Source organism: Porites lutea, chromosome 12, assembly GCF_958299795.1.
Source record: "Porites lutea chromosome 12, jaPorLute2.1, whole genome shotgun sequence".
Taxonomy (NCBI): domain Eukaryota; kingdom Metazoa; phylum Cnidaria; class Anthozoa; order Scleractinia; family Poritidae; genus Porites; species Porites lutea.
In genome coordinates, this window is record NC_133212.1 from 24089211 (window position 1) to 24228244 (window position 139034).

Sequence of the window (139034 nt, forward strand, 5' to 3'; positions counted from 1 at the left end):
TAGGGCCTTATAGGGCGGGTAGGAGAGAACCTTGGAAACGAGGTTGCCATGTATGTTTCTTTTGCCTTTCAAATTATGCTTCGGATTTATAGCTTTACTGTACGATTTGCTTTGATGAAGGACAGGCGCTCTAAATGCCAGTTAGTAAAAACTTGGTTTCTTAAAGGCAAATAACCTTGGTATGAACTAAGCTGATAAAACAATTACATGTGCAGATCTAGTCAAAAAAAAACTTTTAGTGTCAAAATTCCGACTGTTTCAGTCCATAAAACGTTTGAATGCAAGGTCTAGATAATTGGCTAATCTGCATGGAGCTTAGCCTGGGGCGTACAATAGCTTAATGAGAAGAACATCCCCTTCTTTAACTTGCTCAGTCACTAATAACAGCTTTTGCGTGAATAAAGTGTAATTTTTCAGGTACCTGCTCGTAAGGCAATCAAAGATGGCGAGGAAAGGTGGCCTCTGTACGGACTCGAACGCCCAACACTGATGCATCAAAATGTACACCCAGTCCGGGCAGAATTCTGGTTGCTCCATTGGTCCTTCGTCTGTCATATCATTGAGAATCTGATGTTATAGAACAATTAGAAACGGTTACTATTAAACAGTCTCACGCATCAAACGTAGTAACATAAAAAGGAGTTTGTCTTAAAACGTTGAATCTCAAGGTATTCAAAAAAGTTTGTATATATAAAAGTTTGTTTGAAAGTTTTCTCTTTGTATCTCAGTCATGGAACCACTTAATAACACTGGAAGCCTTAGGACTATTACCAGTGTTAAAGCTTTGAAAGAATTCCAGTAAGTTTTCTATAATGATAATAAGTTAGTAGCAACACTAAGTTAAACTAAGAATACAACATATATCTTTAGGAAAGAATGCAGCAAGCCGCTGTCTCGTGTAATTTTTCAGGTACCTGCTCGTAAGGCAATCAAAGATGGCGAGGAAAGGTGGCCTCTGTACGGACTCGAACGCCCAACACTGATGCATCAAAATGTACACCCAGTCCGGGCAGAATTCTGGTTGCTCCATTGGTCCTTCGTCTGTCATATCATTGAGAATCTGATGTTATAGAACAATTAGAAACGGTTACTATTAAACAGTCTCACGCATCAAACGTAGTAACATAAAAAGGAGTTTGTCTTAAAACGTTGAATCTCAAGGTATTCAAAAAAGTTTGTATATATAAAAGTTTGTTTGAAAGTTTTCTCTTTGTATCTCAGTCATGGAACCACTTAATAACACTGGAAGCCTTAGGACTATTACCAGTGTTAAAGCTTTGAAAGAATTCCAGTAAGTTTTCTATAATGATAATAAGTTAGTAGCAACACTAAGTTAAACTAAGAATACAACATATATCTTTAGGAAAGAATGCAGCAAGCCGCTGTCTCTTATTCGTAGTGTTTGTGTGTGTGTCTGTGGTGTGTGTGTGTGTGTATTCTGCCCACAGACAGGTCCTTTCTTATAGTTCTCGATCTAAGGCGAGCCTCTTAACTGCTACGTAAGGGCTGCCATTCTTTACTCTGTCTAGCATTCCCGCTCGAGGTCTTCCAGGTAGTCTCTTTCCTACTATTCTTCCCTAAATAGTTGATGGGACAAGATCACCATGTGGTGGGTATGACCAAGCCAGACTCTCTGTCTTCTGTTGATATCAGATATGATGGCTCTCTCCTCACCGACATGCCTCAATACTTCATCTTTACAGACTTTGTCAGACTAAGTGATGGTTAAGACCTTTCTCCGTATGCAAACAAACTGCGCAGTTTGATTCGCAGTACGCAAACATAACTATTGAATCAACTTGCAATAAACGAGAAAGGAACAATACAAAACTTTGCTCGTCTCTTTACCAGTAGCGCGTTCTACTTCTCCCACGCCACCACAGATTTTACAAAAATTAGAAAGGCCCGTGGAGGAACGAGTAGTTTGCTTTAAACTTGTCAAGTCCATATATAGAAAGGATGAAAGAAATACATGAACGCTAACTTTTACCTCATTATTGTCAAGACTGTGGTAAGGAACCGAAAGCTCTCTGTTTTCCTGACCAGTTCTGAAGGATTCGTAAAGTTCCCAGGCCAATATGCCAAATGCCCATACATCACTTGCATGGGTGAAGCGTCCATCTGAAATCACCTCTGGTGCACTCCTATAGAAAAATGCATTTTTAAGCTTTTACAAAGATTGTAAAGCAATGACATACCCCGATGACATACATATGGATACGTACGCAGGCACTATATCTTGCATTTGTGGTAATTCAACTTTATCTTTGACTGAAATTTCATTTCAAATGGTCCTTTTGTTATTCCTAATACGAGGAAAATACTGAATTTGAGCCAGGAATAAAATTGAGCGGCAAGAACATATTTAATAGACTCCTTACAAGAATTATGAATTTCTAAAGAAGTTGAAAAAAAAAAAAGATAAATCATTCGATATCAACCAACCTCCAAGTCGCGCAGTCGGAAAACTCAGTTTTGAATAAAACACCCTTTCATTCGTTTGACAAGAAACACTAGCTCATTTTGGCACCCTGATCATAAAGTCATGGTTGCTTACCACCGAATGGAATCAGGTGGCGGGGTAGCCTCAACTACGCACGTTGTGCTGGTAGCTTCATAAGCATTCATAGAAAGATGCTTGGATCGATCAAGATGTCCAACTTGTACCTAAAATCAAGACGATGATGTGAACGCCATCAAATATGTATTGCACATTAAAACATCATGATCTTGATTTTTTTTTTCAGCAAGATTTACCAAAGGAGACGAGCTAGTCTAGATGCTCTACCTCTAAGCTACAGCAGACTGGTGCTGGGAGTTAACAAATGCCAATTGAAACTGTAATTTGCCATTCCTGTTAATGAACAAAGGGACGTCGGAGCTACAGGACATAGCAAACATTTTAAAATTTAAAAACCAGACCCACAAATTGGGCAACATTCAAACAAGACAAGGTCTGAACTACAATGTTTGTTGGCAATTCACATCCTCAAATTAAATGCATCAAAGCCAAAAAGGCGACATAGATGATTGCGAGACTAAAATAACGCATGACCTAATTAAACGTTATTGAACTAGCCACACAGAGTCGACTCATTGGTCATCATTAACTCGATCTGGTGTGTTTGTGCCCCTCTTTTCAGGAAAAAAAAGATGGCAAGCACTGCTAATTTATGACCGGTTGCAAGTACCTTGTTTGGTGCTATTACGTTCACGTGTTCAGCTCGTAGATCCCCATGTAGAATGTGGTTAGCATGGAGATAATGAAGAGCAGACGCCACCTGGGACAGGAACATGACCATGTCCTCCAGATTACATCGTCTGTCGAGAGCGTACTCCTTAAGGTTACAAATGGGGCACTCCAGTGAGTCATGGCGCATAACTTTCAACACTGGTGCAAGATTGACGTGTTTGAGACTCCTAAGCTTTTCCACATGCTCGACGTGTTCAGGCACCAGTCTATTGCAACCCTGTACACATGAATTCGTTTAGATTGTGTAAAAGAGGGACTGTTGGTTGTGTAGGGGTTGTTAGTGCTTACAATTTAATACAATAGATACCTCTCACCAACCGAGTTCGAGTTACCTACTGTAAGATCTATAATGATCTGTAGCTCGTGCGCTTCCCCGAAATTCCGAGCGAAAAGTAATGGTCGAGGTTCAAAACGAGCTCAATAAGATATTTATTATATCTCTGGGTTTCAGAAACTGCAAGGAAATCAAGGGAATCGGCAGTTGATGATCCATACGCGTCATATCATATCATATATCAATATCGAGCGCTAAACAGGAGCGACCTCAAAATCATGGCTTACACTGTAAAGTAGCTTCAAAAACACTCGTTTTAAAACATAGTCCAGAACTACATAAACAAGTAACTTTGCAGTATTTTTCTGCCACTGTTTGGGGCCAAAACAAACTTTTGAATTAACCGTTCCGTACAGTGAAATATGATCAAATACAAATCGATCCCTAAACTGACCAATCAAAATCCGTTTCCTTTCTGAGAGATGTAAAAACGTTAGGTATTTTTACTCGTTTTCTCGTCAACTCGTAAAAATACTAATTATTTCAATATTTTATACCTGAATATATTCCTTTACTGGATCAGCTGCAAAAGTGTCACACGTATCTAAACGAAAAAAAAAGAAAACAGATTCGTTGTCAGCAAATAGGATAGCAAAATGAAGAGGATAATGCCGGACCGTTAAGAAGTGACTCTGTCCAGTAGAGATAATCGTATCTATAAAACAGTAAACAGATCGAGGAAGAGAAAAAAGAAAACGAGCCCGAAAGAGAGAAGAAACCATGGGGATTTTACAAGGAGATCAATCAATGACTTTCTCTATCCACTGAATTTTCCATTAGTGGAGTGTTAAAGACCAATGCGTTTTTCAGATCTTATTTATCGGAAATTGACTCTTGGAAACCCACCATCATATTCATCAAATGACAAGGAATCGTAATCTGTGGAATCCTCGGAGACTGCTGAAAAGAAGTAAGAGCACAATTTTATACAGTATTGAGTACAACGGGAGAGCTATAAGGCGCGGGCAGAACAATTCCTAACGCTGTAATCGTTTTCATTTTTTTAGATGATCATGCAGCTTTAGCTTTTCAAACGTTTGACCGAGATAATGAAATTCATTCAAAGAAAACAAAAATAATAAAAGCAGTTACATGTTTGCTGTAAATACACTTCGTGTTTCTAAATCAGATACTTTTAATCTTGGTAAGCTTGTCTGCGATAGTAATGGCTAATGCACTAGAGGCAAGGCTAGGTGCGCGTATTGAATGCCAATAAGACCAATAACCACTGATTACAACCTCACTTCGCCAAGTAGCAAGCGAGTTTTTGGCGAGAAATAACGTGAGAAAATAGCTAGTGGAAGAACGCATCATACATAAAAACCCTGCCTGACTTTCACGTTTAACATTGCAAGTGCAGAAAAGCCGAGTTTCTATCTTGATTAAGGAAAAAGCGTTAGCTCAAACATGATTAATTCGTGTAAGACAAGTACCATCAATCGGAAGCTTACCGGTTATGGAATCGTATATTTCCTCGTAGTCAGAAACCTTTTCCAGTAGAGATAATGAGGGGAAAATAAAGATTAATGGAAATGTTAGTCAGTCACATATATAGTGCTCACTAAGTCAATCAATCAACCAAGACTATCTTTGTCAAGGGTATGACACAATAACAGTTACACTAATTAACTTGGAGCCTAACTGAAAAGAACACAGGAAAAAAAACAGATGCCCTTTTAAATCACGTAAAGGATGGATAAGGAAGTAAATTACTCACGGAGCTTTCACGCACAATTTGCTGTATTCCTAGGGGCGGTAGATCTGACCTTGGCTCACTATTTCCTAAGAGACAGCATATTAGTGGCAAAGGGTTAATTCGACAATAGAAACGCCTGTGTGAGAAAGGTGTTTTTGACTCTTTTGACTTTTTTAACTCTCTCTGTTCATCCCATGACTAATAATAATAATAATAATAATAATAATAATAATAATAATAATAATAATAATAATAATAAGTGCCCTTTTGGGGTCAGCAAGGAAAGTGTAGGAGATTTAGACCAGGGAGCAATACTACTACTACTACTACTGCTGCTGCTGCTGCTACTGCCACTGCTACTGCTACTACTCCTCCTACTCCTCCTACTGCTACTCCTACTGCTACTGCTACTGCTATTGCTACTGCTACTACTACTAATAACATCATAATAATTAAGATTAAGATGCGTCCTGAAAGTTTTTCAAGTTATCTTCGCCCTAAAACATTTAACAAAATATGAAGCTTCGTTACTGACAGCTTGGGCCGAATAAACCAACATAGCGAGATATTCCTTTATTTCTGGGTGGTTTAAATCAGACTAATAGCATTGAAAGAAGAGCAGAAACAAACACAAATGAATATAGGCTCCTGAAACAAAAAACAAAAAGCAAATACAAAGATAAATATATATACATATATATTATATAAAAACAGAACAGAGCACGTATTGTACCAGTATAAAGATGGTTCATTTCCTCGAGCCTTTCTCTCACGTCAGATAAATTGAGACGCTTGATTATCTGCCATTCACAACACTTTTTTATCAGCTCAAATTCTTTATCTTGGAAACACTCTTCTTTTTGCACGATTTCTTGAAACTCAACAACCTTATAAGAAAAACAACTGAAGATTACTCCATTAAAGCAACACATCACGTGAAAGTTTCTATTATTTCGTATCCCTTTCCAAAACAAGGTACACTGCCATCCCGTTAATGCGTCCATTCATAGCTGGTCGCATCTACTACAGTCTAACTTTTGAAAAAAAATGTTCGTTACACTAAATAGTCAGATGATCGTACAAATTGAGTAGATGTAAGGCGGCGATCTCCTTAAATTCAAGACGCCTGGAACTAACTTGAGAGTCTCCCCAGAGTAATGAAATCAGTGTAACTTAAGGCAAAGTTCGGGCGTCAAATATGAGCAGTTACTATCTCTTGACAATACTTCGAAGATTTTCATTTGGCCAGTTTTTTTTCCCGCAAACATGAGCAAAGAAGAGATATAGAAATTTCAATTCTATATGTAACTGACTTACGCGATTACGAACGTCCTCATCTGTTGATAAGTTTCTGAATGGGGTGCACCCAAATGTTAGCACCTCGTACGTAAGCACTCCGAAGGCCCAAATATCAGAGGCGGTGGAGTAGCGACCAACAGTTAAGCATTCAGGCGCTTTCCACCTAATTGGGAGATCATCGTCGTTGAATAAGCTTATAAAGTCAGGAAGATCGGCTGAGCAATAACCGTCCAAAGTATCTATGAAGAGTTAACAGATAAAAGTTTGGTCACTGTTGATGGAACAGGTGTCAGGGTTGGCAGCAGAAATCACTTTAGAAGAGTCCTGCTCGTTATAAAGGTTTTTCAAGTTATAAATATTTTTTTGGACAATATGAATTTCAGAGTGTTATAACCGAGTATGCAAGTATTTGCTGTCTAAGCAAATACTTACTCGTTGGAACAAAACAGTTAATTTCAAAGTTCATTAAGTTTACCTAAGCCAGTAAGCTTTTTCATGGCATGTAGACCACTTAATTTGCAGACACAGTTGTCCCCAACGAGAACATTTTCAGCCATGACGGCACGATGAACGAATCCCAATTTTTCCAGGTGTAATAAGGCATTCGTTATGCCCTTCAGCATCAAAAGAAGCTGGTTTGATCGAAGCGTTAATCGGTGGTCTTCCCTTGAGTTTTGAACAAACTCCAACAAGTTTCCAAATCTTTCAAATTCGGTGATTACATGGTAGGGCAAACTTTGAGTGTCGTAGGCAAGTAGAACAGGGAAGTTTGAGTGCTTAGATGCATTTAGTCGCCTCATGTTGTAGGCTTCTTGGATAAGTCGCTCTCTGGCCTTAAATTCAGGATTATCTTCCAAAAGATGCTTCTTTTTTACATTCAGGATTTTGATGGCTACCTACAGCAAAATATAATATACTTAAAAAATTGCAAAATCCCTATGGACTAGTCCCTGTACTTTAAACTTGAACGGCTGAGATTAACCATAAACGTTTATTCGGGTACATTAAGCATTGCTTCGTTCTGCAAATCGGCGTTCTCTATCAGATTTTTCGCCATGGCAGCTGCACACCATGAAGTAAGAATGCCTCCCAACAATTGTGTCACACGGAAACCCTTGCACAATGTAGCACGCAAGTTTTACTTTTTCCAACGATCTTAAAGTTTTGCAACACATGTTTATTTCATGGTGAGTTACACGTCTTTTTTAGCTTGTCTTGCAATGTCCCAATAGATTTGCTATATACAATATACACAGATAAGTAATGACTGGCACATCGACCTATTTGTCCGGACCAGGTGGATCTTTTATTCGTGAACATAAATTGATTTGCAAATCAGTTGCTGTCAACAATGAAGGTGACTACTTCGTAGTATGTACTAGGTATTATCTTAAGTCCGTACCTTTTTTCCCTGGAACTCGCCATGGTTGACAAAAGAATCCGTTTTTTGGCTGATAGTAGTTGCGTTTATCTCCAACCTCTGCGTTCTATAAGCCAAGCATAACTGTTTTGTCTGCTGGTCTGCCGGAAGAGAGTCCTCTAAATTTTTGTTCTTGTTGGAAAAGTGAAGCAGAAAAGTTCTAGTTTCGTTGTCAGGGCAGAAAAGGACCTCTGAACACATCTGCTCCACTAACAATCTGCATTCAGGTCTTTTCTGCACTTTTTCATTCCTAAGGATGTTTGCTAGACAGCCACCAGCTTCTGTTCTTAATTCTTCCCAAACATAAAATAACAAAACAACGACAAAAACAAAAATTATTGAGCTTCTTACATTCTAGTATCGTTGCTCGCAAAGAAGGATTGATACTAGTCAGTACATTTCCTCGTTGATTCGTGCCTATTCCTCCCCCCCGCCCCCCGTTCTTAACTCGTGACATCGTGATTAAGAAAAAGTTTATTTAAAACCGGACAAGTGAGCAGTTTCTGTAGCCGTTCAATTAAATCCTGATATATTGGCTGAGATGATAACACTCACAGTAACTTGATAAAATGTCAAACAAATATTGTTTGGAAATTCGTATGACGAGATTCGCACACATAATTCCTTCATAAATATTCATCTGCAGTAAACAACTTTAATGTCAAGAGTTTACCTTTCGTAACGTTGTTTTGAGTGATATCTGCAAGGATTGACGACGCTAGCAAGCAAAACTTCCACCGCTCTTGGGCTCCACCATCTCTATTAAAGTAAGCTTCAACAATCAATCTTATGAGCTTCATAGCTAGTCTTTCGGTCTCCAATTGTGGGACAGGACGCTCGCTGTGCACCTAAAAGAAATAGACCGTACTATGTAAGGGCCATTTTTTTGTGGTTTAATTGACGCTGGGCTTGCAAATATAGAATAATGGATCAGTGCACGCAGAAAGCTTGGAAAGCTTGACTAAACGTACGTTTTCAAAACTAACATACTAGAAACGTAGCCGAAAGCACTTCTAGTTTCTTGCATCTTGCAAGAAAGAGTGAAGTTACTCTATTCAGTTTTTATTGAAGTTTAAGTTTTTTCTCGACTTACTTTATATAAAATAACTCACAAACCTTTCCATAGAGATGAATTAAGATGTAGTGCAGGTCCACGCCACGTCCAAGTTTTTGAAGGATCTCCAAATTCCTTGATTCCATGTTTGAACTTTTACAGAATTGTTGGCATTCTTCTAAGCCCCTTACTATTGTACCTGTTATTGTATTGTCGTGTTGTTTTAAGAGATACGAAATTGTATCAATAATTATTTCCAATGAGTAGCGAAATCGATCCTTCTTTTTAACCTCTTTGCGCCGTTGCTTTATAACCTCTTGAACCTTTTTCAGATCATCGATTGGCAAGGTAACTGCCCTTTCTTGCTGCAACAAAAGCAAGGACAAAATACGGCTATACACGAAAAGTTTGAGGTTTTGTTCCCCATGTTCGTCGTTTTGAAACATCTCATTTTGTGAGAAAATCGAAGACCTCATTACTTTTTCTACAACCAACAAGCTTTCTGCGCCCCTCTCAAAATTGTCTCTGCAGATCAGGTGAAGGAGGAGATTTAGACAGTTTCTAACGACAATCCCGCTGTTTGCGCTGCGGCTAATTTTTGCCAGATTCTTGTAAACTTCTCCTTTACTGGAAACACTTTTATCCCAGGATGTTTCAAGATGCGGAAGAATCTTTTGCAGAATAAAGCTTTCTCTTTGTTTCATGACAATGTCACCAGTCTTGTCCATCTCTTGGATGAACACATCTAGATCTTGAAAGAACGATTCGATTGACCACTCGAATTCCTCGTCTCCTGTAAGAATGATACACATCCACGTTATGTTAAACCATAGTTAATTGAGTGGAATGGTTATGAAACCCGTCAGAATCCTTTGTTATATGTTTTTGTGGACCTGAAAGTGCACAACGTTCAAAAGAATTACTATCATTTTGATTGTATTGACCAATAAAAACGTTGCATTAATTTATTCCGTAACAATTTGCCAACAGAAAACAAAGGATTGTGCACTTTCAGGGTGCTTCCAACATAAACTGTAGCACTGTTGTTTTTATCATTGATGTTTGCCGCTTTTCATAACCAGTCTCCTCTAATAACTATGGTTAAACGTATAATCGAAAAATAGGAACAGACACAAAGTGTAAAAACAACAGGCGAACGAGAAGAAAAGAGAAAGAGGATAATGATTTAAAAAGTAGCCTTATGGATCCTAGGCCATGTTAGTATATTGTCATTAATAAATAATGATCAACTGTAGAAATTCTGAAGAAATAATGGCAGTAAATTCAGCTCGCTTTAAAATTTGAGTTAAACTTTTTCGACTGATGATTTAATTTTGACTATTAACCTCACAAGGCCTTATTCTCTGATGTTATCAACGATACAAAATTGCGTAGAAGATAACAACTGGGACTCCAAAAGGTGGTCATTAAAAAACAAGGGAATCATTATCTATTAACGAAGTAATAAACTAAGAAACCCGGCTATGACTGGACGGTTTTGTCGCTAGCGGGGCATTGAAGAGGGGCTGTAATAGGAACATTTTTTTTTCACGGCAGGTTTCCAGAGTATAAGCTTTGCCTTTACACCGTGATTATACTCTGGAGAATACATTACATTTTCGAGTGACAAAACAATATTTTACGAACGAGCGCAGCGAGTGAGTAAAATATTGTTTTTGCACGAGAAAATAAAATTCATATCTTCAAGCCGCCGTGTAATGTTTTTTTTATTATAAAGAAAAAAAGAGATCGACAAAATAATAGAGGGAAATTACCGAAATTGCGTCATCGATAAACTCACGTGTGAGATTATGGATCTGGGTCTCGGATGTAGTTTTTATGAATTTTACGAGTGGTATATTCTCTAGTAAAACACTCGTGTCTATATAATAAAATGCAAAATATGTCAAATTACTTTTGTTAGTGACGATGCCTTTCCTGGCTCGAGCTTTCCACGGTGCCTTTTCATCCTGAAACAAAGGCTCCGAATGGCGCCTATAGACGCAGTAGGACCCATGGATTTGCTCTCTCTCATACTCTGTTTCTTGCTGCTCTCTGTCATATGCTGCATCTCCTACACCGGTTAAAGTTTCTGTCTGCGGCGATGTTGCGTTAGCACTGTTTTCACCTCCAGGAACTTGAATTTTTGCTGAACGAGAACCATAAGCAAAATAGCCGCTGACGTTAGAAACATTAAGATTATTGATGACCTTTTTCCGCCTGACCACCTTAGTCTTGGGTGTATAATTCTCTACAGCAGAATAGAAAACAAAATTTTCAGCAATATTTGTGAACATTTTCACTCCAGTGGATTTTAAATATGTACTATATAATAATTAATAATTTAATCTGTTCAACGACATGATTACTGGGTCAGACCTCCTGAAGCTACGCCAACGATTCAGGCCTTGCAATGACAAGACCGGCACAAAGAAAAGTGGTTAAAGCACCTGACAACCGCGGCGAGAGGTCCTGACCGGTATAAACACATTTCCACTCATTCTTTTGTTGATTGCTTCCTGTTCCTAAATTTTTATTAGTATTATGCTCAATTGAGCAGTCCTACCTAATAACCGTTCTTGGAAGTTCAGAAAAAGCGCCGCATTCTTGAACAAAGTTGTTGTGTTGAAAATCTTTACGGTTGAAAAGCGCGTTGGGCTCTGATAAGCCGCACTTTGTAAGAGTATAAATTGTGCCATTTAGTACGGTTGGATAAGGCGAACGAGATTGTACTCACCAGAGGCCTCCGAGGAAGTTGTTGAAGTCAGTGTGTCAGTCGAACCTTTAAAGAAGAGTAACAAAAACAATAACAAATTAGCTATTAATGACAACATCAGATAACCAAAACAAAAGGGGCCAAGGTTTTTGCGCTCAGTGCAAGTAAGACAAGTAAAGCTATTAAGGATGATAATATAGGGTGGTTTGGATTAACACGCGACAAGAAATTGCAGTATTAATAAACGTAAAGGAGTCTGATATCTCGCAAATACGTGTACCTTATTCGTTGTCAGTATTGTTTCCGCGTATTAAATTAATTATTTTTCAATTTGATGGGGCGTGCGGCCCTAATTATTTTAGCGAAAGCCATGCCCCCCCCCCCCGGGATTAAAATGTGTCAAAATGAAATAAATAAATAATAAATACTGGTAAAGAGTCGTTACACTTTGTAAAACAATCAATTGAACGCGTTTGGGTACTGGGTTCCACTTCTTTCAGTCGGAGGATTAAGGCGTTTATTAAAGAGGGGCGTCTAATACAAACTTAAAAGCGTTTTAATTAATATTAGACAAGAGGTGCTTATTTGAGTAGGGGCGTCAATCAGATAATTTGCGTTACATATACTGTGTAAATATATTGATTCTTTACGAAAGTGAAAAGCAGCAGTGACTGGAGTTAGAATAGTTAATTATTTTATTTTTATTTTACTTTATTAGCTTCGCCAAAAAAAAAAACAACAACAAACCAACAAATATACAAACACACCGCAACAGCTGTGGCCAATTACAGCGGGCCTGGATCATATAATAAAAAAAATAGAAGCAAGAAATATTACGTCAAGTCTTAGTTATTTAAGTTTGGCAAAGGTCTTGCCTCAACAAAGAAGCCATACGTCATTACTGACCCCGGATTTTATCCCTATCCAATAATGATTTGTAATTTTGCATTGTCAAACTTTCGTTTTTAATGGTAAAGACATGTTGTAGCAGCAACTAAAGGTTTAAAGACAGCCGGAGAGAAAATCTCAATTAAAGAACCACAATGCAATGGAAGATGGTCTGCATGGATACCAATAAACAGGAACTAGTTAAGAATCCGTACACTACAGAGCTTGAACAATTTAACAATGATTTAAATAAATCTGCTTTGTTCTCTTGACTATGTTGTTCGGAATAATGTGAGACAATCTATTTTAGCAACTGTTTAAAAATAACACGAAAGGAATAGTTGCTGAACCGAAAAGAATCTGGTGAGGTTTCTCTTTCGAACGTTTGGTTCCTATATTTAAAGAAACGACTCAATTAAACCACTTCGATTGCAAACAAAGTACTTCACTATTCCTGACCAACAAATATGTTCACAGAATGCAAAAGCATCGCCCTAACAAATACGATTGCACAACATAAATTATAACAAATTACTTAGTTTGCTAACCGTATTCATCTGAAGCCATATCAACAGGTTGTAAGACCTCGTATAAAAATTAAATTGGGCGAGCCGAGGAAAGCTCAGCCGTCCAGCATAATGCTACTAAAGGGAAATCGAATTCCTCCCTCCTTTTGAGGGCAGTGAGTGTCGGGTAATACCCGACTCGGTCTTTTTAGGAATTCACGTCATGAGGAAATGAACATTGAGAAACAGAGTTTGATGGCTCAGTGAGGACAGTGCTAGACTATATATTTTCAATTAAAAAACTGAAATGATTTTCTCATTTAAGGTACATCTCCATTTATATTGGAGATGTTTTTAGAGCCGACATTTCACACGCAAACAAACTAAGCTTAAGAAGACTACAATAGTATTACTCAAGGTCTGGATTAGATTCGTGGATATAAATAACCTTCCTTATTGCCTTATCATCACTGTTACCGAATACAATGTCAAATATGTAAATCATTGTTTACCGAGATAAATTAACTCCAATGGTACTAATTAGCAGTGGCAACGAAACGAATCATCGAATTATATGCGTTTATGTAAGCTTATCAAAAATGATGGAGACGTCTTTGTACTTAAACAGTAGTTAGATAAAGCATGCCAATTATTTATTTATTTATTATTTATTTATTTATTTATATTCTAAATAAAATAAAGACAGTGGACATCGATATTTCTGAATCGACAGCTGAACTGCATGAACTGACACAAGGCCACTGCGGAGGAGAGAGTATCCACAACGAATAATCGCCGAATACGCACTAAACTATCAATCTTTCTTGTACTTATTCACATTGTACATGTGTATAAATTGAACTGGACACTTATATACTGGAAGGTGAAAGGATCATTAATGAAATACGTTGAGAATTAAACCAGCCCTTGGCGAAGCTTCTAGAAAAAAAAATCCACAGTACGCAACTGGCAAATTTGCTTCTACCCCCGGGCTTCTACCAAAACTTTTTCAGTTGGTTGCTCATTTACGTCATACTAGCTACCTAATTTGTTAGCAAAGATCAGACAGGAACAAAAGTGGGATATTTCCCGCCCCGGTTCTTAGACGTTATGTTAAAATATTTTTGTTAATTGAAATTTCAAACAGATCTTAGACATTGGACGCACAGTTCTTTGTTCTATTAAAAGTTAGCTGTGACAAAGCTCGACAAACACTCCCCGGATTCGGACCAAATCGGCGTTCTTGCTCCGAGCTGCTTATTCATTCACGTCTATCGTCACTTTAAGAAAGCGTCCGGCTTCGCCAAAAGCAAATTCTCGTATAGAGGGGAAAAGGATGAAGAGAAAAATGAAAAAGGAGTGAATTCAAACTTTTGATTGTGGTTACTCAAGTTTTGAAGGAAACTGTGTCAACTTACGTTCTCATTTTTACCGTTTAAATTCAACAAATATCGAGTGTGTAATTCTAAACTGCCGATAAACTTTGCCCGAGTCCAGGAAAAATGTAGCCTGCGAGAGCATCCGGTATTTTTGGCTTTAGCTTCTGGAGGGAGAGAAGCGACGACCGGAAATACGTCTGAGGTTTCAGGCCCGAAGCAGGGGGAGGGGCAGGGGGGCTTGAGCCCCCCCCCCCCCCCCTTAGAAATTTTCAGAATTGAGTTAAATTCTGCTACAAAAGTGGAATTTTTCTACTAAAATGGACAGCTGTCAATGGAAGCTAAAGTTTCAAAGTATTGTCGATCATAGTAAGATTATGTACTGTTGTTCTTCTGTGCAAATTGGAATTGTGTAAATGAACGAAATCGTATTTTTTCTCTGCCAAAAAGAACCAGCAGCTTTAAAATCTGCTTATTAAGCATCAAATTATTCAGAAGCAAAATGGATCGAAATGCACCAATGACAATCCCACCTAAACCACCTCATGACGTTGTATGTTCACAAGGACATAACCAAGAGAGAATGAGCTCATTCTCATTCTCTCTCTTGACAGAACAGATTCTCTGACCCTTGCAGACGTAGCTAATGACTTCGTCGGGGAGAAAGAAAACCGAAAGCAATTGTTTGGCAAATTTTCTGTGAACGATATCTCAAACAAGTTCTCTATTTCGTCAAAGTCAACACAAACGGAAAATTAGAGACAAGAACAAAAGGTATTGTAGACAAATGTAGTGATCTGACATGTACCAAGAAGTATGCTTTAACCAAGGGACCGAAACGGGCGCGGGGAGTTAATGTGGGTCACTCGCTCAGCCCCCCCCCCCCCCTCCTTCAGTCATATGTTATGCCTGCTACGGGCCTGGGTTTGCAGGCAAGGAAAAATGATACGCCATCCATCTTACAAGAAAATGTAGAAATAGTTTAATTTAAGACTATCATAGAAAGAAAACGAAACTACCGAGATATTACGGAGATATTTCTTAGCCTTTTTCCAGCCAAATAGGTCTGATTTTAAAACTGTCAGTCTCGTAGAAGTGTCAATTTAACAATCCATTCTTTACGAAGCGGATAGAATAATGGCTACCCTACTTAAAAAGAGAATAAAAACTGATCAAGAGGTCACATATTTGACTTCATGAGTTGTATTTTTTTTTCTCCAAACCGGGAACCCCCTTATGTAAGTAAAGCTTTGACACAATAAGCTGGAAGTAATTCCTGCACAGCTTCGTAGTAAATTTTATCAATGGAACTCATTTTATGGATTTCACAACAAACTGTACAAAAAAACGTTACAAAAACATGATATGAAACGTGACGAGGCGAAAACGGAGCTGAGATGGAATACAATAAAATATTCAAAGACAGTCGTTACTTCGTCCACCTGGGCATGGATAAGTACAGCTGGGGTCAGCTAGAGGCCCTTTTTTCTATTTAATGTGGTAGCTAATAGCTCTTTCTGTCTCACTAGACAATGGGTGCACTTTTTTCATCGTTGTAACGCAGTACCGATGGTAGCTGAAAAGTCAATCCTTGGTTTACAACTCTCTCTGCATTTGCTACACACAAAAGCTTTCAACTGCTTCTCCTTTCATTTAAGGCAAAACTAGAAAATAGTCACAAGACAAACTCCAGTAATTCGTTCATGCTCATTTTCTTTGTTTGTTTATTTTCATCCAGTTTACATATTTAGATTTACAATGTAAATGGAATTGCGAAGGAGAAGAAAAAAATTCTTTGGGATCTCCGTTTTAAGCCATAAAGTTCCACGTAAATAAAAGGTCCGGCTTGTATTAAAACCGATCTAGACGGCGGTATTGGAAAAAAAAATCAATAAAAACACGTACACCCAGCACAAACGAGGCAGATGGAGTTGTTGGAAGATGGTGGAAGCAACACGTTGCTCAAACTATCCTTGAACGACAAGTCCTCTTCTTTGAAGCTTTCCGCAGGAATCCACCATGGTGATACTGGGTATGCAGCTTGGTGAGCAGGTAGAACGCTGCATTTGGTTCCTTCTTTTCTCTCTGATGACGTCATACTGAGGCTTTGAAATGACGTCACGCTGACGTCACGAAACGGCGTCAAATTGAAGTCATAAGTCAAGGTATTGGGTGCGTCACAATGTGGTGTAGGAACACTTTCTTTCAATCTATCGGAGTCCTTTCTGAAACGCTTCTTTCTTCTCATAAAACTGCCTCCTTCAAACATGTGCGCGCTGCGAGGATGAAGACACCAATAATGTCCGTTACTGGGGTTGTTTGGATCTCGGTAGGTCTTCTCAAAACAGTCGTTTAATGAAAGGTTGTGACGGATCGAGTTTTTCCATCCTTTTGCGGGACAATTGACACCATAATATGCAAACCGTTTTTGGATATACTCGATAATGCCGCGTAACGTTTGGCGTCGATTAGGCGACTCCAAAATGGCCAGAACTATCAAGGAAATATAAGAATACGGCGGTTTCCCCCTCTTTCTATCAGCTTTGTCTCTTCCTTTTTCATAAGGTTTTTCGTAGGTATTTTTCGTTCTTTTGATGGCCTTCATCGTTAACTTATCTGAAGCCCGTTTCATGGTCAACTCTGCTGTAGGTTTGTAAGGTGTAAGCAAACACTTTAACGAGTTCGTACAGTCCATAACTGAGAAAACTGGTTGAATAATAAGCTGTTTAAAAGACGAGAGGTTCATTTCCTTTTAAACTTACCAACGACTCGACGTACAATGGACATTAATTTTTCTTAATGAAAAAAACAGTAAGTGTGAAGTAAAATTTACCGACACTAATTTCACAGTCATGAAATCCATGAGAAAACTTTTTCCTTCAGCATATTGAATGTGTGTGATCGTGTTCATTAAAAACGTCTTAATGAACAAAACAAGTAATGTTATGACCAAACCCTCTGGAAAAATACTATATTCTGGACGGCAGTGTTCAAATGAGAACAAACGCATTGAAGCCAAGTGTTCATAGAATCACTGAAGGTTCGGTAATATTAATGTACAATTTCCCGAACAGAATGACCTTTCTAAATGCTCTGTGTTATTAATTATCTGCAATTATTGATAAATAACCTGAATATTAGAATTTTCTTGTGTAACTAACATTCAGTTCAAGAAATCTCCCCATGGGCCTCCTTTTAACTGAAACTGAAATCTTCAATAGCAGTCTGACATGCCGTTTTGCCTTCAGTTTTCTTAATACACTGTTTGAATAACACAACATCAGGGTGACAGTTTGATTTACGAACCAGGCAGTGTTTTGACAGCCTAAACAAAACTGACAGGGATATGATTGTATGTTCTAGATCAAATTCGAGTCTGGAATTACTCAGAGAGAATTAGTTTTCAAGAAGAGTTTACTTAATTAAGGCTAAAAATCTCGCTATAACGCAACAACTCAAGAGTACAGACAAGAACGAGTTATAATATACTGGGTGCAAAAGAAATACTTAAATTAAAATGAGGCAACACATGTATATACTGATTCTGATGACGGTGCCAGTAAAAGGAAATAACAATAACAATGAAAGCTAAATGAGTATTCGTAAAAATAACTATAAATTTTAAAGTTTCAATCAATTGTAATCCAAATAAAAGTCTTTTAGCTTTGCAGGCTGCTGCTAGAAATTTATTTCGTCATTTACAGGTGTCCTTAATGCATTTAAATAAATATCAAATATTTACTTAAACACAGCAAGAATAATTTGTGATTTTATTCAAAAATCATTAAATGTGTTATGAAAACGGTTGCATTTAAATTTTTGTGTGTACAGTTTAAGCAAAGGTTTACAGATTTAAATAAGTTAACTCTTTGTTTGACGTCAAGAAAACATCTCTATCGGAAAATATAATCGTTCTTGGGAAGCTAAAGGCTGCTCAAAATATGAACATTCGTGAACTTAAAAATGCGAAAGAAAATAGGTTCTAAAACAAAACAGAATAAATGAGTAATTAATACTTCATGCGGTGTTCTATGTGAATGGAGCAGTCTGATACATTTCAGTGCTTTTGAAAATGTACTGTAGTTTAATATATGATAGTAATTTTTATTAATAAATAAACTAAATGCAAACAGAAAAACTGCTATTGAGTACACAAAAGTGTAGTAAAGATAAACAGATGTTGGAGTCCCTAGAACTCCTTTGTCCTAATTGTTTTAAGTTAAGCGATATTATCAATATTTTATCATTTCTTTTCGTTTCCTTTAAATAATGTTTTGGTGCATATTTAATTTTTAGAAGGCTGTTTTTAACTCAACCAAAAGCTCGTTGATATTTAAGAAATAGAGGGGATATATCCGTTCCCTTAATTTTGCTAAATAATATAACACAGAAAGAAAAAAGTCGGTCTAAAAGTCTTATAAGTTTTTATAGGAAAACTGAGAAATTTATTATTATCGTGGGAAATTACATTTAGAGCACTTGTGTTCTTTCGCTAATATTTACATTTTGCATTTTACAAAACAACAGCTAACAGTGATAGTTTTTAAAGTAAATAAATTAGTCCCAACTTGGGGGTCTGGACTAGGCTGAGATACACTGTTTTCTCTGTGTAGTTTTTTTTTCCGAAATAAAACGTATACGCCTATAAGAGAAAAGTCTATTTCAAAAAGGACTTGAGATATATAATGTTATTTGAGTTTTAAAAAGTAATTCTGTGATAAAAGGTGAGTAATTGTTTAAAACATGATTTCAGTTTGGCATTTATCGACCATCAAGTGTAAGAGAAACGCCGTAAACGCGATAACAGCAAGCATCATGCAACCCAGCACAAACTCGCATATAAGAAAAATGTATTGGTTCGTAGCAAAAAAGGATATGTCATTTTGTTTGGCGTTTGATTCGTTAAGTACAGGGAAAAAAAGCAAACAGTATGTGGTATAGAATTGACAACAAAGGACTACAACCTCAGTGAACTTTGCTGTAAGAAATAAAAATATTAAGTTATTATATCAATTATAATGTTTCCAGGAACTTAGTCATAGTAAATTTTGCACTTGAACAAAATGGAAATCAGAAACAGTCGATTTACAATGCAATGACAGTGCATGTTACGAGTTTTGCAATTGTTAACATTCAGATAAAGAAGAAAAGAAAAAGGAAAATACCTTTTGTCTATGAGACGTGATATGTAGAATTCTTAATGTGCATTGTTTGTGCAATCTTTTGGTAATATTTAGGCATTAAGCAGTTTTGGTAACCGAAATGTACAACACCCATTGAAAAGCAACACTTAAAACCTAAACATTCTGAGGTTTGACGATTAAACTCCATGATCTGCAATAATAATATTGGGTAATACAAGACCATTTGTTCGAATGCCTTCTTGAAAGAACAAAAAACGATAGAAAAAATTAGTCTTTATTACGCCCGTATGGTTCTTCAACTAAACCAACTAAGGAACCGGATAAAATATCTATGTTCGGCAGGAGTCAATAAAGCAATTGCTTGATCTCCAAACTATTACGCAAAGATCATCCTTATATTTCCCCTTCTCAATAATTCTACTGCCTATAGTAATAGGAATAAAGACAAGAAAATGATGGAAAAGTATCTTTAAATAAATACTTTAACCATACGTACATGAATCATTTATTTACGCAATGCAACTGGGATTTCATCCACAGGAAAATGGCCGCCTGCAAGCGCGTTGACTCTTCATTTTTCGAGATGTGTTCGGGTGCCGGTGCGTAAAGTAGAAGAGAGCCATCTTTTATGTACAGTCTGTCTTTTATATTCGCTTCGCTTACGCATTGTATTTAGGTGTACAGCTGATGGCTTTGTGGAATACAGTAAATGTGTGGCGGGCCATTCAGACTTCCTGAATTGAGAAACGTTGTATGAAAGTTAAAGCCATTTAAACAGAAATAAACGTCCCACTCAAGTCGGCTTGGTTCATTGCTAAAGAAGTTTGTTTTGTTTTTCGCAACCCAAACCGTAATTACTAATTTTGAATATCCTCTTTTGTTAATATCCTTAACATTTATCCTTAACAAATATCGGGTGTATCGAACGTGATGCGCATTGATGAGTAAATAAGTGTGTAATTGTCTCTTTGCGAACTTTCAATTTTTTTTTCGGAAGCTTTTGAGCAATTGCAACAAGAATTGGTTACTCGCGTAAAGCTGACAGATAACGCTGATTGCTTAATGAGTCTTTTTTTGTTTACTTTTCATCTTCGTCAAACGATAAATGGCTAAACTTAAGGTTTGGAAAACATCTGTAGTGCCGGCAGGTTTTGGTCGCATTATAAAGATACATTTTTATTACAAACACTTGCCCACAGAGGAAAAATAACAAATACACTGAAATAATTTAAGAAGCTTATTAGTTGGGGCTTGTGAAATGCTTCGTGGTGGAAAATAATTTCTTCGGTACTGAGAATAAAGGACAACTTCCTCCGGTTCATATTGCAATTTATTTTCAAGAACCCTGGCTTATTGAGAGATTTTTCTGACCATATTGTTTGGCAATCAACCCATTACTATTTACATAACTCACTAAATTTTGGCTGCATACAGACAGTTCAGATTAATACCGTGTATATTGAATGTTCTTTACCAGTAAAAAGTATACGATAGCTACTAGACGAGGAAACTCAAATGAGAAAGAATCTAACAATTCGTTAAACAGAGTTTCAATATTTTTCTAGCAACTATTACAGAACAACAAATCTGCTTTGGTAATATTAGGTCTCTTATACCCGCACGTTTATTACTTAACCACTTTTTTCCCTATTATCAGTGAATACTCTTTCAGTTGCCTTCCTATTAGACTATTAGACAAAATCGGAAATTTTTAATAAAGTGAATATTGTAAAGGATCCTAGCATATACATAAGTGCTTAGAATTCACCCTTTGAGTAACTAAGTTACACAAAGACTAACATAACCACGTAAACGTCCCCTGCTAGACTAGTAGGTAAGACCATGCACATATACACACGTACACATACAGCAGATATACTACATTTCAGTGAGGGATCAGAATTTTTTTATATGACTAAAATTACTTTAAAAATTAATTCTAATTTTTTGAAGAATTCTATTCAAAATTTGGTCGTAACACCGCCAATGGAAGAAACGTCTCTGTACAAATACCATAGCACATACTTTCCGCTCAGTGTCCTCTGTTAACTGCTACCGTTTAGCAGCCAGTTGACTACAGTACGCACAATAAGAACTCGAGGAAACAATACACGGTCTTACAGCAGTGCTATTGTAGGGCGAGCGCACGGAAGAGCAACATGGCGGCAAAGGAGGACTTCTTTTGCTGGGCGGTGGTGAACATTCCTCGTCACGGTCCGAGCCGATGATACTCGCAATAGAAAACTTAACGGGCCTTTCTCTCTCTCGAACAGGTTCACTTGGTCTGGGCAAAGGTGGCGGCAAACAAGACAAATAACTGGGAATAGGGAAATGGGTATACAGTGGTGGTCTCCATCCTGATGAATCCATGCAGTTCCAATAGTATGGAAAACCAAAGGCACTCACAGTTCCCTCCGGAGGCCGAGGGCGCTTGAATCTCTTTCTTCGTCTCAGAAAACTGCCGTTGTCAAACATACCCTCGCTGGCGGGATCTAGTGTCCAATAATTTCCTTTACCTGGATTCCCCGGTTCTCGAGGCATCTTCATGAAGCAATCGTTGAGCGAGAGGTTATGTCTGATCGAGTTCTGCCAAGATGGAAACTTCTCACGGTAATACGGAAAACGACGTTTGATGAAGTCACAAATCTCACTGAGAGTGAGTTTTCTCTGTGGTGACTGCAATATCGCCATTGTTATGAGGGCGATGTAGGAATAAGGCGGCTTTGACATTGAGGAATGCCTTTTGTTTTCAATCGCTTGATTCTGTTGGGTTCCACTTTCATCTTGTTTTGCATCTTCTTCATCCTGCTGTTTTTCTACGAGAACATCTTCCTCTTCGCCACTTGTTTCTTCAAAGCGTTCAATCTCTACAGTTTTTTCACTATCGTGTTTGTAAACATTTTCTTGTAAAAGAAAAGCCATCGAGGCACGAGTACGAACCTTCTAAACTTGGCACGGAATCCTGACGATATGATATGCTGCACCGAAAATTCTCCTGACACCAAGTGGGTTTACTCTACGAAAGGTGACGAAGGAATGATGTGTTTTCAGTCGGCAAAGGTTGTTTGAATAAGTCAAAGTATACAGGGGCCACCCACCTGGACAGTCAGTAACCACTTATAACAACCGCTCTCCCTGAGGCTACCGGCGATTTATTCACACATTAGCATCAAAAAGGTTTATTCTGCTACATCCTATGTAATAATTACCTCATTAAGGTGGTGTTCTTTGTAATTAGTCAGTATAAAAACTTTCTCTTTGGTCGGTAAACTTAAACAGGAAGAAACGCCACCGTTTATCAGTGGTTTTAAGCAATTGATTCCGAGACAACACTGGTTATTTGTATCAAAATCACGGAATTTAAAGTCATGTTTTTGGGTATTCTCGTGCATTGCTATCCACACCAACGTTATGAAGAATTTTACCCTTGGTGTCAAATTAGCGCAAACAAATTTTATAAGGCGAGTCAGTCCAAATCTATTTCAAATTATTCACAGATGTCGCGAGTCATTTACTTAGCAATATCAGATAAGGCTATTGAAAGTCAAGTTAAAAGCCCTAACGTCATAGAGAGATGAGCGGAAATTGGGAGGAAAATCGTGAAGACAATTTCAATAGCACAATTAATAGGATAGATGTTGTAACCATACGTTAAACAGCGCTATCAATTCTTGTTTGATTTTCATTTTGCTAAGAGCACTTTTGTTTACAATATACTTCTGAGATAAGATGTATTATTATGTCTTGCCAGGGTAAATAAACACAGAGACTCCTCTCGGCCAAATTAGCTTGAGCAGTAAAATAAGAAACCCCAAAAAGCCACGCGAAAAGAAGACGTAGAAAACAGGCTGTTTGAAAACCTCAGAAGAGGTCTATGAAACAAGGAGTTTTCCACACGCAAAAATCTTTGAAAAGAAAAAAAGATGATAATCCTGGTATGCGCAGCCTATCTGAGTTGAGATCGTTTTGAGGGCTTAACTTAACCGTTTGCAAACATAAAACGTGATAACCCAAAACACGCCGCGGAAGTGTGCCGTTTCTTTTTCACCCCACAAAGATATCGATTAAAATATCTCTGGAATTATTACATGGTTTTGTGTTTTCTTTTCCTTGAGGGACCATCTTTTTTTCTAATTCGCCAAAAATAACTATTTATAGAAGGAAACCCTGTTAATGCAAAAGTCGAGAGCACTGAAAAACAACTTTTTACTGGTAATCTACACACCGAGAGTTTTTCATTCAAATTTAGCAATATTTCTTTTTTCCCCATTCGAGGCTTGCTAAGTATTATTTAGTTTCGTTTCAGTTATTTTTATTACATAAAGATATATGTCTGACCAAGCGATTGTTTTAACTTGGAAGCTATATACACTGTAAAAACATGAAAGGTGATATTTTAAAAGGTTTCGCCCGGCAGTGCATCCGAATTATCCTGTCGACAGAAATCTCTTGCATGCGTTTATAAACCCTAAGCTGTCGTAAAAAATTACCTCCATGTCTTTGATGAAACGCTCTTCTATTTTAGCCACAGTAGGGAAGACAAAATTATGTCGTTTTATTTGAATTTCTGGGTTACAATTGTCGGAAACTTCAAGCGTCTTTAAGCGGACGTGTTAGGATAGCATTTACGTCTGTATACACTTCTTTAGTGCCACGCGAGTCCAAGAAAGTTTTTTTACAATGACCTCTTAAATATACTGCCGTTTTAGAGTTTTGACAAACTCGGACCTTTTCTTTTGCCCAAATTTTAAGAACAAGCAGCATATTCTGATTAAGTTGAAAGCAATTTTATCTAATAAATTTTAATGTTTAGGGTATGTCTAAGTTAGATGTATCATTCGACGCAAATTGTAAGCAAGTAGGGAATAACAAAATCAAATTAAAGTGAGTAATTTTAATATATTGTTTTTTGTTCCCAATAGCTGTTGTTTTGGCCTCTAAAACTTTCGCAAACGTGAAGGGTATAATTTAAACAAATAAATCAAGTAAGTGCCAGTATTTGCGTTTGATTACACTAAATGAAAATTAAGACTCACTGTTCTAACTTCACCGAGAATCAATTTGAAATTTAATTAACTCTTTTTGTCGCGAACGAAGCTGGCTTTTAAAATTTGAGAAGTGTGAAAGACAATCCATGCAATGGGTCAACAATTTAGTGACAACCTCAACAGTTTTGTTTGCTACTTCACTTCACAATTATTAATTTCTCAAACTAAATGATTGTAAAGACCATACGTTTTTTAGGGTTTAATTTCCTTTCATATTTTCCGAAATATACAAACAATAATCAAACAAAACCCGACTATGTGGGAATCGATGAGGAATATTTATATTGATCAAAAACAGAGATAAATCCGGAACTTTCTCTGGTATATGTTTATGAGGGAATAAAACGCAGTAAAAGCTCTTTTACATTTACTTCTTCACTTGGAACCAATGAGACTTTGATATAGAAAGAATAATGTAGTCTTTTTAAAGAAAGCTAATTCGAGTAAAATTAATCTAAGTAGTGATGAAATTATCCTCTCAAAGGTTTCTAATTTTGTTAGAGTTTTGTTGATGATTCGTGCGACAAAAAAACTGTAACACCTGTCAGATCTTGAGTATGCTAATTGTAGTTTATTTCATTTCCACTCTTGTCCGTTCATTAAAAGTTATCAAGTTGAATAAAAAGCTTTAACAATTCATCACTCCCTGTTGTGTTCCGCGAGCTTTTGAGGTGAATTTCATTATTTTTTGGTTGCTCCCACAGGAAATTATATTATAGACAGTAGAAGACGATTTGCGAAATGACATAACTGGGCAAGAGAGAAAGGATTGATGCGCAGACCTTTCTTTCATTTTTTTTCCTAAACGAAATAATCGATTATCGTTGCGACGATAAAAGACAAAACTCACGTAATAAAAAGATCAAATAAATAAGACAATGCTTCAATAGACATTCTGATCAAAATTCGTCACGTTAAACGAATCCTGTACTGAGGAATACTTAAGACTCCTAAAATTGGCGGAAAACGCAAAATTTCTGGAGGAAAGGTACGCATGGCCTGAGGTTTATCTTACTTGGTAATATCGCTTTCTGTGTTTTTCATGTATACTTGTACTTACGTAATTAAACCAGATAGTGAAATAAATGTTTTGTTCACAATGGGTGGAGTTATGTCTCACTCTTCACCTGTCAAAACAATTAGGATCATTCAAGGCTCTAAATGGGGTTTCTAACTTGACGAAATGCTTCAAACAAATAATAAAAATTTGTTAATTGAAATTCAGGCACGTGTAATGAAACATTTTTTGTTGTTAATCGGTATCTCAAGCATATAGTATCTTTTACTTATGTACTGTGTAAGGTAACAGACATTCCCAGATACCAAAAAGCTTTCAAAAACTGAATTCAATTCTTTTCTTACTTAATGTTATATATTTTGGAAAACGAACCAGTCTGAATTAAAATACTACTTTTCACTCGGATTCATCCAAATACTCAAAGGTTGAAACAATTGTGCAACATCGCAAACTAAACCACAGAATAGTGCGGTATTGTGTTCTAGGTCTTTATTCAGCTGGACATGAACGGCTTACAAACTTTAAAATGAACAGAGGCCCTGTACAATGCGATAAACAGTACTGAAGGAAGCAAAATCCATCCACAGAATCAAACAATAATATAAACTTCTACATCTAGTGGTCTGAGACAGTGCCACAGCCAACATTGTGGTTTTACCATTTGATCCAGTGATTCAAAAGCTAAAATCGCAACGCAACAAGCATTACTCAGCAGGCGGCCTTCTTCGGATGTGTTCACTTTAGTTTTTCATCCACCTCCTCTAAAAATAAAACGGCCTTCTACAACACCATCAACTGCGTATCAAGGAAGAGTACGTTGTAGCTGAGGTTAGTCTGCGGACTAGCAGAGTAGTTCAAATTTAGCGTTTCATTTACACTTTCGAAGAGTTAAGGTAGGTCACTTTTTCAGTCGTGTATCCTTATAGAAAAGCAATGTTCTTTCGTAACCAGTAAACAGACCTATAGTACTAAGTCAGCTAGCATGCATTCAGTACCGAGTATTGACAAAGCGCTCCTCGACCGGGGAAATACTAGTTTTCAATCAATTCTTGAAAAGAATCATTATGGATATTTTTTCACTCTTGAACAACAATGAGCGTATCATTGACAATTTCCTTTCAAATATACAGCAAAGTATATCGACAGTCAGCCAGTGTTTGTTAGGCTTTAAATAATGGGAAAGAAAAAAGAACCTAGTTTCATCTACTTTTTTTCTTTATGAGAGAAATTTAAGAAAACTGACGCATTGAAGCTAGTTAAAAACCTCTCACTCACATTCAGGGACCGATCATCGGTACTTTTTAGTTTGTTTTTTTTTTTTCTGAGTGACTGAAAAATTACTGCTCCTGAATGCAGATGTCGAATTGCTGCTACCTTTGCAAGGTTGGGAATAGGAAAAATCAAATGACGTCTTCGACATTTGAAATTTCAGGCTCCAGTTGTTCAAACGTTTGATAGCACTATCCACCGGATAAATCGCTATCCATGCAGTGGACAAGTATTAGGGAAACCAATTGCGCTATCCACTGGATAAATCCGGCTATCAAGGGGATAAGTATTAGGGACTGAATTGCGCTATCCAGTGAATAGAGATTTATCCAGTAAATCGCGTTATCCGGCACCTTTCGAACAACTGGGCCCAGCTGTACTTTACGTATGCACACATAGGAACAATTTTTAAAGACCGGATCGCTTCGGAAAAGTAAATAGTGTTGCAAGTAAGCCACAACAGTATCATTCTACTGGGAAACGAGTGCTTGTAGCAGAATAGTACAGAATAGGATAGATAAACAGATTTAGAAGAACATGCTAGTATAGGCGAAACTAGAACCAAAACGTTCGAGAATCAAAACAAAGATTTCGGCAGACCTTTAAAAAATTTTGCTCTTAATTTTATCATGAGCAGAAGAAACGAAAAAGTGATAAAGAAAAATACAAAGTAGCTTTATTCGATCGCGTTAACTTTTGACGCCAGAAAGCACGTATTGTGGCTATTCTCGCTTAGTTGGTATCAGAACATGACCACAAAACCAGGGCTGGCTGCCTGATGAATAATTCCCTTAAGCAGTAAATTACTTGTTAAGGCGAATAATTGATATTATAGGCGATACGATGATAGCCCTGCAACACCGCGTAATCGGCAAATTAATGTCTTAGTACTCGATTTAATTACTCTTTTCGCCACAAACCAATGCACATATGTCATTTCATGAAAGTGAAAAAGGTTTATCCGATAAACGAGCAGAATCGGCTTTGATTCATTATCGTGATTGTTATATGATGGTGTAACCTTAATCCAATTTCAAAATTGCCTAACTTGTTTCATGCGGAATATCTTTATTAATACATAAACTGTCTGTTAAAACACATGTTTTGCACATGCAACTGTCCTTTGTTAAAATTCTACAGCTATAAAGTAGTAGCTAAAGGCTATGAATATAAGACACCTCTCTTATTGCATTCAGATATCGGCCCTTGAGTGAAATATGTCTAACTCTCATCCAAATATCAGCCCCCATTGATGGTTTTATTTAATTTATTGAAATTACGCACATGAGCGGTCGTAGGATATATGTTTAGATTAATCGCTTCCGTCTGCGAAACAAGATTTTTTTTACAACGAAAAACACGGTGATGTGATCTTTCTTCATAAACTTCCAAGAGAAACTTTTTAAATTATGACAGGATCACAAGACTTCGAAATGTCAAGTCGGTTGAGCCCTTTTGCTTTATGTCGAGCTTCGTTAGAGCGTGACGTCACGTGCAGGTGTATGTTGCTCCGCCCGTCTCTTATGGTGACCTATCAATACTAAAAGGGTGCACGCGTCTAAATGATGTCAGGTTAAAAAGGGGAAATGACCTAACTTAATATAAGCCACCGCTGTATCGTACTGCTTTAACAGCTTTTTGTTGCCTGTCTATGTAGAAACCAATGCCATTTTCCATTTAAAACGGCAGAATTCTCTCAATTATTCAATAATTGGGAAATAGCTTACCTTAAGTTTTGTTGTTGTTTACCTTTGATCAACAGATTTTCTTGTGAAGCAACCTAACTGCTTAACAGCCGCCTTTCTTGGTTTCTTTGTCCCAGTTCCACACTTCATACGATGACGTATAATACTGGGACTGAAGAGGGGATTTCCAAACTTTCCACAGTGGAGGCACCTGGCTTCTGCAGTGATCTCGAGCTAAGAGGACGGGGAAATTAAATACACAAGAAAACCAAATATGAAGGTAATTCCGTATTTCTTTTTATGAACTGTTACCTTAAAAATGGTCTTCAACATGTAGTATTTCGAATAGTATTGATCAGACAGCTGAGCAACAAAGCTCCGCCTTGACATACGCATCAGACATAAACTAATAGGAAAATAACATTTCATAGTTGCAATTTCAATTTATTTTATTTTTAACTTCACTTTTTCTCCTTGTTAGCCTTTTCAGGTTCTCAAGCAATTCTTAAAAATACCTTTAACTATACAGTTTGTGGTTTTGTGGCTTGTCATGATCTTTGTTCTGATTGATCTTCACACCGTGAATATAAAACATTCCTGAAATATTTTAAGATAGTAAACGCATTCTAACCGATGCTCAGATGTATCTGAAATGGTATGGTTACTGAACTACACATAACACATTATCATTGAATAATAGAGACCACAATAACATAACATACTTTCATGTAATAATTCTGATATTTTTTAAACAACAAATACTGTAATTACAATCTCCTATTGACATGGACAATAAATGTATATGATCAGATATTTTAGTAATATATCTCTTTGTGTAACTCAGTCCAATAAAGCCTCTTATTATACTCAAATAATCAAGCCGAGTATTGTGTACCGGGACAAATACAGTGAAGACCCGCGAGAAAGAACCTGGTTTTTAAAAGCTTGTTAGGCTAAAATTTCCCAGTTAGACCCCCTATATACAAGAACCTTTTTAGCCTAAAATTTAAAAAAGATTCTTACAATTCTGTAGACTTAGACAAATAAGATAAGTCAACATTCCGGATCATCTTTGGAGACAAAGGTGCGTTAACACTCCAAATGCAATGTAAATGCCAATGTTGTAAATCAAATACAAGTTAGTTTTTTTTCTTCAGAAATTCGGAAACTATTCAAGAACCTAAATAGCTTAAATTTGTGCAAATAACCATTCATTTAAGAACCTGTTAAGGTCAACTTGGAAAAATGCAGGTTCTTACTTACTAAAAATGGATGTCAATTTTGCGTACACTGAAATAGATGATAAGTGCTGGATGTTCGATATAGCTTCTAGTACCCTTCAGCAATTCAATACCCGCATGATATCTTCTTTAGTTTCCAGATGTATGGATGTACGTATTGCACAAGTTTATGGAAGATTTTTACCCGTACTGTTTAAGAAGAAGGGTTTGCGAGTTAATTGTCCTGGAAAATGATATACTTTTGCTTACTATAAATATAACTTTCAAATAAATAACTCAAAATGTTCGCTAAAAGCTACTATCATTTCGTGCAAAATAATGCTTTATGATAGCAGCGCCTGCACCATTCGGCCACGAGAACTCTGGTTTGTACTTTATCCAACAATAAGCTTTTTTAAGTAACACCCTTTAGTGCTCAACGTTTGCCTCTTGAGAACTTTCTGAAAGCTCATCGGTCCCCCGTTCTTACGTGTCGTTATGTTAACTGGGCGGGTCTGCAGTACTTTGACATTCTTGCTGTTAGAGTTTGCTGTGATGTAAGGTCTGGAGTTCTTCGAACAATGTCGGTGTGTCTATGAAATAAGACAAATAGCCTTAGAAAAACGTCCAAAATGTCTTTATTTATCAGTTCAGATACCAAGAGAAGGTGTAGCTGGAAAGTTAATGATCAATCGGCAGTAACCAAGCATGCTATATTATACTCCTAGCTATAAGGAAAGATTCCATTACAAACGCGTAGTTCTTTTCTTTTCTAAAAAAAAGTAGTTAAAAATATTATGGGGAGTAGAAAACCCATCTGCATATTAGAACGTCCTCCGTGGCCGTTTTGCTCAGTTATACTGTACCTCGTGTCACCATCGTGAGGTGTTGCTGTTTGATACAAAACAGAACCAGCGCCCGCAGCTTTAGCATCAGCAGCAAACTGATACACAATCAGCAAACAGTCGCGACACAACTGAACAATCCGACGACAGCAGCTCATCTCAGTCTGTAAACAACAAACAAATAAAGGCCAGCGTCACTGAACTAGCGTTCAGACTTCTGTGGCGGTGAATTAAAAAGTCATTTGTTCCAAAAAATAACGCCGTCACTTCTGCATTTTTACTTCTCAATACAGAGTCTGGCTACATTTGACAAAAGATTGAGATTTGATTGAAATCAGCCAGCCGTTGTTGATCGTCCTAGGAGTGAGTGTGCTCTACATGGGCGTCGACCTTGGGGAAAGTTTGCTGCAACAGTTCATAGAACCAAAAGTACCACATTTCATGACAGCCTAGGACGTCGTCCTAACAGAGACTTGTGCAGCGCAGATAAATGTATCAACATAAATGTCAAATCTTCAAAACAGTACTTACTAGTGATATCACTTCCGTGCTCTTACTGAATATTGTCTCCCATGAATTTCTAAAAAACAACGGCGAAATAATTGAGGCCAAGTCAACATAAGTGAAGCAAAGTTGTTATTAACCAACTTGCGATGCTTGAATGACCTACCCGAGACTTGAGAAGCAGTTCCACAATCCCTGTCCATGGCTCCACAATAATCTGTTAAAAACCCTCGAAAATACGCGACACAGGCGCAAGTTGTCAACTTCAGACGCCCGCCATACGCGCTGTAATATGGCACGAACGTTTGTGCGAACAATATCAACAACCTGCGAAAAGAAACGTCAGTTGAATATTCAGTCATACGCAATAGCAAATCATGCATTATTTACCAGGTTGTTTCAAAGATCAGGGCCCATGGCTACAAGGAAAGATCGCTTTTTAAACTTGAATAAACAAGAGTGCAAAAATAGACTTGCGCCCTTTTAGGAGTCACGTGTCAGTAAGATGTTTGTTAAACAGTCCAGTATCTCCTCTTACCTTTCTACGTTTTATCGAGTCAAGTTTGACAAGCCAATAAGATGCAACTCGTGGCTTATGAATTTTCCAGTTATCCTGAATCTGTAAATAGGAACAATACAGCAAAGTGACCCTATACGAGAGATTAATTAGCCCTTGCAGCCGGTATGCCTTGTACATAGCTGAATTACAAACATGTACCGTAACATTCAGGTTTGCAAGCAACTGGCCACTTTTTAAAAAGGTGTCTGACTTTAAATAGCTCACTGAGCATACCTTGTGACAATAAAAAGAATGGCCCTCAGTGTTCTTATTAGTGCAGCAAATAGGTTGGAACTTTAGGTTAGTTAAGCGCATGCAGCAGCGAAATTGCTCAGTCTGCTAAAAGGTCTGTTTCGTACTTACACTCTCCAATATGATTTCAGCTTCTTCATCTGTTTTGCCGGGAAATTTTATTCTCATGTCAAGCAAAGCCTGCAATGTTCGCCTACTAAGCTCTTCTTCTCTCTCCCGAACAGCGGCATCAAGAAAAACAGAGTCCTTTGGGAGAAAAAAATAGAGAGGTTAGAGTTGGCAACGGTGCAGATGGTCTCTCCTTTTTAGCATGGTCAAAGATTCATTTTGTATGTAGTACAAAAACTGACAGAACCACTTTGTACTACTGAAGAGTTAAAAAAAACAAAAACAAACTATAATAAAACCAACTCACTACAACAGGGTTAAATTTCATTGGCGGAGAGGACGTTGACGTCACTATTCTCTGCGTAGAAGAGCGGGATAATATGAAGCTATGATTGGTTGGTGTCCTTTGAGCAGATGCAGGCCGTAATGGCACCGTGTTTGATGGGTTTGAAGAATTAGAGGAAGACGAAGAGGCATCTGTTTTACTTTGTGCGGATTTTGCACTTGGCATGGATGACAAAGGCTGAAAAAAAGAGCAAAACAACAAGTTATTAGTTTAAACGGTATCGCCACACATGAGAAAAGAAATACGAAAATTACGTTACAAGTGTCATAGAAAGTATCATAGGATAGCGATAATATAAGAAGAAATATTTGATATACCTTCGGTCCTTTGCTCATTGGACGGTTTCCATTTTTCGAGTCGAACGTTATGATTTCGTCAGCCTCGCATTGTTCCAATAAATCGAGAATTTCTTCTTCCTGCAAGAAATAGACAGAACGAATTATATTTCTGACGCATACTTCAGGCATTGCTGGACCGTGGTTCGTTATAGAAAAGAGTAACTACCTCTCGTCAGACAGAATTGTTGTCATTCTCTTTGGTGGCCGGCTAGTCCACAGCAGGTTTACCGAAGGAAATACATTAACACAAGAATTGACTAGACACGGTTAGTTTAATACCTACCCTGAGTGTACTGAATGGTTGATTACCTTCCTTTTGGAGAGATGTCGCTCTTCCTAAAGGATATTTATCAAATGAACAAAAGTATTAATGTACAATGTATTTTTCCAACCCATTTATTTGGATCCAAGATCAGATAAGAGGAAATAAGTTTTGCATATCACAAAATACAACCCTGACAAAGGATGCTCATCACCATTCATTGTAAAGCAAGTCAAAATGGAATGTTGGAGGGCTAAATGTGTGAGAAACCAAAACGAAATTAAAGTGTCTCGACGGGTCTTACTAGAGAACGGAAGCAAATGCACAGTGCTTTAGCTTCACTTGGAAAACGCACCCATTAGTAAACGGACGACATCAAAGACAAAAATAATAGTATGTGGTTTAGACTGGCCAGAAATGGATTCCAAGAACAAAAATACAAGGCAAAATTATCAATGATGATGATGATGATGACGTAGCCTGTTCCAGGCTCTTAGTTAGTAGGGAAGACGCGTAAGTGGAAGGCACAAGAAAATATGAGTGTATGATCCGAGAAAAGGGGGCGGTGACGGGAAAAAGGGAGGGTTAGGGTCAGGATTAGGGGTGATGATGATGATGATGATGATAGAGATGATGATGATGATGATGTTGATGATGATGATGATGATGATTACAATATATAAACTGTGTCACGTCTCACCGGATAAAAAAAGCTTAAATGCATCAGCTAAAAGTCCACTACACTTCTCCTTTCTTGTTTGATCGTCTGGGGGATATATTCTTCGAAAATTCCCCTGCAGAACCAAAATATATAAAAACGCAGTATTACTCCCCAGTCCTTACCCAACTTCGAGGAAAGATTGGGTAACTGAAAGAAACGTGAAGTTGTCTTGGAACAGTTATGGTGGTCATGTCAGAAAATTCAAATTGGATGTCTCGGCTACCGAGGATGAACTGTCCTCTTGATCAGACAGACACTAGTAATGAGAAGGATTGAGCTATCCAACAATGCTGATCCCTCTTTGGGTGACAAATTATTAATAGTATCTTGTCAGTTGTCTTGTTTTTACTTACCATGTTCATGTTCTCAAACTCTTCTCTCGCAGCCTCTCTTCTCAGATGAGTAAGTCGATCTTTCTGCAAAGAGACAACACGATCTATAAACATTTTTTAGCATCGATACATAGTTATCTCAAGTCAACCAGCCCTTCTGTTCTAATATACGGTTAGAAAACAGAAACTACAAAATAATACATTTGGATTATTTTCTCACGTTTCTTAATCGGCTCTACCTTTCCGTCGCTGCCTCCCTTCTTGATGACACTTACCAGTTCAGTTCGCCTTTTGTTCAAAATCAGTTTTTTCTTCTCCAGTTCCTAAGGGAAAATCACGTGATGATTGATATCAATTCATGTCTTGACACTCTTATGGCTACAATATTAGGGCTACTTGCGTTTTAAAATCTCACTTACATCCACTTTCATAAGAGTTAGGAGGAGTATTATCGTGCACCAATGATGTTCTCTCATATCACGACGACGTGCTCAAAAGAGGCGTGTCCGTCCTACTCATAATTTTTCAAACTGCCAAGTTATGGCGCCAGTTCACAGTCGCTATTTTATTCACACTGCTTATACAGGGTGCCGTCATCATCGTCTAAAATCATATATGACACAATTAATCGTCCTGATAATCACTTACCGACATAGAGTACTCGCTCCTCTTCGGTTGCATTAGTAATCTCTTTTGGGCTTCCGCCTTCTCAGCCGCCATACCGCGTCTTTTGTCGCTTGCCCTGTTATCAACAAAAGGACATTTCACATAATTATCCTAAAAAAATCTCGGGTAAATCGTCTATCGTAATTTACCGGAAGCTGACGTGAAAACCAGGACGTAAGTAAAGAAAACTCCACAATAAGCAACTGATATACCAAAAATTGAAAATCCCCTTGGCAAATGAAAAACTTCATAAATTGGTCTAGATTAATCAAATTATTATTACTATTATTATGAGTAGTGGTAGTGGCAGTAGCAATGGCAGTGGCAGTGGCAATGGCAGTGGTAGTGGTAGTGGTAGTGGTAGTGGTAGTGGTAGTGGTAGTGGTAGTGGTAGTGGTAGTGGTAGTGGCAGTGGCAGTGGCAGTGGCAGTGGCAGTGGTAGTGGTAGTGGTAGTGGTAGTGGTAGTGGTAGTGGTAGTGGTAGTGGTAGTGGTAGTGGTAGTGGTAGTGGTAGTAGTAGTAGTAGTAGTAGTAGTAGTAGTATTGTTGTTGTTTTTGTTGCTTACTGATTTTCCTAAGTATCACTTCGTACCTTATATTTAATAAGCTAAATGTGTCAAATAAGACTCCTCCTTTAATTTCACTGTCCAGTTTGGTGTCAGTGCCAAAGCTGGGTGAACGATTGACCTACAGAACATAAAAGACATTACAGTATTTTTAACACTTTTGGGGGTCGACAGTGCGCTCATTTTACCCTCTCTCTCCACCAATGCTCTGTTTTAAGTGCTTTTAAAGCTAGTCAAAGCTACACAGAAAGGAGAGAAGTTGAAACAAGGATGTAATGTTACCGGGGATCAAACTCAAGACCACGTACACAGAAGGCCGCGCACACAAACAAACTAGAGTGATTTAGCAACAGAACGGGAACGTTAGTTGAGGACGGGAAGACGCGCAGAAAGGACTGAACGCGAGTTCCGGTGCTCAATTTGTCACGCTGTCGTCACTGCCGCCTTGTTCCTTATGTGCCATCCTTGCTGCTTACTACTAAAAGGGTAGTAAACTGACCATGCACAAACCCAAGATTTTAGAAGACCTTGAAAAGCTCGCACTGCACTTTGTATTAGACGAGTGTGTGAAGCGCCAAAACTTCCTTTTCGAAAACAGATGCTGCTACCTAAAGTCAAGCCCCCTCCGCACGTGGAAAAACTCCGCAAGGATCCTACGCACTACAAACGCACTGCAAGCACTACTCCACTCCAGTCTCCCTCCTTTTCATCCCAGTTTCCTCTCTTCCCGTTTCAAACCACAGGGATGCCAGACTAAAGCCAGACTAAAGCCAGACTAGCCTGCGGAGGAGACCGAGGAGGTAAAAGTCGTCGCTGCGCATATGCCTAAACGAAAAAATAACGACCAGAAGGAAAAAAAGAACCATTTCAACGTAAGTATTCCAAATAAATTTCGCGTTTTCAGCAAATGAATTTGAAGCTCAGAGTCGAGTGCCCCAGCTTTTTCTCTAATTAGCCTGGATGAACGCGCATTACTAAAAGCAAGTGTACGTACTGTATAAAGTAAGCGCAATCTTTTAAGTTAACAGGAAGGAAATACAGGTATCTCATTAATAAGTCTTTTGTTTAACGTAGTTTAATGTTGATAAAAAAGGGAAACTAAAAACTACATTGGCTAAAAAAAATGAAAAGTCAACCCAAAGGCCCTTTTGCTCTTCATCGTCCCCGTACAAACGAACGTTGACAAGGGGTGTGACGCGTTTATCAGCCAACACTTCGCAATGTTAAATTGTAAACGATTTGAAGAAGTTAATGACTTACTTCTAAGAGCCAAGGCCTTAGTTTTCTATCCAATAAAATATCAAATCCAAGGATTTCAAAACAGACGCTTTCACTGGCCGGCGGGCTTCCTGGCCTACACATTCGGTATGAGTGGAGAATATGGGGTTGAGCAACTATCAGCGTCTTCACAAGCACATCCTACATACAAAACAAAAAAAAAGGATTCTCAGTTTCGCCACCTACGGGTCAGTGTTGAAAACTACTTTAAAAACACAAATAACCTTTGAAATACATGTACTTACAGTTATGCTTTGCCATAGAAAGTTCACATCATAATCCATTGATTGTAACCACTCATTTAAAAACTTTAAGGACCTAAAAAAATTCAACAAATTAAGCGAGTTAAGCTTCCAGACAGTAGAATCTTTTCAAATGATGCATATAAATCTAAAAAATTCTCACCGTTTACTTCCACTATCATTGCTGTCATGCCGATCAAAATTTTCGTTGTGCTTGTTAATTGAATAGTTTGTAAGATGCATGAACAGCTTATCCTGAAAAGGAACAAACAAAAAACCCTTATACAGATGACTGTTGTACCACTTCATTTTTTGATGGGTATCTAATGACTTAATAAAGCAGATTTATCATTAATGGACTGAAGAACAATACACTAAATTATCAAAAACCTATCAAAGCCAACAAATCTAAATATAGATCAATTTCCACTGTGTTCAATGCATATTCTGAAGATTGAGAATTAAAGTAAAGCAATTTATATTATACAAAGTTGCATGTCACATATGTATGTACTGTAAGTTATATCTTACCAGATTTTCATCTGAGGGAGGTTCATACACTTCTGTTCCCATGCGAACCTTAAAAACAAAGTAAACTGCAGCTTGCAATTTGTTCTGCAAAAGTACCACTAACTTCCGCTGTTCTATATACCTTACACTGTATGTTAGAATCAAAGTAGATAAAAAAAGTATACAGTCGGCTCCCTCTTAATTAAAGGACATGCACCCTGTAAGAGGACAGCTAGAGTTGGTCCTCAGTCTTTCTTTACTCTATTTATTTGACTCAATCTGTATATGAGATGGCCGACACCTCTCTGAGACGGACACTGGGTGCCAGTTCTGAAGGTGTCCATTTTAGAGGGGGACATTGGGGGGTACCCAATACCGTAATACCGTAAGAAAAAATGGCAAATACCGAAATACCGCGTCGAAAATTGTCCAAATACCGATACCGCATATTTTAATCATATTTATAATCGTTTCCGCATACTTATAGTTGCTTCCATCTAGTACGTTTACTTATCTCAGGCATTTATGCACCAGATGTGCATGTTTTTTTTAAATATTTTGGTAGTTAGCAAAATTTTCGCAAATTTTCACGGAAAAGTAAACTACATTCGTTCAACCTTTTGGTAGGTGGACCCAACAGCTAATTAACTCCAATAAAAATAACTCTTGAAAGCGCGAAAAACAAACCAACCCAAACCCATTCCACGCACGTCTAGTGCGAGTTTTGATAAGTGACTGACCATTAGAAAACTTATGGGGGGGGGGGGGGGGGGCGAAGTACAAAAAAAAAATATTCGCGCAAGAGAAAATTAAATGAAAAAAAATTCATACAAGGATTTTGATAACGAAAAAAAATTCCTGCGCCTCGAAAATTCTGTCTCGACTGTCTCACACGCCGCGCCGGTAAGAGGCAAACTTACCAAATTTTAATTCTCGAAACCCGACATCTATAATTTTCTTGTTGCGATAATGTTAGCCTCCTTCGCCCTCTTCCAAGAAACTGCCACACAGTCAATGATAACGTAACCACGCCGCCTTCAACCTCAGCGATCTCAGCCATTGTGAGAAAACGTGTAAGACCTCGAATTACCACCGGCTCAAGTACACAGATCGAAAAGCCTGGTAAGGTGACTTGAGATGACTCATTATCATTGGATGCAGCAACAATCACATTGTATATTATCGACCGTTAACTGTCACAAAATGACCCACAAATGGTGTAATCATTTACTGTTATGTCTCAAGACTTCTGAATTTTAACTTTTATTGACCTTTATGTCCTACTGTGTTTTGTTTTGCGTATTGTATCGAAATGAAAGCGCAAATAAACGGTACCGTAATACCGTGAACAATCTTATTTCACCGAATACCGTCAACCAAAATGATGGAAAAACCGCATACCGCAGAACTAGATGATACCGCAATACCGTACTTTAAAATGAAAATTACCGAAATACCGCATGAAAAAAAGCCCAATACCGCAATACCGTAAACCCCCATGTCCCCCTCATTTTAGAGAGAGCTAACTGTACAGATAACTGATTCTTCTAAAAAATTTAAAAATTCATATCCACTGTAGATAATAACTGATTGACAAAAAGCTGTTACATGTATATATAATGATACAGTACAAGAATTAGGGCCAGTTTAAACATTGATCTTCTCATGTACTGAATTTATTACCTATTTAGGTTGACCCAAATGATATAAGTTTAATGTTTGATTCAGATGTTGAACTTAATCAGTTAATTGGGCTCAATTCATTTTAACCATGTTCATGGGTCTAAAATGCTTACAAGTGAAAATTCTAGTAATTTGTGAATTAGGTTTGGCACATTAGAAGTTCGGTCAATGTTTGAAACAATGTCACTCTACATGCAAAATTCCCATGTGGGCCACTCGATCTTAATTCTTGGGTTCCACCAAAATTAGATATGTCAAACGTCGATCTTTTCATTTACTTAATTGAAAGGATTAAAGGCTTGGTGCATAAAAAGATCAACGTTTGAACTACACCTTATTTATATTAATGTACTTACAAGTCCATCATGATAAAGAAAGATTCTTAGTGGGTCACAAGAAGTCACTAAAACATAGACTCTAAGGTCAAACTTGAATCCCTCAAGGAGAAATGGCTAGAAAATATATCAATAATTATTGCAATAAGTTTAACTTGAAATCTTTAAGACATCACTACCAGCAATTTTATATAATAATCTATTACTTGAGTCACCCTTCCTGTTAGGCTACATCGCCTTTTATTACAACTTGTACAACAGGTAATAAAATAATGTTTGTTATCACAATGTAATAAAAAATAATCAATAAACCAAATTTTGGCCGTCTGGCTCCTTAGAATTTTAATTTAATAAGGACGACTAACTGAATGAGCTGTAAAGTTAATTAGTATTATAGATAATGCATAAACTGTTTTTCTTTACCTTTTCAATATATTCTTGAATGACTATCTGCTCATGTGAGGGAATTCTGTCTCCAATTTTTATTAAAGAAATTCTGAAATTGTAAGAAATATAGAATTAAAAGAAAGTCAAGTATGTCAGTACTAGTAGTAGATGGTGAGAAAAAAATTAAATTATGAATAATTATTATGACTTCTTACAAATTAAGGATGTTGCAGTCACTAGAGAGCTGGCAGTTAAATAGTTGTGGGGTTACTGCATGGGATGGATTACACATGTATTGTAAAATGTGATAACTGTGCATTCTACATATATATTTGATAATAAATAATTATTATCACACTTACCCATTTCCCATGGCACCATTAGCTGGCTTAACAATGAATGTTTTTTGTTTCTTTCTTTTTTTCAGTTCGCGACAGTAACCTTGGAATGCAGCATATCTGATATAATGGGCAACCTCATTAAGGTGTATTGCTTATCAATATTCAAACCTGAGGGGACAGTTATTGCAGGCACTGCATGATTGTTTGTCAGAAACAACAAATTGACACATAAATAGTTTGTACATTCTATTCTATTTAGTAATACTTATTAAAATTCATGTGAAATAACACATTAATAAAGGACCATCAGGCAAATGTGCACTTGTAATAAAGCTTAATTTTGTTTGTTTGATTTCAATTTTTCAGATTTTATCATGTAAGTTATACAAAAAGTTTAATGTCACAGTCTTTAACTTTAGAGAATGTGATTTCACATCTTTTTAAAATAGGGGTTTTACATATGCGCATTTTATACAATTTTTGTTCATATATATTAACTAACAAAACTTTACTATAAAATTATTGTCATAACACTTACTAAATAATTTTTAAATTATTTTCAAAGGATACTCTGCTGGCAGAACCCACGTTTGTGGCACAAAGTTGTACTCTTCAGGGTGTGCTCTCTGCATTCTTAAAAAACACAAGTCATTTGAAATGTTTTAAACGCTATATTTAAAGATCCATTTAAAGGTCCTTACAGTGAATATATTCTTCCAGACAATATGAAGAAAAGCGATCTACCCCTGAATTTTCCTAGAGCCAGTCACCTTACTTTGTGGTATTATACAGTGTAAGAAGTTACTGTATTTATTCCGCTATAAGCCGAGCGATTTTTACACAAAATAAAGCTAAAGTTTAGTGAAATTTGAGCCCAAGAGGGATCTCGGCTTATAGCCAAGAGTGTTTTTTTAAAAAAAACTTTTCAGTGCATTGGAACAGGTTACTAAGCATGGACAAATGCAACGTAAACTGATGTAGTTTGTTTTGATTCAAAGACTTGAAAGGCATTTTAAGTTATCATTTCAAGCATAATGCGAAGAAGACATGAGGAAAGATTGATAGCAGCGAAAAACCCAAACAACAACAATTGCATGTTTTCCTAGAGAAGATCACTTTTTTTTCAAAATTATTAAGCTTTACAGTATAGCTAACAGTCATGTAACGAATGGTCTCAGCTTATAGCTGGGTGTTTTGGATTTATCTTATTTATTGTTGATTATTATTAATAGTTGCAAGTCAAAATTAAGTTAAGGTTAAAATTTTTTCAACTAAATTTATTCCCTATTTCCTTTGCCCCACTTATTATTCAACATACAGTGCAGAAGTCACTTACTTGGCCATATTTCGGGCAAGATTGTCTTTTCTACATATCTCTCCCATACTTGGAAAATGGTTAATTTTCTTCAAGTAGAAAAATAAAAAATAGACCATAATTATTCAATTTTGCAACTTTTTAGAGTTGAAAATCATTGAAAATGGATTGCAACATAGACTAAAACATTGTTTCTATAATAGTAATGATACTCAATTCTACTGACGATACCAAATAGTATAATCTTTAGTTGCAATAGTTGACACTAGATCAGTACATTGTTCACATTCTGTACCTGAAAGGATTTTAGTTCACTTATTCTCTCTACTGGAACAGCTGAGTCACTCCATATCAGAAAACTGCAAAAGAACAAATTTTTTGTTGCAATGACAATATTTGCAGAAGTCACACTTATTTCAAAGTTTAAAAACATAGAGCTATATAACAGCCATAGTTATTATTTATTCACTCTTTGGGGCAAATTAAAATCCAAAAGAGTACATGAACTTAGTGGTATTTACTGTGTCTTGACTAATTCAAATTCAATAAATTCTGGCATGTGTTAAAAGACAATATTCCCCATACTGTACAAAAGTAATGTAAGTTTCATCAAAGTGTGTAAAGTTATATAATTTATGTGGCTTAAATTTCTGCAACCTGCAACATCCCTTCCCCACAGATTAAAAGGGTATGATGGTTAAATTGCCAGTCAGTCATCATAATCACCCTTTTTTTATTTAGTGTGATAAAAAAAATTGGTCTTAACCATACCAGTTAAAGTCATCATCTCTTGTGATGTACATTCCACTTTGAAGGCACACTTTGTGCACTGCAAAAAAAAAAAAATTTTAGGAAGATTGCCCTGATACCAGTAAGAAAGAGAATTTCTGGGGGTAAATTGACTCTTCTGATATCTCTCCCATTGTCACAACACCTGACATACATGTACATACTTGACAGTTTGTAATGACTTTGGATGCCTGCACTGATCATACTTTCATTTTTATCTCTGTACATCCTTGGCTTTAAAATAATAATGATGATGATGATGATGATGATGATGATAATAATCATCATCATCATCATCACCAATAACAAATCAAACCAATACTTTAGAGATAAGAATCAATTTAAAAACATTCACTTCAAATCTTATCAAACGTAAACCTTCGTTACGCGCGGTAAATGAACCGTTATTTTGGTAATCGATTCTCCTTGGTAATCGCAGCAATCTGGCGCCCAAGCATTCAATTCATGATAAAATCTAGTTTGCTTCTCAACAGCAAAGTGTTCCCTCACCAATATCGTATTTTGTCGCAGACAGATTGGCTGTTACACGGCGTTTACGGAGAGATTTCTTTTTATTTGAATTATTTCCTGTACGTTTGCCATGAACGTTGTTGATTGTTTGAGCTTTTCGACTTCGGACTTGTTGTTCATCCTCTTCGAAGTCTTCGTCGACAGATCCTGCGCATTCATTCTCTTTTCCTTGGTTATCAAGAAAACCATTGCCAGTGCCTGGTCCCCCTATCAAACTGAAGTCTTCTTTTGCCACAATGGGCGAGTATTCAGTGCGATCGCGATTTGTAATCGAAGGCACTCGAGGCGACAGTGGAGTCTCCATGGCAAAGGATAAACTGCTTTCCCTTCCAGAAATACAGTTGATATGTCCCTTTCTTCCTCATGAGTACATCGTAGCATGAAGTACCGATTTGTCTCCGGAAAATCAATCCCTAAGGCATTGGTGGAAAAGATCGCGTTTGTAGATTAGAATGTAGGATCGAACTGCGGCGTGACATATGTTACCATAGCAACAATTGATTCCAATTGTAACGCAAACGAAAAACAAAAGAAGGATTGACAGTTTCATCACTGCTAAGACATCTGTCTTTTGGTTTGTTTTTTTTGTTTGTTTGTTTCTTCTAATAAAAACTATTGTGCTCAAATAAAAATTCTTCTTTCTCCAATATTACAATGGACGGGAGCCCCATCCACAAGAACTTCATCCCAAGGGAATTCGTTAAGTTGTTGCCCTTCCCCTAAGATCTTTCCAATTGTTTAGTTTCCACCTCATCATCCAACAGGACTTTCTTCAGTTGTTTTTATGCTCTGAGTGTCATTCGCCATTTGCACATCAATGCAGGGCTGGCACTACGGCAAAGGGCTGATTTATTATAGGCCAATAAAATATCTTTTAACAACTCTTAAAATTTGAATTTGAAATTCACAAAAGTGGTTAATAATTAACTACAATTATAAATACTAGGTAGAATAATATACAGGAAAATGATTATACACAAGGAGCTTCCTTGTGTATATTAAAAAAAGGTGAAGAAAGTTGAAGAAAGTTGTCATGTTTATTTGAATAAACAGTTTCAGTTTCAGTTGTTTTCTCGGTCCCACTTGGCTCGCGCTTTTGATACGTGAAGGACAACGCTGCCACTGCTCAATACCAGGAGCCCATAGCTCCTATCAATACTTGGTCCTCATGATTCAAATAAGTAGCCAGCATAAACTGAAGCTGGAAAATGCAAGTAAATTATCTTTCAGTTTCTAAAGCAGTGCACTGTTGAAAACTTTCGACCTCTGGGCTTTTCGTTTTTGTACAAGCTGAATGTTCTTGAATTTTCATCCGTATTCTCTGAATCATTTTCTTGTTTCAACAACTATTATTCGAAACCAATAGTATTATTGTTTTTTATTTGTTTGATTGCTTGTTTTTGAAAAACAACAAACAATACAAAACAACAACAACTGACCAAAAGAAAAACTCATGGAATCCGATCAAGCCACTCAGCCTTCGTGAGATTTTCCAATCCGGCTCAGTCTTTGTGTAGCGCTACTTTACACCTTCAGTCGCACACAACTATTGCGTGAATTTTCTTAATTGTATGACAACTGTTAAAAAAGTTTGGCGCTGATGTTGTTTTCAAAAAGTGAAATTAATCTTCCTTTCAGGATCCCATGGAAAAGTTTCCTTAAATAAACACTCCAAAAGAATTACATTGTCGAAACATCGTCAACAGCATCAGCCAGCAACACAGAATCAGGCCAGCCCCAAAAGGCCGGGTTTCCACTTATGTGTGTGGTTATATTGCCACAGCAGTCTTTTGACCCTCTAAGTTGTTCAGCAAACTTGAATCCTCACGGTTTTAATATCACTTTCCAAAGGACAAGCAAAACAAATAATAGTACGAGATTTAACTGAACCTACTGAAATTGCTTTTTTTGTGCTAATTTTGGCCGCCTGATAAACGCAATAAATAGGTAACAAATTTCACTTTCTTGGTACGGTGACGCGAAACAGCTTCCTATTATTATTTTCATTTCTACCGTAGCGACTCATTTAAAAGCAGTCCGCTAATGCTTATGTACAAGATATTCAAATTGTATAAATATTCGGTTTACAGATGGATAAAAAGTTGAAGCAAGCACTTTTAATTGGTCCAAGTTATGGATCAGACCTGCCGCCCTACTGTCAACCTCTTAAAGGCGTTCACAACGACGTCTTGTTGATGAAGAAAATGTTGACTAGAAATGGTTTCCTGTTAGAGAATATAAAGGTTTGAAACTGCTTCAATTTATGTGCTCCATCTTTAGACACAGTCAATCTTCACGCATAACTTTGTTGATCTGTTGTTTTCATGGTTTCATGGTTTCGGAATTGCATGTTAATTAGAAGTTTTCTACAACCACTCAAATTCTAAGGTACGGCAGTTAAAAGAGAGGAATAGTTACAACAGGGGTCTTTAGACTTGATTTATTTAATAGTTATCCGCATTGATTCCCAATGACGGTATTTTTAGGTTCTTGAAGATGACTATGCCTCTAAAGATGAGATATTGAGGTCCCTTGAGGAACTTTCATCCACAGTACCCAACGAATCAGTGGTAATAATCTACTTTAGTGGTCATGGCTATCAACTAACAGAGGAATTTGATCAGGGTTTAATTCCTGGTGGCCTCAAGAAAGAGATGGTGAGCGGAAAATATACAATAATATACATACAACTTTCCTCCTTCGTTCATTACATGACCCAGGAGTTCGATAAGTAGAAAAAAAACACTTACATTAAATTTATAATAAGAAAAAAAATCATGTTCAGCATGACGTGGGTTTAGGTCACCAAATCATGATTTTTTGACAACCGGTTAATAATTATAAACTTCACTTTATTTTCCTAGCCACATTTTTGATCTGTTACCATAGTTTATTCTTCTTCCTTTCTTCCTTGCCGAATTTGCTGAGTAAGGGTTAGTATGTATTTAAAGATAACGTAGTAACGTTCTGGCTGTACATGTACGTACGCGCGAACGAACTGCTGCACACTCGTGAATACCTCAGCCAATCGTCTTTATTAATTGCCTGATATATCTTTTTCTACCATAGTTTAATGAATATCGTATAAACGACATGTGCATCACAGGTAGAGACTTCAAGCGTCACCTTTGTAATCTAATGAAAAAAAAATGCTTGGTTAACACCATCTTCGACTGCTGTTTTTCTGGTCGCTTGTACCGAGGATTTATGGAAAAAGGAGAAGCGCCTCCAATCCCAAAACAGGTAGCTTGAATATTTTCATAAATGAATTGAAAGTTGCAATAAAAAACAGGTCTCAATTTTGTCTCCGTCTCTATGCAAATAAATCTTTTCTTTCTATCCTCTTATTAAAAAAAATCGGTCACATCAGATATATTCTGAAGTGTCCATCGTCTCCTCGCCTTAACCGATCAAGGGGCAGCCTGCTCTCGCCCGGCCTTGACTGACGCTTACGACAGACATGTACTGAAGTATCGAGAATTATTGTTGGTCGTTTATACTTTGTGCATCTATAATTTTGCAGCTTAATTTGCCCAAGGAATATGTCGAAAAGTATTGCGAGATACTGAAATCCAAAGGTCCAAGAAAACCTGTGGAACATGAGGACCCAGCGACTGTAGTCAAAGAATCACTACGTGATCATGAGGTAAAGCTTTTTGTAACGATATATGTACAAAACTAACAAAGATATTATTAGACTTATTACCCTGATCACGTATTTTATAAGTGTCAAATCAACTTTAAAAAATGTTTAACTAACACATCCTGATTTTGATGTTAATGAATAGCCAGTGGTTTCATCTATTCAAGAGAACCAACCTCCAAACCCAGCGCAACACAGCGGCGTACGTCTTCAGTATCCAAAACAGGAATTCTGGACATCAAAAGGATGGACACCATCACAACATGATAGATTCATTCACATCGCAGCCTGTGCGTCTAATGAACAAGCATATGAAGATCCACACCCTACAGATCCATGTGGCCGTTTGACTTCTGCTTTAGTAAAAATCATGGATGAAGTGCAAAAAGAAAACAAAAAGATCAGCTACGATATTCTCAGTAGGTAGGTCCTTCCCCTTTGAAAAACGTTTAGTAGTGTGATACAATAGACATGTCATCTAAGCTGTCTTGTGTGAATTATGGTTCCTTTTTTCAGTCTAATCAAACAGAAATGTCAGGCAGAATATAACGACCCAAATCAAACGCCCCAGTTTGAAGGCGGTAACATGGACATGGTCGTTTTTGACTTTTTTGACACAGGTAAGCGATCAAAAGAATTACTTTTTCTTTCTACGTTATCATCACCATAAAGCTTTTACAGCTACGGCGATAGTACAGGTGTCACCAAGAGTCATAATGGGACAATAATAATCCCATTATGACTCTTGGTGACACCGCCGTCAGACAAGAGAAATTTGGAAACGGTGAGGAGAGTCACTGGAGAGTGCTTCAAAGCTATGGTTGCTACTTTAACTTTTGAATGTCTAAAGTTAACAAACCCAACTTTAACGAAGAAGAGCATTGCCGACGCACAGGAAAGTAAAACCGCAGAGCATAATGGGATTGATCAATAAAATGCCAACCGATGTGCAAATAATCTCCAGCATTCCGATTGGCTGTATTTTTCTTTGGCTTAGTATAGTGTGCAATGGACTATATATTTTTAGTGCAGTTTATTGTACTCTTCTCAAATTAAAAAGATTGAGTAATTCCAACCCTGCACTTGAGACTTTGCTAGCCCTTACCCGAAGAGCTTAGGAGCATCTTGAATTCACAGTTCAAAAAATAAAGAGTCAAATTTCTTGCCAAACAAATTGATTTTCACAGTATCTCAGCCAAAAGCACTTGAGATTTGTGACGTCATCTTCAGGGAGAAAAAGGTTGACAAGGTTCTTCTCAATGCTGGGAAATTACACGGCGTTGTGGATGGGCAGTATGACGTTTATAAATCTGACGTCACCAATGACGAGGTTAATTCGAACGCTACTAGTGATTCGAAGATTGGTCAGATAGAAGTCATGGAAGAGAACATCTATGCGCTCAAATCATTTGCTAAAGTACTAGATAAAGACGTTGAAGGAAAAATAAAGGTATGCTCCGTAAGATTTAAGGGTTGATTAAAACTTACGCTCCTTTATACACCTTGTAAAATAAAAGTATACAGCTCAGCTGTGAGGTGCGTCATAATAAATTGACAAAAATGTCCTCTTTCTGAAAAAAAATGGACACATTCGTTGTTTTCGAAAAAATCACTTTGAAATCACTTATTTGGAACAGTATTTTTAAGGATCAGCAGTTTTTAAAACATTGATTCTCTCAATTTATTATTATATACATGTTCCGTCTCATTTTTCAGTCTAACCTTCATCATTTTTTATCATTATTTCAAATTGCAGAATGTAACTCTATTCGTATAATATCAAATTTCATTTCTTGTCTTGTAGTAATGATAGAAGTGCTACTGATTTGTTAGTGTTTAATAACTCTGTTTTGTGCAACTCTCGGTAAATCCACCTTTAGCTCTTTGAATATTCAGTTTTAATTTATTTTGCTGATTATATTCCTTCACTGCTGTTTATTTTACTGAGCCTCCGATTCAGTGTTTTGCTTTAACTCAGGATCAAATTCAAAGCAAAGCTATCAAGCAGTTCTCAGTTCCTGGGCTGACTGAGGTGTTAAAATGACAACTCAGTTTCATTGAACCCGCTAGCCGTGACAAGGTGACGGGTTGTCTATACTCAGGTGTTGTTAAAATTCAGCTTTTTAAGGCGCTTTAGCTGCACAATTTAGTAACGACTATTAGATTAGTTTCCCCGATGGTCTACCTTTCACGCATCACACTACATTCATATCATGTGCTATGGGTGGGTTGCACGGTGAGCTCATAAATGGAATGATAGCTGCTTCCGCTGGCGCCCTCGTATGCTGACGTCCGAGATATTACTGTTAACACGTTAATATATAATGTAAAGAGAGCGCCTCTTGTTGTCCTCAAATCGACGACATTACATTCTTTAATTCAAACCTTTCCTCGCTTTCCTTTCTTAGGTTGGCTGTAAAGCGGTCCTTAAGCGTCGCCGTAGTATGTGCACATCGGTCTTTGTGAAGTTTTCTACATGTACAGATCAGTCTCAAGTGGAGCAAGAACACAAAGACAGATTGATACATGAAATAGAAAAACAGGGCATGTTTGCTATAGAAGGAAGCGAAACGACGCACAGTGTTACTCTAGACATTCAAATAGTAGAAGAGTAAGAAAAAAAGAAGCTTTACTGATCAGGGGAAGTGTGTGTATGTGGGGGGAGGGGGGGGGGGGTCGGAGGGAGTTGAGGGTGGCAGTTGGGTTGGATGATTGTTGCACCTCCCAATCATAAACGAATGAACTCTATTTTAACCACACGGTCAACCAAGAGAGAATCTTGTGTAAGAGAGAGAACTAACGCGGCCTAGTCTGAGACTGATGTGAATTTAACCAAAGTTATTTTTAGACCAATTAAACGCTTGAATTGATCGAAAATTGGTTTCCGGAGAGCACCGCAAACTTTTATTCGGTGTTGTCAAGAGAGAATTCAACAGTCACCATTACAATATTCTGCCTTTTTCGCTCTGAAACGGTAGCGCGTGGTCTTGATGACGTATCTCTGCCAACGCCCTACTATTCCTTCTCTTTCCAATCATTCTGTCTTGGGCCACTCATCAGGACTAAAACACTGTTTCTTTACAAAAACTACTGAAGTAAATTATTATTGTAACAAAACCTGATTAGACGGAGAGCTCCACACATGTGCCGTGTATAATGGAAAGGGTTTGTATGGTTAGACTGGGAATTAAAAAGTAGGACATTGTTACGATCAAGTAATCCATCGCTAATCTAATCTACAATTGCTAATCTAATCCAACACGTATCATTAGGGAACATCTTTGGTTGAAAATTTTATACACAATTAGGACTTGTCAGAAATTAGCAGGGGGGGGGGGATGGAGGGGGGGTGGAAACAGAGGGAGGGTCACAACTTTTTGAGACTGCAGAAAAGGGAGGGGTCATGAAAAATGGGTCGTTAAAAGGGGGAGGGTCATGCAAATATGTTTCAGTGATCATGTAGAGGTTCACCCACAGAAGAAAAAAGAAGTTCTTTATTGTGTAAAAATACTGGGAGAAATAGGAGAGTTGAGTGATGTGCTGTCAGAATCAGAGTCGGACTCTTAATGCTGTCATCTAAAATGTATGTATATGGCATTACAAAGAACAGATTAGAAATACATTTTGAGCTTTCATAATACTGACTCACCCCAGTGTATTGCAAGAACTAGATTTTATCATTTATACAAGAGGGAGAGGATCATGATATTTTAGGCCCAGGTCAAGGGGAGGGTTAGCAAATTTCACTCCCATTGCAGGGATGGGTCACCTCATTTACGAACCCAAATTTAAAATTCCCACCCCCTCCCCCTCCTGCTAATTTCTGACAAGTCCCTTAGGTAAATCATTTTATAAATTACGAATAGGAACGTACCAAGTATCGTTCCATGAGGAACACCGCAAGTCCTTTTCCAGCAATCGGAGACGGATCGAGCCATAAACAAAATATCTGAACAGGAATTAACTACCAGCTATGTGAAATACCATCAATACCGTACTATTTCGATTTCGATAAAAGAATCGGCAGATTAAAAAATGACAACGCGACGGAAGTGACGACGACGCACGAAGATCAAGAAACGAGCCTGAATAATGGTAGTACAGGGAATTAAGCACCGGAAATCGCGTTAAAAAAATGCCGTAAAGTTCCGAAAGCAACGACCCTCGTTACTTTCTGATTTAGCAGCCTTTTCTATCGCTACTTTCGGAGTCGCTACTTTCTGGTAGCTGAAACGTGTATCGTATATGGGTGGTGCGAAGTTACGATAATAATATCGCGACAATTGTGAAAACATTCGCACTTTTTATTTGGAGAAAAGTATTTCATGTTATTGGTTTTTAAATGTATAATCAAAAGATGTCTTTGATTACGTTGTGGATATTCACAGACGAAAGGAAGACTTTTTGAAGAAAAAAAAAGATGTAATGTACCTTTTGAGTTACATAAAGAAATGCCAAAGATCATTATAACCATTAAAGAATAAATCTATAATTTGTGTTATTTCTAGCAAGAAGCTGAAGTCGCTACTTTCGGAGGTTCGCGACTTTTGGAATTTGCCAACACAATTTATCGCTACTTTCGGAAGGTCTTTATTTTGGGAATTTAACGGTAGTAGGATAGTTTAATTTTACTTTAAACGCGTTACCATTTCAGTGTGGACGTTTCTACGGCTAAGTATTTAACGTTAACTTTATTTGAATACAAATAGGAAAAATTGTTGGCGAGCCTGTCAATATGGTCGAATGATTGTACCTTATCAAGAATTCGGAGACGAGCATCTAATGATGAGGAATTTGTCCAAGTATTTTCGCCACAAGTTTGCTATCAGTCCTAAATGCTCAGATCCCGATATGCTCAAGAACGTGACCTTTGAGGTGTTCAAGATTGAAAAGGTACCATCTTTCAAAGATTCAGTGGACAAGAAGAATCTGTTGATTCATCAGGCAATCGAGAAAGGCGATCTTTATGGTGGTATGTCTTAAGTTATATATTGTGAACATTTCGTGGACACCCTCCGAGAGGCGCAAGCTTACCTCTCCAAGCATGCCTGGAAAATTGTAAATGACTAAAGACTATTACTTGTAATGTAGTCGACCACCGGTAATGTTCAACGTCCAGCGATCCTAGCGAAAAAAAGCCAATTCTGGGACGTGCCTAAAGTCTTGCTGGCACGGTCCTGATGGTTTTAAAAATGACTGACATGCGCGTAAATCCCCATGCAGCAAAGGCGTTCACTACAGAGCCCTTCCATATATCAGTCCCCCGAATGAATGGACTAGATCTCACTTGCCTTTTATATATTTTCTTGTAAGGATTCCAATCAAATGAACCATTCACCGTCCGCGCGCACAAGGTTGAACTTGTTACTGACGTGTTGCATGGGTGTCACCGCAAAAAGTATAAAGTTGTAGATGGATCGGGTGATGCTCTTGTGATAAAAGTCACAAATAACGAGAAATTCTTGGTTCACGTGTGTGTGATGTCATATCAGGCTGATGGCTCTATTGTTGTCTTGTATCCGCCAAAAAACGTAAGTAATCAATGATTCAGTGTACGCTAATATGATGCTTTTGCTGCAGCTGTTCACCTTAATAAAAATTTGAAAAGATTTATTTGGTTTGTATTTATTTTGATTTTGTGACTTGTTTAAGCCATGCTATGCTTACATAGTGTAAATTCAACACATTACTGTGAGAGTCATTAGTTTAACTCAGTTCCACTATGAAGTAAATCCAATCAGTGTTCAGAATGGAACTTGACCCGCAGATCTCCGGTTTGCAAGACCGCATGTCGTTCGTTTCATTTTCGAAACAAAAATTTCGATCTTATGCAAACTGACTCACGGGAGGAAATTTGGACCACCAGGCTTTGTGAACCATCTCGCTTTTAGTAAATCAATGCATGAATACGGCGATCAATAGCACCGGGGGACTGGCGGCCGAGCAGTCTCTGGTTAGCGGATTGGCAATCGAGCCGGGTGCAAATGATAACATGTCAAACCTATTGTAGTTTTAAAGACGGTCCCTTTCCTTAGAGACGGCTCGTACCCGAGGTCAGCCCAGGTTTAAACCTTTGTTTATTGTTAAATTATGAAGGGGCCAAATTGACTAAGCTACTTACTATTCTGATCTTTTATGCTATTTCAAAGGGTAAAACGGAGGAGCTGTATGAGGGCGAGTCAGCTAAGGCGATCAAAAGAGTTTTCGTCGAGCCTCAGACAGTCCGTCGCATGACTGAACCAGATTTTGACAAGCCGAAACCCAAGTGGTGCGATGATATTCTGATATTGTATGCCACAAAAAAGAAGGCCGACTACAAGCCTCTCACACAGACTGCAATTGATCTCAGTGCAGGACTCAGTACAAGAGGCCACAACCCACCTGATGTACGTTTTTTTTTCGCCTTTCAATTCACGTAAAGTTTCTATGATTAAGAGTCACGTTTACGGCAAACGGAAAACGTGAATTTGTACCACGTGACCAAGTTTTCCCTTCACTTGTGTTTTGCTGATGTTTCTAGCCCAGAATTAGTTATTTCACGTTTCTTTTGTCCGCTATAACAATTGTTTTGGCCTGTTTTTTGTTCTACGTTTTCTGTTTTAAGAAATTCTCAACTTGAATCTGACGTTTGGCGTTTGCCGTAAACGTCACTCTAAATCTCTCTAATGTCTTTGTATGACAAACGTCATACCAGATCATAGTACGTCATTCAAACAGGTCCTTAAAGGTGTGATCTACCAGCACATGTATGGAAGACTAATGACACGCTTCACTCAAGACTTAGACATAAGTAGTATTGTATGATAATGATTTAATATCCATACTTCCGTTCCGAGTTAGTCAAGTCGCCTAGTCCTGGGTAGTCAGCTTTTCTCTGTGATAACTTACAAAATAGACGATAATTTCTCTGCTTGTTATATAAGTAATTGACGCACAAAGGATATAGAAACTGGTCTTGGATGCTCAAACTCTGGGCATTCAGAATTCTAACAGAGGAACTTGCTTTGTTTACACGGGTTTTCCTGCCCCGCATTTCCCTTCCCAAAATTAGCATTAATTTTCACTTGTCGTACTTACCTTTTTCAGGTAAAATATTTAAAAAACCATCCTCATTCATAAGCTGCGAGCGGGTAATTAGAATTTATCTATGAAGTTATGTCGTTTTAGGAGAAAGCACTCTTTGATTTTTATAGGACAAAATGCTTCCCCCCGTAACAGCCTTCAGAGACGCTCTCAGTTCGCCATCATCCTTTACAACTCAATCAGCTGGCAGCAGCCGTGAAGCGACGCCGGATTACTCCTCTAATTACCATGATCCCAAGTGGTTGACTATTAGACGGGATGTTAGAATTCTGTGCAATGAAGATTTGGTGACCCGGCAAGAAGAAAACTTAAGAATATAATTTTGTTAATGATAAAAATAATACAGGTCATGATCCATTGAGACAAGTGCTATAGCCAACGACCACAGAATCGAGGCTAAAAACTATTTTGACATTTGGCAAAAACTGATAAACAATTTACAACAACAAAGAAAACTTTCATTAAAAATAAAGAACTATCTGATAATTGTAATTTCCATCCATTAATGAATTAAATGAGGCATCGTGAGTAACGAAATCAGTACTGAGTAGGCATACAGTTGTAATTGGTTTTCAAAAACCGAAAACAAACAGTGTTAGATGACAGTAACTAGTTAAAAGCTAAAAAGTGCCTTAACTTTACAACAATGATACTAATTTTGGAGGCAATAAACAAGGCACGTAAATCGAAGGCCAACGAAGCTTGATTAGAAATAAAAGGCAAATTGCGGTGACAAACATGAAGCTAAACAAGCGCATAGCTAAAATAGAATTTAATTCACTAACTTAAAGAGACGCAGTTAAAAGTATTATACAATATAATAATATCGATAATAAAAAGCAAGAACATAAATAAATATAGCAATTGATTTGAATTTTGTCGATATTTCATTTATCATCTAGCCAAATATTTATAGGGGGGGAGGGGTAAACGGAAAGAGGGTCCTACGCACGTTTCACGGACATCAAAAACTGGAAATTAAAAATCACGGTGATTAAAGTTCTGTGTTTTTCCGGACTTAAATTTCTTTTTTTTAGACCTTTTACGCAAAAATTCCTTTCACCCTCTCTTTTCTACATATCTCCCCCATACTTGGAAAATGGTTAATTTTCCTCAAGTAGAAAAATAAAAAATTGAGCATAATTCAATTTTGCAACTTTTTAGAGTTGAAAATCATTGAAAATGGATCACAACATAGACTAAAAGATTGTTTCTATAATAGTAATGATACTTAATTCTACTGACGATATGTAATAGTATAACCTTTGGTTGCGATAGCTAGGTCAGTACATCTTTCATATTCTGTACCTGAAAGGATTTTAGTTCACTTACTCTCTCTACTGGAACAGCTAAGTTACTCCATATCAGAAAACTGGAAAAGAACAATTTTTTCTTTGCAATGATAATATTTGCAGAAGTCAGTCACTCATTTCAAACTTTAAAAACAGAGAGCTCTTTGCCAGCCATATACACTGTGTGGTGCAAATTGAAATCCAAATGAAAACATGAACTTAGTGGTATAAATTTTTTACTGTTTTGATGTATGAACAAGGTACTTGCGGGGGTCTGCAATGAACTTGTGCGGTTGGTGAAAGGTAACTTCATATGTTCCTCGAGACGCTAGCTGAAACCTTACTACTAAGGACATTCAAGACCTGATCAATAAAACACACAAAAATGTCTTTGTCACAGAAATGATTTCCTGATCAGACAAAAGCTTTCTCAAGACCCACATTTCAATCCTATTTTGTGTCTTGACTAATTCAACTTTGATAAATTCTGGAATGTGATAAAAGGCAAAATTTCCCATACTGTACAAAAGTAATGTAAGTTTCATCAAAGTGTGTAAAGTTATATAATTTATGTGCCTTAAATTTCTGCAACCTGCAACATCCCTTCCCCACGGATTAAAAGTGTAATTGATGGTTAGATAGGCAACTTTCGATATATTAAAATTCAGCATGATAGCAAGTCTTAGAGGACACAAACAAAGAAAATGAATAAACCATGATTATTCGTGTTTATTCATTTACCGATTTGTCTCCGGAAACAATCCCTAAGGCATTGGTGGAAAAGATAGTGTTTGTAGATAGAATGTAGAAAACGAACTCCTTATTCCCCCTGAATTAATGAGGTACGGCGTGACATTTGTTACCATAGCAACATTCTATTCCAATTGTAACGCAAACGAAAAACAAAAGTTTCATCACTGCTAAGACATTATAAAAAATCTGTCTTTTGGTTTCTTTGTTTTTTTTTTGTTGTTGTTTTGTTTCTTCTAATAAAAACTATTGTGCTCAAATAAAAATTCTTCTTTCTCCAACATTACAATGGAAGGGATTCTCATCCACAAGAACTTCATTCCAAGGGAATTCGTTAAGTTGTTACGATGCCCTTTCCCTAAGATCTTTCCAATTGTTTAGTTTCCACCTCATCATCCAACTGGAATTCCTTCAGTTGTTTTGATGCCCTGAGTGTCATTCGCCATTTGCACATCACTGCGCGCAGGGCTGGCACTACGGCAAAGGGCTGATTTATTATAGGCCCCATTCGGCTAATAAAATTAGCCTTCCTCAGGGCAGAACTATACCGAGAGAAAATATCTTTTAACGGCTCCTAAAATTTGAATTTGAAATTCACATAAGTGGTTAATAATTAACTACAATTATTAATATTAGATAGAATAATAGACAGGTAAATGATTGTACAATAAAAGTAGAAATAGAAACAGTTCAATCCTTCGGTTCAGATAAAGACTAGCTTATTTTTCCCTCATGCTGGGAAGTAAAAGTAGCAAAGTTATAAAAAAACACCTTTTCTAGTGAGAAATAAAACAAGACTCAATGCAGGGCTGGCACTACGGCAAAGAGCTGATTTATTAAAGGCCTATAACGTATAATCAGCCCCTTGCCGTAGTGCCAGCCCTGCATTGAGTTTTGTTCAGTTTACTTCACACTTGGAGTGACGTCTGGCTACAGCATCTCTTTGATTAGAGATCCGGCGAGAGGAACCAGTCAGTTATATTTACCCGTTGCGTGGACCTCTGCATTCAAACAGTTTTACCTTTTTTAGGCTAGATGACCCCCTAACTAAAAAATAGACATTGATAAACGCACACCTTATGAAATATCGCGCCTTTTCGACCTTTGACAGACTTTTTACAGAAGAATCACTGTCTATTTTAAGGCCAGGAGGCAACTGGCCGGGGGGACTTGTAATCAGGAGCCCTGACAAGTGCTCGGCAAGTCTCGCCCTGTCCCGAGCTGAGCTAGCCTACGAACAGCAGGCGTATTTCCGGTCGTCGCTTCTCTTAATCCGAAAAAGGAGGGAAAGAACCGACGACCGAAAATACGTCTACTGTTCGCAGGTTAGCGCAAGCCGGATTTGTTCTCGGTAGTCCCGAGCTCAAATCCTCGACCACTTTTGCCTCCTGAGTTGGGATTCTTAACCATGTCTGTTGTAATTACGATTTTTATTAAGTAAAGTTGAAGAAAGTTCAGGGTCACCCAACGACAGAATGTTTCCAAATACGTCAGAAGTGTCTCGAATGGTTTTCTCTGTGCTTTAGAAGCCTGTTTGGTTCATTTGGAGTTGCCCTAAAAACTATTTATCTGTTCGGATCTCTTAGGGGGAACCTTGGTCGTCAAGAAAGTTTTAGCTGGCTTTTTCGTGTCATCCTGAAGTGTTAGCTACCCTCGAGGGCATGTAGTAGCCTTTCTTTCATAGAAAATTATGGGGGACATTTCGTCTTTCAGGGCCGAAAGTTTTAAGAGACCTTTTTTTTTTAACAATAATCGCAATATCTTGATATTAAAATGTGAAAACACAACCTTCGAAAATCGTAGTTAAGCTGTTAGAAAAACTCCGAATATTTTAGACGAATGGAGAAGGTTATCCAGAAATTTTTAGCTTTTCTCAAGCTTTAGAAATTTCTAGGCAATACTTGCTCCTTCGAACAGTTGTTTTTCACAATATAGTCGCTGGGTGCCCCTAAAATTGTCATGTTTATTTGAATAAACAGTTTCAGTTTCAGTTGTTTGCTCGTTCCCACTTGGCTCGCGCTTTTGATACTTGAAGAGCCCTTGAAGGACAACGCTGTCACTGCTCAATACTTGGTCCTCATGATTCAAATACCTAACTAGCATAAACCGAAGCTGGAAAATGCAAGTAAATTATCTTTCAGTTTCTAAAGCAGTGCACTGTTGAAAAACTTTCGAGCTCTGCATGGGCTTTTCGTTTTTGTACAAGCTGAATGTTCTTGAATTTTCATCAGTATTCTCTGAATCATTTTCTTGTTTTAACAACTATTATTCAATACAAATAGTAGCATTTTTTTTATTTGTTTGTTTGCTTGTTTTTGACAAACAGCAAACAATACAAAACAACAACAACTGACCAAAAGAAAAACTCGTGGAATCCGATCAAGCCACTCAGCCTTTGTGAGATTTTCCAATCCGGCTCAGTCTTTGTGTAGCGCTACTTTACACCTTCAGTCGCACACAACTATTGCGTGAATTTTCTTGATTGTATGACAACTGTTAAAAAAGTTTGGCGCTGATGTTGTTCTCAAAAAGTGAAATTAATCTTCCTTTCAGGATCCGATGGAAAAATTTACTTAAATAAACACTCCAAAAAATTACACTGTCAAAACATCGTCAACAGCATCAGCCAACAACACAGAATCTAGCCAGTGAAAACATCCGTTTCTCCTTGCTCTTCGGATGTTTTCACAGGCAACACAGAATCAGGCCAGCCCCAAAAGGCCGGGTTTCCACTAATGTTTGGGGCTATTTTGCCACATCAGTCTTTTGACCCTCCAAGTCGTTCAGCAAACTTGAATCCTTACGGTTTTAATATCACTTTCCAAAGGACAAGTGCAAGCAAATAATAGTACCAGATTTAACTGAACTTACTGAAATTGCCTTGTTTGTGCTAATTTTGGCCGCCTGATATTTAAAACACAATAAATAGGTAACTAATTTCACTTTCTTGGTGGTGACGCGAAACAGCTTCCTATTATTATTTTCATTTCTACTTTAGCGACTCATTTAAAAGCAGTCCGCTAATACTTATGTACAAGATATTTACAGATGGTTTACGGTTTACAGATGGATAAAAAGTTGAAGCAAGCACTTTTAATTGGTCCAAGTTATGGATCAGACCTGCCGCGCTTCTGTCAACCTCTTAAAGGCGTCCACAACGACGTCTTGTTGATGAAGGAAATGTTGACTAGAAATGGTTTCCTGTTAGAGAATATAAAGGTTTGAAACTGCTTCAATTTATGTGCTCCATCTTTAGACACAGTCAATCTTTACGCATAACTATGCCGATCTGTCCTTTTTATGGTTTCATGGTTTCGGAATTGTATGTTAATTAGAAGTTTTGTACAATCACTCAAATTCTAAGGTACGGCAGTTAAAAGAGAGGAATAGTTACAACAGGGGTCTTTAGACTTGATTTATTTAATAGTTATCCGCATTGATTTCCAATGACGTTTTTTTTAGGTTCTTGAAGGTGACTATGCCTCTAAAGATGAGATATTGAGGTCCCTTGAGGAACTTTCATCTACAGTACCCAACGAATCAGTGGTAATAATCTACTTTAGTGGCCATGGCTATCAACTAAAAGAGGAATTTGGTCAGGGTTTAATTCCTGGTGGCCTCAAGAAAGAGATGGTGAGCTGGAAAATATACATACAACTTTCCTCCTTAGTTCATTACATGACCCAGGAGTTCGAGAAGTAAAAAAAAACAGTTACATTAAATTTATAATAAGAAAAAGAATCCTGTACCGCATGACGTGGGCTTAGGTCACCAAATCATGATTTTTTGACAACCGGTTAATAATTCTAAACGTCAATTTTATTTTCCTGGCCACATTTTTGATCTGTTACCATGGTTTATTCTTCTTCCTTTCTTCCTTGCCGAATTTGTTGAGTAAGGTTTAGTATTTAAAGATAACATAGTAATATTAATAATAATAAAAGTAATATTAATAATTAATAATATTTAAAGAGGGAGCCCAACTCGCCTTGGCGGTTTTCAGTGGGGCCCTCTTGCTATACATGTACGTACGCGCGAACGAACTGCTGCACACTCGTGAATTCCACAGCCAATCGTCTTTATTAATTGACTGATATATCTTTTTCTACCATAGTTTAAAGAATATCGTATAAACGACGTGTGCATCACAGGTCAACACTTCAAGCGTCACCTTCGTAATCTAATGGAAAAAAAATGCGTGGTCAACACCATCTTCGACTGCTCTCTTTCTGGTCGCTTGTACCGGTCGCTTGAAGGATGGACACCATCACAACATGATAGATTCATTCACATCGCAGCCTGTGCGTCTAATGAAGCAGCATTTGAAGATCCACACCCTACAAATCCACGTGGCCGTTTGACTTCTGCTTTAGTAAAAATCATGGATGAAGTGCAAAAAGAAAACAAAAAGATCAGCTACGATATTCTCAGTAGGTAGGTCCTTCCCCTTTGAAAAACGTTTAGTAGTGTGATACAACAGACATGTCATCCAAGCTGTCTTGTGTGAATTACGGTTCCTTTTTTCAGTCTAATCAAACAGAAATGTCAGGCAGAATATAACGACCCAAATCAAACGCCCCAGTTTGAAGGCGGTAATATGGACATGGTCGTATTTGACTTTTTTGACACAGGTGAGCAGTCAAAAGAATTACTTGTCCTTTCTACGTTATCATCACCATAAAGCTTTTTCTCAGCTACAGCGATAGTACAGGTGTCACCAAGAGTCATAATGGGACAATAATAATCCCATTATGACTCTTGGTGACACCGCCGTCTGACAAGAGAAATTTGCAAACGGCGAGGAGAGTGCTTCAAAGCTAGGGTTGCTACTTTCACTTTTGAAAAAAGTCTAAAGTTAACATACCCAACTTTAACGAAGACGAGTATTGCCGACGAACAGGAAAGTAAAACCGCAGAGCATAATGGGATTGATCAATAAAATTCCAACCGATGTGCAAATAATCTCCAGCATTCCGATTGGCTGTATTTTTCTTTGGCTTAGTATAGTGTGCAATGGACTATATATTTTTTAGTGTAGTTTATTGTACTCTTCTCAAATTAAAAAGATTGAGTAATTCCAACCCTGCACTTGAGACTTGGCTAGCCCTTAACCGAAGAGCTTAGGAGCATCTTGAATTCACAGTTCAAAAAATAAAGAGTCAAATTTCTTGCCAAACAAATTGATTTTCACAGTATCTCAGCCAAAAGCACTTGAGATTTGTGACGTCATCTTCAGGGAGGAAAAGGTTGACAAGGTTGTTCTCAATGCTGGGAAATTACACGGCGTTGTGGATGGGCAGTATGACGTTTATAAACCTGACGTCACCGATGACGAGGTTAATTCGAACGCTACTAGTGATTCGAAGATTGGTCAGATAGACGTTATGGAAGAGAACATCCATGCGCTCAAATCATTTGCTAAAGTACTAGATAAAGACATTGAAGGAAAAATAAAGGTATGCTCCGTAAGATTTAAGGGTAGATTAAATCTTCCGCTCCTTTAAACACTGTGTAAAATAAAAGTATACAGCTCAGCTGTAAGGTGTGTAATAATAAATTGACAAAAATGTCCTCTTTCTATGAGAAAAATGGACGCATTCGTTGTTTTCGAAAAAGTCACTTTGAAATCACTTATTTGGAAAAGTATTTTTAAGGATCAACAGTTTTAAAACATTGATTCTGTCAATTTATTTTTATATACATGTTCCGTCTAATTTTTTCTAAACTTCAGTATTTTTTATCATTATTTCAAATTGCAAAATGTAACTCTATTCGTATAATATTAAATTTCATTTCTTATCTTGTAGTAATGATAGAAGTGCTAGATTTGTAAGTGTTTAATAACGCAATATGTGCCACCCTCGGTAAATCCACCTTTAGCTCTTTGAATATTCAATTTTACGTTATTTCGTTGAGTATATTCCTTCACTGCTGTTTATTTTACTGAGCCTCTGATTGAGTGTTTTGCTTTAACTCAGGATCAAATTCAAAGCAAAGCTATCAAGCAGTTCTCAGTTCCTGGGCTGACTGAGGTGTTAAAATGACAACTCAGTTTCATTGAACCCGCTAGCCGTGACAAGGTGACGGGTGGTCTATACTCAGGTGTTGTTAAAATTCAGCTTTTTAAGGCGCTTTAGCTGCACCAATTTAGTAACGACTATTAGATTAGTTTCCCCGGTGGTCTACCTTTCACGCATCACACTACATTCATATCATGGGATATGGGTGGCTTACACGGTGAGCTCATAAATGGAATGATAGCTGCTTTCACTGGCGCCCTCGTATGGTGACGTCCGAGATATTACTGTTAACATGTTAATATGTAATGTAAAGAGAGCGCCTCTTGTTGTCCTCAAATCGACGACATTACATTCTTTAATTCAAACCTTTCCTCGCTTTTCTTTCTTAGGTTGGCTGTAAAGCGGTCCTTAAGCGTCGCCGTAGTACGTGCACATCGGTCTTTATGAAGTTTCCTACGTGTACAGATCAGTCTCAAGTGGAGCAAGAACACAAAGACAGATTGATACATGAAATAGAAAAACAGGGCATGTTTGCTATAGAAGGAAGCGAAACGACGCACAGTGTTACTCTAGACATTCAAATAGTAGAAGAGTAAGAAAAAAGGAGCTTTACTGATCAGGGGAAATGTGTGTATTTGGGGGGGGGGGGGGGGCGAGTTCAGGGTGGCAGTTGGGTTGGATGATTGTTGCACCTCCCAATCATAAACTAATGAACTCTATTTCAACCACACAGTCAAACAAGACGGAATTATGGGAGAGAGAGGGAACTGACGCGGCCTAGTTTGGGGCTGAAGTGAATTTAACCAAAGTTATTTTTAGACCAATTAAACGCTTGAATTGATCGAAAGTTGGTTTCCTGAGAGGACCGCAAACTTTCATTCGGTGTTGTCAAGAGAGAATTCAACAGTCACCATTACAATATTCTGCCTTTTTCGCTCTGAAACGGTAGCGCGTGGTCTTGATGACGTATCTCTGCTAACGCCCTACGATTCCTTCTCTTTCCAATCATTCTGTCTTGAGCCACTCATCAGGACTAAAACACTACTTCTTTACAAAAACGACTGAAGTATATTATTGCTGTAACAAAACCTGATTAGACGGAGAGCTCCACACAAGTGCATGCCGTGTATAATGGAAAAGGTTTGTATGGTTAGACTGGGAACTAAAAAGTAGGACATTGCATGCTAGGATAAAGTATAATTAAATTGCTAATCCATCGCTAATCTAATCCAACGCGTATCATTAGGAAACACTTTTGGCTGAAAATTTTGTACACAATTAGGTAAATCATTTTATAAATTACGAAGAGGAACGTACCTAGTATCGTTCCATGAGGAACACCGCAAGTCGTTTTCCAACAATCGGAGACGGATCGAGCCATAAACAAAATATCTGAGTAGGAATTAATTGCTAGCTATGTGAAATACCATCAATACCGTAATATTTCAATTTCGATAAAAGAATCGGCAGATTAAAAAATGACAACGCGACGGAAGTGACGACGGCGCACGAAGATCAAGAAATGAGCCTGAATAATGGTAATACAGGGAATTAAGCACCGGAAATCGCGTTAAAAAAATACCGTAAAGTTCCGAAAGTAACGACCCTCGTTACTTTCTGATTTAGCAGCCTTTTCTATCGCTACTTTCGGAGTCGCTACTTTCCGGTAGCTGAAACGTGTATCGTACATGGGTGGTACGAAGTGACGATAATAATATCGCGACAATTGTGAAAACATTCACACTTTTTATTTGGAGAAAAGTATTTCATGTTATTGGTTTTTAAATATATAATCAAAAGATGTCTTTGATTACGTTGTGGATATTCACAGACGAAAGGAAGACTTTTAGAAGAAAAAAATAATGTAATGTACCTTTTAAGTTACATAAAGAAATGTCAAAGATCATTATAACCATTAAAGAATAAATCTATAATTTCAGTTATTTCTAGCAAGAAGCTAAAGTCGCTACTTTCGGAGGTTCGCGACTTTTGGAATTTGCCAACACAATTTTCCGCTACTTTCGGAAGGTCTTTATTTTGGGAATTTAACGGTAGTAGGATAGTTTAATTTTTACTTTAAACGCGTTACTATTTCAGTGTGGACGTTTCTACGGCTAAGTATTTAACGTTAACTTTATTTGAATACAAACAGGAAAAATTGTTGGCGAGCCTGTCAATATGGTCGAATGATTGTACCTTATCAAGAATGCGGAGACGAGCATCTAATGATGAAGAATTTGTCCAAGTATTTTCGCCACAAGTTTGCTATCAGTCATAAATGCTCAGATCCCGATATGCTCAAGAACGTGACCTTTGAGGTGTTCAAGATCGAAAACGTACCATCTTTCAAAGATTCAGTGGACAAGAAGAATCGGTTGATTCATCAGGCAATCCAGAAAGGCGATCGTTATAGTGGTATGTCTTAAGTTATATATTGTGAACATTTCGTGGACACCCTCCGAGACGGGGGCACCCAACGAGAACATAGTTCAAAACCACTTAAACAAGTAGTATAGGAGGGACCGGTTAGGCCCCTTTTTTGCGCAGGAATCTCATTAACGTATTTTAGTATTTAAACGGTAGATATAGGCATATTTTTATCCCCTAAAAATTTTTCATCTGTTCGGATTTCCTAGCTGAAAGTCTCAAAATCCGAAAATCATAGTGATCAAAACTTACCTTTTCGAAAATTTCAGCCAGAAAAAAGGCTCCCGAAAATTCTAGGTGAGCTTTTTAGGGTAAAAATCCGTTAAAAATGGTCAGTTTTTTTAGATGTTTGAAAATCCTAGGAGAGGTAGGCAAGCAAGAAATTTTACAAAAAATGTTCCGAAAATTCTAGATCTCAAATCGTCTTCCGAACAGATATTTTCCGAAAATTGACGTTGGGTGCCCCTGCCGAGAGACGCAAGCTTAACTGCTTGGAATTGCACCTCTCCAAGCATGCGTGGAAAATTATAAATGACTGAAGACTATTACTTGTAATGTAAACGACCATCGGTAATGTTCAACGTCCAGCGATCATAGCGAAAAAAAAGCAAATTCTGAGATGCGCCTAAAGTCTTGCTGGCACGGTCCTGATGGTTTTGAAAATGACTGACATGCACGTAAATCCACATGCAGCAAAGGGGAAAATACAGCGCAGTTCTGAATTAGCATACAGTAATTTCACTACAGAGCCCTTCTAGATATTAGTCCCCCTAATGAATGGACTAGATCTCACTTGCCTTTTATATATTTTCTTGTAAGGATTCCAATCAAATGAACCATTCACCGTCCGCGCGCACAAGGTTGAACTTGTTACTGACGTGTTGCATGGGTGTTACCGCAAAAAGTATAAAGTTGTAGATGGATCGGGTGATGCTCTTGTGATAAAAGTCACAAATAACGAGAAATTCTTGGTTCACGTGTGTGTGATGTCATATCAGGCTGATGGCTCTATTGTTGTCTTGTACCCGCCAAAAAACGTAAGTAATCAATGATTCAGTGTACGCTGATATGATGCTTTTGCTGCAGCTGTTGACCTTAATAACAATTTGAAAAGATTTATTTTATTTATTTATTTATTTTGATTTTGTCTCTTGTTTAGCCATGCTATGCTTAGATAGTGCAAATTCAACATATTACTGTGAGAGTCATTAGTTTAACTCAGTTCCACTATGAAGTAAATCCAATCAGTGCTCAGAATGGAACTTGACCCGCAGATCTCCGGTTTGCAAGACCGCATGTCGTTCGTTTCATTTTCGAAACAAAAATTTGGATCTTATGCAAACTGACCCACGGAAGGAAATTTGGACCACCAGGTTTTGTGAACCATCTCGCTTTTAGTAAATCAATACGATCAAAAGCACCGGGGGACTGGCGGCCGAGCAGTCTCTGGTTAGCGGATTGGCAATCGAGTCGGGTGCCAATGATACCATGTCACACCTATTGCAGCTTTTAATGACGGTTCCTTTCCTAAGTTAGGGACGGCTCGTACCAGAGCTCAGCCCAGGTTTAAACCTTTGTTTATCGTTAAATTATGAAGGGTCCAAATTGACTAAGCTACTTACTATTCTCATCTTTTATGCTATTTCAAAGGGTAAAACAGAGGAGCTGGATGAGGGTGAGTCAGCTAAGGCGATCAAAAGAGTTTTCGTCGAGCCTCAGACAGTCCGTCGCATGACTGAACCAGATTTTGACAAGCCGAAACCCAAGTGGTGCGATGATATTCTGATATTGTATGCCACAAAAGCTGAGGCCGACTACAAGCCTCTCACACAGACTGCAATTGATCTCAGTGCAGGACTCAGTACAAGAGGCCACAACCCACCTGATGTAGGTTTTTTTTTGGCCTTCCAATTCACGTAAAGTTTCTATGATTAAGAGTCACGTTTACGGCAAACGGAAAACGTGAATTTGTACCACGTGACCAAGTTCTCCCTACACTTGTGCTTTGCTGACGTTTTTAATCCAGAATTAGTTATTTCACGTTTCTTTTGTCCGCTATAACAATTGTTTTGGCCTGTTTTTTGTTCTACGTTTTCTGTTTTAAGAAATTCTCAACTTGAATCTGACGTTTGGCGTTTGCCGTAAACGTCACTCTAAATCTCTCTAATGTCTTTGTATGACAAACGTCATACCAGATCATAGTACGTCATTCAAACAGGTCCTCAAAGATGCGAACTAGCAGCACATGTATGGAAGACTAACGACACGCTTCACTCAAGACTTAGACATAAGTAGTATTGTATGATAATGATTTAATATCCATACTTCCGTTCCGAGTTAGTCCAGTCCCTTAGTCCCGGGTAGTCAGCTTTTCTCTGCGATAAGTTACAAAATAGACGATAATTTTCCTGCTTGTTATATTAGTAATTGACGCGCAAAGGATATAGAAACTGGTCTTCGATGCTCAAACTCTGGGCATTCAGAATTCTAACAGGGGAACTTGCTTTGTTTACACGGGTTTTCCTGCCCGGCATTTCCCTTCCCAAAATTAGCATTAATTTTCACTTGTCGTACTTACCTTCTTCAGGTAAAATGTTTAAAAAAAACATCCTCATTCATAAGCTGCGAGCGGGTAATTAGAATTTATCTATAAAGTTATGTCGTTTTAGGAGAAAGCATTCTTTGATTTTTATAGGACAAAATGCTTCCCCCTGTAACAGCCTTCAGAGACGCTCCCAGTTCGCCATCATCCTTTAAAACTCAATCAGCTGGCAGCAGCCGTGGCGCGGCGGCGGATTACTCCTCTAATTACCATGATCACAGGTGGTTGACTATCAGACGGGATGTTAGAATTCTGTGCGATGAGGATTAGGTGACCCAAACAAGAAAAATACTTAAGAATATAATTTTGTTAATGTTAAAAATAATTACAGGTCATGATCCATTGAGACAGGTGCTATAGCCAACGACCACAGAATCGAGCCTAAAAACTATTTTGACATCTGAGAAAAACTGATAAACAATTTACAACAACAAAGAAAACTTTCATTAAAAATAAAGAACTATCTGATAATTGTAATTTCCATGCATTAATGAATTAAATTAGGCATCGTGAGTAACGAAATCAGTACTGAGGCATACAGTTGTAATTGGTTTTCAAACACCGAAAACAAACAGTGTTAGACGTCAGTAACTAGTTAAAAGTCAAAAAGTGCCTTAACTTTACAACAATGATACTAATTTTGGAGGCAATAAACAAGGCACGTAAATCGAAGGCCAGCGAAGCTTGATTAGAAATGAAAGGCAAATTGCGGTGACAAAAATGAAGTTATAAAGCAAGCGCAAAGCTAAAATAGAATTTCATTCACCGACTTAAAGAGACGCAGTTAAAAGTATTGTACAATATAAAAATATCGATAATAAAAAGCAAGAAAATAAATAAATATAGCAATTGATTTGAATTTTGTCGATATTTCCTTTATCATCTAGCCAAATATTTATGGGGGGGGAGGGGTAAACGGAAAGAGGGTCCTACGCACGTTTCACGGACATCAAAAACTGGAAATAAGGAATCACGGTGATTAAAATTCCGTGTTTTCCCGGACTTAAATTTCTTTTTTACCCCCTCTTATACCAACTCCAGTGCTGCTACGGTTGAATACAGTGTATCCTTTATCCAGAGGACACCCTTGGGGCCGAGGCAAATGTCCCCTAAAATACAGCTCAATAGAGGTGCCCCTTGAATTGAGGTTGGGTTGGGGTTCGTTAAATATCCGCCAACAAAGAAATATATATCATTTTTTTCCTTATTTCTGCCTTTGAAGCTACTGCAGGTATAATTTCAAGTAGCTACTGACATGATTAACTTTAGCCTGCGCAGCACGTACGAGGTTATTTCTTCGCGTGTTTCCCTCGCGCGCTCTATTAAAACTAACCTACTATAGTAGGCGCCTGCTATTGAAACTACCCGGTAATATTGTTTGCGAATTCCCGTAAGCGCAGTACATCGAGTTAAGTATGGTGAAAGTTGTCATCATTGTGATGATTGTACACTTATCGACTCTCCTTAGGGTCAGCAGTCACGTTTTGAGTACTATGGTGTCCCCTGAATGGAGGTTAAACCTGGGTTTGGGGACCCGGAAAAAATGACCCTTTCCCCTGAATAGAAGTGCCCCTTCAATAGTAACCTGTGGTCGGGCTCTATTTTCGCTTCGCTTTGTAAATAACATTCCGGCAGGCAAGGCGAAACGAAAAGAGAGCCCAGTTTTAGAGTGACGACGTAAGAGAAAATAAATGAGAACCACTAAAATTGGGCCTGATCTCGGGTTACTCAAGTAGAGGTAACAGATACAAATATTATGTCCCGGGACCAAATTTTGTGTCCCCTGAATGTTGGTGTCGCTTGGATAGATAAGTTCGAAAGGAGAGGCTCCCGTGATGAAGCAAGGTGTTGCGACGCAGTTGAATTACTACCTTTTCCAAACAGTCCCAAACAGCTTAGAATTTTATCTTCCAAAGGACGTAAACAGTTTTTTTAACATGCACTTACATGGCAGAGTCTTGTTGGCAATAAGGCCGAGCGGGCCTGGGAGTCCTGGGAAGAAATGTCAATGAAGGGGGTTGGAAATTAGTTCTTCCTCGTCCCGGAAATTGTGATTTTTCGTTTTTAGGGGGTTGAAATTTCACTTTCACAGAAAACGAAAGACGTTTGTCATGTTTTTTTAGGAACTTTTTGATTGCAATCACTTTGCTTCTTTGCTTTGTTACGTAAACAAAGAAGTTACATTGTCTTATCAAAAAACCCCGTCTGTGTACACAGAAGATGTCAGGGACTCCCAGTGAAAATCAGGTACTGAAAAACTACTCGATCATGATCACTCGTACGTAATGTTATATCCTACTTTTGCGTTTAAAATGCCTGAGTAAATTACGGACAAGAGGGTATGCATTAATTTCAGAAATATTTCGACCAGTTTTTATTGTTTCATATGTCCAACGACAGAGATAACATTTAACAATTATTTAATGGGGCTTATAGCATCATCTGAAGAATTATGGAGATCGAGGAGAGTGAATAACACCCCTGAGATCTCCATAATTCTTCAGATGATACGAAAGTCGAATTCAAGAATTTTTTTTTTATTCATTCAAAACAATTCCTAGTTTAAAAACAGGCTAAAACATGCTTACCTCCATCGATGTTAAGTTCGTGGGTTCATCTTCGATAGTCCACTTTAATCCGCAAGTTTAGGGGGTAAAGGGTCGTTTAGTTTCGCAAATATTCTCCAAATAGCAGATGTCGTCCTTCGAGTTGTCTTCTTGTTGTTCTCGCGAAGTTTTTAGCCAACAGTTCGCCTATTTCTTGCTGCTGGTGAAACGAGTGAAATGTTCCGCCATTTTTGTTCTCACTAGCCACCATTGCCACGATAACAATTCAACCTCGTCTCCAGGTCTTCTCGGTTAACGATTCAGTAGTCTGCCCTAATCTTCAACTTTGCTGCACTTTTAACGTCATCCGTTCAATATGGCAAAATTCTTTCAAATTTGGTCGACAGTAGCTGGTCATGATGCGTTATGTGTGTGATTTTAGCTGTTTTGAATGAATACAAAATTTAATATTATTATTATAACATTAGTTTAGTTCCATCAATTTATATTACACATCATTCCTGTCCATATACCCCATACCCCCCGAGGGGGTTGAAATAAAATACTCGGGTTCAATAAAGGCTATCTTCACACTATAATGGAAAGCTTTTTGTGCCAACACAAAAAGCTATCTAGTGTAGTAAATATTGAACAGCAACAGCCTGGGACCCAGAGCAAGTTGTTCACACACATGTTTACACATGATCATGCTGGAGTAGTTGGCCAAGGGGGTTTCGGTGCACTACATTCTAGTCCTCCAGTGGGTTCAAGTCTTCAATACAGTCTGAATACCTAATATTCACATTGCACCAAAGTGTGGCAAAGAACCTATCTAATATGTGATGCTTGTATCCACCTCGAGTTCACACAGCGGAGGAATCACATTACAGAAATCACACCAAAATCACTATTCTTATGTGAAGACTAGAGGCCCTATCTGGTATGGTTTTCGTGCTGGTGCAAATCAGCTGTCTGATATAGTGTGAATATTGCCAAAGCTCACGTAGGGTGCATTCGATTGGGAAATCAGGATTCAGATTTTGAAACTCGCATGAATTTCAAAACACAAAAAACAAAAAATTCCATCCTCAAGGTGGATTTCAATATTCTTAGAAATATCCAATTCTGGATTTCTTGGATTCTTTCTTTAGATGTTTTGGGGAATCCAGAAAGGATTTTCAAAACTGTTTGCATGAACATCTGTCTTTTTTTCTGCTTACTATAATGTGGACATTGCAAGACAGCTGCTGTCCTTGTGAACACTTACGTTTTTGAAATCCTTTTTCAGATTTCCCCCAAAAAATGTAATAAAGGAAATCCAGGGACAGATCTTTTTGTGTTAATAATTGGATATTTTTGTGTTTAAATGAAAATCTGAAATCTGGCTTCTAAAATCGAAACCAACATTCCCAATTGAATGCACCCTTAATAACTCCTCTGTAAATCTGTCCTATTATTTATCCTAGAATTAACCTCCCCCTGGATTTTACCTGTTTTTAAGAACTCAGCATTACTTTGTGAAACAATTAAACAAGCTAGAAACAGCTTTATTTTGAATTATAAGAAAAGCCATAGATACTCTCTCCTTTTTCAGTATTTGTTTTAAAGTTAATTAATGAAAAGAGTGTGCTTGTTATCTAATAGATGGCTCCTGAGAAACGTGCATTTTTGATTGGCCCAAGTTATGCATCATTTGTTAAACCTCCCCTTGAAGGTGTGTGCAATGATCTGCACATTATGAAAGACATGCTCATGAGGAATGGGTTCTTTTCACAGAATATCAAGGTTTGTGACCGTAACCTTCTGCCAATTTTATTGTTACTGTTATAGACAGGGTGTTGTACATACAATACTCACCATTACCTGTTTACTAAACACTCAACCCTAGAAAGGGGTGGTGGGGGTTAACTCCCCAGTGGAATTGACAGGCGGCTTGTCATCTTACCATATTTAGGCTGATGTTAGAGTTGTTGTGGTACCTTAATTTTAGAAACTATTTCTTTCTTAACAAAACCTCTTTTGACTATCTAGCTTAGCTTGGTCAAAGCAACAGCTAATTGGAATTATTTACTTATTGAGTTTTGGGACCATTTATTTTTTATTGAATAGCTGGGGCTGGGGGGGGGGGGAAGGGGGGGCGAGGGTGGTGGTGGTTATTGGCTGTTCCTTTAACATATGACCCTCCCTCTTAACCTGCAAATGCTGACATAATTTCAGGTGGAGAGAAGCGAAAGAAGAAAATTTTTTCCACCCTCCCCACCCTTTGTAGTCCTGAGTATTTGGAATGACTGACCCTCCTGCTGAAGGAAAGCTGAAAATAATAAAGTTGAAAACTAAAATTTTCCAGTCTGTAAAGTAATTTTCTGGTGGTGGGGCTTCAGGGGTATCTTCACCTGAAACTGAAAATTCTTTAAAATCTAGAGATGTTCTAATGCTGAATTTGGTTCACTCTGACTGCATAGACAAAATTAATTCCGTTTTTTTAAAGCTATTTTTAGTACAGACTGTTATCAGTAAGGTTAAGTCTTTAAACGATAGGCCTGGAGAGGCCAAAGAAGACTTCACATAACCTTGACAATTTGAAGTTTTTGTTGTATTTTACAAAAAACAGTTGGTGGGGTATAAATAGCATTATTAAAGCAAAAGATGAGGTAGGATTTGCAGGGGCCTTCTACCCAGTAGTCGTCAGAAACAGTAGTGGGATTATACTATATGTGGGGATATAATGATGTGGCGTTTTATCTTCTATTGTGGGTGATTCATGGGGAAGGAGCCCATTTGCAGGCAATTTTTAAAAATACCAGTACAGTATGTAGTAATAAAACATATGTTTTTGGGTGGAGGGAGAGGCTGGCCAGTACTTTAGAGTGCTTTAATACACCACTGGTACCTTCTATTAATAATTTCAGGTACTAATGGGTGCCGAGGCGTCTCGTGAAAATATTTTGAAGTTCCTAGCTGAGTTTTCTTCAAGGATGGAAAGAAGATCTATTGTTGTCATTTACTTTAGTGGCCATGGATATGAATTCGTGGAATTTGACCCTCAGAAAAGCGGTGAAAAGCACTTTGACCAAGGAATAGTTCCTGCTGACCAAAATGAGACAGAGGTAGCTGCTGGTTTATTTACCTTTTCTGGAGATGTTTTTTTTAGTTCAGTCACTCTGTGTTGAATAAAATAAAATGAAATACAATAATATTATATATGGCCCCTTCTTTTCAAATGTTAGGATAAGTTTAGTGTATAGCCCCATAAGATTATTCAAGACTGAGCAGTATATTTTCTCATTTTTCTATCTTCTCATGTACTGAGTGTTTCTTTCTTTTCGGTAAATCTTTTGGGGTCATTATAGTTGAATCTCGACCTGTGTTTGTCACTAATTATATTAGGGAGCTTAAGCAACTACTACTACGACGACGACCACAACTTTACGAAACGATAGGTTTAATGATCAAAACAACAGCTCTGCACGTGGATCACGATTAGTACATTTTTTTAGTACATTTCGGCTTTGACGTCCAATGCACGACTACGACGTGAATCCTCCTAATTGACCACTCCTGAAAATACCATAACACACCCGTAATGCTCTATGTTTGTCACCCCAAATTTTGCATAAGCATTGTTTTCAGTTTCTCTTGGGGCCATTTTAACTCCTAAGAGAAACTGAAGACAATGCTTATGCAAAATTTTGGAGTGACAAACAAAGAGCATTATGGTATGTTATGGTATTTCTGGAGCGGTCGATTTGACTTTTTTTTTTTCACTTTTCATGTAGGACGTGGACATACGACCACGAATTTTCCTTCCTCTTTTTGAACTTGAATAAAATCCCTAAGAATTCAACTCCAGGATTAGTCGCCTGCATTTGACATTTTGGGCAATAAATTAATTGACCACAGGACTGTGGGACTGTGAAGAGTGAAAACACATTTCTCATAGACTAACTGATTAAGCAATTTGCGCGAGTCAAACTTTGCATTTGCAAAGTCGCATTTTTGCTGGTTATGCCACTAAAGGTAATTGAACCACAAAGCGTGACTCTAAAAGGGCATTTATTTCATGCTCCTGTTCATCGGTATTAACATCCTCAGTATATATTTTGATTTTCCCTAGTTCAATAAAGGTTTTGTTCGTGGTAATGCTGTTATAACGGGTGACCATCTCAAGCCCTACCTGTCTGAACTAATCGAGAAAGATTGTGCAGTCATTACTATTTTCGACTGCTGTTTTTCTGGTCGCATGTATCGAGGATTCTCTCCGGGAAATAGCTCTGCTAAAACTGTAAGAAAGGTAAGATTATAACTGTTATAAGTCCCATCAAAACAGGTTTTACAACGATCTACTTGGATGTCCTATAGTCATATATCCCTTTGACCTAGAGTTTGCTTTTCTTCCCAAAGAACACTTGATTTTGTACTCAGGTTATCGCTTTTTTTCCTGCAACAACACTTTTGTTTTTTGGATAAACCATTTTTATATTACTAGAGCAGTTATCAAAAAAGGTTTTGTTATATACCTCAATATCTTGAAACTCGTAGGTTGTTGAAGGTGTTATTGTTTTCTGCAGCTTACATTTCCTAAGGATTTTTTACAAAGCAAAACTAGAGCACCAGGAGAACCAGTGGAACACGAAGAAAAGGTATAAATATACAAGCCGGGACAAATGTTATTATCTCACTGATTACACGCAACTACTGCATGTTTGCTAGGATATATAAGTGAATACGGATAGAATCTCGGTGACCAGAAAGTTTCCCGATATTTTAAGGACGTCTAGCTCGGACCATCTGGAACTTTAGAGTATAAGACACTTCAGTCATGGCGACGACATTTTTTGAAGTGTCACTATATAAAATAAACCTTCCCTTTGGCTATCTTTGTGATGAATAGTAACTACTTTCCTGGTCAGTTTCTTCTTGAAGCTTTTTGAAGTGGTGTCAGTGGCTTTAATTTGCTCTGGCTGTAACCGGTTGCTCTTCTCTCTAAAATCCTCTGCAGTGGCGGCATTATATGGTAAGGGTGACCGAATATTCTAATCAAGGCTGCAGTTTTGAGTTATCAAATCTAAATACTCTTTTTGTAAACAAGTGTAATTAAAAGAATCGCTTCTTATGTTATAGCTGTTATCTAATTTTCCACTACCTTAGAACCACTTATGTTCGGCAAATAATGATTTTCGTATTGTAACTGACTTCATTTCACTGTTTATTCGTGAAATTTAGCCAATGGAGCAAAGTCAACAAGAAACCCAGAACCCAGATCCAATGCATTCATATTCACAACTAAATTACCCAGTCCAGGAATTTTGGACACCTGTGTGGAGCGCTTTGGATTCTCCACAGTCCGATAGGCTCATTAGTATTGCAGCAAGCAGTTCTGTAGAGCAGGCATGGGAATTTAAAGACCCCGAAACCAATAAATGGTATGGCCGCCTAACCTATGCTCTCGTAGGAGTTATTGATGAGATGCAAAATGCGGGCAAGAAAATGTCCTATAATATGCTTAAGAGGTAAGAATAAGTGGTATGTGATGGTGGTTGTTTTGAAATTAGTAAATGCTTTTCAGTGATTGAATGATGTCAGGGGCGTATTGTAGCGTGAGATCTTGAAGGTGTACGCACGAGAAAAAGGTCCAAACTTGGGGGTCTGGGAGCATGTTCCCCCATAAAATTTTTAAATTTGGTATCTCGAAAAATGCCATTTTCTACAATTTCCTCAGGAGTTTTCAGCAAATGAATACGAAGGAAAATGCAGTAGTTGGTTGTTTAGTTTACCCATCACTGGTGTTATCGCTACCGAGCATACAGTGTGAGGAAAGGGACAAGTGAGGGGAGGGGAGGGTGACACTGTGAGGGGGCAGGGAAGGGGAAATTGTTTTCGTTTTTCATAACGTTTCTTGCCGTCCGGGGTAAACATGTAATAAAGGATAAATCAAATACTGAAACAAAGGCACCCGCCAATGCGTACAATGAAAAATATTTTTTTAGAGATTTCAACTGTACGCACGGGTTTATGTCCGTTTATAGACGCTATGCTCCTGGATATTCTTGAAGATGTGTTCGTATGGTGCGCAAATGAAACATTTTTTTGTGTGAAAATGATTTATCCCAAGATGTCATTGATGTTAAGTAAAATAACCTCAATATATGTGTATCGTTAATTGGGGGGGGGGGGGGGGGGGGGGAGGCGTACTTTAAATATATTTTAAACAGTACCATTTATTACTTGTGTGAAAAGCAGATGCATGAAACTCATATTGATTTGTCAGAAAATTTCTTTTTTTAGGCGCATTAAACTGATGTTTACAGAAAAAGGCTGGGACCAAAATCCACAGTTTGAAGGCAGGTGCATGGACATGGAATTGTTTGGTTTTCAAAATATTAAAGGTAATAGTAAAGAAATTTGAATTACAAAGGGTTTTAAAATATGACATTTTCTAATGTTTCAGTAGTGTCTTTTGTTTAGTGGGATGGGGAGGGAGACTGGGGAGGAGAAATCGCTCCGGGGCCACTCCTAGATTACTTCACTCTCGAAGCTACAGTCCACAGGTTGTTGTCAGCGGTTGTTTAATAGAAAACCACTCAAGGGACACAATCGGACACAATTCGACTTGAGTAAGAACTGCCCAGCGGTACCTTATGGCTCTATAAAATAGTCTTTGAAATATCTCAATTTAAATTGAATCACGGTCTCAGCGTTATTTGGTTCAATTTGACAGACTTAAGTCAAGGGCAAATTGTGTCTCTGATGCTAAAGGAAAATAAAACAAAAGGATAACTCATACCTCAATGTTTTTTTTTTTTATTTCATTCTACTAAGCCTCCAAGCAAGGTATTAATTTTGATCTATCGAAATAGGTCAGTTCTTATTACATCTGAGTATTGAAAGGAAATACCTTATTTGCTTATATTGTAAGTATTGCCGGCCTCCTTGAAAGAGAAAACTTGGTGACTTCAAGGACGTGAGTGATTTCATTTCTTGTTTGTCAGAAAAGATTTACTTGAAATACTGCTCCCTTTGTTAATTTTTACAGATTCTCAGCCAAAGTCGTTTGAAATTTCTGAAGTCATGGTAGAAGACGGATTTGTGAAGGTTATCCTCAATGCAGGAAAGTTACACGGTGTTGTGGATGGGCAATATAACGTATATAAACCTCATGTCACAGAGGAAGAAGCCAGATCGTTTAGGTGTATTGATACGATCGACGTTACGGTGAATGATATCGATATGCTGAAGTCACGTGGTGCAGCTATGTATAAAAGAGATGCAGGAGGACTTAAGGTATCAGCCTGACTCAACAAAACCTCGATCCGTGACTTAACTGTTAGCCTAAGCTAAATGAAATTGTCATTGCAAAGAATATTATTTGTCAGTTAAGATTTCATTCCAATTGGGGGTTAAGGAAACGTCAAGATCACATGTAATATCTTCATATGAATTAGGCAAATCATCATCGTAATTTACCGAACTGCCGTAAATAACCGTAAAGTAGGCTGTATTAAACCGTTACTCTCTTCTGCAGTATTTTTCACAATATTATTTTAAAGGATTCCTTTGACTTTAATAATTGTTAGCTCGATTATTGTAGTCATCTTTTGTTCTTTCGTTTTACGTAGGTTGGCTGTAAAGCTATTCTTTCCTCTCACCATAGTATGTGCACACCAGTGTATGTCAAATGGCCTGCTTTCCCAATGGACCAAGAATGTCATGATCAGATGAGTCTGGTAATCGAAAACCAGGGCATGTTTTCTTTCGAACGGGAGGAAAGGCCCCACGGTGTGACACTGGATGTTCAGGAAGTTGAAGGGCAAGTGATTGAACTGTGATCGAATACATAAAAGAATACATACCAATGATAGTTAGAGGGCATACGTTCAGTTAAAGGGCTGAAGTAGACATCTTTTTTGATTCTTTGTGTTTTACCCTTACTCGACTTACCAGGCCTTAAGATGTGTTTGCTCTTCTTCTGGTCTACTCCGTTTATAGAAGCTAAGTTCATTAAAAGTCCATCAAATTAATCACAGTTCAATTAATTGCCTTCATCCTTTTCATACTTACAGCAAAAATTGTTGGCGAGCCTGTCAGTATGGTCGAATGATTGTACCTTATCAAGAAAGCGGAGACGAGTATCTTATGCTGAAGAATTTGGCCAAGTATTTTCGTCATAAGTTTGCTATCGGACGGAAGTGGACCAATGACCGTATGCTAAAGAACGTTAGCTTCAAATTGTTCAAGGTAGAAAATGTACCATCTTTCAAGGGTTCACCGGGCAAGAAGAACGAGCTGATTAACGAAGCAATAAAGACAGGTGATCTGTATAGCGGCGGTATGTACTGTTTTGCTGTTGCTGCGATAGTCTTACTCTTTTTCAACAGTTTAATGTATCAAGCCATTAACCCTTTAAGCCCCAATATCCACAAACAAATTCTCCAAACTGATCTCTATACATTTCCTTACAGAATTAGTTGGGAGAAATTGATAAAAGATCAGAGATTTTTCTCTTTGTGATCATTTAATTAATTCTCATAGATGTTGCACTTGACAATCTATGGATACTGTTAGGAGAAAATTGATGTTGGTCACTATTGGGACATTCTATCATTCTATCATTCTAATCATAATACCTGGGTACTCGGCAGAGAAAAAAGAAACACCTCTCTGAACTGGACAGCGAACCTATGAGTTTGGAAGTCTATTGTAGCCTATTCGCAACAAGAGTTAAATACACTAACACAGAATTGGCTAAAAACGGAGCCAGTTACTTGACAACTAAAGTGGATGTAAAATTGATTTTTGGTTGGAACAAGCCGGGAAGAAGTGTTGTGCTGCTTCTCAAATTATGCTATATTTAGTGCATTTGTGGTAAAACGAATTTTGAAGGTATTTTGAAGCCTGTAGGTCCACGGTAGTCTCTGGTCAGACATGTGTCCACTAGGTTTCCAGGAGCATAACGGGCTCCCATCGACCTACAGCTCAGGTGATCAAATAAAGGCATATTCCCAGGGAAAGAACCGTTGTGTTATCCGGTTCGTTCAAGTAATAACCTAATTACAGTTGAACATCTCTAAACATCCACTTTGTTATTGAGTCAAATGGCCATTGATTGTGTAGAGAGGTAGTCATTAGTTGAGATAAGAGGTTAGTAGACTGGGAGAACTGACCACCTACGACTCCCCTAAGTCAACATTAACACATACTTCTCGCTTAGGACAAAATTGTGACTTATGGGAGGGGTAGGTTGTCTGTTTTCCAGAAACCTCAAATGATCCGTAGACTGTGGGGGTTGAATTTCATTCTTTGCCTTTCGCAGAATCTTCGCAACATGAAGTCCCTACATTTCGCGCGCACCAAGTTGAACTGAAAAACGCGATGTACGGTTACTGCAAAAAGTATCAAGTTATCGATGGCTCAGGTGATGCAGTTGTGATAGAGATCACAAATAACGAGACGATTCCAATTTACGTATGCGTGATGTCCTACCAAGCTGATGGTTCCATTGTGGTCTTACACCCACATAGAGACGTAAGCATCTTATACGGTTCCATCAAATTGTGATCTCTTTCAGCCAGTTTCATTTCAGAAAATGTCAGTTTGATCCTCCAAAGAATACTCATGTTACTATGGGGTTGCATTGACAAATACACTGTCAATCAATGCAGCGAAACCAATTCGAAAATCAATCCGATTTTATTCCAACTTTGTCCTCTCAATTTGTCTCAGTTTCCATTCATCATGGTCATTTGTTCGGTACTCCCGCGCCTTACATTTCATTTTCTTACCCCGTCAGATCAGAATACTGGCATACTTATGCTTTGCTATTATCAGTCTCAAGTCTAAAGACCAGGGCCCAGTTGTTCGAAGGATGAAAGCGGTATCCATTGGATAAATCTCTATCCAGTGGATAGCGCAATTGGTTTTCCTTAATACTTTATGTATTACACTTTATGTATGTTAGACTTTATGGTGATTTATCCAGTAGATAGTGCTATCCAGCGTTTGAACAACCAGGGCCAGACGTTCAGACTTTTTATTGCAACAAGTTTGACACTTCGGTTGAGGCATTAAAACGTCGAATAACGTTCCTCATTTTAGTTTTTCTTTTTATTGCAAAGAAAGTAAAACATGCAGTCTTAAAACTTTAAGAACTAAACGTATTGTTTTCTGCGTGAAATCAGGTGTGCCATAACTTGCAATGCTGTAATGGAAACTTTTCGGCAATAACACTTTCATAAGTGCAAAGGGGATAATCTTTTCCCCATTTACAGTTCAAAGAAGAAGGCCAGCGTTACTCGTATACCTGGATAGGTTGTTTTCTTTGCAGTATTTTAGTCGCCCTTGGTATAATTTAAGGCTATTATACGTTTTTAAGATCGTTCATTATCAGCGAGTTAATGTCAACAGTTTCACTGGTTTTTATCTCTGTGTTTTCCATTTTGGATCCTTGTTCAAATTTCTAGGGTCAAACTGAGGTTCTGAGGGAAGGTGAGTCGACGAAGACGATCAAGAGAGTTCTTCTCGAACCTGAGACAGCCCGTCGGATGGCTGAACCAGATTTTGACAAGCCGAGACCCGAGTATTGCGATGATGTACTTATTCTGTATGCTACATCGGAGCCCACAGACTTCAGCCCTCTCATTCAGACGGCGATCGAGCTTAGTCCTAAGTTAAGTACAAGAGGACCCAACCCGCCAGATGTACGTAGTTTTAGCAATTTAGCTCTCTGTTACCCAAGTACCATTACTTTTAATAGTTTTCTAATTAAAACGATAACAACAACAGCAGAAGTAGCAAAATATCATCCCTTAGAATGTCATTAACAAAGATAAGGAACAAACCACGTAATACCCCAAAGTAATATACTTCATCCACCACAGGATAGTAGAGAAAGCCATTTTTTACAGCGTTGCGAGTGATACCTATAAAAGGTGTGTCAAATCGAGGGGAGCTCCCCCTTATTTTTTCAGACCAAACGGAGACCTCAAGATTTGGATCCACCACTGAAACAGTACTGATAAATTTGGTTATGGCGTAAATCATGGAAAAGCTATGACTGTATGGCACTTTAAACACACAGTTATTATCAGGAAGTTTAACTTCGTGATATTAAACCTTGATTTGCCTTAGACTCAAGAGTACAAACCAGTTTTACAGCTAAACAAACAGATTATCGATGAGACGTAACATCGGCTGACAGCTTTTACTTGCGTCACACACGAGACTTTAAACTTAGAAACGTCTTTCGCATCATAATGACATTGACTGCTCAAATCTGTAATATGGTAATTTATTTTATTATTGTGGGTTGAAGACTCCATCCACAGATTCAACAGTACTGATATTTTTCTTTTTCTTGTTTTACTATTTTTTACTAGGGGTTCCGTCTTAGCTTTGCGAATAATTTTAGAGATGCTCTTCGACCTCCACGCTCTGGCCGACAAGGACAGAAAGAATCCAGTAAATGGCTCACTCTCAGAAGGGATATCAGGATTTTTTACAATGAAAATCAAAAAATTTGAAGAAAAATCGGGTTTCAAAGTGTCATGGTCAGTCTGTTATTCGTTTCGTTACTATCTATGACAAGTGATCATAGGCTAGATAGCTGAGCTTCCCCAAACAGTAACAAAACAAAACAAGTGCTTTGCAAGGTCAGCTTTAAATTTTAGCCTTAATAATGTTGTCAGCGGTGTCAAGAAAAAATGAGCAGTTTATTTTCTCTTGGTGGTGTTTAATCTCAGCAAATGGGTCCTTTGTAGCATAACCGACTCATTTGGCAATAAGTCTTAAGAAGTATATATAATAAAATCGAAATTTCGATTAGTTGGAACACACTGAAAATAAGTTAATTATTTAGTTCACCTATGTGTCCTATATATCTCATCAGCACTTTGAATGATCACAGTACGTTGATAGTTGAAGCCAAGAGTCATGTCAAAATAAGTTTAAATGTATTTAACTTGATGAGACAGTCCGACCTACCTTAGCGGAAGTCATCCTACATCCTCATGATGACTTCCGGCTCTGTAACTAACACATCTATTCTGGACAATCAATTTAATTGTAAGACGAAAGTGTTAAAGTAAATTTAATATTTAATACGAAGGTAAAAAAGATGCTTATACATGTATTCTGCAATTAAGTGTCTGTTTTTGGTCAGCTTTTGAAGATACAGCAAAAATGATGGGCCCTATGCAGCAATCAGTAGGAAGTTTTTACAAAAAAAGAGTAACAAATTCATAGAAAAACATCGTTAATGACAATAGTTAATTGAACATATAAAAGATAGAAAAAAAAGGATATAGAGAGATCTTAACAAAGCATGAATTGTTTAATATTGACTGGCCTGTTTTAGGTCTATTTTAGATTTTTTCCGTTTCCCTTATTTAGTTGTAAGGATTTGAAAAATCATGTGATGTTTTTGTAATGTTAAACCTATAGAAGGTACATATATACAAATTTCAATAAACACAACAACGGGCGATTTACAAGACTCTAGGAAAAATAAATGAAATAAAGAATACGACTGTGGCGACGACCAATACTCCTAGCTTGAGTCTGCCTTTTTTCCCCTTGGAGTTTCCGTTTTCTTTTTTTTTTTTGCAGTCATCAAGAAATGGTTTTGTCCTTCCTTTTTTGTTCACCTGCGAACAGACGTTACGCTGTTGAAAAAGACGGTAATCCATCACCTGATAACTATACACTAAGCTGCCCGAGTCAATCTGACTGACTTTTTGATAACTGAGAAATTAATTTGCGTCGCGTGATGCGTGATGATAACTAACACAGCCGCTATCATTTCTAGCCCATTGCAGGTGGGGGAGTTATTAAACACTTAAAGCAGAATAATTAACAATTATTGGACGAGGTTGAGCAAAATATCGTGATTTGACCGAGTTTGTTTTTTTAATGAATATCCTCGGGAAGCGAAGCGATCTGCCATTTTCACGCAAGAGCGATCGCAAGAAGAAGAAAAGCACGGTTTCCCTTACGCATGTGCAGAATATTATTTGCAGCCAAACACAGTTGGACGGCATTGCGCATGAGCAGACCATTATTTGAAGGCAGTTATTTGCACGTCACTTGGTGGGCTCTCGGCCAATGAAAAGAAAGAAAAATTTGCTTCGAATGATAATTGATATTAATAGTACCTGTGTTCTTCTTTCTTTGTAGTCCGCTTTGTAACTCCAAATCCTATGCAATACATTATCAACATGTCGCAGTTCATCTTTTTCCTGCGCAAACAAACCACTGGTTAAGACATAATATCAGCTGCATGAATTGTTTTCCTAAAAAAATATCGCGTACTTTACTTTACTTACTGCTTGAAAATCAGGAACATCTTTTAAAACTTGTCTCGTAACCTGATGGCAGTGACTGATGGGGCCGGTACTCACAGATTGGTCGATGACTGTATCAAAGCCGGCTTTACCTGCTACCTCTGTAACATTCAAAACATCATGTAATGAGGTCTTGTATTATCACAAAACCATGTGATGTGATTGTGATGCCTTGACATGTCATTGTCTATTCCAAGAAAGGCAGCCGCTTATATCAGTTCTCTCCACTTCAAATGAAAATAGTGGGTACAAGTTGGCAACCTCCAGAAACAACTACAAGTATACTAACAGATGGTCGTGATTTGATTTCACCGGAGAGCAGAACTCCAAGAAAGCGTGGTACATAGCTGAAACTAATTAATCCAGCGTAAGCACCATGAGCGGGTACAAATCAAAGGTCATTTTCAGTTTTAGTGAGACAGTAAAAAATACTATCCTCTACCTATGCATGTTCATGTTGCCGAAGTTTTCATGGCCATACATACCGCGATTGCTAACTCTCGCTTTGATTTCTATCTTTTCTTCCATTGTGTCAGACTTTGACTGGGACGCAGCTGCGATCACTTCTAATTCTCCTCTACTGTCTAGTCTGTTCTCGCTCTGCACTCGTTCTGTAGCTTCTTCCCTCTCAGACCTCATTTTATCAGGGTGCCTCTTTCCTAAAAGATAAACTGGGTTTTACTAAATTGAAATCTAGTTTCCATTATTGAGTATTGAAGGTGATACATTATGCGCACATTGATCGATCTCTGATATCGCTGAATAGCTACAAATGAAGCCAACCTGAATTCTCTTTGACGAACTACATTCATGAGTGGAATACAAACACGTGAGTGAAAACAGTAACTTAAAGCATTTAAGATTACCTCTTCTTGTTTGGAATGAGCAACAGGAGGGGAAAAAAGCTCTTTTTCTTCAATTGCAATTGATTGAATAACTAATGCAGTACGCGCGCTCCGATTGGCTGGAAAGCTGACCTCGTCTCGGGTCATAACTGTCTTGTTTATATCAGGCTATGCAAACAAACAAAGCCAACGTTTTCTACCGTTTACGTAGAGCACTTTGGTTCATTAATACAACCAGCAAAGCGTTAATTGCTTACCTCTGACCAAGAAAAGCATCTCTTTTACCAGGTTTTTGCATTGCCATGACCAGCTGAAACGTTGTTTGAAATCTTTCTTTAATGTTTGCGCATCTTGCAACCTTTCTGCTCTGGGTTGCTCTTTAACAGCTTTGATTGCTGCAGCCCAGTAACTCGCGTCTTCAGAGTCCACTACACATGAAGAAGCCAAACGGTTGTTCATCTTTCTAAGAGCTTCTCCCAGTCCCGAGTTTCCGCCAACAAGAATAGGTAAACCAGCAGAGAGGGCTTCTAAGGCAGTCAAGCCAAAGCCCTCTGTTCTTGAAGGCATAATGGCGAGATCCATCTCACAAAACTGCCTGGCGAGTTCTTCTCTGCTTTTGAACCCACGTACGGTTAGTTGATTTTTAGAGATCCCACACTCAAGGAGGTATTGCGTCACCTTTTCCTTCTCACCCTTAGCTGCTCCAACAAAGCAAAGATGATACTTTGAATCCTTTAGTTCTGAAATCGCCTTCGAAGCTATGTCATAACCCTTGAGTTTAAAATCTTCTTGGTCACCACGACCAAACACCAGCACGTAAAATTTGTCACGATCTTGTTTCGGCTGCGTAAGTTTGTCAAATTCTTGAAAGATACAAGGGCTGGGCACTATTTCGAAGACCTTCTTCTCCTGGTAAGAGAGAAGATACCTTCTGAAGTCTTCAGCTAACTTCGGTCCAACAGCAACCACAAGGTCGGCCATAGCACTGAGCTGCACCTCCGTTTGGTGCTTATCTTCGCCGATGGAAATGTTGCGGCCGTAAGTCTTGTGCATCGAAAGTTCTTCCGGGGCAGTATGCTCAAACTGGATCCAGACACACTCGGGGTATAACTGTCTGATCATTTGGGCTTGTTTTCCCAGCTTCGTTCCATGCCCAATCACAACGTCTATCCAAAAACTCTCATACGGACGAAAGCATAGACAATCAAGAGGCTCAAAACCGGGGCGTTTCTGTGCTTGTATTATAGTGATGCCATATAATCTGTAAGCCATTCTCTTATCGTCTTCACTACACTCAGGAACGTAAAGACTAACCTGCAGTTTCTGATGTTTTGCCAGTTCTATGGCTAACAGTCTGTTCACAGTCGGCAGCCCGCCCTTTGATGAACCCCATTCTGAACATAATAGCGTGACTTGCACTTTCGATCTGTCCTGGTTACAGGTTGTCAAGGTCTGGTGAAAAGCTTAAAGTAAATATAGTCGTCTTATTAAAAGTTGTGATAAGATGTCCTTGCCAATATGAAAAATACTTTAGAACACGAATATGGAAAAATCCGAATAACTTTTATAGTCGAGTTATCAAACAGAACTTAGAGGGCAACTGCATGTAAATGTCCTAGCGCTTTAGTTTTCTGTTTTCTGCTTTCGGAACCTCTCCTTCCAACTTCGCATTCTTGTCCCCAGGTCTTTGTCCAGAGCTGACTAGCATCCCAGCAAAACCATAACAAATTTATGCTCTACAACGTCGTACTCTGGAAATTTTGTTCGGTCAATTTACAGCTCAGGGACTCTTTTTAGTCTTACTTTACATCGTCTTTTAAGGAGTGATATTCTTGGTTGCTAATTCATAACTTTAAAATACTTGCAGAAAAATGCCTATTATTCGAAACAATATCACAAACGAATGATATCCATAAACTGTATGAACAAAAAGAGATATCCAAAAATATGCTTACTTGGAAATGCGTTTTGTCGTACATTGTTGTTTTCTATGACCTAAGATTAAGAAAAAAGGTATTAGAGTTTCAACGACCGGAAGATGATTTAGGGTATGTTCGATTGATCGTATTCCGGAATAGGAATAAGCAGAAATTTGTGACCAATCTCTTCGATCGCGAATTTGTGGATCACTGGAATGTTACATTCATCTTAATTACTACATTTCTTACTAGATTTCTATATTTGATCATTCAATTGAAGCCAAAACAAGTGCTTTTTAGAGTTTATTCCAGGCATTATTATTCCGGAATGCGGTCACTCGAACGCGCCCTAAGTAGCAACTTGAGCACTTCACAGTAACCCATAATGAGTTAGGACAAATTGGGCTGCAAAAGTACCCCAGGGGTAGTCGTGTTCGATTTCTCCGGTATTAACTAAATTCGTGGTGGATCTGGGTCCTTTATGAGCGGCCAATTAGTTTGCACAACCCAGGCAAAGTAGTCATGTTATGAGAGTCTCAATCATACTCTTTTGGAACAGCAGTGTGATTTGACTGTTTATCGTCCCCTTTGAATTGATAGAATAGGATGAAGGATAAACAGTGATCAGTTATAAATGAGTATAAAAAATGTTAGTTGAAAACAAAAAAAACGCTTACATTCAGCCACTCGTAGTACGTTCCTTCAGGAATAATTTGATCAGCAAACGGACAGTAGTATAGGCTGTCGGTCTTTAAAGGCACGTAGTGAGCACAGTCTTCGTGTCGACATCCTTGAGTGCCATGCCAGATACAAAGGCCTGCTTTGCCTGCGCACACTGGGCAGCGGACAGAAAGCTGCCATGACACCGCACGCAACCAGTGACAATCGTCACGAATTATTGTTGAGCAACTTTCCAAAAAGCTTAAATGAAAAAAAAAAAGAGATAGAGCTAGGACTTGTGACACACAATGTCAATGTCATTCTTTCACCGAAATTTCCACTGCATGAGGCTTGAAAATGGCATTATACTGCTAACTGCAAAACACCTTACTTATTTTGGTCAGGGCAAACAGGTCAATGTAGAGGCCTTGTGGAGTAACATTTTCTAATTCTCAGTAGGCATCTGTTTACTGGAAATATCAGAGGAAAGATAAATGAGACATGTTGCCTAAAGAAAGAACACCCCCTCTTTCCCTATGTGGTAAATTTTATCATCATGACAAAGGAAAAGCATCCTAACGTTTTTAAAACCTGTGGGTAAATTTGTGTAAAGTAAGTACGCCTACCTATAAACCTCCGAGTGGCATCCAGAGTCTCTATGAGAATCGCCCTGTCGGTAAATGTTAAATTCTACGACACTATTGTGGCAGACAATTTGCAGAGAAGTCTTGTCATCTAAAATAAAGCGAGCTGCATTGGAGAATTTCTGGGGCTGCTTACATGCCGTTTTGGACGCTGCCCATAATCCAAAGAGAGAAACAAGCTTTGGGAACAGCCCAGCTGGTACATAATCTGTCTTGAACGTAAGGTAAAGATTTGGTGAACAAGTTTCATCGCTTGATTTTGGTACTGTCATCAATTTATCTTCTGGTTTTGGCGCCAACATGCACGGCACAAGGAATTCCTGATCTTCACTGCTGCATCGACAAAGAAGGCCTAACCTCTCCATTATGAAAATCAATGAATGCTTGATTTCCTGCACGTCGTCGAGTGTTTCGCAAACGTGCTCTACTAGATCTGAAGCGAGAGTACCTCTCTCTCGAAGCCGTTTTCGGTAGTTGCGAATTTTCATGCTATCTTCTTTACTTGGTAAACCGTTGAGGATCTGGTGGAAAACATTTACTAGCCAGCGTGGATCCAACACTACCAAACCATCTGAATTTTCTGGATGACTGTAATAAACAACAGTGCCACGATCATGAAGAAATCGTAATAGCTGCTCGATGTCTTGTTCTTCTTCAAGCGCGCAAACCTTTTCAACAATGTCTCGTTGAAACGTTCCCCTGGAGACAAAATGCTCTCCGCCTCGAGCTTTTTCTTCGATCTTATCCTCTATATATAACCAAATAAGAGGAATCTCTTTCTTGGTATGTGGCATCATTTCGGCTTCCTCCAATATCAACTTACGCAAACGTTTTATTCCAGAGTCTTCTTTGTCAGGTCCATGACCTGCCAACGTGTTGTTCACAACAACGCTCTTCCGAACATGTTCCTTCATTAAAGAATTGTCGCAAAATCTTTCTGATAGACATTCCATTTTTTTCTCAGGGTCATCAGGCATGACGCAGTCTGCGTGAGTGCCCACAAGTATTACAGGAGGGAACGTTTCTCCTTCTATGGATTGCTTGAAGGAGTGTACAGTGTCCATAGCTCTCAGGATATTATGTAGACCAGAGTCATTTTCTTCCCCAGCATTTGCGTAAACATTCTTTGAGAGATCAAACGCCAAGAGGTACAAAGCCTCCGAGGTCATGAACATTGGATGCAAAGCCCTATCAACTGTTTGGCCAGCCAACTCCCCTATCACTGGCCATATACCATCCGATGGAACGACTTCATCAGCCTCAAGGCTTTCTTCGAATAAATTCGCAATACCATCTGGGACTGCTTCAACCTCACCCCTCTCTAGCGCGTGAAGAGAGCTAGAGGTAGAATCTGATAGGAAGAAAGATGAATATGAAAGGTTTGAACCCGGCAGTCATTTCATAACTAGGTTGAGTCAGGGTGAACGTAGTCCTGAATAGGACTGTTGTTGTTGACAGTGACTGACGTTTCGACAGCCTGTGCTGTAGTCATCTTCAGAGTCAAAGTGAATTGTATCACGTCAGTTGATGGCATTAAACACTGGTTCTGGATCTGATTGGTCAATTAAGTCGCGATGTTATTGGTCGTCTGTCAGTTAAGCCGTGATGTTGTTTGCTATGTAGACTCGTAATGGCATTGTTGCGCTTCGATCCGTCTAACTAACATTAATTTTTCTTTTGCATATAAAAATACTCCTTTCTTGTGTACTTTCTTTAATTATCAATTTTAAAGTTGTAAGGTTTTCAAAAAGTCATTAGTAAAATCAGCGAGCTGACTTAAGCCCTTTCCTTTACCCTTACCATTGAGCTGATTCGTTATCACGGGTGGAGCAGCTGAGTTTCCAGTGGAATTCTGCACTTCTTCTAACAAGTCTTGGTGCATTATCCTCACGCACTTGTCTTCAAATGCACTCGATTTTCTTCGAGAATATCCCCAAGGCTCTTCTTCAGTTGCATTTTTCAGCGGCTCGTCCATTTTCACACCATTTGTGCTTGGCTCGTCCTCATCAAATGCTTCACCTCTCAGAGCTCTTGCGAGGCTAGTTTTTCCTGCGCGGTCTTGGCCGATTAAAAGGACTTTAACGCGTTTATCGTAAGTTTTTCCTTTTTTTAAGGCTCTTCGATAAGCCGCCAATGCTGTTTTACCCCTTGCTAAGATGCTCTTGGGAATAATATCTACAACCAGAACATTGTCAGAGCAGTTTTTATTTAAACAATAGTAACAATGAAGGGGGATTTTGCAATCATTTTTCTGTTACATTGCTTACTACTTCCTTTTCTCGGCCGGACATAACTAAAACTATTTTTTGCTTGGCACCGGATAAATAAGTTTTTCTCAGTGTTGAAAGTTTTTATTTGTGTGTTTGAGAAAAAAACTAAAGCATGAACACTGCCCTTCTTCGAGGAATCACTTCTCATTTTAACAGTTCTTGTGTAAAGGAAAAGGTCCTTGAACAATAGCAACTAGGCAGCAGTAAAAATTAAGGAAAACAAAACAAAAAAACAAACAACGAGATGAATGATTTTGATGTAGGCCTGCACATTCACAGAGTGGCTCTTGGTCTCTCATTCCCCGGCTCCAATTGAATTTTGGAAATGTTGGAAGTGCCGATACTTATTAAATTTCCGGCGGAGGGGGCGTTTTCTCGCCAATTCACTTACCCTGGTCTATAAGGCAGTGTTTAACCACCAGATCTTGTCGCTTCAAAGGACTATTATCAAGAACAGCAGCAAGGCCTTTATAAGGCAGTTCTTTGTGTGGCAGCTTCTCAAAAATAGAGCTGCTCAATGCGGCACCATCAGTTTCATCAAAGTCCTGCCCGACATTCTGCTCTATCTGATCATCCTCTATGCCCAATAACGCCAGAAATTCTCTCACTTGTTTGGGATCTGAAGCTAAGTCGGTTATGATGGACTTGATGTCTTCCGCTGTCACCAGTCCTTCCTTCAACAAGCAGTCTGTATCTACAAATGTATCCTTCTTTTACTAATACAAAAACGGTGCTGTAGCAAGGTTAGATTTATTGGGGAAGGGGGGCAATCAGGAGCGCCGAAGGCACGAGCTGCTAGGAGGGTCCGGGGACATGCTCCCCTGAAGATTTTGAAAGATAGGGTCTCTGAAATAGCATTTTCAGCCTTCCGAGAGCATTAATTTCTAGGTCTCACCCATTTAAGAAATGTACTTTGTTCAATATGCCCGCTTGATTTTTCTTTGTTGGAGCCATAAGTGAATAATTTTCACCCTTTATTGAACCGAAATGAACACATTGAACTGAAGAGCAGCGTGAAGAGCGTGGCCGCTGACCAAATTAAACGTGCCTGTCAAGATTATTGGGGGGCCCAGGCCCCCCGGCCCCTCCCCATGCTAAGGCACTGAAAAACCACTGAAATCTGATCTCACTTCATGCAAGTTACCAACAGCACAATTTTCTAAAGGATTTTCGTTGTTGCCTTCACGTACAAATGCCAAAACAGTGAAGACGAACACGAATATATATCAGTATATCGAATGTCAGAAAGAAGTAATGCTGTAGCAGTGTTATAGTATTTGAAAGTCCTCTACTGACGTGAAATGTCTTGTATTTACAATTTAGGGTTGCTTCTTAATACATCTTGTGTTTTCACCAATTTACTTAGGCCCCGTCCACACATATCCGGACATTTTTGAATCCGCAACTTTTGCTCCCGTCCACAGAGTGAACCCCGTGCAAGAATCCGCAACTTTTTGAATCTGCTCTCCAGAGTAGAAATTTTGAATACGCTATGAATCTGGAATCGTGTGGACGCTAGTCCGGATATTTTTTCATCCCGTGACCAAACAAGAACGAGCCCAGTTCTTTACCGTGAAAGGCAGAGCAAAATTCGCGCGTTTTATGACGCATGCTCTGTTGCCAATATCCCCAGAGGAGTCCTGGAGTGAATCGGATACGTGTGGAAGGGCAAATTCGTTTTGAATATGGATACGCGTGGACGTGGAAATGTTTGAAACTGGAGAGAAAATTTCCGGGCTTTGGCTAGGGACAAAACGCGTCGAAGAAACCCAATGCTAATGAACGAGAACAATAGAGTTTGCTCAAAAGAATTACGTTCCTAACACGTGAAGCCTAGGCCTTAGAGATCAGAAAAGTTTCATTTGCCGGCCTAAAATAAAGCAGTTCCGGCATTTTTTGTCCTATGATACGTATTATGAATTACTGTTTATGCGGGAGAGAGGCCTGCTTAGAGTCGGAACTGAGCACTTAAGTCGATGGCCGACTTACCAATTTGGTCTCCATCTGCGATTCCTTCTCTGCTTCTGTTTATTTCCGCTAGTAGTGTGTCCAAATCCATGGCCATTAGTTTCGTACTCTCACATGGCAAGATATTTGTAGCTTGACTGGGGTTAAAATACAAATACAAAATATAAAGAAGAAACACTTTTTATGTACATCTCCCAGTGAATAAGTCTTGAGATGTCTTTTTTCTCGCGAGTTTCTGGCATGGACCTGCTGCAGCTAAGACTCGCTGCAATAAGAAAGCACTGATGACACAGCAAATTGCAACTCAAAGAAGCTTCACGATCTCACAGAAGGGTCGGAAACGGTCAAATCGAAGACCTACTGAGTCGGAGTTAGCTACAGAAGCAAAGCGCGCTGCAACAATCTAAACGAGATCATTCACTGATCAAGGTAATGTATATATAAACAGCATTTACTAGTTCACTCGCTCCGGCCGTCATAGATCGTCACGGCTGTTGTCAAGCCACTTTGTATGAATACAAATCAGTTGTCCGCAGTGCTGTTTCTTTCCCAAGCATATTAAAATACTCCAAAACATACTTAAAAGAATGTCGATACACTATTCTAGAAGATCGTCACTGATACTATGAAATCTTCCTGCCATCGAAATACGATACCGCGTTCTCAGTAGGAAACCATGAGGGGACTACACCCCTCAGCTAACCCAGGCTCTGATGTTCTTTCACTTTCTATTAAACGAAAGTAAAGTAATTCAGGGCAGAACGTACGAAACGTTTCACCAATAGTTTATTTAGCTGCATAGTTTCGACCAAGAGTCGTAAAGCCGACTCGTTACTTGCTATATCTGAGTAAAATCAAAGTACACTCGAAAGCCAATATTATCGTTTATGTCCGATTCATAAAGGCCGTATAAATTTCGATTTGAATAAAAGAAAGGAAATTTCATGCCATTAGACACTGATTAGAATTCAATCTATAATACCTTCCTAATGAGAACCTCTCGTGTATTGAATCAAGCCACTGCAGACTGTATGTAATATGCCGAAACTGTCTCTTTGTAAAATACGCAGCATACAAGTCCTTTCTGTTCCTGTAAAACGCATGGACTGCTTCTTTGAGTGTCTTAGCTGAAATAAATAGTTATCCGTCATTCGGTATTTTCCCAGATCTCTGATTACCACTTCCGCTCCTTGTTATTGGTCAAAAGTGAAAACTTTGACCCGACGCTTAAGCTAATAAAAGAACGAGCGGTCAAAATAAGATGGGGTCTTGTTTTGAAAACGTTCCCTCCTTTCTGGGAAACCCCCATCTGGGATATTTACATATGCCACGAAACAGTGTTTCAAATTCAACCGCTCTTGATTTTTTTTGTATGGGCTTATCATTTGGCTTTTCGAGAATTTCACCCACCTAGCTACTGTTTTGCTTAAACTGAATTTCCCTACTTCATATAATAGAGGACGTGATGTATTATGAAACGCATTTTTCTGAGAACAAAGACGTTTTGTACTATTAAAACATTGTTTCTTAGAAGTGCTTGAATGACCCTTGAGAAGGATCAATTTTCCCCGACTCAGTTTATATCAGGGGCACCCAACGAGAATATAGTTCAAAACCACTTAAACATATATAGCATTGTTAAACGTATTTTAGTATTTAAACGGTAGATATAGGCATATTTTTATCTCCTAAAAATTTTTCATCTGTTCGGATTTCCTAGCTGAAAGTCTAGTGATCCGAAAATTATAGGGATCAAAACTTACCTGTTCGAAAATTCCAGCCAGAAAAAAGGCTCCCAAAAATTCTAGGTGACCTTTTTTAGGGTAAAAATCCGTTAAACATAGGCAATTATACCATTTTTTAGACGTTCGAAAATCCTAGGAGAGGCAGGCAAGCAAGAAATTTTACAAAAAATGTTCCGAAAATTCTAGATATCAAATCGTCTTCTGAACAGATATTTTCTGAAAATTGTCGTTGGGTGCCACTGTTTATATTCGTGCTTAGTTGGGTAAAGTAAACAAGGCCGGTATTGGATCGACTAAAACTTGAAACACAAAGCTCAACTTTCTCTCATTTGAGGTAGAATAGGAAATAAAAGCGACCCTACAATAAAACTCTTTTGACAGGCTTTTTTTTTTTAAATACAACATCAAAAGTAAAGGTCGGAAAAAGAGTAGGGAAATTGATGGGGAATTTTTGAAATATACATAACTCCCCATTCATAACTCGTTTCTAATTACCTTTCGCTTTTCAAATAGCTTGTTACTTTCCTACCAACAAAAGGTTTCAGTTTTTTCGAACATACATTACGGACCAATAAAATTCATCAGCGATCGAAAGTCGGCGGGCGAGGTTTGTAATTGGGAGGCTGAAGCGAATTTAAGAAGGAAGAGGGCCACGAAAATTAAATCCGGAAGCGCAACACTGTAGACTCCTTGCATTCTCAAAATGATACCAAAGAGCGGTTTGCCTCAACACCACAGGATAACCAAGCGCAATACGACGTTTGTAAAAAGAGAACACTGAGGTGCTGAAGACAAGTAGTTCCGCTTATTCAAATATACTACCTGATGAGAAATAAATTTACGGAGTTTCTGGGTTGTATGACCTGTTAAAGCTGTCTGTATACTTGTTAGGATATTTCTTTAGTCCGTTCGTTTCAATAGAATTTGCTGTCTCCCTCTGTCACCTCAATGAATTAAAACATTCCTTAAATAGTAACAAAAAGAAACGCCTTAACACAAGAAAATATCTTTTATTCCCGACAAATGATGACCACTTCTCTCGCGATATATTTATATAAGGTGCATTGCGACAAAAATAATTCCAAATTCTATAAAAATAATGTACAAATATCGATTCACATATTTAGCTCTTCAATTGAAAAACAAAGAAAATTACCATGTGAAGAACATAGGTATTTTTTTTTTCCAATTTACGAAACTAAAGAGGTCGGGGTTCCAGAATTGGATTCTTTGAAGCCATGCAGGTATTAATCAAAAGGTGCTTGCGGGCTCACAGAACAGTGCAATAGAGGCAGCTTCTTCAGAATTGGTGTAAGAGTAAAATTAATGAGCAGATTTTTTTTTTTCATTTTGCGTCGACGGATACCATAAAAACTTTGTCCCTCTCTCGAGGCTTTATTCTTTCTCTGAAAGAGAAATAAATGACATGATTACTATAAAGGATCTAGCTTGATGAACGTGCCGGTATTATTTCAACCATCCAGCATTAATGTCTGGAAACTCTGGGCCTGTCTAGTGAGCACTGTTCTCGCCGACATCCTGTTACAATCTTTGTACGGGTGGGGTAAGGGTGGTTAGAAGGGGGGCAAATAAAGAAAGAGCTATTAAACGGACAACTGACTTCTCAGGTGACCACTACTTACGTTAAATACTTGTCACGTATAAGATCGTATCTTTTCGTTTTTGAATTGAAGGAGCTGCAGTGTCCATTTGCGTGTTGTGCTTCTCCGTACCGATCAATATTGTAGCGACCTGGACCAACAGGATTCTATCATAAAAAAAAACTTTATTAGAGACATAAAACAATGAAATGGTAAAGTAAACGTTCCAATGAAGGTGGGGTATCAAGTCAGAAGGGAAGTGAACTTGGATTGCATGTGATTGAATACACTCACCGTACTTCCGAGGAAAAACCGCCTAGCATGACGATCGAATCGTTCAGCAGACGAACCAAATGGTGGTCTCTTAGATGCTTCGGGCTTTGTGAGGTCCTGGGGCGAGTAGTTCCCAGGTCCTGGGTCACTCTGTTAAAGAAAAACTCTTAGTCTATAAACAAGTATCAAGGTTAAGACCCAGACTGGTTAAGACCATTGCATGGGACACCCGTTGTTGTTTGATTGATTGAAGGGATCTCGGGACACGTTTCACGCTAATTTTTTGCAGGGGTGGGGGTGACATCATCAAAACATCATCACCAACTTGCCAAAGGAGAGAGAGCCTGGGAATCAGAGATGGGTCGCACGCACACCGCTATGTTTGATTAAAAAAAACTTATTGAGAGAAAAAAGTTGAGCATGCTTCGTTTCTCTGTAACTTACCCACAAAGATGTTATTTAGACTCGTCTTATAGCTTACAGATACTATTTCCTCCTTTCTCCCAATTTCCAACTCTTAGAAGCAGGTCAGTTCACTCTAATTCCCAGTTAACCTTGTATTTGGCCGGGGATGACCTGGTCAGACAGCAGACTTACCGGATCCCTGGGATATTGACTCAACGTGGAACAGTAAACCCTGTTGGTAGGATAAGCCGGGAAACGTTCCACTTTGAGGAATGCTCCATGGTGGTTTTTGTGCTTGTCTGACAAAACAGAGAAAGAAAGAAAATAAACGTGATAATAACAGTGTAAAAGATCAAAATATACGAAAAAGAAAAATTCCATGATGAAAACAGTTTTAAATAACTACCATTTAGTTCGTGTAGAAAAGACTTCAAATCGTATTCACCAGGGCCAAGGTTCTGCTTTGCCTGTTGATAAAAACAAATTACAGTCCAATTAGAAACCCCACAGCACATGGAGCAAAAAAATAACAAGAAAGAAAATGATGATGATGACAAGAACAAACGGGCACATACATGAAGAGGACAATAAAATAGATGATAAATAAAAGATTGACAACTGTGGAAGGCCCAAAAAACACGCAAAAAAGGACAAATGAAAATGATACCTTTGTGTAGGAAATATTCAACTGGTGCCAAGCCTTAATCTCATCACACCAAGCGAAAAATTATATACATGTACTATCTTGTTTCAATTTAAAGAAGTGTATGAGATACTACATGTAGCTGTGACTATCAAAGACTTGCATGACTAGTGCAGTTTTTACTTCGTCAAGAAGTTGAGTGGCACTAGCTTGGGGTTGACCGGATGTTTTAAATTTCTTCTTTAATCCTTTGTTCTCACCGGTAAAGCAAAGTAGCCTACAGAGATTGGCTTGTTTCTTTCACCAGTAAAAAGATCATAAGGACCTCTCTTGCTGACCACTCTTGCTTCCATCTCATCTGTAAAACTCTTCATCTCATACTGTCCAGGACATAAATGACTTCCCTAAAATTACCAGGAAATATTGAATTAGAGTTTTAAAATTTCCCATTATTCATAACCATCCTGCACTCACAGATGCATAATTATTTCCTTGAATCCATTGGAAGACTTTTCTGTGTTGTACATCACATGGGCTGTCAACCACCCACGTCTTCAAATATTGAGAATTGATGGGGAAGGGATGATAGATGACGTCATAATGCACGGTGTGTGACGTCATTTGTGGAAAAAAACGTGCAAAAAAATATGTTGTTGGAATTGTAACATTTGACCTTAGGTTTACTTCCCACCAATCACATTATTGCTTATATTACGATAGCTAATAGTACGATAGCTCAAACAACGCAAAATATTTGAAATTTCATTGTCAGACAGTCAAATCTACAAGAAATATGGCATACTTCGGCGATTATCCAGGAGATTTCAGACTCTAATATGGAGACCGGGAGAAACAGTTCAAAATCTGGATTCTTCCGGATTATCAGGGAGAGTTGACAGCCCTGCATCGCTGCCACACAGACTCCTCCAGTAACATAATTTTCCTCATATCTACTTGCCAACTATTGAAACTGGATTATAAAGGAGAATAACTTTTATCACAGCATTTAAAATGTACTTACCACTTCAGGAAGTTGTCTTTTGTAAGACTTTCCAGAATCAAGCATCCCAACATTACTAACTGATTTTCCTTCCTTTTCTTCAACCAAAGCACTCGGTATACCACCCTCTCCATAGGTCCCTGGTCCTGGCACTTGACTCTGTTATAATAGTAATCATTATATCATTTCAGCTGTAAATGTTTCATATGAAAGAAAGTAGCAAAAGTCAAAAGTGATCTTTTATAGCTACATGTAGCAATTATTAAGACATGCCCAAAATAATGGGTCCATGGTAGTTAGAACTGTAGGAGTAAACTGGTTTCATTTCTAACAAGATTAATTAACACAAGATAATTAAGCATAGGCAAAACTTTTGCTTTATTGATGGGAAGACACATTAGCAGTCTCAATTTGGTCTGAGATTTTGTTCTTGATGGTGTCACAAAGACTTATTGAAAAACATACAAAACAAAACAAAGCACTATAATGGCTTAAGAAAAATTCTTGTCTTGTGGTTATTGTACATTATTTATGACTACTGAAGGCTCAAAAGGGAAATCACTTATTCGACTCTTTCTCATAACAGTGTGAAGTGATTCTCAATAATAAAGCATTGAGATTTTGTGCCAGATCCACATTAAATTATTAAGGCACAACTATATCAGACATAAATAACCAGTAAAAAAATATTACTACTATGTACGTGTACCACAATCATAATCTTAATTACTAGTGCTGCAGCTGCTCCAACAAGGGCTATGAAAACCCATACTGATTTGAAACAGGCCAGTGCATCGACCTTAACCCTAGGTTTATAGAAGTGAAACATAGAATGAAGATGATGTAAAATTTGCATCATCATGCCTGACACTCTATTCGTGCAGTTCTGTTTCACCTTCATTCTAATTGTTTCACTACTTTACAGGCACAGATGCATGAACTCAACATGTTAGAGGCCCTGCCGAGGGGGGGGGGGGGGGGGTTCGATGTTGTTTTTTATGTCTGAATTTTGAAACATCTCACGTTGGTGTTTATAAATGCTTCACGTTGCTGTTGGAAATTGAACAAAATGTTCTTTGTCTTTGTCAGAATTTTAGAAAAGGGGGATAGCAATGCCTTGTAAAGAAACCATTACAGTTCTGCAGTTTCTCAGTTAACATTTTGCATATCGAACACCTATTCACAATTAACACAATTCACAGGAGGGTCTAACAGACATTCTCTACAGAGTGCAAAGAAAATTGGGGAAAATTACTTCTTTTTAGCATACAGACTGGTGATAAATTAGCCAAACCACCATATATTCTTTGTTGCTTATTCTCAGCTTTTCCATTCCTGTCTCAATTTGGCCGAGGGAGGTTGTCTCTTGCGATTTCATTTTATGCTCTGGTGCCACTTATTGGGTCATGTTGCTTGTTGGAATTTACCCTGGCAGAGCCTCAAGTTAGTCTGCTCCCATATACATGCATGGGGTTTCCACAGCTCTGTTAGTTGTACTTGCTGCATGGCTGTGGGCACTTAAATGCAATGGCTTGAATCCTGCTGAATCCTTGAAAATTAAAGCTAACCAACCAATTTTGTGGTATCAAATCTTGCTTCTCTTGTTTCACACACTCCTCGTTTGCTGCCAGGCTTTCTGGACATGTGATCAATAAAGTCAGTGATGTTGTATGTTCCAGGACCCAACAGTTGTTTCTGTTGTAAAAAGAGAAAACAATTTAATACTAAGTGTGTATAATTATGGTAGTAATTTTATATATACATTTACTTTCAGTAAATATACACTCTTCCCTGATACATTTTCCTTTGACATAACTCAGCCTTGGGTTACATGCAGTTACAAAAAATATGTGCATACAAAAAGTCACGTTCATTGAACATGCAACTAGACGCTTTGATGGATTTAAAATTTCTTGTGAGAATGGATGTGTCCCAGGAGTACAAGTTCATTTTTCTTTTCAAGAAAGTACAACCTGAGGAAATGAAAATGCAGGGAGTTTTTTTTTGTTTATTGACTGTAGGTGGTGACATGATCCAGCGGCTTGTGTTTTCAGGCTTAAGCAAGTATTAAATTTACTTTACCTGAAGTTGTTTTTTCTCCCACTGCTCTTTATACAGCAGATGAGGTATCTTTGCTAAGCGAGCTGTTTCAAAAGCCCTTTCCCATCCTAAAAAGAGTAGGTACAGCTATGAGATTATATTGTTTAAACCACTTTTAAATTACTGGTATCCGTGATCAATTTTTTCCCTCCTGTTTAACATTAGACTGTGAGCAGTCCCTCAGGATTGCCATGCAAGCAGGGAAATCAAGTGAAGCAAACAAAGAAAAAAGGCCGGCTGAGGCCATTTCACTGACTTTTGGGTTCTGCCAAGCCTTTGACTCAACTGACTGAAAACGGACTGCTTGCAGTCTAATCTAACATGTCAACAGATAATAATTTTATGTGCATGTGCATGCACTGAAGGTGTATTAGAACAAATGGTCCTCTGAGTCTCTGAGAGGAACATGCGTTAAGTAACCCATATAAACAATACCTCACACTTAATGCAGCACTTCTACCTGAACAAGGGAGTTAAATACTTTATACAGATTTTTCTCACCTGGACCAGCTGATCTCTCTAACACAGCTTTTGGATTAAATCCACCCGCATCAATGTTGTAAGAGCCAGGTCCAAGACGACGATTCTTAAATTAAAAAATTGATACAAAAAAAAAGCTCACAAAATCAAGTACAAATACTTAAAATTCAATGCTGAACTCTCCAAATATTACGCGGGGGTCAGAAAGTAATCAGGAATGTTCCCAGAGGGTACTCCCATGTGTGGGCTAGATAGGTATCTGCTGCCTGATATAGGGTATGGCCTCTGAGGGTATTTAAGGTTTAACTTTCGCCTGTTTTTAGCCTTGTGTTCCTGCTGTGATCCTTAGATAGTGTACCTAAGTGTGTAACTGCCCAGTTGTGGATGAGAAGTTGACAGTGAACTATCCCTTATATTTTTAGGCCCAGTTTAATTCAGACGCCAAACTTTTCATGAGCCGCACCTAGCTAATGGATCGAATTTAAGTACATGAAAAGTTTGGTGCCTGAATCAATTAAGAACGCCTCTTTCAATTTGGAACGGCTTAGCCGTTCCTTTTGCCCAGTTCGGACAGGAATTTCACCATTAGAGCAACTTCGATTCAGACACTGAACTTTTCATGTACCAAACCTAATAAATAAATTATTATAACACATTTTGTAAACAGTTTGACCAAAATAAGAATTTTCCGCCTTTTGAAATTAGTTCAGATGCAATTAAAATCGGCGTCTGAATCAATTCAGCTGGTCTAAATAATTTAGGTCTTCCTTTTTAATAATTCAAATTTGGTTTGGCTCATGAAAAGTTTGACGTCTAAACTGGGCCTCAAGAAGCAATTTCATGAAGATTTAATTTTTGTTGCCGTTAAATTCTTAGTTTTTGGTTTTCCCTTGAGTAACGTGTAATTTTTTGTGTTTGGGCCTTACATGTGGTATAAAATTTCGCCCCCATAAGCCACCACCTCTTAAATTTTTCTAGCCAGTGTTCCAGGTGTTCAGATAGTAGAGCACAGGAGAAAAATTCACTAAGAAAGAAAACAAGGGGAGTCTAGATGGGGAAAGGGGGAAGGAGGGAACTCCTGTAAACATTGCCTTACAGAGCTCTTTCTGTCCTTAATTGACGACGACGCCGACCCTGTAACTACAGTTATAGTGACATGAACTACAGTTTGACTGAATTGTGACACAAAGTGTTGACAAGGTGGACACGACCCATAAGCTCGTGTGAAACGTGACCTTCAATGTCATTAGTGCTTGAGTGTTAACAGAAGGTGTTATAATCGACCGATAAGTAATGGTAACAGGACTGAGTGGAGTCCAATTCGGTCTGTAATCATACAAGTGATTGACAAAATCAGACGACCACGTAGCGGGAGTCTGATTTGTTTAATCACGAGTATGATTACAGACCGAATTGGACGACACGAAGTTCTGTTACCAATTAATCATAACTTTAACAAAATTTGTGATATATAGGGCTCTTTTCAAATCAAAACACAAGAAATTCCAAGATTTTTTTGCTAGCAATGAAAAAAAAAACCATTTAAGCGCGCGCGTGATGGCGCGTACTGTCCAATTACTTAGGTATGACGCATACTGCCCTATTAAACTGTCCTATTAAGGCTGAAATGAGGGCAGTTGAGAACCAATCAGATTTGAGAATTTTGTTATAGTTATGATTAGAGGGTATACTGGAATCCACCCTTTGTTAAGAATGTTTACAGGCGTTCCCTCGCTCTCGCCTCCCCCCCCCCCGGTTTCCCAGTGTACAATTTAACTCGCTCCACACTGATCAGCGCGCTCTACTATCTGAACACCTGAAACAGGCGAAATTTTTTCAGGGTAATTCTTCAGTCTTCTATCGATTGACTTACCACTTCGGACATGCATTTCCTGTCATAAGCAACCTGAGTTATTGTTCCTGGGGTTTTGCTTTTTGGATGAATACCAGCAACATCAAACCTGAGAAAGTCATTTGATTTCTTAAAAGAAAAATCACTTACTTATAAGGCTTAAATACTACTACTAGAACTGTCGCGCGAAAGAATTGGATTCTCTTATTGTTTGGAAACATTCCTAAAGATGATGAAAAACGTAAACCGTATACTAGAAGCTCACAAAACCGAAGTACTGAAAACCTCCCTAAATATTTTCATGTGCACCCAATTATAGCCTGCGCGCAGATGAAACTAATCTCTGGTTAACTCCAGAGTTTAGTTTCGTCTGCGCGCAGGCTAACCCAATTAGGAATGAGCACCAAGTACTGCAAAAATCAGCAAACATACCGGTACTTTTCTAAGTTTATCTCGACAGACAACTCTGCCCAGCCCATGATGACTGTCCCACAGGGCACGATGCTTACCTCACAGTTTGGACTCCAAAAGGCGCCCCTGAAAATTTCTTTTGTGTCATTTTCACTCGCTACGTCCTCTTGGTTTCATGTCACTAAAATAAAGGCCTTAAAATGACACACTGCGTTTAACTTAGCTTTATAACTCGAACGGCGGGGTGAAGAAGTGTATTGCCTAGCAACCAAGTTGCAGAGGCCTGGTTACCCGCTTTTCCCGTACTCGAGCCGACCGGGCCGACCCACTCGGGTCCCTGTCACCAAACCCCTGATCAACCCGGGCCCGAGTTTGGCCCAAGTTTAAGATGCGTGGCAGGCGTTTGAAAGGAAAGGAAAAGGAGGTTTTGGGCTCGATGGAAACGCGAGGGGCGCGCGAGGAGGGTTCAAGTTATCGGGAGTCAACTGAGTGTATGTTATTTGACATCAATTTTCGGAAAGTGTAACAGCCGAGTGCTTCACTCAATCTCTGCCCACTGTGACCTTAAATTGCGATACGTCTTGTCAGTTTACTGATTCACTGCCGAGTTGCGCCCAGATTCCGCTCTAAAAGCTCATGCGCGCGATTGAGAAACTGAAATAGACAACACTTCCCTTTGTGACGTAAGCTATTATGATAATGATCGTTATTTGTTGTTGTGAAAACAAAAAGATACCATAAATGGGTTCTTCTACAAGGCACTTAAGTGTTAGTCGAGATTTTAGAACAACCTGTGCTACTCTGGCTACAAATCGTTATGTCAAGGCGCCCATGGGTCATGCCCAAAATAGCGCCGCGGACAACTTGCAACTTGTGCATTTGCTGACAACCAATCCCGCAGCCGCTCTTCCAGCGATCTTCTCCACCAGCGTAAGCCCTCAAAAGCTGGCATTTCAGATGAGCCGTCAAAATAACAGTTGGACCTGTGGCGGGTTAAATGATCAAGTGTATATTGAAAACGAGAGGACGGGACGAATTAGCCTTATAAGCCTGAGTGAGCAGTCTCCCTGTAGCAAAAGACAATGCTCTTTTTCAGAGCTTTATGTTTCCAAAGAAGACATTGAAAAAAAGGCGTGTTGCATCGACGGAGACGGACACTTTGACTTTGAAGCGTTATTACCGGCAGTGTACTGGAAACACAAATAAATATTTCCTCATTTACCTTAGATAAGGAGGATTGCTGATTTAAAAGACGAAGTGTGTCTTGATTAGTGATTTTTCTGAGTAAACATCAAGTCTGTATCAAGGGTTCAAATGTCTTACTGTTTTATCTCATCTTTACCTGGCCCTTTTACATCCCTGGAAATATCTAAGCGAAATCTTACAAAAATACTTTCCCTTTTTTGTCGTAGCAAAATTTACCAACTTTGTCTTTGGAAGTTTTACTACTCAAATATTGTTGTTCTAGCCTTTTCACAGACCCTCTATTTTCTCTTCAAAGTCCGTCTAGCGCGGGTGATAAGATATAAACCGAGGGGGATTTATTGACCGCCAGCGCAAGGGGGTAGTGTGGGGCTCGCCGATGTTTTTGAAAAGAACGAAAAGAAAAATAAAACAATGTCTGTGCACAGGCTATTGTTGATCCGGCTGCCGAGAGAATGTCTCGGATACCTCACCGAAATGACCGAGAGACACCGTACAGGTTGTTGCAACGTATCGCAACCAGAGGAACTAGGCACCTTAAGACCCGAGGCCTTGAAAAATATACCCTCTTGTCAAGAGCCATAATAGTCCCATTTTGGCTCTTGCTCTTGTTTATTGGACCCATCGTTTAGACCAAATAAGGGTGTGCACTGCCTCCCGGATCTACACCAAGATCTGCTGTTGTCATACCATAAAATTCCGAAAATAAGCCTCGGGGCTTATCAAGTTTTCAAAGGCCCTTTTTGAGGGGCTTATATTCGGAGGGGCTAAATGTCTACGGAGGGAAATTTGCGTTTCAAAATCGATTGGGCTAACCTTTTAGTTGGAAGTAACTTTACCGTTTTTGCTTTGTTTTACTTTGTATTTGAGGGCAATTTTCCCCGGGAGGCTTATATTTGGACAACCTCGTCCCCAGGGCGCTCTTCCCTGGCTTTGGAGGTGGGGCGGCCCCACCTCCAAAGACCAAGGAAAAGCGCCCTGGGGACAAGGTTGATATTTGGAGGGCGATTTAACGGAGGCAGATGGGCTCCTGACGGAGGGTTTTTTGCGTTTAATACCGGTTTTGAGGACTTATATTTGGAGGGGCCAGGAGCCTATGATGGGCTCCTGGAGGGGCTTATTTTCGGAATCTTACGGTATTGTCCAAGTCAGGAGCCGCTTCTGTCCAAGTGTATCCTCTTCTCTCTTTACATTATACTTTTTCATATTTTTATGACCCTCATGAAGAAACGCTGCTTTCATCCATACTTCCGCTTACTGCACGAGCGAAAATAGAGCCTGATGTCAGCAAAGATGCGCGAGGATGCGCGCGGTCTTCTTGAACGAGAAGCACTGGAACGAGGTATATTAAGTGAAGGTCTGATCATGAGAAGGGAGTTGTTTCGTCTTCACGGAAGTTTCAGCTGAGCCATTTGTTCACAACTACAGCGTCACCTACCCAACAAAATGGTCAGAACAAAAGGAATTTTACTTGTCACTACATTTTTGTGTTTTCTTGGCGTTATTTCGGCTACTTGCCCAAGTTCGACGTACTCGGACTTGAAACACACACTTCAGTCACCAGGTTTTAATACAAATAATAGTACGGTAAAATACCCTCCGAACCAGAATTGCACCTATAATATTCGTGTTTCTGCTGGAAAAAGAATAATTCTTGCCTTTGACTTTAAAGTATTTGAAATTTGGGGAAGCATGCCAAATTGTTCTCAGGATTCTCTGGAAATAATTGTCGGGTAAGTATAATATCCAGGTGCCATTATTGTCGTGTAAACATGTTTTGGTCAGCTTTGCACGTACGCGGCATATATTACGTGCATGTTATCTCAAAGCGGAATATACTGTATAAGCTTAAAACCAATAGTCGCTTCTATTAGTGACTTGGTTCAGGAATTTGAAAGAAAAGTAGTCACTTTCGAATTTTAAAATGTGGTGCTCGTTCCTTCAAGTTATTTTAGCTTATACCTTTCTATATTTCTCAGTGACAGACGCGAACCCGTAAGTTTTCATTCAGTCACTTTGATCAGAAAGGTGTTTAGCATTGTTCAACTTTCTCACGTCATTCCTAAGATTAACTGGGTGATGGTCTATTCTTTTCTCAAACTTCTCAGATGAGACATGAAAGGTTGTTAATATCAACGATGTAGATTATCAGGATTTTTTGTGTGATAATCAACCATGCGCTATTAATGATTAATGCTTTATTAAGGCTGGTTTTCGCTAGCGACGGAGTGGGAGTCGGAGTCATAATCAGAAGCATAGAGCTTATGATCTAGTGAAAACAGCGTTCCGATTCCACTTACGACTTCATCGCGTATGTTCCACTTATGATCTAGTGAAAACCAGATTGTCGGAGTCGGAAGCAGAAACAGAAGAACCAAACCAATCACAAAGAGTGGGAACGTGCATTCTGATTGGCTTATCCTTCCACTTCTGCTTCCAACTCCGACAATCTTGTTTTCACTAGATCATAAGCGGAACGTAAGCGATGGAGTCGTAAGCGGAGTCGGAAGAAAAGGGGAACATTCTGATTCTTCTGACTCCAATTCCGTCGCGCTTACGACTCTGCTTACGACTCCGACTTTTGATTTTCACTAGGTCATAAGCCCTCTTACAACTCCGCTTACGACTCCGACTCTGTCACTAGTGAAAACCATCCTTTATAGACAATATTATTTGATGAGATTTGAGCCGATCAAAGGCTGAGGCTGATAACACTTACTGAGACCTTGATTACCTGCATTCAAACTCCACTTTACGGATACTCGCTTAATATGGACACCTCATTATTACGGACAGTTTGCTTTGTCCCTGGGAAAAGAAAACCATTACATTTTCTCTAAATTCAACCCGCTTAATATGGACACCCCGTTAATATGGACACTTTTTTCGGTTCCCTCAGTGTCCTTATTAACAGGGTTTGACTGTATTTAGGATATCACAAAAACCGAATCTAATAATTGTTTTATTATTCATTGTTTTGAAGAAAATGATGACAAACAAACTGTCACAAGGAAAGTGAATTGATATTGTTATTACAAATCATTCATAATTGCATGTGCAACTGACAAATTAGTCAGTTACCTGCTAGCAGATAACTCACTAATCTGCATTACTAATTCTGAGTTACAACTGACAAGTCTTTCTAAAATAAAATCAGAAAACTTAAGACCTATCTAGTCAGTAAAGAACTATTATTTCAACAATCTGCATTTTTATCAGGTATCATTTTTAAGATGCGTTATCTCTCAATTTTTAAATCAACATAATTATTAGAGCTATACCTTTTTATCTCTTAGGGCTAAGAGGAAAAGGAAATTAAAAAAATTAATAATTATTGGGAATCAACCTAGGTTAAATCAAAATTAACCTGAAATTAAAATTTACCTTTAACATTTTATTATTATTTTCCTTATAATTGTGAGTTTATACCTGTAAAATAGGTTTTTAGCTAAGTGCTAATTCTGTTAATAAATAGTTTTGCTGGGACATGTATATATAGTAAAGCCCTGTCAGGGTATAATTCCATCAAGCAAAATGTCAGCATTGAAACTGCAGTGACATACTTGTACACTGTAAGACTCGATGAGATGGGGAAAAACAACATTAAGATGGGTTGAATACCAACAAGGGACATGGCCTTCTCCTCAAAAGGCAAAGCAGCCAGATTTAGAATTCAGTCTGCAGTGGCGAATCCAGGGGAGGGCCCCCCCCCCTTATTTTTTGACCAACTGAGGCCCGAAGGGCGAAAAAAAAAAAAATTAAGACCACCCCCCACCCCCCCCCCCCCCCCCTTATCTGAAGGTCTGGATCTGCCAGTGGTCTGTATGGAAAAATGTACGTACCCCTTCCTTGCATGGACGTGCCTCTATATTTAACTTTCATTATTCTGTTAAATATAATGGTTGTGTGACAAACTGTGTCGTGCTTAAGTTTCCTTTTGGGTACTCAGCTATTATAATCATATAATACAGAATTTACAACTTAAACTCCTACCAACTTTGTTGGCAACAGAGGTTTTTCACAAAAAAGCTCTTAAGGTTATAAACTGTAACTCCCTCACAATTTCTTTTAACACTGTACTTTACTGCAGAGTAATTTGTAAGCCCGGATAAAACTATGCCAGATTTTTGTTAACTAATGAAAATAGTTAGCACAAAATTTCCAACCCTCTCCCTTCACAAGAAAATCTCCTCAAATGCACAAAAATGTCAGACATATTGCTGCCCCTCCCCACTACTGTGCTCGATGACCTTGACAGTGACTGGGTAAATGAATTTTTCCATTTCAATTTCAGGTGTGGGGATGCTTATCAAACATCACTTGGCAAATTCTGTTCATGTTCAAATCTTTCAATGCCAGACAAGATCTATACCTATGACAACTGCCTGACTCTTGTGTTCATATCTGATGGCTCCCATGAGGGACGGGGCTTTCAAGCAAATTACACTACGACAGATAACAATGTAACAAGACTGGATCCCAATAACAATTGTAGGTATGTACAACTCACTTAGCTTGCCCAATGTTTATTGCACTATTATTAAAAGGAGTTGCTGTGTTTATTTACTCTTAGGAGGCATAATATTGTACTTGTATTAATCACCCAGTTGGAGGTGAGACTACAGTAAAAACCCGCATATAAGAACCTAGGTTTTTCCAAGTTAGCCTAAACAGGTTCTTATATAAATGGTATTTAGTGTAAAATTAGGCTAACTAAGTTCTTAATTAGGTTCTTAACTTTTGTTGAAGAAATAAAGCTGAATTTTTAAATAATCTGGTGTTTAATGTCCAAAAACAGTATTCTTGGAGGCTTCGTTAAGCAAAATACTATACTATTTTAATCTGATTCTGTTACAGTCAAACCTATGGTAAAGTTTTATGTAACCATGCTATAGTGTTTAGAGTATTATTGCATACAGACTGTGTTATATAATTATATATATATTTTTTTTTTTGAGAAAATAAGAACCTGTTTTAGGATTTTAGCCTAAAATGGTTCTTATGTGAAGGGTGTTTAAAAATGAAATTTTAGCCTAACAGGTTCTTAAATGTGAGGTTCTTATACGCGGGTTTTTACTGTAGTGGATTAGCCTTTAAGGGTTAAAGAAAAAAAAACCTCTTAGACTTCGCTAGTTTAGACAAAGGAAATTGAGAATCAACCTCAGTTAAAAACTGAATTCCATTTTGACCTGTGACATCTATTTTGTAAAACTGTCAGTTGAAATGTAAAGAGGACTTGGTGTGTTTTAAATTGTTAATTTGCTGTATTACTTTTGTGGTAATTATTTTAATGTGTGATATTCATCAAACAAATTAATGTTGTATATTATGTAACAGAGACTACAACAGGGGAATGATAGAGTCTTGTAAGCGTGTTTTATCTTTTGAGTCTGTGGATAAAATCCTGAGGTGTGACCATAGGCCCACCTGGGAAAACATTTGTTATTTCTTGCAGGTTTTTATTCATTTTTATTTCATTGAGAAATTGTCTCTGGGTTGTACTCATACACCTTTGAAAGTAAAACGGGTCCTTCTCTTTTACAGTAGCAATGATCTTGTGACCCCCTCTCATGGAACTATCTTTAGCCCCTTCTGGCCACTCAAGTACCCTGCACTAGCGGAATGTCGGTGGCAGTTCAGTCCTCCATCGGGAAAGATTGTTCGTCTCTTTTTCACAAGCAGTGTTTATCAAGGAAATAGTTTATGTAGAGATCATTCAAGGCCCATTGCAGACAATGACCAAGTTGTCCTATCCTATGGTACAGTTATTTAGCTATCTTTGCCACATAAATAGTTTAAATTGATTTTTTGATGCTCTGTTTATTAAAATATAGACTGGTTTTATATTTTTAATACTATGAAGTCCCCAGGTAATAATCACATGTATCACATCATCATAATAATTTTGAGCCTTCTTGGGCTATGTCATACCACACACTTCTGTCCGACATGCAGGCTCTTAATAAATTATTCTTCCTAGGAGCCTGCAGTGTTCCTTATGAAGGAGTCAATTTAAGTTAACATTATTTTGTCCTCCACATGAATCCTGGACTTGCTGCCTCATGCTGTGTAGATCCATTTGGAGTCTTCATCTGTCCAGTCTTGCTTTCTAAAAATAATAATATTATAATAGACCTGATATTGTAGTGTTGGAAAAGGAGGGAAGCTAGGGTGCAGTGCTCCATTGTCAGTGTAGCTTGCCCTTTTGATACACGGGTAGCAGAAAAAGAAACAGAGAATATCTACCACTTTAAGGACTACAAAGTGGAAGTGCAAATTAAGATCTGGAACTGCAGAGGCTGTGTATCTGTCATCCCTATTGTAATAGGAGCTTTTGGAACAATGAGTAAACACCTATACTGTAAGGATGTTGATCAGTAAGCTGGGAACACCTGGGTCCCTTGCATTACTCCAGAAAGCTTGTTTCTTGGGAATAGAGAAGATCCTAAGAATGACCCCAGACAACTAAGGCTCAAAGGAGATCGCTTGATCCTTTGGGGAATAAGGCCGGGTATAGGTGTGAGACATACACATAATAATAGTAATGATGCAGGTAATTATAATAAATATTGACTATTTATCCAAGATAACCCCATCAGTATAAAGTAGCCACTGTTATCAATTGGGTCCTGCTGGAGCATGACTAAGAATTAGAAACTAATTAAGGAATAAGAATTACCAAAGTATATAAAATAAAATACATATTAAAAAAGCAAACATGCACTAAGTTAAAAACTGTTTAAAACTGCAACAGAATTATTGTTTCTTAAACTTACAGGCACCTAAAACTACAGCATGCAAAATAATCCAGTTTGACCTTTGGCAGTTTTGCTGTTTTCCCATTATTTGTAGTGTTTAAAGCATTATGATATAATTGTTGAAAATAATTTTTAAATGGAAAACATGCTGTTCCATTAAGGCAGTCAAATACAAAACAGCATGTTCTCAATTAACTTCCGTTACTGTTAAAAATCGAAGATCTCACTTTTGGACTGCATAGTTTGCGGGACTCTGGCTATCCACGACTATAATAGCTGCAGTATGTATAAAATATTAACATAATACTTGGAAGGAGAGGGTCCAGGCTTCGCATCTATTTATTCCACTGTCGCTACAAATAAATTTAGTTTGTTTATAAAAGCTTGTCGGATGTCACTATTTTGGCTCATCCTTTGTAAAGATGAAAAGCTAACAAGTACTGCAAAAGAAAAAAAACAACAGAGAACCTAAGGAAAATGAAAGATTTAAAACAAACAAAAATTTCATAGATTACACCAATGTAAATCTACAATTTCACTATTGTTAGTTGCTGGGGGGGGGGGGGGGGGGGGAGGTACAATGACAGCTGAACATGTTTACTTATTAAAGCCCCATAAAAATATATTGATATTGACTGAGAATGAACCCAGCTCTGTTATCTTGTTAAGTGGAACATGTCTGTGACAAATGGTAAGTCAGTAAGTAAACAAGCATAGGAAGATTATTGATTGATTGTTGTAGTTTTTGTTGGCAACTCTTGTGGTACTGTTCTTTGAATTTTCCTTTAATTCTACTATAAATTTATTAGTTGTTAGCACACAGACAACTGTGTGTAAACTGGTGATAACCTGTCAATCACACTGTAAGCAGAGATGCAGGTCTCCACTTCTACCCAGGTTTCTAATGGTATTTTCTCATATTTATTCTCCCATTCATCTAAAGGTATAAACACTACAGCCTTTGAGGACAAGTACAGAATTTGTTTTCTGCCAGACAATTTTTTTGTCATTGAGAATGTGACGGCCATTCGTTTGCTCTTTTCTTCTAATGATGATCGAGGTGATAAAGGCACTGGTTTTATGGCTGGTTATGCCACATATGTTGAAGGTACCATTAGTAATGATTACCATAATAATATTATAGCTGCCATAAAGTAACATACACATGTAGGCAGGCAGGATTCTGATGTACTCGATGGTGCAATTTTGCACAATTTATTGACCTTTAACGACCTCAAAACGCATCTGATGAAACAATTTAGGAAAATCACATACAAAATAATGTAATTTGTTTAAAAAACAATTCGACTGTTGGTTAAGTATTTGAACTCAGAAATTGATAACATACAAGTTTTCCCTTCCTTTTTGTATTTAGGTAAAGTGGATCCTGATACTGGAGGGTAAGAAAGATTTTAACATGTGCTAGGAATTTTGAGAATTTATATATTTCTTTAAAGTTTGAGATGGAATTCTGCTTTTTCCCTCCACATGGAAGGTATTTGTTATTTAGGTTACAAATAATCATTACCTCTCCCTGCAAGCAGCCAGCCATGCCAGCTGCTCAAATATGAGAATTTACATAGGCTAAATATATAGTGCATAATAATAGTAATGGTTTTCGAGTAGAAAATATCAGTCTGTCAGCATTTTAATATAAGATGTACAACCTCTCTTACAATGCATTAACTTCCCTGTTTGTATGTAGTCTGACCACGTTGTTATAATGACCAGTTAGTTGTTAAAATGACTGAAAATCTTATTCTTGAAAACCACTGGAGTTAATATTACCAGATTCCCATGGCCTTTGGATGAGCAGAATGACAAGGTTTCATTGCAGAAGAACAATGGGAAATGCTTATAATTATGCAGAAGTTGCAAAAACCAGACTTAAGATATTTTCCAGAATCACCTGGTCTCTCCAATTTGTCATACTGTCTAGTGTTGGATCCTTAAATTTTACGTGGTAACATGTTAATAAATATAATGTTACCATTACACGTATGCTATTCTTTATGTTTCCATAGCAACCGACTGTTGACAGGCATTTATTGCAACACTGGGAATTTTCCCTTTAATCCGTTGTTTGTCTAGATTTCCAGATTAAATTATTACCTTTTAACATTACTTAGCATAATGTTATTTATTCATGTTGTCTTTCATGAATTTTTTGGTGTACTCTAGGTAGTCTTGCTACAACCATTAACACCTAAAACACCCTATTTTACAATGTTTAACAAAACCTTCAGGCAGTTAGAAGTTAAGCTACATTTTGTATCATCTCAACGTTTTAGAACAAATGTAGTTTTCAAGGTGGTGCAGATCTAGAGCAACTTCATTAAAATCGTGTTTTGCACGAACACATAAACACTGATCCTTCACAAAGCGAATTAGGTCACATAGGTAAAAATTTGTACTCGTGTTAGTCACGGTAAATCTTTACCACTGATTCTTGGAATCGGTCAAGAATTTTGGCCATGATACTTACAGTTGTTAGGCCATTGTGCTACAAGAATCACGTAGCGCATGACAAGCAATTCACATCTCAAGAGAGGATGGTAACTTACTTTTGAGCGGTACTGTATATTTTCCAGTGTTAAACCTTGATTTATTCGTTTTGTACATCACCTGCAGAAGATGATAATTGGCCAGTAACAGAAAGATTCAAGTATTTTTATTCGGTGGTAAATTTGAAGGATAACCAGTTCTTAACTGTATTTACCGACCCCTTGTTTCCACTGACCAGAATGAAATTTTATAATAATGCGAGGCTGCTGTGTTACTGGGGGCATAATGCCAGCATAATTAATATCTGGTTTGTTCAGTTTTTGTACCACCTCCTCCTTAATAAATTATATTATCATTTTTGATTTGCAGCTGTTGGAGGCCTCCTGCTGAAGGCACAACAAGTACAACTTGGTCAACTACCACTACCACAGACAAAGCTTCTACAAATTCTACCGGAACTGAGAAAAAACTCTCTGGTGAGCCATCACCTTCATACAAAAGAAAAATATTAGATAATTGTATCCAAGTTTTCAGTGTCTTTACATAATTTATTGCATGTTGTATATTAAAGTTGTTGTTGATATATAGGTTTTCGATTTTATTTAATTTGTGTGTGTTTGTTTTTCCTGTTGGTGTGATTTGTTATAAAATAGCTTAACATAACAGGACACTCAGGACTACATTTACATGGGTTTATCATACACCCTACATCATACATGTGTACAGCTGGAACTAACATATAGATTTAGCCAGGGCTAAAAGCAAAGCTCTCCATAATATTTATAGTTTGTTCAAACAAAATATAAAATCTTGTAATGGTAAGCAGTGAAGCCAATGCCGGAGAATGGTGAAAAACAACAATAGATCTAATTAGCAAAACAAGCAACTTTGCCTGGCAGCACACTTTTTTTGGTACATTTCTTTGCCGTTGTTTTGCATGACTACAACTTGAAACTTCCAGAAACTTCATAGTTGCACGTTTTATGGAGGAAGTGTCGTATGTGTTCTTGTTCCTTTTTTTTTTCACAGCCGCTCATTTTCACCATGCATTGGTGGCCTTCTCATTTTGCCACCACCGCTACAAAATTTTCATGTTGCTCTTCCAACCAAAAAATGCCTATTTTGTTTTTTGTCTCTCGCTCTAGATCTCTGTCGCCCTTTTTCTCGTTGAGCTTCGCTGGCCTGCTGCCTACTTTCTCCTTTTCTCTGTCTTTCTCCTGCTTTATATTCCAAATTTGTGGACATGACAATTAATCTAAGCTAAATACTTTAGACAACACGGATACAGAAACGATTTCCACTTTCCGTTTTCATCTTTATTGACTCTTTTGTTGTCTCTGCTCTACAAGACGCCAGTGGCTATGCGATTTCCCGCCAAAATAACCTTGGGTTGCCTTTGGGTTGCCATACCTGTTGATTGAGTTATTTAACATTGGTATGCCTGTGGTGCAGACAGAAGGTCACTCGGGCAGTCACTCTATGGTCACGTGATTATCAAATTTTCTCGGATGGGTAGATTACTTCATTTTCTTACCCATGGTGCTCCGCTGGTGCGCTTCACGCACGAGAGCTCTGCTATAAAGGAAAAACTCTCTTGTCAATCATCACTTTCATACAATAGGAAAATAATTAGATTTTTCGTCCAAGTTTTCAGTTTCTTTAGATTATTACGTGTTGTACTAGAAATAGTTCTCACAAAAATCTGCCCCCACCTCTTGAAGATATTCCGAGGGAGTGGTGCGCTTCTCGCGCGAGAGCTCTGCTATAAAGGAAAAACTCTCTTGTGAATCATCACTTTCATACAATAGGAAAATAATTAGATTTTTCATCCAAGTTTTCAGTTTCTTTAGATTATTACGTGTTGTACTAGAAATAGTTCTCACAAAAATCTGCCCCCACCTCTTGAAGATATTCCGAGGGATTTCTGGGGGCTCCGAGCAAGATTGGTGAGTTTTTAAAAACCGGTAGCTGCTCTGTTGAGCAAGCTGTCAGTTATTTTACTGTTAACAGTCTCCCAAAAACTATTAATCCATTCGCCTGAATGCTTTTTACATGGCTTACGTTGTCATCGGCTCGTGAATAAACTTCTGGTTATTTAGCTGTTGCTGTGTTACACAATAATTATATTGTGGTATTCACCGTAATGTCAGTGAATTAATTGTGTACGTGTAGTAACGTCGTTGGGTTCTAGGAAAGACAAGTGAAGAAAGCCCACTCAGGGCCTCGGTGTTTAGTTTGGATCTAACTGGTTCTTGAACAGATGGCATCATTTGTGTCATGTAAGGTATAGCCTCCATGTTTCTCAGTGCCTTACTGTTAATCATTAACTAAGAAAGACCTTTACAAGGTAAAAATGAGATGATTAGACACTGTATTAACATGAATAAAAGGTTTTTTTTTTCTCTTGATGGCAGGAACAATCATTTTTCGCATAACAGTATATAGTAACAGCATTTTTGACAGATATAGTCTTTCCAGCGGGTGCCAAACCAAGTTGAAAATTCCAGGGGGGTGGGGGGTCTAAAGCAAAAATGCCCTCCGTGGCAATTATGGATATTTTCTGGAACTTCATGTACTCAATTCACCGACATTTCACATTTTAATTGCTTTTGAGTTATTCATTTTTTGCTTTAAGAAAAGTTTTCACCACCGTCTCTGTTGTGGTTGCCCAAGTGAAAGCAAAGCTTAGCAACCTTGCTGATACTAAACCTGACCAAAACTGGATACTACTTTGCATGCCTAGTTTTGATCAGATCTGAAACGCTTCCCATACTACAAACATACTCTTAATACAAACTGTTTTCAGCGTCTACGACACCTACTCCAGAACGTAATGGAAAACTCTCTGGTGAGCTAAAAGATATTCGCATTTCAGTTTCTCTACTTTTATTATTGAGTGTTGTACAAGTTAATGTTGATATGTAGGTTTTCTTCTGGTTATTTAGCTGTTGCTGTGTTACACAATAATTATATTGTGGTATTCACCATAATGTCAGTGAATTAATTGTGTACATGTAGTAACGTCGTTGGGTTCTAGGAAAGACAAGTGAAGAAAGCCCACTCAGGGCCTCGGTGTTTAGTTTGAATCTAACTGGTTCTTGAACAGATGGCATCATTTGTGTCATGTAAGGTATAGCCTCCATGTTTCTCAGTGCCTTACTGTTAATCATTAACTAAGAAAGACCTTTACAAGGTAAATTGAGATGATTAGACACTGTATTAACATGAATAAAAGGTTTTTTTTCTCTTGATGGCAGGAACAATCATTTTTCGCATAACAGTATAGAGTAACAGCATTTTTGACGGATATAGTCTTTCCAGGGGGTGCCAAACCAAGTTGAAAATTCTAGGGGGGTGGGGGGTCTAAAGCAAAAATGCCCTCTGTGGCAAGTATGGATATTTTCTGGAACTACATGTACTCATTATTCACCTACATTTGACATTTTAAGTGCTTTTGAGTTATTCATTTTTTACTTTAAGAAAAGTTTTCGCCACCATCTCTGTTGTGGTTGCCCAAGTGAAAGCAAAGCTTAGCAACCTAGCTGATACTAAACCTGACCAAAACTGGATACTACTTTGCATGCCTAGTTTTGATCAAATCTGAAACGCATCCCATACTACAAACATACTCTTAATACAAACTGTTTTCAGCGTCTACGGCACCTACTCCAGAACGTAATGGAAAACTCTCTGGTGAGCCAAAAGATATTCACATTTCAGTTTCTCTACTTTTATTATTGAGTGTTGTACAAATTAATGTTGATATGTAGGTTTTAATAATAATTTTGTTTAATATATGTGTGTATTGTTTTTCCTGTATATGTGATTTGTTGTGATACATAGCTAGACATTTTCAGTCCTATTCAGCACTACACTGACCCAGCTGGCGATCATATGCCATCTACGTACTTACATATATGACTTCTGGGTTTGAACCTATCACAGTTTTGGACATAATATTACAATTGTGAGATATAATTCCAAGTGTTTCTTTTCTGAGGAAACCTGACAGGGTAAAACCTTCAATTAAATGTCCACTACAAGAAACGTTGACTTCTTGATCTGATATTCCCGTAATAAGCTGGTATAGAAGCTGACAGTCTCATCCCAGTTTTTTTTTTCTTTTCTGCTCCTGACAGGAGGTGTAATTGCAGCAATTGGGATCGGAGCAGTGCTTGGTGTATTAATATTTGGGGCTTTGGTTTGGTACATAATATGCTGTTGCAAGAAAAAGAAGACGTCAGCTGAGACAAAGGTATTCCTGGAAACCCAGCCAGCTTAGAAAAGTGACTAGTAAGACCTTAAAATGGAGCCCAAAATATGATTGTCAAAGCCATTGTCCAACAAGGGATCAGCTAGCTGTTGCTAGTTGCTGCAGTAGGGCAAATGCGGTGTTTAGCTGTTACAGTATAATCAAGCATAATTTAAAATACCTGAAAAGATTTTTAAAAAAAAGTAATAATAGTAATAATAATAATTAACAATAATTGTTAATTATTATTACTATTATTATTCCTTGAGCCCAAATGGGTTATTGACTCTGAGCCCATTCGGCCTGAGGAATAATAATAAGCAAAATCCAACTAGTTGGTCAAAAATATCAAGACAAGACAACTGTAACTAGCAAAACGCGATTCAGCCGCCATGGTTTTGGTTTTCAAAACTGGCGCTTTTATCCATCAAGTGAAAGTGAAGACAAAGCAACAGTCTAATGGCAAGTGCCTGTAGGTTCATGGTTTGGACCTTTCAGGCCCTTTTGATCATAATAATGACGACAGCAATAACAATAATAGTAATATTTATGGTTGTTTGATAATGTAGCAACCACATGCAGAAGTGAAGTTCATTCTTACATTAGACTGAGCTGTGATTGCTGCTGCTTGCTTTACTGGGCCAATAACCTGTTGCTGCTGTTACTAACACTATACTGTTGCTAATTACCAATAGTGAGCTTTTCATCACTGTAATGTACTAGTTCTTTGTAAATACTGATAATAGAGTAAAAGCAATGTCACATGGTTTCTCAGAGAGTAAAAGTTGATGAAAAAACCTGCCAATACAGGAAATCATGCCTTCATGAGTTTTCTTGTTTTACTGACAATAAAAAGGGAAGAGTTTGTTATGTTGTTTCCAATGACCTTGGCAAAGGAGAGGGACGTGGGGGTGATCACTGTACCATTTCTGGACGCTACTTACTCCATACATCCTCAGCATAAATTTTAACCAATAATTAATGACAAGTATTTTTTACGTGACTTAAGTTGTTGCCTCATTTTATGGAAATAAACTAACCGGCCATCACAGTTCTTTGCATTACCTGTAGCTTTTGTCCACTGGATAGAGACCATGTGACTTTTCATCCCACAAGTACTGTGAAGAAGCTCTAGCGAGTTGTTTGAGTGACTGCAAGAGTATGTGATTGTAATAGCAATAACAGTTGTAATAATGTCAATGGTGATAGACTTTGTTTAAAGTTTGTCTCTTTATAACTTTGCTGTTGATTGAGACAGACGTGAAACTAATCACAGATACTAATGTAAAGTGTAAGAGGAGATACCAAGTGCTGGTCTCCAATATATTCACATAGTAACTTACTTATCCTGTAACTTGCGCATCTTAGCAATTTAGATTAACAGAAAATAATGTGATAAGCTTTTACTTATGATTGGCCACAGTCAGATTAAGAGAAGCCAATTTTCCTTTCTGAACTTTCTGTTTGTGGATATAGCCCAAGACTCATCAAGTAATAGGTTAAGTGAGGGGTCATGCATCCAACTGTACATATAATGACCTATGGTTAGTTACTCCAGCCTTGTTGGCCACTGTGTTCAACTTACAATGTGAACTTAATGTGCAATAGTCACTCACCTTCAGGTAATAGTTACTGATTAGTTGGCTGGTTGGCTTACCCTCATGGTGATGTTACAACCCCCCCCCCCCCCTCCCTAACCTACCCCACCCCACCGATCATTGAGATATAACTTGAGTCTTGAGTTTTGAGGTCCTGGTAGTCTGCGTCAGGCTGGAAGTCTGCATTTCACAAGTACATTGTTATATGTGATCATTGAATGGAGACATTATTCTTTTATTATCTTTTATTTGCAGGGTCAAATTCCCCTGCGATGATGATGTATTATCTGTTTCCGTTTTAAGTTGATTAAGTAACATGCCCACGCCAAAAACAATTAATTTTTTGTAGTTCCACCGCTCTTTAACGTGCACTCACTTGTAGTTTGGTCGTTTTTTTGTGTGTTTTCAAAACAAAATCCTCTTTTCCTTGGATTATTTAAATTGGCCGAGTGTAAGTATCTGGTATGAGTGGATATTTTAAGGAAGGTCGTGATCTGGAAAGGAGTCTCTTGCCATATTTGGTACATATTTATAATTAAAGTTCCTATGATGCTCAGATGACGATACTTTCCCCATCCTTTGCCAGGAGTAACTAGAGCTAACCAGCTAACTGAACAATAACTGACTACTAACTGCGTTAATACCTGAAAGTGAGCCAGTTAACTAGAAACAGTTGTTTGCTCGAGAAATGCACGGTCCACTGTAGCCTCTGCTAACACCACTGACTCAAATAATACCATAATACTTTACCGAAGCAGGGTGTGGTCAGTTGAAATGGATTTTCTGATTAAGAAAAGGGAAGTGGCCAATAAATTGCACTCTGATAAACTGTGTTTTCCCAAGTCGTGGGTACAACACTAAATCAACCAATCACATTGCGGGTATGATTCTCTAGTTTAAAAAATCTAAATTATGCCAGAAAAGTTGATTTTTACAGGTTAGAGTTTCAAAAAAGTATTTGTAGAGGAACGTTCGTATATGGAAAATGGTCCACACTTTCAATGAACCTTGTTGTCTGAGAGCGGTCAACGCAAGTTTTACTTATCCTACAATTGGCTTGTGTGACCATCGTTGTTTTTAGAGTTTGTTATCGGTAAATAGCTTGCCTGTTTATTTGTGCACGATATAAGATTAGCTTTTAGTGGGCCTTACCTAAAATTTAAGTACTTCACTAACATACCACCACATTTTAACAGACCATTTCAAAAGACATCAACTTAAACGAAAGAAATATACGATCTGTTCGGCGCTGGCGGTATGGTCGTTGCTAACGGTCGGAGAATTCAACCTTAAAGTTTAATCACCGAGCTGTTACTGTATGTCGGGCGTCGCCATTTCAGTGTTATATTAAAGGGTGTGTTTACACGAGCCTGTCGAAGTTTGTAGATCCGTTACAGGTCCTTGTCCATGCGTGAACGATCATCAACGGATATTTTCATAAACAGTCTTTCGTGAAATAAATTTCCTTCTTGTGTGATCGAAACCCTAGCAAGCATATGAACATGCCTCAGTATCATTGTTATTTTAGCTGTTTTGTGTGTAACCACACGGCTTCTCATAGGTTTGTGACGGACTCGTGTGAACAACATGCCTCAGTATCATTGTTATTTTAGCTGTTTTGTGTTTAACCACACGGCTTCTCATAGGTTTGTGACGGACTCGTGTGAACATGCCTCAGTATCATTTTTATTTTAGCTGTTTTGTGTTTAACCACACGGCTTCTCATAGGTTTGTGACGGACTCGTGTGAACAATCTTGAGTATCATTTTTATTTTAGCTGTTTTGTGTTTAACCACACGGCTTCTCATAGGTTTGTGACGGACTCGTGTGAACATGCCTCAGTATCATTTTTATTTTAGTTGTTTTGTGTGTAACCACACGGCTTCTCAGGTTTTTTGTTATTTATATATAATTAACAATAGTGTATGAGTCGTTTCGGGTCTCACCCAGTTTTTGTAGTCGCTGATTTATTACTTGTTGTCGGTGATATAAAATAGCTATAATATAGCTTTAATTACTTTATATAGACGTAATTTATAGCCGGCGTGCAAATGTCTCCTTCTCTCCTTGCTTTAGAAGCTATTTCAGTGACGTCTGCACGAAGTAAATAATTTGGTTGCTGGGTTTTGCGAGCTCCAATGTAACCAGGATATTAGTGTTGATTTTAGAACAACTGAGCGGTTGTCCGCGCGCTGATTGGTGGAGTATGTACGGTGAAAAAGACGTTTGGCATGCCGTAATTTGTTTTTTCCTTTCTCACGCGCTCAGGTTTCCAAGAAACTTCGCCAAAAAATGGGCGATTAAAAAAAGTAGACATTTTAAAGAAAAACAAATAATATAACCGTGACTAAGAAAATGGGTAATTTTTAATCAGTGTGTGACCTAGATTTGTTATCTCCGATAGTTTAACACCTGGGCCCAGTTGTTCGACGGCCGACTAGCGCTTAACCCGGGGTTAAATTTAACCCGGGTTTCTTTTTCTTGTGTTCAAAAACATTTTCTCGCATAATTTTCTCTGTTATTTTTAGAGCTTCCAATCATCAACTTGTAGACAAAAAGAATTACAACTGAAATGCGTTTTAAGCTTTCATATCTGAATTCAAATCTCGCGCTAACCCTGGGTTATCTTAACCCAGCTTTGAACAACTCGGCCCTGTATGTTTTACGCGCAATGATACCAGTTTACTGCGAAACTGAATAAATATGTTCATTATTATTGAATAGTCAATAATGTCCATTGCCACTATTATAGATCTAGACCACAGAAATGACGTCAAAATGTTCGAATTTCAATTGGAACGGCGAGTGGTTACATTGCAATGTTTTGAACATCTTGACCACCTGTGCCTCTATATATTCAAGTAAGAGTCGATAAGAGTGGAAACTCGGAAAGAGCATTGTCGTCAAACCAAAAGTCTGACTTTCTATATTTGCCTTGTTTACGGGTAAAGACGCGTTTTTTAAATAAAGTCAAATCTTGTTTACACGGATACTCTGGGGGCCATAGAAAGTGTCCGTATTAAAGCGGGTAGAGTTTAGAGAAATTTAAGGGCTTTCTTTTCCCAGGTACAAGGAAAACTGTCCGTATTAAGCCGGTGTCCGTAAAGCGGAGTTTGACTGTACTTTCCCGAAAGGTGAAACAGAGATTATCATGTTGAGAGCGTGGTACCTTACACGCACCAATTTCTGTTTCACTATCGCCCTGGGTTGATGATTGCGGGTATTTTGCTGTTTATTAGTTTCAGTTCAAGGTATTTATTGTGGCTGCAGTTAAAGTTTCTAGATTTTAGACATATTTTGAATATGTTAAACCTGTTCTTCCTTGTTGCACGTACTTATGTGATTTTATTTCAATAAGTTATAAAAGAAATAAAAGTGTTTTGCACTCTAATCGTTGTTTGTTGTTTAACCCGCCGTTTATTGTGGTATTCTTAAACCCTTAAACTAATGACACCATAACAGATTTTTACTTTTTCCTGCCAATTCCAGACAACGTTCTCCTGCCTCATAACTATTGCTTGCGGGGTTGTAACTTGAACTCTATTTCTGCTAGGTTTTTCATGTTAAACGCAGGATTTTTGCTGGTTTATATCACGTGACGTGTTATCTAATAAGATCGAGGTACCAATTAAAGATGGGCCCAGGTTAACCTTGTTTGCAGGAAACGGAATTGTTAGGGTTAAGCAATCACTTCTGTAGAGTTAGTTTGGTAGAACTATCGCTTGTTACGCCGCACGGTAACTTTTGACGCAAATGAAAGCATAGTAAGTAAGTAATAACTTTATTTAACGAGGGTAAAGACATTGATTACTGGTCACCCAGTAGTTTTCATAATGGCCCTCCTACAATTAAAGTAATAAAATGTATCGATTAATTAATTAACTACCTATATAATCTACCAACTAAAATTACATAATGAACTGCTATTAATACAATATTGATTAATTGACTACTAATGAAACTAAAAGGTTTTACAAATCTTAAAATGATCAAGAAAAGAAATCATGCTGCGGTAAAGTTTAAATAAGTAATTTTTAAAATTAGTATGGAAAGCGAATTGTAGCAACGTTTTACCCAAAATGTAACAACTTTTTGAACTCGAAATTCAACAAGACTGGCGCAAAGTGGAACAATATTTTTAAAGGCAAATATAACAATGCAAAATGCAACAGCATTGAATTTACTTGGACAAATACTATTTTGTCAAAAATGTTGCAACTGTGCTGCGGTGAAAACCCTCTCGTGAAGTATCACTGTTATTGTTGCAATCGCCACAAAAGGCCAAATAACTTAAACAACAACAGTTTCTTTTGGAAGGATAACAACGGAGTTGAACTTGACAACTATCTTCTGACGCGCGCGTCAGGAAAGGCTTGAAATTGATCAGCACTGTTCTGATAGAATTCAGCACCGAGAAGGGGCAAATGATTTTTTAAATACTTCCCACTTACATAGGTAGTGTAAAGTTCACATTTTTTATCACCAAAATAACAATTCCTTAAATAGCGTAATTCAAACTTCCACTTGTTGTTGAAGGTGGGTCGATATAGCCGGAAGTCACTTCCTCCCTCTTCACCCGGCTCCCGCCTTTCCCACCCAGGAATCAGGCTCACCGTGGCGCTGACAGCTTCGTAGAGCAGAAATATATTAAACTTTACCCCGACATTTCCCCATGAAACCTCATGAAGTTGTTCCGTTTTGCAAATAAGATAATTCCTGAGCTGGCTGCCAGGCCCTCTGAAAAATATATTTAAAAAATGATAATTTTTGATGGCCGAGGAGCGCACCTTTCCATTGCTTTAGAATCAGCAGGTCATTATCAATGGCGGTCAAGGCAATGGAATTGGGGCAACAGTACGTCATCAGTTTGAAAATAATATGCCGTTCAAAACGATGGAAAGATTTATTGCTAAGAAATAAGTTTGAGAAGACTTTTTTTTTTTGGTATTATTTTGGCAGACTTATATTTGTATTTCTTCATAATTGCTCACGGCAATGGGAAGTTGCATAGGGAATTCGTCTCCAAAAGCAGTCCCATTATGCACTCAGCCCAGTCTGAAGTGCAACCTCAAAATAGCCATGAATGCAAAATAACTCGGTTATAGAGTTATGCCTGTTGAAAAAGTACCACTGATTGTTTGCCCATGCGTGTTGAGTCACCTGGTGAGTTTTTGAAAACAATCACATTGATCGAGAAGGCCTGGGAAGACGCCGTACAGGAGCTAAGCAATATGATTGTCAGTGGGAGCATTTGAAACGGTCCCACACCACTAGGAAGTTACTTAGAAAAAATTAGAATAAGAATCGTTTTTTTAAACTTAGAAAAAATTAGAATAAGACATCGTTTTTTAAAGTCTAATCCAGAAGACTACCTTATTGGGAAGTACCAGAATCCTTCCAAGAGTTCTCGATTGCCGAGTTTACTGGCCATAATTTCCTAATTCTTACACGCAAACTGCGTCATTAAGTTGAACATCAAAAGTGTAGTGCGGATTCTTACAGTTGGGTTATCGCATATTTTGTTTGGTTACGTTTCTTGACCAAAAAAAGACCAAGTTTAATTAATGAAATAACAACTGTCTACCTCCATTATTTAAGTAGAATAATACGCTTTTTGTATACGACGCAGCGCATTCTATTGATTTCACTTCCCTTCACGATTGACGTCATTACTTCTTAATTTATCATGCTGGTATCTTGGTGATTGGTTGATTGAATTTAAGCCAATATTTAGAATGAATATCAGGCTTCCAAGGTTCACAAGTCATTACTGAGTACATTTATGAAAAACGTTTGGAACAAACGTTAAGTTGTCATGGCAAACACTTGTGCTTCACGGCTTCCATGTAGAAATTCCACTCGATATCTTTTTAGCATCTCCTTTTTCTTGGCAATATTCATTATTCTTGCCTTCATCGATTACGAAAGCATCTACAAAGGAACAAATAGCGAGCCAGTGTCGAGATATAAACAGTCACAACTACAAAGGAAAGTTCCCGGAAGGTTTGATGGCGGTGAACGAGAACATTTATGGCAAGATGAAAGCCGAGACTCCAAAGGTCTACAGGAACTGATGAGTCAGTACGCGGAAGCTGATGTAACTTTGACTGAGGCTGATAAACCAAATTTGCCGCATGCCCCGGCGGAGCAAGATAGAACATTACCTTTTAAAAAAATGTTTGCAAACGCCGAAGAGAAAGGCAAAAAAAGGAGAAAATCATTGAAATGGAACAACATGATAGTTCCGTTAACTGATTTGGAGGAAGAAGAAAATAAACACCAAGTTTTGCTGCTGCTGATAGTATCAAGTGCACCTAGAAGATATGACAGAAGAAACGCCATCAGACAAACATGGATGAGCAAATGCGACACTGGAAAGGTAGTTTTCATGTTGGATCATGAATTTTTAGATATACAAATGATTTTTAGAGATACAAATGGATCTCATATACGTTCATGGGTGCAGTGAAATGAAAATGAGAATGTTAAAAATTGCATTTTGGGGGAGGGGGGGCAGCCTAGTGCACTGCCTACGTTAAAACGATTCTTTTTTCAGCATTATCATATTTTAAGAGAAGAGTTTTCATCAGAGAGTTTCAAGAGTTTTTTATATCGAAAATAATTATAGCTGTGAAAAGCATTTGATAAACTCTTTCGAGCGTAATATACAAAAGCACTTTTACTTAGCTTTGGCTCCGATGAAAGCTAACCGAGTTTCAGACCTTTTTTTGTTCGTCCTCGTTTTTTTTTCTTTTCTGTGCGATAAGAACCAAACTAAAGCATTGAAAAGAAAGAATAGTATCTTATTGCCACTTTTTATGCTGAAAAAAGTAATGGTTTCTCAATGGTAAGAAGTGCATGAATGATTTATTATTTAAATTTTAACTGAAACAAAGGAAAAACCAGTAAGCTGAATAAACATGAGAAAATATTCACCAAAAATATAATAAACAAAAATTGACGAAGTTTTTGGAGAATTTCATGATGTGTCCGTTAACTGAAAAACATTTAAGGAAATCTTTATTTTCCATGATAAGTATAGTTTTCTTTCAGTGTGATGCATGCGCCAGGGCTTTTGAAGGTAGCATTTTTGACGAGGTTTTTATAGCATCTCACTGCCGCTTTTTATGTTGAACAAAATGAATGGCTTCTCATTGGTAAGAAATGAATAACCTATTACTCAAATTCAGTGTAACTTAGACAAAAGAAAAAGCTGAGTAAATATGAAAAAATGAATATTTACCAAAAATATAATAAAAGGAAATTAACGAAATTTTTGGAGTACTACTTTACGTATATTTCATGAATGTTGAACATACAAGTGAAAAAAAATAGAAAATAAAAAAGGGGGAAAATAAAAGTTAATTGAAGAAATATTTGGAGGTATTTGTAGATTTCTGGAAATTATATATCTATAAAGGTTATCTCTGTTGATTCTGTGATTTTACTAAAACGAGGAACGGTCATGTCACGGGAAATGGGAACCTCAAATAAACCTGAGCCCTCAGTATCAGTGAGCCAGCCCACGAGTTCACCATTCAAAACTGAGATCAGTGATTTTTTCCAGGCTAGATGCATCTTTTTCACAGACGGCCTTCAGCTTGAAGAAGCTCAAACTTCAAAGCTACTGAAAGAACTAAGCATTTTTAAAGACATCAAATTTTCACCCACAGATATTGACGCCATGATATTCGGAGAACGCTTTCTTTACCAGATATTGTGGGCGAAAGCAAAGTTCAACTTCCAGTTCCTCTTACGCGTTGACGATGATTATTTCATATGTATGGAAAGACTTTTGTACGAGTTACCTTTTAGACCAAAAAACAACCTTAGCTGGGGTGTGTACCATTGTCATGATGAGGATTTAGTTTACATGGATGAATCATGGGCGCTGTTTTCTCAAGATGTTATCCAGCAGTTTCTGTCTCAAGATCCTCAGACAATGTTATGCCATCCTTTCGGAGATCAAACTTTTACTTTGTGGATAAACGCGTCAACTCTAAATCTTAACGATTTTAATGATCACAGACTCCATTACTGGCCACCTGCAGGTAAATTGGAGAAGTTTTATTCTATTAAGAATGTTTGTGACAAGTTCCTGGGAATACATGGCAGTTACCCGGATGTAATGCGGTATTTGTGGTTAAATAATAATGATAGCCGCAAGGATATAACTGATCTAACGCTATTAAGAGAGTCTTGCTTTTTCCAAAAGGTTTTCGACGTCAATAAATTTAAAGGAGTATATGGTCACAAGCCAAGACGTTGTCTGGAGAAACCTCGCTGGGTTTCGATGCTTAAGTCTTGGGCAGGCAGTGAGAGTCTTGAGTTAACAAGATAAAATATTAACCTGGGTGGCGCGAAAGATTTTAAGTCGCATTTCGTACAACTAAGTTAACTGCTGGGAACTAATGCTCTCAGGTAAATAGTGAAAATAACAAACATGACAGAGGAAAAAAGTTCATCCTTAAGGTAAATTGAAGATAAATTCTGTCGATTACAAATTAATTTTGAAAGCTGTAAGTCAAAGTGCAAGAAAAGGTACTTCAAAAATTAGGGTTACCCTCAGTGCTTTCCTGCCCATTACCAGCTTCTCTGTCATGCGTCAGTATGAGTTGCTTCTTAGTTTCTGTAGCTTGATACAAGAATGTTATTCTAAATTAACGGTAAATTAAATGACAGCATGTCAGCCTGGTGTTCATTGCATAGTCACTCGCTTGTAAAGCTGAAAACCAGCGGTTGCACGTCCATGGAGCCTTTAGTCTGCCTAGCAGGCGCTTGGAAATAGTGGGCGAAAGAGAGAGCGGGCGCGCGAGGGAGACACGCGTGTCTTCTTCTCGCGCGCCCGTTTTTTCCTGTGCCCGCTACTTCCAAGCGCCTGCTACGCAGGCGATGAAGCCTTCCGATCCAAGTAACCTGGAGGAACGTAAAAGGAAAGGCAAACATTTTTCTCTTAGTTATTGTGTCCACGGCCCCATCTAGACAGAAAAGAAGGGCAGCCATTCGAGAAACATGGTGGAGCAAATGCCACAGCGACGGCAAGGTAAATTACTATATATACCTTGGCTCTTTAAGTGAACCTTCAAGCTTTACCTGCTGGTGCCCAGCTGTGTATAGTTAAAACTCACATGCAGTATATATTTGAGAGCGCTTCGTCGTTCATCCTAAAGCGGCTCTTTTAGACTGTCTACTCCAAAAGTTTATTTTGGCGAAGTAACAGCGACACAGCGAAAGAAAGAGGTCACACCTCTAACAGATATTTCACAAACCTGTAATAAACCGAATGTATTTAATATTTCCTTCATGGGCAAGCCATACAAGTTTAATTTAATGCCATGTATCGAAAATACGCAAAGGACTCCTAAAAGAACAAGTGTGACTTGGGTATACTCTGGGGGAAGTAAATTAACAAACGTATGTTAATCTAGTTTACAATTAATATTTTTTTCAGAACAGCCGTTTTATGGCAATTATTCGACATTAGATTCTCATACAAACACTGTTATTTCTCACACGTTTGCCTACTCGTCAAGATGGCTTCGAAAACCGTGACAAGGTCTATTTAAGATGAAGTGTTCAGGTGTGTTTCTCAAACTCTGATTTTTACGGTCTCTTATACTTTTAAAAAGTCTCCAGTAACCGAAATAAATGATGAACTTTCTTGCATATTTGGAATTAAGCTTCTAGCCATTCAAACTCTGAAGAGAAAAAAGAAAAAAGAAACAAGAGTTGCTTGTCTCGCCGGCTTCCCTCTCCATGCCTCGATATACGCATGCTAAGCATATTTGTAAACACTTTTTCTAAACGAGAATATAATAAAAGCAAAGCTTCTGGCAACACCTTCTACCGGCAATTGTATCGTACTGTACAAAAAGTAAACTTAGGGCCTGTTTACATAGAGTGGGGGACCCCGGTCTAGTGGGGTAAGTTTCTTTTGTTTTCACGCTCTGGGGGACACAAAACAAAAGAAACTTACCCCACTAGACCGGGGTCCCCCACTCCATGTAAACAGGGTCTTAACCTGCCTCGTTTTCCTATGCCTGTCACGGCTTTATATTCATTCGTCACATTGTTAACAGGTTGCATTACATGTTGAGATCAGAATGTACAATTATGATACATAACAAAACCTTTTCTCCTAAACTCAAAGAGACATGCAAAATTGACTCTGCCACCTGAAAGTTATACCAAACAAAAAGGTTTTCGATTCTGTTATGGCGTCACTAAAGTTGGCTGTTATTACACTGGTCACCTTTTCACTGCCCTTGAGTTGTGTGCAAAGTAAAAGAGGTGGGTATCAAAAGGCATATTTTCCCATGTTTTGTTCACACATGTAAATTAGACAAAGGCCAGAATTTCGCGCCGGTTATTTAAACTGGAAGACTAGCTGAGACCGCGGTTTACAACAAACGTGGACCTCCAGATCTTTGGTAAGTAGGTTGGTTTGCCACGTATATAGATTCTATCTTTTTCTTCTCTGTAATGGGTGCCTACTCCATTGTCCACAGAGAACAACCTTTTGATAAGGCTAGGATTGGTTAATACTGGAAACGTATGGCTTGGAACACCGTTTTTTAAAGTAACCCACTAATTTACATAGGTGTTTTTGTTGTTGTTGTTATAATCTTTGGAAACGGATAACAGGATTTCTTTTAGCTTAACATCTTCAAGTAAATCACTGGGCCACCATTGAATTTTCCCATTTCGTCAGTTATTCTAAACGTCAACTACAATTTTAACCTTGTTTCTAAGGTTTTACAAAATGTCATGTATCTAGTGCACCTATTAATACTGGCACAGCGGGGCTGATGCTTTGGGATATACAATACCGACTACGACTTTTTTCTTTGTCTTCAAAATTTTTCTTATTCGACAGTTTGATGTTGCAAGTACACATTGGTACTATAAAGGTGTCTTGAAATCCATAACGACTAAAAAAATATTTAGCGACAGCTATACTGTTATAGTCCCATCCAGCCATCTTTTAAAGGAATGCACACGAAGAAATTTGCGCGAACAATGAAAAAATACAAAAGGCTTGAGTCATAAAAAAAAGAGTTTCAATGTAGAGTTGAGTGAATTGTTATAAAGATAAAGATTTCAAAAAATTGGAGGTGGGAGATGGGGGGCAAAGAAGTGAAAACATATAAAGAGTTGCTGCTAAAATTTAAGTGGTAGCACTAACTTCGCCGACCCAAGAGTTTTTCAAAATATACATCCCTAAAGCGAACGGTTTTGGGCCAAAGAGACTAATGCAAATTAATTGAAAATATCAAAAAATGTATTGATAATCGAGAGAAAAAGGATAAGTGTTCGACTGGCTGACAAGAAACCTGAATATTTAATCGCCGCAATGAACAATCTTATTATTGCCGGTAATGGATCAATACTAATCAGTAAAAGTGTTTCTAAATCTTCAATTCACAAATGCAACCTTCGATCACATTTCAGATTCTACTTCGCATCCTACCCTTCCCGAAAACTGGGGCATTTTTTTGCTTTATGAGGGTTGCTTCCAGTTGAATGAAACTCCTGCGAAAGAACGGACAGATGCCAAGAACAACAACCACGTCTGCAATGATTACTGTGACAGTGAAGGAAAAACATTTTCAGCGACCATTGGTGAACGATGCTTATGCTTTGACAGCCGCCCGGCAAACAGTTTGTCAAAAGGTGAATGCGACACTTCGTGTCCAAAAACTCCCCCTACAAATGCTAAGGAAGGTTCATCGGGTTGTAAAGATCTTGGATGTTGTGGTTCCACGGAAAACAGCGCTGTAACAGTCGTTCAGACGATAAAAATCAGCCGAGAACAATTAGGTCTCAAGAAACATGGTAAGAATCCACAGACTTTTTAACTCTGTGAATTTGAAATGCGAAACGCAGTTTTAACTGAAGATGGGTGATATAAAAACGCTGAAAGCATCTTACTCAAAATGATGGGTTTATTGATAACTGTACGCCATCAATCTAACAAAAAACGTTTCTCTTTCCAGGCCAGAGGATTTTTTTAACTTCAGCGCTTTCACTTTAGCTGCGCTAAACGAAAAAACGTTTAAAGAATTCCTTTATACTAATGTTATACACAAGAAGTGGTCAAGATCCAAACTTAAAGATTAAGTATGCACTTTATATTGAGCGCCACAAAACGTTTTTATTGACAGTATTTCTATTCTACATTCTGTGAGAGTGAAACTGTTTTCTACAATAAAGTGGAATACATATATGAATATACATCTGATTTCAGTTAGGACTGAAGAATTTATCCATTGGCGCGTGTTCTTCACCACCATGCAGTTTTCATTATATTTTAGTAATGGTATCTTTTTTTCTTAACCTACCTGTGAGATCATGCACCTTGCAGCAGGCACATGCCCGCCAAGAACAAAGACGGCTTTGGGAGTTTTATAGACCCTAAAGGATGCTTCAGACGGAGTGAAAATCCGGCGAAAGAAAAGCCGCGCAACCCGCAGAATGTTAACGTCATTTGCGTTAACTTCTGCGCCCAGGAAAATATAACTTATGCGGCTACCATTTCTGATCGATGCCTTTGCTTGAACAGCCTACCGTCTGAAAAGCTCGAGGACAACCAATGTACTACTCGCTGTCCAGGTAAGAAAAGTGATTAGTGTGTCACTAATTTCCTGCCAGTTCAAACCTGGAAGGACAAACTAACTATGACGCCGGTCATGAAAGGTCTTACTGATAAAAACTATATATAGCTCAGGGCCAATTGACTCCAACAATTCAGTGGGTCCACCATACAGTGGGGTTTGTTGATTTACTTTCATGATGGCTAAAAAATGTTCCTCTGATTATATGTTCTTCAATGACGTTTCATTTGCTCAGGGTATGGATCCAACGAAGATGGTCCATGCGAAGGGTGGGGTTGCTGTGGTTCTTTGGACGAGGATGCTATATCAGTGTATGAGATTGTCCCAGCAGCCTGGGATCAAGAAACAAAAGGAAACGAAGATGTGACTAAAAAGTACGAGACAAAATAAACTTGTTAAGAGAATAAATCTCAAAAATCGCACTGCTTTTTTTATTTCGTCTCTCAATAGTGTCCCACTTTTGTGTTACTGTTGGTGAAATCTCTCGTCTCTATTACTATGACTACACAAGGCTGTGCTCTGAAGCCTTCGTTCGAAAATAACTACAGTGAATGGACTTTATAGTTACCTTGTCCGCGCAGTGGTACAGACTCCAGTGACATTTATCGGCGGTAGTCATGGATGTGATGTCGTGGATCATCTTATTGATTGTGCACATCTAGCTTGGTCAAAACACGATTTAGCATGTTATAGTTATACAAAATGTAATTTGAGCAATTTAAACATCATTACTGATCAGCTAAAAAAACTTTTGGAATCGCAAAAGAGACACGATAAGAGGCCGCCAAAAACGGTAATGTTCTCTAATAAGGACCTCATTTGTGAAAACATTCAGAATATATGATTCGGTCAAAGAACTTATCGGGATTTTTTACTTGATACCTCACATTATCCATGAAGGTCCTTAACTTCTGTTACAAAACGCACCCTTATCATTGCGACAAATCAAAGAAGAGACTTGTCAAAGGTGTATTTAAATACATTCCACGGTACTTAAAAAGCCACAGTGTGTTTTCCAGATGCTGAATTTGAACAAAGATAATTTGAAAAGTTAAATCTTAAACAAAGGACACAAAACACAACGAAAAGTGTTCCACCTAGTAGCCAGACTTCCGACGATCCTCCACTCATCAGAGTTGCTATTATAGCTTTCAATAGTATTAGTCCCACCACCTCCAAATACAAACATCATATCTTGAATAACTCCCAGGCCAAAATCACGTCGTGGATGATTTGTGGAAGTTATAAAATTCCACGAGTTCGTTGCTGGGTGAAACACTTCAGCCGACTTCAAAGGAGCTTTGTGCCCATCAAGACCTCCAATAACGAAAATTTTATTCTTCATCACTGCAGACTCGTGACGAAAGCGTTCCTTTTTCATGGGCTCCACCTTTTCCCATCGGTTGCTCGCAGGATTGAAACACTCAACCGAGGCAACTGCTAGGTCCCCTGGGATTGTAACTCCACCTATAGCATACACTTTTCCCAGAACGCCAACAGCTCTGTGACAGCTCCTGCGCATGCTCATGCTGGGGAGTTGGTTCCATGTGCGAGTCGCGAGGTTGAAACTTTTTGCGCGCTTTCCGCCCCCAACAACATAAATAGAGCCCATACTCTCGCAAACGGCACAGTCATTCTCCTTTGTTCCATTTCCGATCTGGTACCAAGAATTCAATTTTGTATCATACTTTTCCACTCGAGTGCCACCTCCCAGCACAACATATAATTCTTCGTTTACGACAACAGCAGTACCAGTGGTTGGCGCCATTCCTGTTACTGGGCGACAGATTCCATTTTCAAGATCAAAAGTCTCAATCCGGCTCGATAGTTCTCCAATCAAGTAAAGAACATTTGGAGACTTTCGCCTTAAAGCTAACTTCTTTTTATTGCTTGATGGAGAAGCCAAGTCATTTATGACTTCCTCTATCAGCTTCTTCCAGTTATCTACAGCAAGAACGAGCTCGTCTTTTAAGACAATGTTCATTAAGAACTCTTTCCCCATGCAAGGGAAACGAACCAACTCAAATATACCCTACAAGATGTTCAAAAAGGTGTGTTAAAGAATGAAAGCCACGACCATGACAATGACGTGCATTTAGTCTTCTTATTTTAAGAGTAATCTTACGTCCATGCAGTTTTTTTCTAGTTTGAAATTTTCTCACTTTTGTGTGTACTTTAACTGAGGGCATTAGCTTGTTCAGCAAGTCTGGGAATTTAAGGGAAAAAATATTTAGTTTTGTGTGGGTATACACTGCATAGCAAGTAGCATCTGGGAATATTGAAGGTTTATCTGAAGGAGTCTCAAAGGAATGGCTTATAAAGTGGGTAACATTTTGGAGATAAATGTGTACAGAACAGCAGCAACAGAAAGGAAAGAGTGGGAAAAAACGAAAAAATGAAGGTATTATATAAAGTGTCCAATGCAGCATTACTTGACACTCAGTTCAAACCTATATGTTCACTATGTACCACTAGGGGCTAATAAGCTTCTTGTGGAAACAACACTCCACCTTCAAGCATTTAAAACCATGCTTCAAATCTTAAAACAGCAATCAGATCAGATACTTTAAGCCACCAAACAGTCACCTAATTGGCATATGAACATCTGTCTAATGCCCTTCAAATTTTGAATGTTTGGGAACCAGACAAGTCATGCTTGGCACCCTATTAGAACATAATTATTTCTTTGCCCATGTCCACATTTAGATGCAACTAACAGTATAACAAAGACTTGATAGAAAAAAGTCCATAATTCAAAAATAAGTGGCTAATATAATGTGACCGGATATATTACTTCTCTTCATTCTGATCATACTAGTTGGGGGGACGGGGGTCAGAATCTCCCGCTTCTCTTACCGGTTCTCCCGCCTGCGGTACATTTTTTACCCTTTGTCTCCCGACTCCTGCCCTTTATTGTGTCTCTCCTGTTATCATGTAAATCATGCTCTTTGACTCCCTATTCTAATAAGGAGTGCTTTGGCCTTGTCCAAAATAAAAAAATGTGTTGTAAATCAAACCACTTCGCACTCTCCAGCGCGATCATTGAAGTGGCATAATTTCCTTCGACACAAGTCTACACCACACAGCAAAATCTTCAGTGTTTTGTGAACTACAGTCGCACTGAGCGAGCTCCCAGGAAGGTCTTTCATGGACGGATTTTTCCCCACCACACCAAAAAATATTGAGACCAATCAAAATGGTATTTGATGACATTTGACCTGACTCGCTTTTTTGTTCTTCCGGAGAATTTTGACAGCTAGCAAGACAGACAAGACACTGACACGACTGACACAGTTGACACATGTGTACATGTGTCATGCCATTTCATTCATCTCCTATGATGTAAGTGACTGAGAAAGGTTTTTAATTTCACAGGAAGTAATGCTGTCTTTTTGTATCCCGAGTATGAATATTCATTTTTTGACTTTTCTCGCATATAAAATTTTAATTTAAGCCTCAGAGAACGTTAAATGGAAGTCCAACCTCGTCCCCAGGAACGAGGTTCAACAACTAATCTTACAAAATACAGCTTACCTGGAACCTGAATCTTTCTTCTCTGTCATACTTGTACCATCTGATCACAGCTTCATATATATCTTCCTCCATTTTAACATGCAACCGATCACTTCCCACTATCTTGCTCAACTGTTCAGCAGGAATCAAAACAAACTCGTTCTCCCGTGAAACATCGATAAAATTCCAACTGATAAAGCTGCTAACTTTTGATTCAAGATGATTCAAGGAATACTGCATTGCCAGTGACTGAATTCCGAGACAGTTTTCAACGCGGATAAGCGTTTCTAAGAAATTAGAGCATTCCTCAACTACTGAAGGGAGTTGGAACAAAGCGGCCGCGCACAGCATACTTTCTACATTGGAATCAGTGATAGTAAGCTCACAAGTGTAAAAAAACTCCACAAGTTTCTCTACGACATTTTCATCACAGTCTTGTAAGGATATTGTTCCCAAATTGCTCTCAACAAACCCAGTTGTTAGCATGGCTCGAAAATATGGGCTGCAAGCTGCTAGTATGACTCGATGGGCCCGAATTTCCCTTCCGTTTACTTTAAGCGTGACATCACATAACTCGTCGAAGGATCGCATCTCATTCATTACCAAAAAGGAGTCTTTTTCATGGTCATCCGTGATTTCTAGAACTCTATCGCCACATTCCTCAACGGCAGCCATCTTGTAAAGTGGCAGGTAATAACATAGAAACTGGGACCTTACATGGCGTAGTAACCAACTGCTGGCATACAAACATTGGAGGCTTATAATGTGAAGTGAAACATGGCAGCTGACCAGGAGACTTCAGCAAAAACCAAGGTGATTTGTGACAAGCTTGGGGAAATAGAATTAGAATGCTTTGAAATACGAAAGAGTACCTCAGGTAATTTTTACTCTCTGCTTAGAATATTATGATTTCAGTGGGAAAGTGGGGCATTTCGCTTGTGGAATCCGGAAATTTGGAATCCTGAAATTATACGGCTCGGGGAATCCGGAATCCCAGTAATAATATAACGAATGCAATCGGGAATCTAAGTTCCAATGCCAAAGAATGCGAAATCCAGAACCCGAAATCCGGAATCCACGGCATGGAAATTAAGCCTGTCTAGGATTCCCAGTTACATTGGGCGAAAGATCCTTATGGGTTTGTCATGCTTGCCCTCTGTCAGCCCCATTTGCCTCCACAAAATATCAGGAATGATCTATTTATCCTTTCCCACTCTACTAAGCAAAAAATTTTTTTTTTCATACCTTCCTTCCGTAGGGTTGATGAATTGGGGCAGGGGGTGGGGCATGGGGGGAGGAGGGGCATGATATTGAATGTGAGTAGTTAGTTAATCATACTCTGACTTTTATTGCTTTTAACCTGATAAAAGGAATGTAACCAAGCATTTGTTGTTGTTGATTTGTTGTTGTTTTCAGATTTGAAGGAACTTGAATTATTGGATAAAGTACAGGACAAGTGTAGATCTTGTGGTCATTTGCTTGAAAAATGGTAAGATCAGCCCTAGGGGCTGGAAACAGACAACAGACCTACTATGCCTATACCAAGATGTAAAAGTGGTAGTAAAAAGCCTAGTATTCTTCCACATTGATAATAATCACAGGAGTTCCATATTTTATTGATCGTCAAAACAGGAAAGATGCAGCAGAGAAAGAGGAGGTGCTGGGCATGATTCTACAGCAGTATTCACAGGTACGGTAAAGACAAAATATAGTGAGGTAGACCTGTACTTGACCTTATATGTTGTTGCTGATATAAAGAGGAAGCTAAACTGACTTTGAATGTTTCAGGCAGTTCTTGATTTAACATATGTCATAGAATGTCGACTGGTTAATGACGACTTTCCACAAGATAGAAGTAAAGAAGAAATTGGACATGTTATAGGTAACAAGAGACTGAACTAGATATAAAATCTGTCAAAATACAGAAATCATTTGAGTATCGGTTAAATAAGTGGAAGTTTGATTATTTAGTGCATCCTCTTATACCTCTGTTATTTCTATTATGTACAGCAAAAACCACTGTTCCTCAAGTTTAACTCAATAGACAATTTTGGGTTTATATCTGTGGACTATTTTATTTTAACATTTTTGTGTCTTGATTAAGGTAGGCTAGACCAACCTCAGCAACTAGTGAAGGAAACTTTTGGACAAGAGGATCAGGTAAAGGAAATAAGTTACCCTTTAACTTATAGTATCCACATCAAGTTAATCATTAGGTAGTCAATGAACAAAAATAAAAGCACCAAAGAAAAGTCATGCCTGTTAATTATTATTATCATTATTATTATTCTAAATCTGTCATTAATCCTTTTTATTTTAGTCTTTGCTTTGAATGATAGGGGGTATAGCTGAGTAATAAGAGAAGAAAAAAATAGAGATGCACTGTGTACCAAATTGGATCAAGAAACAGAAATAAGAACTCCAAAGTTGGAGCAGCATTGGTATACCTTTATGTTTCCAAAAATAAACCTCCAATATACCATTAAAATGGTTGGGGTATTGAGGTTCAACATGTTATCGCTAAAACATCAGATACAATACAGTCAAACTTGCTTTATGTTATTTATCACAACCTGCTAAACCCTTGTAAGTTTCATTACAGACTGTCACTGCCAAAAATTGTGTTGTCATGTTCAGGGATCATGCCATTATTCCCACAAAGTAGTAAAGTTATGGGAAGAAGTTAGCTAATTTCTGGTCATGATAATACCTCATAGGGTTTTAATCAGTAAACTGCAAACTGTACAGTGGAGTGAGACCTACTGGTAGTTGATCTAGCAAAGAATATGAACTTGGCAATCCAGCCATTGAACAACATAGACCTCAAGCAATGAGCTCCCAAAGACAGTACAATAATTGCAACACCCTTATTACCTCCCAATAACAAACTATGTTTTAACTGTTTTAGGCCATTCAAGTATTAGGCACAGATATGGTGGAATGTCTGTATTGGAGGCGTGGTGCTCTGTGTTATATGTACTGCCATACAGTTTTTAACAATGCTCCAAGAGTGCAGCTCAGTGAATGGGATTTCATTCAGGTATGACTCTGCCTTGAGCTAATGGCTTGCCTTGGTTATATTCTGGACCTGTCATTTCCTGGGAGAAGTTAGGTTGATTCACATGGAGAGCTATAATTATGCAGGTTTAATTGAGTACCATTGCTCCATTTTCTATAAAATTGTTGAATGTCTGTGATTGGTAGTCAATTAATCATTGATCTTTTAGGAGACAGTGAGGAGCAATCTAACAAGTTTTTTTTTCTTTGAAGGAGGTAATCTTAATGTTGAATAACACCAACCAATTCACTGCCATGACATCTTTTGTTTCACTTCTACCTTGCAGTGTGCTGAGTCAGGAGTTGTTTATCTTGAGTCAATGCTAAGTGTCCGTTCACCTCTTGTTGTGGACGAGTATGAAAACACGAAGGACTCTGAAATGGTGAAGTTTCTTCAAGAAGGTAGGTGGAGATACAACAGGTATGGTGCAACAGGATCTAACTTGCATGCTGTTAAAAAGATCTAAGAAGGGCCATTTTTTGTGAAATTTAGCGAAGCCTCGCAGATAGCACTGACTCATGGAGACCACAGATACCTCTGTTGCTTACTCAGCTGGAGAACATCACTACCTTACATGCTGCCGCCCCTTCTTACCTCTCTGGTCCCTCTGTGATTCAGTCACTGGGTCCAATTGAGTGAAACCTGTTTTGCTTTGTTTTAATTCTACTGTCAAGGCTGCTGGAGCATGTCTATAGGGCGTGGTCACTTAAAGTAGTTTATTTTTGCAGGTGTATTTAGCGATACCCACCTTCTTGCACTGATGTACGCAGGTGAGCTGTGTTACTGGCATTGGCAGATAACAAAAGAAGAAAAAGACGCAACTTTGAGGAAATTTGATTCAGTGGCAAGTGGGAGGAAGTTTCTGAAAAAATTTGTGAACATTGTCAAGGGAAATTTACAAGGACAACAAGGCTGGGACTGCTCCAGAGCTGAACAACTTCTCACTGAATTTCCTGTATCCTGATGTTTGTAACCCGGCTACTTGCATGTGAGGTCGATGCTGTTATGCCGGAACATTATCTTGTTGCCCTGTTAGATTTTAATAAATGCTGAGGACAACAGCAGCGATTAGATCAAATTCTTCACAACGCAAGGAAAGCTGAGAACACACCCAGCTGCACAAAAGAAATCTTCTCGATGAATTGATAAGAATACATATGTACTTAGCTACCGCCCTGTATTGTCACTAATGCAATTGTTGTTAAAGTCCCCGTTAGAAGAGTTAATTTAGGACAAATGTTATCAGTAGGCAGCTTAAGCAGCAACGACGCCGACGGCAGTGACAACGTCCCTAAAATAATAAATTTGAGTTCCTTTTAAACTTTATCGCGTCTATTTTAGACCCTCTCAATTTCTCAATCTCAATGTTTCCTGAGGCGAGATTCTCGGGAAACAAAATTAAATGCTTCCCTCGGGACCGGTCATCAAGGGTTTATTGTTTTGTTTTGTTTTTTGTTTTTTTACGTTGTCGTTGCAGTCGTCGTCTTGGATGCCTTAGCTCCCTATTTACTGTATTAAAACTCGGAACAACAACAATGTCTGCCGAGTTACATTAGTATGGTGTTGCCTGGAATGATAATGCCAACACCAGGGAAAACTACAATAATAATAGCAATTTTCCGCCAAGGCAGTCCAAAATAACTTTGTTAAATAATAAACTGGTTAATTCATCTTCCGCTTTAACAATCAAATATGGTCTGTTTTTTTGTTTTTGTTTTTTGTTTGTTTGTTTTTGAGAAGGATTTTTCCCTTTCCCTTAAAGTGTTAAATTTCATTTATTTCAAACGCTGAAATAAAAAAAAGTACTTTTCTAAAATAAATACTAATAGGAAAAATGTTCAAGAAAAATTAATGATGAACAAAAGTGCCATGTTGGAGTTGGAGTTTCTTTCCAAACGTTTCGGGCTAAGCCCTTCATCGGTGGAGTTACATGTACGTTAGAATCTTTATAAGGTTTGCATTCGCCATTAGTTAAAAAATAAGTGAACAAACTTTGTAGCCAGTTACGCAGGCGTTATGTTGTTAGGGGGAGACCGAACTAAACACGGGTCGATGCTCAAAGAACGTCTGCTTCTTGGGAGGCTATGAAAAAGGGAATTCCATTTTTTTACTCACTTTTATTCCATTTTTTACTCACTTTTTCTTTTTCCCAATTTTTGCGCAGTTTTCTCTATGAGCTTCAGC

The 139034-nt window shown here is 38.2% G+C and overlaps 16 protein-coding genes across 23 annotated transcripts in view; 7 read left to right on the plus strand and 9 right to left on the minus strand.

Annotated features, from left to right (window-relative positions):
* The window catches only part of LOC140954099 (uncharacterized), a 2081-nt gene extending 1515 nt beyond the window's left edge, over positions 1–566 (minus strand). Inside the window, exon 1 of the mRNA XM_073403501.1 lies at positions 422–566. Within this exon, the coding sequence (XP_073259602.1) occupies positions 422–555 (134 nt within the window). The 5' untranslated portion in view covers positions 556–566. The remainder of the gene's footprint in view (positions 1–421) is intronic.
* Positions 567–835: 269 nt separating this feature from the next.
* On the minus strand, positions 836–3552 carry LOC140953923 (tyrosine-protein kinase Fes/Fps-like). The gene is made up of 4 exons (XM_073403299.1): positions 3192–3552; positions 2558–2667; positions 1991–2144; positions 836–1060 (listed from the first exon to the last, which is right to left on the minus strand). The coding sequence occupies exons 1-4, from the start codon at positions 3378–3380 to the stop codon at positions 836–838; spliced, it is 678 nt and encodes a 225-aa protein (XP_073259400.1). The 5' UTR covers positions 3381–3552.
* Positions 3553–4863: 1311 nt separating this feature from the next.
* LOC140953924 (uncharacterized) lies at positions 4864–17237 on the minus strand. The gene is made up of 10 exons (XM_073403300.1): positions 16448–17237; positions 11794–11838; positions 10972–11307; positions 9119–9849; positions 8676–8850; positions 7985–8295; positions 7058–7478; positions 6601–6821; positions 6017–6170; positions 4864–5369 (listed from the first exon to the last, which is right to left on the minus strand). The coding sequence occupies exons 1-10, from the start codon at positions 17235–17237 to the stop codon at positions 5269–5271; spliced, it is 3285 nt and encodes a 1094-aa protein (XP_073259401.1). The 3' UTR covers positions 4864–5268.
* Positions 17238–20925: 3688 nt separating this feature from the next.
* On the minus strand, positions 20926–22868 carry LOC140921280 (uncharacterized). The gene has a single exon (XM_073371268.1). It carries the CDS (start codon positions 22606–22608, stop codon positions 21739–21741), a length of 870 nt encoding a protein of 289 aa, XP_073227369.1. The 5' UTR covers positions 22609–22868; the 3' UTR covers positions 20926–21738.
* A 6119-nt stretch (positions 22869–28987) lies between these two features.
* Positions 28988–43323, minus strand: LOC140921345 (tubulin polyglutamylase TTLL7-like). Its single transcript, XM_073371341.1, has 26 exons — positions 42816–43323; positions 42288–42345; positions 41812–41875; positions 41538–41605; positions 40772–40834; positions 40223–40318; positions 39897–39969; positions 39495–39590; positions 37477–37524; positions 37109–37200; positions 36949–37021; positions 36686–36844; positions 35452–35546; positions 34842–34935; positions 34469–34516; positions 34215–34277; positions 33841–33934; positions 33162–33214; positions 32858–32956; positions 32502–32717; positions 32198–32332; positions 31814–31894; positions 31442–31602; positions 31303–31351; positions 30793–30935; positions 28988–30519 (listed from the first exon to the last, which is right to left on the minus strand). The coding sequence occupies exons 1-26, from the start codon at positions 43138–43140 to the stop codon at positions 30423–30425; spliced, it is 2643 nt and encodes an 880-aa protein (XP_073227442.1). The 5' UTR covers positions 43141–43323; the 3' UTR covers positions 28988–30422.
* A 1521-nt stretch (positions 43324–44844) lies between these two features.
* Positions 44845–54436, plus strand: LOC140953925 (uncharacterized). Its single transcript, XM_073403302.1, has 12 exons — positions 44845–45079; positions 45323–45493; positions 45906–46079; positions 46360–46482; positions 46625–46902; positions 46996–47099; positions 47631–47929; positions 48888–49090; positions 51189–51451; positions 51793–52010; positions 52629–52865; positions 53673–54436. Exons 1-12 carry the CDS (start codon positions 44927–44929, stop codon positions 53880–53882), a joined length of 2433 nt encoding a protein of 810 aa, XP_073259403.1. The 5' UTR covers positions 44845–44926; the 3' UTR covers positions 53883–54436.
* Positions 54437–58670: 4234 nt separating this feature from the next.
* Positions 58671–67376, plus strand: LOC140953926 (uncharacterized). Its single transcript, XM_073403303.1, has 10 exons — positions 58671–58823; positions 59067–59237; positions 59719–60038; positions 60132–60235; positions 60798–61102; positions 62014–62216; positions 63777–64039; positions 64871–65088; positions 65702–65938; positions 66747–67376. The coding sequence occupies exons 1-10, from the start codon at positions 58671–58673 to the stop codon at positions 66921–66923; spliced, it is 2151 nt and encodes a 716-aa protein (XP_073259404.1). The 3' UTR covers positions 66924–67376.
* A 1257-nt stretch (positions 67377–68633) lies between these two features.
* Positions 68634–81728, plus strand: LOC140922004 (uncharacterized). 2 transcript variants are annotated; one of them, XM_073372025.1, is made up of 13 exons: positions 68634–68900; positions 70844–70984; positions 72109–72306; positions 73314–73490; positions 73768–73839; positions 74423–74709; positions 75485–75585; positions 76233–76480; positions 76816–77525; positions 78510–78721; positions 79657–79893; positions 80572–80742; positions 81363–81728. In XM_073372025.1, exons 1-9 carry the CDS (start codon positions 68874–68876, stop codon positions 77023–77025), a joined length of 1461 nt encoding a protein of 486 aa, XP_073228126.1. In that variant the 5' UTR covers positions 68634–68873; the 3' UTR covers positions 77026–77525; positions 78510–78721; positions 79657–79893; positions 80572–80742; positions 81363–81728. The 2 variants fall into 2 exon arrangements, with proteins under 2 accessions (XP_073228126.1, XP_073228125.1); XM_073372024.1 differs by having other exon boundaries at positions 80572–81728.
* On the minus strand, positions 81679–88238 carry LOC140922002 (uncharacterized). Of its 2 annotated transcripts, none has more exons than XM_073372023.1 (8): positions 86584–88238; positions 85975–86218; positions 85334–85373; positions 83636–84841; positions 83019–83192; positions 82516–82634; positions 82345–82428; positions 81679–81837 (listed from the first exon to the last, which is right to left on the minus strand). In XM_073372023.1, the coding sequence occupies exons 1-8, from the start codon at positions 87774–87776 to the stop codon at positions 81679–81681; spliced, it is 3219 nt and encodes a 1072-aa protein (XP_073228124.1). In that variant the 5' UTR covers positions 87777–88238. The 2 variants fall into 2 exon arrangements, with proteins under 2 accessions (XP_073228124.1, XP_073228123.1); XM_073372022.1 differs by having other exon boundaries at positions 81679–81855.
* Positions 88239–88710: 472 nt separating this feature from the next.
* On the minus strand, positions 88711–91828 carry LOC140921372 (uncharacterized). The gene is made up of 2 exons (XM_073371373.1): positions 90861–91828; positions 88711–89565 (listed from the first exon to the last, which is right to left on the minus strand). Exons 1-2 carry the CDS (start codon positions 90934–90936, stop codon positions 89255–89257), a joined length of 387 nt encoding a protein of 128 aa, XP_073227474.1. The 5' UTR covers positions 90937–91828; the 3' UTR covers positions 88711–89254.
* A 1746-nt stretch (positions 91829–93574) lies between these two features.
* LOC140954061 (ciliary microtubule-associated protein 2-like) lies at positions 93575–101605 on the minus strand. Its single transcript, XM_073403464.1, has 12 exons — positions 101448–101605; positions 100960–101047; positions 99108–99192; positions 98589–98674; positions 98079–98201; positions 96528–96665; positions 95767–95910; positions 95270–95330; positions 95056–95162; positions 94480–94608; positions 94228–94352; positions 93575–93990 (listed from the first exon to the last, which is right to left on the minus strand). The coding sequence occupies exons 1-12, from the start codon at positions 101495–101497 to the stop codon at positions 93930–93932; spliced, it is 1197 nt and encodes a 398-aa protein (XP_073259565.1). The 5' UTR covers positions 101498–101605; the 3' UTR covers positions 93575–93929.
* A 2378-nt stretch (positions 101606–103983) lies between these two features.
* Positions 103984–121056, plus strand: LOC140922015 (dorsal-ventral patterning tolloid-like protein 1). Of its 6 annotated transcripts, none has more exons than XR_012164055.1 (10): positions 103984–104285; positions 106847–107047; positions 108097–108311; positions 110254–110418; positions 110686–110710; positions 112185–112291; positions 114622–114663; positions 115467–115508; positions 115955–119226; positions 119312–121056. XR_012164055.1 is itself a non-coding variant. In XM_073372041.1 (10 exons), exons 1-10 carry the CDS (start codon positions 103999–104001, stop codon positions 117939–117941), a joined length of 1221 nt encoding a protein of 406 aa, XP_073228142.1. In that variant the 5' UTR covers positions 103984–103998; the 3' UTR covers positions 117942–121056. The 6 variants fall into 6 exon arrangements, 5 of the variants coding, with proteins under 5 accessions (XP_073228142.1, XP_073228141.1, XP_073228143.1 ...); XM_073372041.1 differs by having other exon boundaries at positions 115955–116070; positions 117921–121056; XM_073372040.1 differs by having other exon boundaries at positions 115955–121056.
* A 2276-nt stretch (positions 121057–123332) lies between these two features.
* On the plus strand, positions 123333–126006 carry LOC140953927 (uncharacterized). The gene is made up of 2 exons (XM_073403304.1): positions 123333–124044; positions 125233–126006. Exons 1-2 carry the CDS (start codon positions 123481–123483, stop codon positions 126004–126006), a joined length of 1338 nt encoding a protein of 445 aa, XP_073259405.1. The 5' UTR covers positions 123333–123480.
* A 1789-nt stretch (positions 126007–127795) lies between these two features.
* On the plus strand, positions 127796–130315 carry LOC140921627 (uncharacterized). Its single transcript, XM_073371632.1, has 3 exons — positions 127796–127955; positions 129117–129500; positions 130014–130315. Exons 1-3 carry the CDS (start codon positions 127880–127882, stop codon positions 130292–130294), a joined length of 741 nt encoding a protein of 246 aa, XP_073227733.1. The 5' UTR covers positions 127796–127879; the 3' UTR covers positions 130295–130315.
* A 166-nt stretch (positions 130316–130481) lies between these two features.
* LOC140921397 (kelch-like protein 20) lies at positions 130482–134475 on the minus strand. The gene is made up of 2 exons (XM_073371396.1): positions 133814–134475; positions 130482–132311 (listed from the first exon to the last, which is right to left on the minus strand). The coding sequence occupies exons 1-2, from the start codon at positions 134465–134467 to the stop codon at positions 131331–131333; spliced, it is 1635 nt and encodes a 544-aa protein (XP_073227497.1). The 5' UTR covers positions 134468–134475; the 3' UTR covers positions 130482–131330.
* A 52-nt stretch (positions 134476–134527) lies between these two features.
* On the plus strand, positions 134528–138676 carry LOC140921398 (RAB7A-interacting MON1-CCZ1 complex subunit 1-like). Its single transcript, XM_073371397.1, has 8 exons — positions 134528–134669; positions 135209–135281; positions 135425–135482; positions 135581–135674; positions 135897–135952; positions 136701–136832; positions 137137–137251; positions 137579–138676. The coding sequence occupies exons 1-8, from the start codon at positions 134570–134572 to the stop codon at positions 137812–137814; spliced, it is 864 nt and encodes a 287-aa protein (XP_073227498.1). The 5' UTR covers positions 134528–134569; the 3' UTR covers positions 137815–138676.
* Positions 138677–139034: the final 358 nt, after the last annotated feature.

What these genes read in the sequence shown, in the direction of transcription:
- LOC140921398 (XM_073371397.1), top strand. Translation starts at nt 134,570, where the DNA reads ATGGCAGCTGACCAGGAGACTTCAGCAAAAACCAAGGTGATTTGTGAC. An exon ending in GGTCATTTGCTTGAAAAATG is followed by an intron (nt 135,282 to 135,424) that starts GTAAGATCAGCC and finishes TCGTCAAAACAG; the next exon opens with GAAAGATGCAGCAGAGAAAG. An exon ending in GTGAATGGGATTTCATTCAG is followed by an intron (nt 136,833 to 137,136) that starts GTATGACTCTGC and finishes TCTACCTTGCAG; the next exon opens with TGTGCTGAGTCAGGAGTTGT.
- LOC140921280 (XM_073371268.1), bottom strand. Translation starts at nt 22,608, where the DNA reads ATGGCTTTTCTTTTACAAGAAAATGTTTACAAACACGATAGTGAAAAA.
- LOC140953925 (XM_073403302.1), top strand. Translation starts at nt 44,927, where the DNA reads ATGGATAAAAAGTTGAAGCAAGCACTTTTAATTGGTCCAAGTTATGGA. An exon ending in TCCTGTTAGAGAATATAAAG is followed by an intron (nt 45,080 to 45,322) that starts GTTTGAAACTGC and finishes CGGTATTTTTAG; the next exon opens with GTTCTTGAAGATGACTATGC. An exon ending in GAGGCCACAACCCACCTGAT is followed by an intron (nt 52,866 to 53,672) that starts GTACGTTTTTTT and finishes TGATTTTTATAG; the next exon opens with GACAAAATGCTTCCCCCCGT.
- LOC140921345 (XM_073371341.1), bottom strand. Translation starts at nt 43,140, where the DNA reads ATGGAGACTCCACTGTCGCCTCGAGTGCCTTCGATTACAAATCGCGAT. An exon ending in AACCATTCAGTACACTCAGG is followed by an intron (nt 32,957 to 33,161) that starts GTAGGTATTAAA and finishes TATTTCTTGCAG; the next exon opens with GAAGAAGAAATTCTCGATTT. An exon ending in ACTCGATAAAACGTAGAAAG is followed by an intron (nt 31,603 to 31,813) that starts GTAAGAGGAGAT and finishes TTCTTTTCGCAG; the next exon opens with GTTGTTGATATTGTTCGCAC.
- LOC140922004 (XM_073372024.1), top strand. Translation starts at nt 68,874, where the DNA reads ATGTCAGGGACTCCCAGTGAAAATCAG. An exon ending in CAGTGGAACACGAAGAAAAG is followed by an intron (nt 73,840 to 74,422) that starts GTATAAATATAC and finishes CGTGAAATTTAG; the next exon opens with CCAATGGAGCAAAGTCAACA. An exon ending in TGGTTTTCAAAATATTAAAG is followed by an intron (nt 75,586 to 76,232) that starts GTAATAGTAAAG and finishes TAATTTTTACAG; the next exon opens with ATTCTCAGCCAAAGTCGTTT.
- LOC140953927 (XM_073403304.1), top strand. Translation starts at nt 123,481, where the DNA reads ATGGCAAACACTTGTGCTTCACGGCTTCCATGTAGAAATTCCACTCGA. An exon ending in GCAAATGCGACACTGGAAAG is followed by an intron (nt 124,045 to 125,232) that starts GTAGTTTTCATG and finishes GATTTTTTCCAG; the next exon opens with GCTAGATGCATCTTTTTCAC.
- LOC140922015 (XM_073372040.1), top strand. Translation starts at nt 103,999, where the DNA reads ATGGTCAGAACAAAAGGAATTTTACTTGTCACTACATTTTTGTGTTTT. An exon ending in CCAAGTTGTCCTATCCTATG is followed by an intron (nt 108,312 to 110,253) that starts GTACAGTTATTT and finishes ATTCATCTAAAG; the next exon opens with GTATAAACACTACAGCCTTT. An exon ending in AACTGAGAAAAAACTCTCTG is followed by an intron (nt 112,292 to 114,621) that starts GTGAGCCATCAC and finishes AACTGTTTTCAG; the next exon opens with CGTCTACGACACCTACTCCA.
- LOC140954061 (XM_073403464.1), bottom strand. Translation starts at nt 101,497, where the DNA reads ATGACACAAAAGAAATTTTCAGGGGCGCCTTTTGGAGTCCAAACTGTG. An exon ending in TTTGGAGTCCAAACTGTGAG is followed by an intron (nt 101,048 to 101,447) that starts GTAAGCATCGTG and finishes TGACTTTCTCAG; the next exon opens with GTTTGATGTTGCTGGTATTC. An exon ending in GGTTTTTCCTCGGAAGTACG is followed by an intron (nt 94,353 to 94,479) that starts GTGAGTGTATTC and finishes TTTTTATGATAG; the next exon opens with AATCCTGTTGGTCCAGGTCG.
- LOC140953924 (XM_073403300.1), bottom strand. Translation starts at nt 17,237, where the DNA reads ATGGACTGTACGAACTCGTTAAAGTGTTTGCTTACACCTTACAAACCT. An exon ending in TCAAAACAACGTTACGAAAG is followed by an intron (nt 8,296 to 8,675) that starts GTAAACTCTTGA and finishes ATGTTTGGGAAG; the next exon opens with AATTAAGAACAGAAGCTGGT. An exon ending in GCGAGTTCCAGGGAAAAAAG is followed by an intron (nt 7,479 to 7,984) that starts GTACGGACTTAA and finishes ATTTTGCTGTAG; the next exon opens with GTAGCCATCAAAATCCTGAA.
- LOC140953923 (XM_073403299.1), bottom strand. Translation starts at nt 3,380, where the DNA reads ATGCGCCATGACTCACTGGAGTGCCCCATTTGTAACCTTAAGGAGTAC. An exon ending in ACGTAATAGCACCAAACAAG is followed by an intron (nt 2,668 to 3,191) that starts GTACTTGCAACC and finishes TCTTGATTTTAG; the next exon opens with GTACAAGTTGGACATCTTGA. An exon ending in ACAGTCTTGACAATAATGAG is followed by an intron (nt 1,061 to 1,990) that starts GTAAAAGTTAGC and finishes CTATAACATCAG; the next exon opens with ATTCTCAATGATATGACAGA.
- LOC140921397 (XM_073371396.1), bottom strand. Translation starts at nt 134,467, where the DNA reads ATGGCTGCCGTTGAGGAATGTGGCGATAGAGTTCTAGAAATCACGGAT. An exon ending in AAGAAAGATTCAGGTTCCAG is followed by an intron (nt 132,312 to 133,813) that starts GTAAGCTGTATT and finishes AACATCTTGTAG; the next exon opens with GGTATATTTGAGTTGGTTCG.
- LOC140921627 (XM_073371632.1), top strand. Translation starts at nt 127,880, where the DNA reads ATGGCGTCACTAAAGTTGGCTGTTATTACACTGGTCACCTTTTCACTG. An exon ending in TTGTGTGCAAAGTAAAAGAG is followed by an intron (nt 127,956 to 129,116) that starts GTGGGTATCAAA and finishes ATCACATTTCAG; the next exon opens with ATTCTACTTCGCATCCTACC. An exon ending in ATTAGGTCTCAAGAAACATG is followed by an intron (nt 129,501 to 130,013) that starts GTAAGAATCCAC and finishes CCTACCTGTGAG; the next exon opens with ATCATGCACCTTGCAGCAGG.
- LOC140922002 (XM_073372022.1), bottom strand. Translation starts at nt 87,776, where the DNA reads ATGTTCATGACCTCGGAGGCTTTGTACCTCTTGGCGTTTGATCTCTCA. An exon ending in GATGCTTTTCTTGGTCAGAG is followed by an intron (nt 83,193 to 83,635) that starts GTAAGCAATTAA and finishes TTTATCTTTTAG; the next exon opens with GAAAGAGGCACCCTGATAAA. An exon ending in AGCGAGAGTTAGCAATCGCG is followed by an intron (nt 82,635 to 83,018) that starts GTATGTATGGCC and finishes TGAATGTTACAG; the next exon opens with AGGTAGCAGGTAAAGCCGGC.
- LOC140953926 (XM_073403303.1), top strand. Translation starts at nt 58,671, where the DNA reads ATGGATAAAAAGTTGAAGCAAGCACTTTTAATTGGTCCAAGTTATGGA. An exon ending in AGCTACGATATTCTCAGTAG is followed by an intron (nt 60,039 to 60,131) that starts GTAGGTCCTTCC and finishes TCCTTTTTTCAG; the next exon opens with TCTAATCAAACAGAAATGTC. An exon ending in GACATTCAAATAGTAGAAGA is followed by an intron (nt 62,217 to 63,776) that starts GTAAGAAAAAAG and finishes GAATACAAACAG; the next exon opens with GAAAAATTGTTGGCGAGCCT.
- LOC140921372 (XM_073371373.1), bottom strand. Translation starts at nt 90,936, where the DNA reads ATGGCCATGGATTTGGACACACTACTAGCGGAAATAAACAGAAGCAGA. An exon ending in CGCAGATGGAGACCAAATTG is followed by an intron (nt 89,566 to 90,860) that starts GTAAGTCGGCCA and finishes ATACATTTGTAG; the next exon opens with ATACAGACTGCTTGTTGAAG.